This window comes from Carassius gibelio, chromosome A25 (assembly GCF_023724105.1).
Source record: "Carassius gibelio isolate Cgi1373 ecotype wild population from Czech Republic chromosome A25, carGib1.2-hapl.c, whole genome shotgun sequence".
Lineage (NCBI taxonomy): Eukaryota > Metazoa > Chordata > Actinopteri > Cypriniformes > Cyprinidae > Carassius > Carassius gibelio.
In genome coordinates, this window is record NC_068395.1 from 16,882,549 (window position 1) to 17,004,444 (window position 121,896).

The 121,896-nt window shown below is 39.2% G+C and overlaps 2 protein-coding genes across 3 annotated transcripts; both read right to left on the minus strand.

Annotated features, from left to right (window-relative positions):
• Positions 1-28,884: 28,884 nt before the first annotated feature.
• fibina (fin bud initiation factor a) lies at positions 28,885-29,961 on the minus strand. Its single transcript, XM_052544161.1, has one exon. It carries the CDS (start codon positions 29,886-29,888, stop codon positions 29,277-29,279), a length of 612 nt encoding a protein of 203 aa, XP_052400121.1. The 5' UTR covers positions 29,889-29,961; the 3' UTR covers positions 28,885-29,276.
• Positions 29,962-52,548: 22,587 nt separating this feature from the next.
• On the minus strand, positions 52,549-119,544 carry LOC127947119 (anoctamin-3-like). Of its 2 annotated transcripts, XM_052544099.1 has the most exons (27): positions 119,200-119,544; positions 106,316-106,516; positions 105,252-105,382; positions 102,438-102,593; positions 101,661-101,761; positions 101,519-101,563; positions 101,026-101,160; positions 99,378-99,484; positions 92,572-92,627; positions 92,347-92,468; positions 89,633-89,767; positions 89,354-89,450; positions 74,552-74,612; positions 67,244-67,326; positions 67,071-67,097; positions 63,825-63,965; positions 62,792-62,956; positions 61,340-61,376; positions 61,117-61,228; positions 60,832-60,889; positions 59,578-59,675; positions 57,440-57,585; positions 56,907-57,059; positions 56,404-56,551; positions 55,993-56,079; positions 55,794-55,899; positions 52,549-53,963 (listed from the first exon to the last, which is right to left on the minus strand). In XM_052544099.1, the coding sequence occupies exons 1-27, from the start codon at positions 119,294-119,296 to the stop codon at positions 53,781-53,783; spliced, it is 2,988 nt and encodes a 995-aa protein (XP_052400059.1). In that variant the 5' UTR covers positions 119,297-119,544; the 3' UTR covers positions 52,549-53,780. The 2 variants fall into 2 exon arrangements, with proteins under 2 accessions (XP_052400059.1, XP_052400060.1); XM_052544100.1 differs by lacking the exon at positions 67,071-67,097 and having other exon boundaries at positions 119,200-119,543.
• Positions 119,545-121,896: the final 2,352 nt, after the last annotated feature.

A 121,896-nucleotide genomic window follows, 5' to 3' on the forward strand; every position in this document is an offset into this window, starting at 1 on the left:
TTATTTATTTTTTCTTACATGTTGGTGTTACATCTTTAAGTTGGATGTTGGACTGAGTAAATACAGCTAGATAAAAAAAATCTTCTAAACCTACTGTATATATACTGTATATATATTTAAAAATTATAAAACATTTTTTTCAAGCCTAGATTTATTTTGAATGATTTTCAATATCATCCAGGACTTTTGAACCTTTGTATTTATTTTAATATAATAATGAAACTGTTTATTTTACTTCTAGATATAGTGAATATATTTACAGTTTTTTTCAGTCGCTAACAAGCATTTGTCCAAGCAGTTGTCACATTTTCATAACTCTAAACACAATAAGCACAGCATCGGTCTATTGTGGCCATACCATTCACACATTTCATGTCGTTTTCACACAATATGGAGTCATTGAACACATTTCCACAATGCTTACATTTTCTTAACAGACAAGCTATACCTCCCAACAAATTTATGGATCGTTTTTGTAATATTTACAAATGTTAACACACAACATATCACAATAGCAAAAACAATATTCCAAACCTTAGATACAGTATAAAAACCTCTGCTTCTGCAATGATATCAGTTCAAAAACAATATATCTTAGCTGATAATAAACAAACAAATGATTAATTGACACACAGCTGATTTATGTTGTGTAAATTGGGCCAACCACAGCTGATTCCAGTCTGGCTTAGACTCAGTGGCTGTTTTTTTCTACTACACTGACACTTATACAATAAAAGGAGGACTTTGAGGAGTGATGTTTTTGGAAACAGAAACAGAAAAAGACAAACACTGTAATGTCTGGACGAGGAAGAGTAAAAGCAAGTGGTCCAGGGAGAAGAGCAGGCCCAGTGAGAGGAGCAGGAGCAGTGAGAGATGCAGTGAGAGGAGCAGGAGCAGTGAGAGATGCAGTAAAAGGTGCAGTGAGAGGTGCAGGAGCAGTGAGAGATGCAGTGAGAGGTGCAGGAGCAGTGAGAGGAGCAGTGAGATGTGCAGGAGCAGTGAGAGGAGCAGGAGCAGTGAGAGATGCAGGAGCAGTGAGAGATGCAGTGAGAGGAGGAGGAGCAGTGAGAAATGTAGTGAGAGGAGCAGGAGCAGTGAGAGGAGCAGGAGCAGTGAGATGTGCAGGAGCAGTGAGAGGAGCAGTGAGATGTGCAGGAGCAGTGAGAGGAGCAGGAGCAGTGAGAGATGCAGTGAGAGGAGCAGGAGCAGTGAGAGGAGCAGGAGCAGTGAGAGGTGCAGGAGCAGTGAGAGGAGCAGGAGCAGTGAGAGGAGCAGGAGCAGTGAGAGATGCAGTGAGAGGAGCAGGAGCAGTGAGAGATGCAGTGAGAGGAGCAGGAGCAGTGAGAGGAGCAGTGAGAGGAGCAGGAGCAGTGAGAGATGTCGTGAAAGGAGCAGGAGCAGTGAGAGGAGCAGGAGCAGTGAGAGATGCAGTGAGAGGAGCAGGAGCAGTGAGAGATGCAGTGAGAGGTGCAGGAGCAGTGAGAGGAGCAGTGAGAGGAGCAGTGAGAGGAGCAGGAGCAGTGAGAGATTCAGTGAGAGGAGCAGGAGCAGTGAGAGGAGCAGGAGCAGTGAGAGATGCAGTGAGAGGAGCAGGAGCAGTGAGAGATGCAGTGAGAGGAGCAGTGAGAGGAGCAGGAGCAGTGAGAGATGCAGTGAGAGGAGCAGGAGCAGTGAGAGGAGCAGTGAGAGGAGCAGGAGCAGTGAGAGATGCAGTGAGAGGAGCAGTGAGAGGAGCAGGAGCAGTGAGAGATGCAGTGAGAGGAGCAGGAGCAGTGAGAGGAGCAGTGAGAGGAGCAGGAGCAGTGAGAGATGCAGTGAGAGGAGCAGTGAGAGGAGCAGGAGCAGTGAGAGGAGCAGGAGCAGTGAGAGATGCAGTGAGAGGAGCAGGGCCAAGGAGAGGGCAAGGTAGAGGTGTAAGAATGCGTGGTGGTGGACTAATGCACCAGCTAACATTTTTAAGGTTTGAGTATCTAAGTAAGCAGCCTGTCTTCCTAAGAATTTTATTCGATTACATACTTTAGAATGAACTTGAACAGTCATACTATCCCCAGTTAATTTATCATCCAAAGTACATCCTAAATATTTCACTTCTTGATTAGCAGTAATCGTCAAATCTCCAACCCTCAGTTCTAATTTGGAACATTTTCTCAATTTAGCCGCAGAACCAAATAAAATATCTTCAGTTTTGCCTAAATGTAAAATCTGTTTATTTTGGAAAAAAAAAACGAAAAAAAAAGAAGAAGAAAAAACTGTTGGATACTTCCGCAATTTCTCTACTTAATTCATTTTCTATTATTTCTTTCTTGCATCATCAGCATATAATAGAAGGTGACTAGAACAAGCCATTTTTAGATCATTTATATACATTAAAAAATTAAGGGTCCCAATACGCTGCCTTGTGGTATACCACAAGAGATGGGTAAATTATCTGAAAACACTCCGTTTAAGTCTACCATTTGACACCTATTTGAAAGATAAAAGTTAATCCATTTACATGCTTTAGAGTCAAAACCCATTGCATTTAATTTTAATAACAAAATATTATGGTCAACTGTGTCAAAGGCTTTCTGTAAATCTAGTAATACCATTCCACTTAATTTACCTTTATCCAATTCTTTTTTATGTAATCTTTCAAATACAAAATTGTTGTTTCAGTGGAGTGCGTCCTCCTAAAGCCAGACTGAAGTTCATACAAAATATTACATTTAAAAATATTTTGCAGTTAACTTCTGTTAAGTTCATCTTTATTTTAGAGTGCTTTTATAAATACTGCTAAACTGTTGCTGTCGAATGCATTAACAGTCATTAATGGTAAAATAATATATCTATTTTTTCTTTCTCAATTTTATAGAATATATATATATTATAGCAAACCATTCGTCAACAAGACACACAATTTGAGGTATCGTTCATGTCAGCATAAATGTGCAGTGCCACACACCGAATAATTTCACACATTATGACATTTTCTCCAGTGAGCAGTGCCACTCATAAGTTTGCAATTATGCATTTAACATCACATACAAAAAAAAAAAAAAAAAAAAAAAAAATTAATTATCCATAACCTGAATAATGAAGCTATAGTGGTTGTGGTTTGGAGCTGGTGTGCAGAATGGCTGAATCAGAAAGGGCCGGATGGGGAAGTCTTGTGTTTGGACTGGGGTCCCACCAGGGGAAAAGGGTCTCTGAGGTGAGGCACACAAAGGAAGAAGGGGATCATGATCAAAACTCTCTCAGTATGCCAGATTTCAGACCGCTCTCTCTTTTTCAACTCTTTAATTATATACTTCCCCACAATATTACAAATGAGATTTCTTTAAGATCTTATTTGTTTCTGAGATCTTTGCTTAAAATGAAAACCAGTAATCAGAAGAAATCTCCACAATGTCTCAAACTGTGCTCAAATTTGACCACAGTCAGCTAGATCTCAGTATTAACCAAAACACTTCTTCTCTTGTAGTTTGTATTCTGGTTCTTTATATTAAGCTGTCTGGCATTTCTCTCCAGCAGAAACTTGGGGTATATAAAACATTCAATCCCTATCAAAACACTATCAAAATTATCAGAGTAACTTAAGCACTCAGCACTAAAAACTACGTTGTTTATATGATAATGACTGATGAAGATTATGAAAGTAAAAGAAACACACTTAACAGTTTAGTTTGAAATGGCCGAAACGGTTCTGTGTTGACACAGTGTGTGTAGTAGGTGTGGGGGTGCTATGATGAACACCAGCTGCTGTTTGTTTACTGAGGGCAGATTCCAGGAAGACGCACTCACACACCGGCTTTGGGAGCTAATGATAGTTACTAAATACTAAAGCTAACCCTCACAAAAACCTGCTGACATCTTTAGATTTATAGTAGAACAAGATTTGGCTGACGTGTGAGCATTTCAAACAGTGAAAACCACATCAGTTGTATATTTTCAACGTTTCACCATTTTGAGCACATTTTTAGCCCTCACAAGTATACAGTATAGCCAAATCTATACACACAATATTAATTATTACATGCACAAAGTGAGTGAGATCGTTTAAAACAAAAGGGTGTAGCTAGAGCTCCAGAAAAATTATAAATTGTAATGTTAATTGTAAAAGTACAATTTTAAAAGTAACAACTACAAACAAAAATATAGCTGCAAGCAGCAATTACGGGCCCAAGCACTCAACCGGCAAATAGAGGAGCTATTCACATCAAATGCAAAAATGAGCAATTACAGCAATTTTAGGATGACTGTAATCAAAATGGCGAAAAAAATCATGAATACAACCTCTGGTAGCATGATTTATTGGCTTATCAAGAGTGACCAATAGGTGGCAATCAAATTGATATGGTGTGTTCTGTTTGACTGACATTGACACACACTAAGTTTGGTGTCAATATGCCAAAGCATTGCAGAGCTACAGCTACAGGTGCCATTTTAGCATCATGCCTCAAATTCGTTGCTGTAGTAAGCGAAAACGGATTTGTCTATCGACACAAAATCCATAACGTTTTATCAGCACAGTCTCTAGATTATCTCACTCTATTTTGGTGAAAATCAGATCAATGATTGATGAGGAGTTTGAAAATGTAGGTGTTCAACATAAATCAAAATGGCTGACAGGAAATCCAGCTGGCATATTTGGTATCTATGTTGTCGGCATAAACCATGGAATATTTTTCATTACAATATGAAAAATAATGCAATAAATGCAATAAAAAGTTATTAGCATTTTTATAAATGTAATTATTACTGGTTAATGAATGGTTTATTACTCTTTACCAATAGGTGGCACTGTTAACAAATTGATGAGGTATGGTCAGGGTGAAGTGACAGTGACACATACAAAGTTTGGTGCAAATATGTCAAAGCTTTGCAGATATATATCCTCAAATGCATTTTGGCACTGTGCCTAAAATTTGTAACGGTGCTGTATGAAAACGGTTATGTCAATCAACACAAAATGCTTAACTTGAAAATCGGACCAACAGTTGAGGAGGAGTTAGAAAAGGTATGATTTTAACATAAATCAAAATTTACCAAATTGATGTGGCATGGTCAGTGTTGAGGTGACAATGACACATACAAAGTCTAATGCAAATATGTCAAAGCTTTGTTGAGATACAGCCTCAAATGCATTTTGGCATCCTTCCAGCAAATTTGTTGATGTGCTAAATGAGAACCGTTTTGTATATCGACATGAACTTTTGGCCAGTGGGGTCTGAAGATGATCCGCGCCAAATTTAGTGAAAATCGGACTAACGGTCTAGAAGGAGTTAAAAAAAGTAGATTTTCAACATAAATCAAAATGGCGGACAGGAATTATGGCCAAGTTTGGCATAATGGGTATTGATGTTCTCGGAATGACAAAAAGAATATAGGGAGACCATTTTGATTTCAATAGTCTTAACTATTCAAAAGTTATTCGCATTTTTTATATATTTCATTATAACTCTTGACCACTGCCACCAAACTTTTTGAGTACCTTCAGGGCATGGAGCCGAATATTTTTGTAATTATTTTCGTAATGATACATTAATTCGTTCAAAAATACAGCATTTTAAAACATAATTCAAAATGGCCGACACCTAAAATGGCTGACACCGGAAATCTGGATATCATTCGACTCGACATGACTCGCTGAATCTAAAGAGACCAGTTGTGTGATTTTTGGCCAAACCATTCAGAAGTTATAAGCCAAAATATGCATTTATCATATCTCCTGGTGGCGCTGCGTCGAAACACTGCAGGTAGTCTCAGGTCATGGTTATTATAACACTCACCAAGTTTGGTCTCAATATGCCAAACCATTGCCGAGATATAGCCTCACATGCACTTTTGTGTGCTTTTCATCAAATTTGTTCACGTGTCATTCGAGAACGGTTGGACGAATCAATTTGAATTACATAACTTTTTGCTAGCTTTCTCTGAAGATGATCTGAGCCAATTTTCATGAAAATCAGACTAACCGTCTAGGACGAGTTTGAAAAAGTAGGTTTTTCGAAATATGTTGGGGTTAATTCGACTTGGCATGAGCCAAGGATTCAGAGGAAAAAAATATTTTAATTTTCTGGCTTACAGTTCAAAAGTTATTAGCATAAAAATATTGAAACTTTGGACAAGTGGTGGCGCTAGATAGTTGGAGTTAGAGACTTCAAATTTGATATAGTTAATGTTGGGACAGTCAGCTTTCCCGCAAGTGGTTCTATGGGCTGCCATAGACTTGCGGCGGAAGAAAAAAAATTACGCTAACGGATACAATAGGTGCCTTGCACCTTCGGTGCTTGGCCCCTAAAAAACGTTTAAGAACCAAACCATGGCTTTATGGAAAACTTGACATGAACAAACATTGAAAAAAACTTTCATGAGCTTAATAAACTTGTTGTAGGAAACAGTCAGTGTTAAACAGCAGACAAGGGAAATACTTCATGAGGGTATTTATACAAAAATAGTGAGCTCAACTAGAAACCCCTGGGCTAAATTTAAAAAGCAATTCATTGAACAAGTTGTTACAGTTTGTTGGTATTAATGTGTAAGACCCATAATGATCTACCCATGAAACCAAACTTCAGGAAGTTGCACAAAATAGATGCCATGCAACAAAGCAATAAATCTAATCTGGAGAAAAGATCTCCAAGAAAAGCAAATGACACCACCTTGCCCAAACTCCTCTCCTTGTTCATTTATTACCCCCTCTCCCCTCACACTCTTCTCCCCCAACAGGCTTCATTGAAAGTTCACTAAGAATATCTATATACAGTGCCACATAAGATGTACCTTGTGGATCTGTTGTTTTCCCCTTCATGTTTAGCATTGCTTCTCCAATGAAATTACATGGAACAATGAATTCTCTGCTTCCTGTTGGACTGCTGGCCTTACTGTAGCTGATCGTAGCTCCGTGTAGCTGTTTTTTTTTTCTCTATAATCTTTATCTTACTATCACTTTCTGTTTTTTAAAGTGATAAAATATAGCTTAATTCACACCATATTTCTGATATTACCGATCAATCTTATCAGATTTTAATCGTTCACTTTTATTTTATATCCATGAGTGCAGTACACCTGGATTGCGTTAGCACTCGTTAGCTTGTCATTAGCATTTTCATTCGAACCTATCCCTGTTTTCTTTTCTCCTCTCCTCTCTCTCGCTCTAGTTTTTTCACAAGTTCATCAAACAGACCTGACCTGTTGAAAAGAGATGGTCTTCATCCCTCCTTGGGTGGCGCCACTCTTCTTTCTAGAAATATGGCAAATAGTCTTAGTGTTTATACTTGACTTACTGGGGCCCAGGTCAGGAAGCAGACAGCTAGCTGCTTTAACACTCTTTCACCTAGATATCACACTATAGAAACTGTGTCTGTTCCCCGAACTAGAAAATACAAAAAACGTCCAAACCAAGTTAAGATTAACAATTTAATTGAGGTTCAACAAATAAAAAACGGCTGTAATACAGATAAACAAATGATAAAGCTTGGCTTATTGAATATCAGATCCCTTTCTACAAAAACACTTTTTGTAAATAATATGATCACTGATCATAATCTAGATGTGCTCTGTTAGACAGAAACCTGGCTAAAACCTGATTATTACATTATTTTAAATGAGTCCACCCCCCAGAATGCTGTTATTAACATGAGCCGCGTCTAAAGGCAAAGGGGGAGGTGTTGCTTCATTTTATAACCACGTTTTCAGGATTTCTTAGAGGGCAGGCTTCAAGAATAACCCATTTGAAGTAATGGTGCTTCATATAACATTATCCAGAGAAACAAATGTTTAATGATAAATCCCCTGTTATGTTGGTACTGGCTACTGTATACAGGCCACCAGGGCACCATATAGACTGTATTAAAGAGTTAGGTGATTTTACATCCGAGTTACTTCTGGCTGCAAGTAAAGTTTTAATAGTTGGTGATTTTAATATTCATGTTGATAATGAAAAAGATGCATTGGGATCAGCATTTAAAGACATTATGGACTCTATTGGGGGTAGACAACACATTTCATGACCTACTCATTGTCAAAATCATACTCTAGATTTAATACTGTCACATGGAATTGATGTTGATAGTGTTGAAATTATGCAGCAAGTGATGGTAACTCATCATTATTTATTTGGTGCAAATTTCATATAGCCAAAATTGTAAATTTTTGTTACAGGTATGGAAGAACCATCACAAAAGACTTATCTTCCTGATGTATCTGAATTCCTTAGCATATCCAAAACCTCAGAACAACTTGATGATGTAACAGAAACTATGGACTCTCTTTTTCTAGCATTTTAAATACAGTTGCTCCTTTATACTTAAGGAAGGTTAAGGAAACCAGTTTGACCATGGTATAATGAGCATACTCACACCCTAGAGAGAACAGCCCGAAAAATGGAGCGCAGCTGGAGTAAAACAATTCATTGTTGCTTGGCGGGAAAGTAACCTATCCTACAGAAAAGCATTAAAAACTGATAGATCCGATAACTTTTCTTCTTCTTTAGAAGAAAACAAACATAACCCCAGGTATTTATTCAATACAGTGGCTAAATTAACAAAAAAAAAGCCTCAACAAGTGTTGACATTTCCCAACATCACAACAGTAATGACTTTATGAAATACTGTACTTCTAAAATTGATACTATTGGAGATAAAATTTTAACCTTTCAGCCGTCAGCTACATTATTGCATCAGATTACAGACCCTCTGAGGAACAGTTCCACTCATTCTCTACCATTGGAGAGGAATAATTGTAAAAACTTGTTAAAAGCATCTAAACCAACAACAACCAACGACCCTATACCATCTAAGCTCCTAAAAGTGGTGCTTCCACAAGTCATAGATCCTCTACTGAATTATTAATTCCCCATTGTCATTAGGATATGTCTTGAAAACCTTCAAACTGGCTGTTATTAAGCCTCTCATAAAAAAAATAAATAAAAATAAAAAACACAACTTGAAGAACTAGTTAATTATAGACCAATCTCGAATCTCCCTTTTCTGTCCAAGATACTAGAAAAGGTGGTATCCACACAATTATACAAATAGTTACAAATGACCTGCTCTTATCAACTGATCGTGGTTCTATCTCTCTATTAGTTTTATTAGATCTTAGTGCTGCGTTTGAGACAATTGACCACAACATTCTTTTGCATAGACTTGAACACTTTGTTGGCATTAATGGAAGTGCATTAGCATGGTTTAAATCGTAGTTTTATGACAGCCATAAGTTCGTAGCAGTGAATGAAGATGTATCATATCGATCACAAGTGCAGTATGGAGTACCTCAAGGCTCAGTACTAGGGCCGGTACTCTTCAGCTTAATATGTTACCCTTGGGAGATATCATCAGGAAACATGGTGTTAGCTTTCACTGTTATGTTGATGATACTCAGCTCTATATTTCTTTGTGGCCTGGTGAAACACACCAATTTGAAAAACTAATGGAATGCATAGTCGATATAAAAAACTGGATGACGAGTAATTTCTTACTGCTAAATTCTGAAAAAAAGAGGCGTTAATTATAGGTCCTAAAACTATGCATGTAATAACCTAGAACACTGTCTAAGACTTGAGGCTGCTCTGTCAATTCTTCGTCATCAGTTAGGAACATAGGTGTGCTATTTGATCGTAATCTTTCTTAGAAAGCCACGTCTCTAGCATTTGTAAAATTGCATTTTTCCATCTCAAAAATATATCTAAATTATGGCCTATGCTCTCAATGTCAAATGCAGAAATGTTAATCCATACATTTATGACCTCAAGGTTAGATTATTGTAATGCTTTATTGGGTGGTTGTTCTGCATGCTTAGTAAACAAACTACAGCTAGTCCAAAATGCAGCAGCAAGAGTTCTTAATAGAACCAGGAAGTATGAACATATTTGCCCGGTTCTGTCAACACTGCACTGGCTCCCTGTCAAACATCATATAGATTTTAAAATATTGCTTATTACTTACAGTATAAAGTCCTGAATGGTTTAGCACCTCAATATTTGAATGAGCTCCTTTTACATTTTAATCTTCTACGTCCGCTACGTTCTCAAAACTCTAGCAATTTGATAATACCTAGAATATCAAAATCAACTGCGTGAGGCAGATCATTTTCCTATTTGGCGTCTAAACTCTGGAATAACCTACCTAACATTGTTCAGGAGGCAGACACACTCTTGCAGTTTAAATCTAGATTAAAGACCCATCTCTTTAACCTGGCTTACACATAACATACTAAAATGCTTTTAATATCCAAATCTGTTAAATAATTTTTAGGCTGCATTAATTAGGTAAACCGGAACCGGGAAACACCCAACACCCGATGTACTTGCTACATCATTAGAAGAATGGCATCTATGCTAATATTAGTCTGTTTCTCCCTTATTCTGAGGTCACCGTAGGCGCCAGATCAAGTCTGTATCCAGATCAAAGGGTCACTGCAGTCACCCGGATCCAGTACATATCCAGACCAGATGGTGGATCAGCACCTAGAAAGGACCTCTACATCCCTGAAAGACAGCGAGCGACCAGTACAACTAGAGCCCCAGATACAGATTCCCTGTAAAGACCTTGTCTCAGATGACCACCAGGACAAGACCACAAGAAACAGATCATTCTTCTGCACAATCTGACTTTGCTGCAGCCTGGTATTGATGAGCCTGGTTTCTCCCAAGGTTTTTTTCTCCATTCTGTCTACGATGGGGTTTCGGTTCCTTGCCACCGTCGCCTCTGGCTTGCTTAGTTGGGGTCATCTACAGCAATATCATTGACTTGATTGCAAATAAATGCATCGACACTATTTAAACTGAACAGAAATGACATCACTGAATTCAATGATGAACTGCCTTTAACTGTCATTTTGTCATTATTGACACACTGTTTTCCTAACGAATGATGTTCAGTTGCTTTGACGCAATGTATTTTGTTTAAAGCGCTATATAAATAAAGATGATTTGACTTGACTTGTTTGAAATACGTATGTAAAAGGTTAGATGCAAAACATTGAATTGCCATGTGGCATTGCATTATCTCTTCTGAATTGGATTCTAATTGTTTAATTTTGCACATTTTTACCTGACAAATAAAATGTTATATTTGATCTGATTTGATTTTTTTCATTAACTAGTAAATTATGTGGAGGCTGATGTTACCTCAAAAACTGATGTTACAACACTTTTGGATTCCATCGTTGGGCCAGTTAGGTGGACCTTGCATTTGTGTCATATTAATACCTTCACAGACATACCACATTTTGGCATTACTTTTTTGAACTACATGTTTTCCAACAAATAACTCAGTCTTGTGCATCTTCTTTAATCTGATCACTCATTTGTGGTCTTATGGGATAGTTGTCCACTGTTTACTCACTTCTGAATATGAGGTATTCTTCCTTATGTATTTTGGGTTTATTATCTTATTCAAGATTCACACTGCACAATTTTCAATGCCATCTGCTCTTCTCACATTGACTGTGAGTTCCATCTAGTTTCGGTTGTGTGCACACTACACAACGGATCGGTCATGTCATGTCACCTTTATTTGTATAGCACTTTATACAATACTGAATATGTCAAAGCAGCTTTAAAGTGTCAAACAGGAAAATAGTTTGTCAATAATGCATGAGAACTAAAACGAGTAATTTTTTCCAGCTAAGGTCATTTCATTGATGATTCAGTGATGTCATCATCCAGTTCAGCTCTCTTCCGATAGTGTGTGTGCAATCAGTCAAGCATCCCCAATGAAGCAAGCCAGAAGCGATGGTGGCAAGGAACCAAAGCTCCATTGGTGACAGAAATGGATAAAAACCATTGAAGAAACCAGACTCAGTCAGAGGGCCAGTTCTCCTCTGGTCAGACCAAACCAGCATGGAGCAGTGTAATTAAAGGTGCAACACAGGTTAGTCTGTGCAGAGGCGCTGTCTGGTACCCATGGTCTTGTCAAGTTGAAGATCTGTGGGATCAGGGGATCTGTCTCTGAGGTGCATCTAGTTGATATGGTCTGACATTTAGGGCTGTAGAGGTAATCTCTTCTGCTTACATGGTTGTACTTCCTGATTCTAGTAAGAACTCTAGCTGCTGAATGTTGGACCAGCTGGAGTTTGTTTATCTGTCCGCAGAGCAACCACCCAATAAATCATTAAACCATCCAGGTGTTAAACATCCAAAAAATATTATATTTTTTTTTTGTAAAATCACTGGACTATAAAAATGTTGCCACAACATTGCAAGGAGAGATCGGAGTGCTTCATCTGGAGAGTAGGAGGGGTACGATCTTGAGCAGTAACACCACCAACTCTGGCAAGTTTTACACATTTAATCTAGTAGTCATATGGCCTCTATAGACCCATATGACCCTATTACTTTTTACAACTGATGTAAGTGTTTGGATGGACTCCGAAACATCTTGTTAAGCTTTGTATAGTCCAATGATTTTAATAAAAATTTAATTTTTGGAACCACCCAATAAATCATTACAATAATCTAACATTGAGGTCATGAACACATGAATTAACGTTTCTGCATTTGTCCGTGAGAGCATAGGTAGCAATTTATATATATTTTTAAGTTGCAAAAATGTGGTTTTACAAATGCTAGAAATATGGTTTTCAAAGGAAAGATTGCTATCAAATAGCACACCTAGGTTCCTAACTGATGATGAAGAATTGACAGAGCAGCCATCAAGTCTTAGTCAAAGTCAAAGTCACCTTTATTTATATAGCGCTTTAAACAAAATACAAGCCAAAGGCGACAGCGGCAAGGAACCGAAACTCCATCGGTGACAGAATGGAGAAAAAAACCTTGGAAGAAACCAGGCTCAGTTGGGGGGCCAGTTCTCCTCTGACCAGACGAAAACAGTAGTTCAATTCCAGGCTGCAGCAAAGTCAGATTGTGCAGAAGAATCATCCGTTTCCTGTGGTCTTGTCCCGGTGGTCCTCTGAGACAAGGTCTTTACAGGGGATCTATATATGGGTCTCTAGTTGTCCTGGTCCCCGCTGTCTTTCAGGGATGTAGAGGTCCTTTCTAGGTGCTGATCCACCATCTGGTCTGGATACGTACTGGATCCGGGTGACTGCAGTGACGGACCATCTGATCTGGATACAGACTGGATCTGGTGGCTACGGTGACCTCGGAATAAGAGAGAAACAGACAAATATTTGTGTAGATGCCATTCTTCTAATGATGTAGCAAGTACATAGGGTGTTATGGGAAGTGTTTCCGGTTCCGGTTTACCTAATTAATGCAGCTTAAAAATCCTTTAACGGATTTGGATATTAAAAGCATATTAGTATGTTATGTGTATGCCAGGTTAAAGAGATGAGTCTTTAATCTAGATTTAAACTGCAAGAGTGTGTCTGCCTCCCGAACAATGTTAGGTAGGTTATTCCATAGTTTAGACGCCAAATAGGAAAAGGATCTGCCGCCCACAGTTGATTTTGATATTGTAGGTATTATCAAATTGCCTGAGTTTTGAGAACGTAGCGGACGTAGAGGAGTATAATGTAAAAGGAGCTCTTTCAAATACTGAGGTGCTAAACCATTCAGGGCTTTATAAGTGTTCGGCTCTTTAAGAATATCCCCACCGAACGGGGCGTCAGGAGAGGACACGTTGTTACAACTCGTAGTGGATTTTATTTATTCTTGGTTCATTTTTAATTACAGTTGATTAGTCCACAAATATCAGCAGCAGGTTATAAACCTGGAGAAATAGAGAGGTTATAATGTAAACAATACTGATAACCATAAAATCTAAATATAAATATAAATTACATAATATAATATATACAAATATAAATAAAATATAAATTTCAATATAGTCAGTATTTAATCTTATAAATATCATAATATACTTTGTGTAGCCATTTAGTTTAAATACTAAGCACATGCATATTAACACAGAAATGCAACAACTTCACACACACCAAATATACAATGTCAATGTTACACATTAAACCAATAGCGTTCTCAGTCTGTTGGCTCAAAGTGAAAAACAGTGAGTGTAGTTCTAAGTGGCATCGCTGAGCATAGTAATCCATTACAAAATGTAAAGTGATCAACTACATTACCCATCCAGCACCGCAAACAGGAAGTAACTCGTGTGACAGTGAAACGCTCCAATTTCAAACATTTGCCTTTTTATAGCCACGGATACTATCGAGCCGACAATATTAAATATCAGATCGCACACAAGGTTTTATCAGCGTGACCAAAGTAACAGTTATCAATCATACAAACCGCGCACATAAAACGTCAGCACAGCAGTAACGCAACAGACAACAAACTCAATGGATAAAAACAGCAGCTTACCGGTGGCGCATCTCTCCTGACCAGACAACATGCCAAAATGAATACTCGCTCCCACTTATAGCCCGCGCTCATTCATTACTGGATTTAACACACATGTTTGGGATTTGACTGGTCCATGCTTCAATCAGGTAAGTGAAACCTCCCACCTATTATCCTGCGTTACATTACGAACACCCGTGACATAGTGAACGCAATACCTCCCACTTGACCGACTGATCATGTGATTTAAGGCGGTCACAGGCAAAACATTACACCACATAATATATACATTTTTTTTTTTTTTTTTTCTTCATGAAGAATAGGACACCATTGTCATTGTTCAGACACTTCCCCTGACAGATGTGTGGTGTTCTGCCAGGTTTGGTCATATGGGGTATGTACTCTTCATTCTTCGTGAATGGTGGTGCAAGTGGTGGTGAAGGCAGCGCCTGGAGAACTGGTGGCCAAAGAGACGAGGTCTAGGAGTCACTGGTCTTCCACAGGGATGAGGACTACCAGTCTCCTCACGTCTCGCCGTAGGATGACTGACGTCAACTGCTGAGTATTCCTCTTCAGTTGCCCAACTATAAGGGAGGCAGGGGGGCCTGCACACGTCTTAACGTCTGCGTCTCTCACAAGTCCTTTCTTGTCAGGGTACACAGCCTGGATCCGTCCGAGCCGGAATTGCCCTCGCAGTGCGTTTTGATCAGCAATCCAAACAATGTCACCTATCGCTACATTTCTTTGGGTCTGGTGCCACTTTGGCCGAATGAATAAGTTAGGTCCGGCCAGTTCACTCCACTTCTTCCAGAACATATCCACACCAATCTGGATGGATCTGAAACGGCGCCAGGGATGGGTGCACAAGTCAATTCCTCCTGTATCTCCCCCTTGCCTGGTCCTCCCGAGAAGCAGAGTCTTGGGGGTCAAATACTCTATAGAGTCTTCTTGTTCTTGTGCCCTAGCGTCAATCTGCCTTTCATTTGTGAGGTTAGCTGCCTGGTAGAAGAGGGTTTGGAGCTCACCCCAGGTGAGCGAGCTTGTTGTCCCTCCGAGGCTAGTGAGAGCCCTTTTTATGAGCTTAACTGCAGCTTCCGCAGACCCGTTGCGATGAGGTGCGTCAGCCGGATGAAAGTTCCATGCCCACACTGTCCCATTCTTGGCGGCTTTGTCCTCTATGGATGCTTCCCGTAAGGTAGCTAAGTACCTATGCAAATCTTGTAGGGCAGGTTTAGCTCCAATGAAATTGGTTCCTCTATCTGACCACAATTTTCTGGGATTGCCTCTCAATGCTACAAAGCGGGAGTAAGTTTGGAGAAAGCTTTCAGATGATTGGTCGTCAACGAGGTCCACATGGACTGCCCTTGATGCCATGCAACAGAATACTATGCCCCAAACTTTTTTTCCTGTTCTTTTCTTGACAGCATCCTTGATTTCAAAGGGGCCAAAGAGGTCTAATGTGGTATACTCAAATGGGTTAGCACGCTGTGAGCGTTCTGGCGGCAGATCACTCATCATCTGCTGGCACATCTTCCCTTTCAGTTTGCGACATGTAATACAGTTGTTTGCAACTTTCTTTACTATCCTCCGACCTTGCACAATCCATGCCTTCCTCCTGGTGCGCAGAAGCGTGGCAGCAACACCTTCATGGTTCTCGTCATGAGCTTCTCTTGACAGTAGTGTTGCAAGCCATGAACGAAATGGAATTAAAAGGAACAGCTGTTCCATCTTCTTTCCAGGACTGGATTCGTCCTCCACAGAGAAGGATTCCTGTGCTCTCGTCTTTGTGGACCACCAAGCGGTTCAGTGTTGAGTCCAGGAACTGACTGCCATCTTGGGCTGCGAGGACCAGGTCTTGGAAAGCTTGCGCTCTCTCCTCAGTTGACAAGATAGAGCAGTTTGCCTCCCACTTTGATGAGTCAGGTGCCTGGCATTTTCTCAGCCAGGTTTCTGCAGCCCTTCGAGTCCAGGCTATGGAACCACACAGCTTAGACAGAGAACTGAAGCGTTGAGGTTTCACAAGGCGTACCAAACCAATCGCCCAGGGCCTTCTCTGTCTGTCTGCCACTGAGGTTGCGCCCGGGACAGCTGGTGATGTTGATCTACCGTTGACTCCATGTCTGAGGTCCGCCTTGATGTCAGGCCCGTTAAGGTCAGTTCTTTCTTTTGACTGGGCCCTGGTAATCACAGCTGAGAAGGCTTTCCGCGTAAGTTTTCCCACATCTTCAGCAGCAGAGGGTGTAATCTCACTGGCCATCTTCATAGGCCAGTCGGTCTTAGGCCATTTCAGGAACTCAGGGCCTTGCTGCCATTCTGACCCTTCATTAAGTTCCTCCGGAGTTGCACCTCTGGTAAGAATGTCAGCAATGTTTCGTCTGCCTTCAATCCACCTCCAATCTTCCACATGTCCGGCTTTCTGAATCTCACCGATTCGATTTGCGAAAAAGGTCTGGAAGCCTTAGCTGTCCTGTTGGATGGCTGCCAGGATTGTTTGGCTGTCCACAAAGTGAATCCATTGCTTAACTTTAATGTGGCAGTGCTTCTCAAAATACTTTTTTAGGCGGGTAGCGAAGACCGCGCCACAGAGTTCTGCTTTGATCACATCTCCTTTTTGGTCGAGAGGGGTGAGTTTAGCCTTGGATTCCACCAACTTCATTACAACCTTGTCTTGGTTCTCCCACCGCAGGTAGAGTACGGCTCCATAGGAGGATTCGCTTCCATCTGAGAACGTGATCCCTGTCGGTGGGCCTATGGCTCCAGGAGGCGTGAGGCTTCTCTCAAACCTTACCTGGCCAAGTCTCACAAATTCTTCAAAGAGCGTTATTGCGGCTTCTCTAAGTTTCAGTGAGAGAGGGGCATCCCATGTGTCTTTAAATAGGTTGTCCTTGCCAGCTTCCTGGAATGATTCTCGTACCAACATCACTCCCCTCTGTTTGGCTGGTGAGGCAAGACCAACCGGGTCATATAATGCGGCAATCTGGCTAAGAAGTATGCGTCGGGTAAGGGGATTTGGTGTTCCTTCCCTGACATCCTCCATGCTCAGATTAAATCCTGTCCTCATTTTCCCTCTTTTCTTAGAGAATTTGATAGAAGTTAGCAACCGGAGCTTGTCTGTCTCAGGTTCGTAACCGACCCCAAGCGCTTTGTTCTCCCCATCATGCATTTGGTTGGGCAGTACGAGGGTCGTGGGTACAGTTGTTTCAGAAGGGGCTCCACTCCTCCCACTTTGGCGTGACAGAACCCATTGTTTCAGGAAGAAGCCTCCCGCTCTCAAAATCTCCTCCACCCCTTTGGTGATCCTCTCCAGTGTCTTGAGGTCATCATGTGAGGTCAGGATGTCATCCACATAGCTGTCCTCAGTCAGAGCTCGCCGTTCTTCAATCATATCAGCAAACTGAGGAAGGTTGGCTGTCTCTTTCATTGCAACTTGGGCAATACATCCTGCTGGTTTATCGCCGATATTTACTCTGATGACTGCAAACTCCTCAATGTTGTCCTCAGGGTAGTCTCTCCAGAGAAAGCGGTGGAGGTGAACTTCATCATCTTTCAGCCACACTGAGTTATACATCTTTTTTACATCACCCAGTGCGGCATGGAGTCCACTCCTGAACCTCAGAAGGACACCTCTGATGGGATTGAGTACATCAGGACCCTTGTGAAGGAGATCATTTAGACTTATGCCTCGGAACTCTTGGCTACTATTCCACACAATTCTCACAGGGGTTGAGGAGGAGTGAGGGTTCGGTGCAACCAGATGGCTGATGTACCATTTAGGTCCTTCCCAGTTGTTAATTTCCTCCCTTGTGAGTTTTGCAGCAACCCCTCTTGAAACCATTTCATGTATTTGTTCTTTGTATGCAGCCTTCCACACAGGATCTTTCTCCAGACGTTTCTCAGTGTTTCTGAAGGTCGCCTCCACTGCCTGCCGATTGTTTGGCAGTGCTGTGAGGTCTGTCTTCCAGGGATAAGCTGCGTCCCAGTGGGGAGAGTTGCTGTGTTTGTCCGCCAGCACGTATGTTAGGCATTCTTTTATCTTTTCCAGGTCCCGCTCTTCCTTAAGGGTCATTTCTTTTCCTCCAAGGGGGCACCTACCACACTTGCAGCCACCACATTGAGGACTGCACGCAGCTCCGATGCTGTCCCACCTGAACCACTCGAAGACGTCTTTGTTGGCTGTTGCTGTGCTCCGGACAAGCGCATTTCCTTCCTCTTCCCGAGGTATGATGGTCTCTTTATACGCCATCGAGGCTGATCTCATGGTTCTCGCAAGGTGAGTCTCGGAGCAGTACACGGCCATGTCAACTGTCTCAATGAGATCGGGATGGGTTCCCCCAACGGTCTTTCCTAGGGGACCGTCCCAGAGAACGAGGTCTTCCACAATCCTGATTGGCTGGGGAACAAGACGACCTTCCCGATGACTGATAAGAAGGTCAATCTTTGTGGGACGGACCAGTTCGTCTCTGGGTACATTTGGGAAAAACTTCTGCAGTTGCTCGGCAGTGACTGATTGAGTCACTTCGGCGATGCTTTCCAGGCCATAGCAGAGAATTCTATGCTCTGCCACTTTTCCCTTGGATGTCTTCACCTTCAGCCGCAGGGAATATCTTTTGGTCAGGACAGTCTTCTTCATTCCCCCGATTCCATGGACTATAAGCCTGATGTTCTCACCGCACAGTCCAAGTTGATCGGCAGTTTCATTGGTGATATAATTGGTATCAGATGCGAGGTCGATTAGGGAGCCAATAAGGCAACCCGAGTTTGTCGTCACTTCCATCAGCATCATCACCACTGGATGTTCTTGCAGTGCATCTCCAGTCTTGGCACATACAGTTGATGATATTTTGTTTGAGAATGCATTCTTGTATTTCTCTCTTTGTTCTGGAGTAAGTTCTGCCAGAAACTCCTCTTGTTTGTTGGTTAGGCCAAGTTTCTTTCCTCCAATTTTTATGGTACTCTGCTCCTCACTGCTGTAGTCCTTCTTTGGAGTCGGTAGCTTAGGACACAGAAGGTAATTGTGGTCCGACACCCCTCCTTTCCGACAGTCTACTTTTGGGCAGAGGTATCTGGGTGTGCATCCTTTACCATCCTTGGGGTGGGGCCTCAAACACTTGGAGCACAACCCTAGCTTCTTCACATGGGCCCTTTTTCTTAAGAGATCTTGCTCCCTGAAGATCTTGCACGCAAATAGCTTGCCAGCATGGGAGTCATCTTCACAGACAGTACAGCTGGGATAGTCGTCCTTCTGACCTGCTGTGGATTTAGTAAAAGCCTTCCTCCCTCTCTTATCTGTGTAGTCTGCAGCACCCTTTTCCACAGGGCCTTTGTCCACAGGGCTTGGCTTCAACTGATCCAATTCCTCAAGAATCTCCTCTTGCCTTTTCAAGAATCCTAGGAGGCAATCAAAATGATACTTTGGAGAGAACCTGTTTGCTGGGTCAGTTTTGTGCATAATCCACTCCTTCTTGAGTGAACTGGGAAGCTTGCTTTCAAGAGATTGAGCAACAACACGGTTCTTCACGGCATCCTCTTCACCAAGAATCTGGAGGTTGTACAGTGCTCTTTCAACAGCCTGGATCAGTTCAATGGTTCTTCTTGGATTGTTTCCTTTAACAGGGGGAAGAGACTGGACTTCGCTGGTGATCATTAGGACTATTTTTGCTTTGTTCCCGTATTTGCTGTCCAGCACCCTGAACATATCGTCGGCGGATCCACAGCTAGATAGGACGAGATCCTTCTTGACCTTTTCGTGGAGACTATTTAATAAGTGGAACTTTTTTATACATTCCACACCTTGTGGGTTACCCAATTCTTGTAGGTCCTCCCACTCAGTCTTCCAGCGGTAATAGTCCCTCATGTCACCAGAGAAAGTCGGTAGCCGTGCTCTTTCAAGGCTGATTTGAGGCTTGAGATTAAAGTTTCCTTTGGTCCTTTCCGGGCTGCTCTGCTGTGAGAGGGGCCGTGTGTTCATGTTCAATGCCCCCGCATACGTTTTGGGCTTCAGCTGGCGATCGGCAGATATGTCAGGGAGAGAGATGAAAGGAGCATCTCGTATCGGATCACCAACCGCGCTGCTTTCATCTTCCAGGTTTCTTTCTCTACCCTTCACTTGGTCTGCTTCGTCCTCCTCCAGTTTGTCAGACAACGCCAGGACCCTCTTCTTTAGTGTCTTGTGGCGTGTCCTGAGATCTAATGCCCTCGAACCAGGAACCAACTCCTTCCACTCTACTAGCATTTCTCTGAGTTCAATGACCTCTCTCTCAAGACCTCTATTTCTTAGCCTACGGTCCTTGACTGACTTCCGAGGGTTAACTTCCTCTTCCTCTGCCTGAGTGATGGCCGACTCAGCTGTTTTGACCTGCTTAAAAAACACCTCCTCTGCATAGCTGGTCCAAAAGGTTTCCTGGGTGGCATTCTTTACCTCGAGGAACCTGTTCTCACACTCCGCTGTCTTTTCATCAATTTGGTTTGCAGATTCTATGACCTCCTCATCCGTTGACTCTCTCAGGGCTTCAGCATACTCATGTCCCGCATCTATGACTTTAAAAAAGTCTGTCCTGAAAATCTTCCATTCACTGAGAACTTCAGTCGGTTCCAAGAGTCCCGGTTTGGTGAGAGTATGAGCCCTTTTGGTGAATGAAGCCTGTGCTCTTGATCGCACACTTTTAATCTTTTCCAAGTCTGCCATTGTTACTCCCTTTGTGTTGACTAGAGAGACGTCAATGCCAATGAGCACACGAGCTCCTTTATCCTTGATCAACGGGCAGTTTGATTAATGATAAACTTGGGGTCAGTCAAAGAAGTGAGAGGCCAGCTGATCCTGGGTTGATTGAGCTTCCTTAATGAAGCAGTCCGTGGCTGTTTTTTGCTGCATTCAATCCAGTGCAGTGGGCCGCGGTTTATAACTGTTCGGTTCTTTAAGAATATCCCCACCGAACGGGGCGTCAGGAGAGGACACGTTGTTACAACTCGTAGTGGATTTTATTTATTCTTGGTTCATTTTTAATTACAGTTGATTAGTCCACAAATATCAGCAGCAGGTTATAAACCTGGAGAAATAGAGAGGTTATAATGTAAACAATACTGATAACCATAAAATCTAAATATAAATATAGATTACATAATATAATAATATATACAAATATAAATAAAATATAAATTTCAATATAGTCAGTATTTAATCTTATAAATATCATAATATACTTTGTGTAGCCATTTAGTTTAAATACTAAGCACATGCATATTAACACAGAAATGCAACAACTTCACACACACCAAATATACAATGTCAATGTTACACATTGAACCAATAGCGTTCTCAGTCTGTTGGCTCAAAGTGAAAAACAGCGAGTGTAGTTCTAAGTGGCATCGCTGAGCATAGTAATCCATTACAAAATGTAAAGTGATCAACTACATTACCCATCCAGCACCGCAAACAGGAAGTAACTCGTGTGACAGTGAAACGCTCCAATTTCAAACATTTGCCTTTTTATAGCCACGGATACTATCGAGCCGACAATATTAAACATCAGATCGCACACAAGGTTTTATCAGCGTGACCAAAGTAACAGTTATCAATCATACAAACCGCGCACATATAACGTCAGCACAGCAGTAACGCAACAGACAACAAACTCAATGGATAAAAACAGCAGCTTACCGGTGGCGCATCTCTCCTGACGAGACAACATGCCAAAATGAATACTCGCTCCCACTTATAGCCCGCGCTCATTCATTACTGGATTTAACACACCTGTTTGGGATTTGACTGGTCCATGCTTCAATCAGGTAAGTGAAACCTCCCACCTATTATCCTGCGTTACATTACGAACACCCGTGACATAGTGAACGCAATAATAAGTAATAAGCAATATTTTAAAATCTATACAATGTTTGATAGGGAGCCAGTGCAGCGATGACAGGACTGGGCTAATATGGTCATAATTCCTGGTTCTAGTAAGAACTCTTGCTGCTGCATTTTGGACTAGCTGTAGTTTGTTTACTAAGCGTGCAGAACAACCACCCAATAAAGCATTACAATAATCTAAACTTGAGGTCATAAATGCAAGTATTAACATTTCTGCATTTGACATTGAGAGCATAGGCTGTAATTTAGATATATTTTTGAGATGGAAAAATGCAGTTTTACAAATGCTAGAAACATGGCTTTCTAAGGAAACACTGCGATCAAATAGCACACCTAGGTTCCTAACTGATGACGAAGAATTGACAGAGCAACCATCAAGTCTTAGACAGTGTTCTAGGTTATTACAAGCAGAGTTTTTAGGTCCTATAATTAACACCTCTGTTTTTAGAATTTAGCAGTAAGAAATTACTCGTCATCCAGTTTTTTATATCGACTATGCATTCCATTCGTTTTTCAAATTGGTGTGTTTCACCGGGCCGCGAAGAAATATAGAGCTGAGTATCATCAGCATAACAGTGAAAGCTAACGCCATGTTTCCTGATGATATCTCCCAAGGGTAACATATAAAGCGTGAAGAGTAGTGGCCCTAGTACTGAGCCTTGAGGTACTCCATACTGCATTTGTGATCGATATGATACCTCTTCATTCACTGCTATGAACTGATGGTGGTCATATAAGTACGATTTAAACCATGCTAATGCACTTCCACTGATGCCAACAAAGTGTTCACGTCTATGCAAAAGAATGTTGTGGTCAATTGTGTCAAACGCAGCACTAAGATCCAATAAAACTAATAGAGAGATACACCCACGATCAGATGATAAGAGCAGATCATTTGTAACTCTAAGGAGAGCAGTCTCAGTACTATGATACGGTCTAAATCCTGACTGGAAATCCTCACATATATCATTTTTCTCTAAGAAGGAATATCATTGTGAGGATGCTACCTTTTCTAGTATCTTAGACAGTATTCTAGGTTATTACATGCTGAGGTTTTTGGCCCAATAACTAAAACCTCTTTAAAGCTGCGGTAGGGAACATTTGACGCTCTAGTGGTCAATAAACAGAACTGCTTGCGTCTTGTGGAAGAACATCGTAGCCGGAACTACTTCTCTCTGTTTATGTCTATGAAGAATCACAAAGGTACTGGGTTACTCCGCCGCGGTACCCCCGAAGCAATCTAAAACAGTCCGAATATAAACACTTATTATAAGATCTTAGTAGGATTATTATAGGATCTTAGTGCTGCGTTTGACACAATTGACCACAACATTCTTTTGCATAGACTTGAACACTTTGTTGGCATCAGTGGAAGTGCATTAGCATGGTTTAAATCGTACTTATATGACCGCCATCAGTTCGTAGCAGTGAATGAAGATGTATTATATCGATCACAAGTGCAGTATGGAGTACCTCAAGGCTCAGTACTAGGGCCGCTACTCTTCACGCTTTATATGTTACCCTTGGGAGATATCATCAGGAAACATGGTGTTAGTTTTCACTGTTATGCTGATGATACGCAGCTCTATATTTCCTCGCAGCCTGGTGAAACACACCAATTTGAAAAACTAATGGAATGCATAGTCGATATAAAAAATTGGATGACGAGTAATTTCTTACTGCTAAATTCAGAAAAAACAGAGGTGTTAATCATAGGGCCTAAAAACTCTGCTTATAATAAACTAGAACACTGTCTAAGACTTGATGGTTGCTCTGTCAATTCTTCGTCATCAGTTAGGAACCTAGGTGTGCTACTTGATTGCAATCTTTCCTTAGAAAGCCACGTTTCTAGCATTTGTAAAACTGCATTTTTCCATCTCAAAAATATATCTAAATTACGGCCTATGCTCTCAATGTCAAATGCAGAAATGTTAATCCATGCATTTATGACTTCAAGGTTAGACTATTGTAATGCTTTATTGGGTGGTTGTTCTGCACGCTTGGTAAACAAACTACAGCTAGTCCAAAATGCAGCAGCAAGAGTTCTTACTAGAACCAGGAAGTATGACCATATTAGCCCGGTCCTGTCCACACTGCACTGGCTCCCTATCAAACATCGTATAGATTTTAAAATATTGCTTATTACTTATAAAGCCCTGAATGGTTTAGCACCTCAGTATTTGAATGAGCTCCTTTTACATTATACTCCTCTACGTCCGCTACGTTCTCAAAACTCAGGCAATTTGATAATACCTAGAATATCAAAATCAACTGCGGGCGGCAGATCCTTTTCCTATTTGGCGCCTAAACTCTGGAATAACCTACCTAACATTGTTCGGGAGGCAGACACACTCTTGCAGTTTAAATCTAGATTAAAGACCCATCTCTTTAACCTGGCATACACATAACATACTAATATGCTTTTAATATCCAAATCCGTTAAAGGATTTTTAGGCTGCATTAATTAGGTAAACCGGAACCGGAAACACTTCACATAACACCGTACTTTCTACATCATTAGAAGAATGGCATCTACGCTAATATTTGTCTGTTTCTCTCTTGTTCCGAGGTCACCGTGGCCACGAGATCCAGTCTGTGTCCAGATCAGAGGGTCACTGCAGTCACCCGGATCCAGTACGTATCCAGACCAGATGGTGGATCAGCACCTAGAAAGGACCTCTACTGCCCTGAAAGACAGCGGAGACCAGGACAACTAGAGCCCCAGATACAGATCCCCTGTAAAGACCTTGTCTCAGAGGAGCACCAGGACAAGACCACAGGAAACAGATGATTCTTCTGCACAATCTGACTTTGCTGCAGCCTGGAATTGAACTACTGGTTTTCGTCTGGTCAGAGGAGAACTGACCCCCCAACTGAGCCTGGTTTCTCCCAAGGTTTTTTTCTCCATTCTGTCACCGATGGAGTTTCGGTTCCTTGCCGCTGTCGCCTCTGGCTTGCTTAGTTGGGGTCACTTCATCTACAGCGATATCATTGACTTGATTGCAAATAAAAACAGACACTATTTCAACTGAACAGAGATGACATAACTGAATTCAATGATGAACTGCCTTTAACTATCATTTTGCATTATTGAGACACTGTTTTCCAAATGAATGTTGTTCAGTGCTTTGACGCAATGTATTTTGTTTAAAGCACTATATAAATAAAGGTGATTGATTGATTGATTGATTGATAAGTGCACCCTAGTGATTCAGGAAAAGCCAAAAACACGGTTTGGAAAATGGATTCATGGTGTACTCGCTTATTATATAAATTTTTCTACATTTTGAACACAAATAAAGTTACGGACCGCAGCTCTGATTGGTTATTTTTTACCGGGAGCGATGGAGTTTCTGCAAATGGCAATAGGACCACTGGGAGGAGCCAGAGGAGCTTGATTTCTTCACAGATTATCTGTCTCATATTCTACTGTCAGGACATAATGACAGGTTTAATAAATATGTAAAAAATATTTTTTTTTTACAAAAGTTCCCTACAGCACCTTTAAGGCAGCTCTCTGTGCTCACTATACCACAGTGTCAAACTGTTTTACTTAATCTTCCTTAAGCATAAAGGAGCAATCGTACAAACTCAATTCCAAAAAAGTTGGGTCACTGTACAAATTGTGAGCAAAAAAGGAATGGAATAATTTACAAATCTCATAAACTTATATTTTATTCACAGTAGAATACAGATAACATATCAAATGTGGAAAGTGAGACATTTTTAAATGTCATGCCAAATATTGGAGAGATTGTTCCAGATTCTCTGAATCTTTGGATGATATAATGCACAGTAAATAATGATAACTTCAAACTCTTTTTTTCCTTTCTGATATTGCTAAACTATTTTTCGCCACAGCATTGAGGGAATTGGTGATCCTCTGCCCATCTTGACTTCTGAGAGACACTGCCACTCTAAGAGGCTCTTTTTATACCCAAACATGTTGCCAATTGACCTAATAAGTTACAAATTAGTCCTAAAGCTGTTCCTTACATGTACATTTAACTTTCCAGGCCTCTTATTGCTACCTGTCCCAACTTTTCTGGAATGTGTCGCTCTCATGAAACCCAAAATGACAATTAAAAATGTCTCACTTTCAACATTTAATATTTTATCTATATTCTATTGTGAATAAAATATATGTTTATGAGAGTGTAAATTATTCCATTAATTTTTAATCACAATTTGTACAGTGACCCAACTTTTTTCTAATCAGATTTGTATAAATGGTGATCCCAATGCATCTTTTTCATTATCAACATGGACCACCAATTAAGACTTTATCTGCAGTCATCACTAACTCATAGAACTAATAGAAAATCTGCAAACTCTTTATTAAAGTCTGTATGGTGCCCTGGTGGCCTGTATACAGTAGCCAGTACAAGCATCACAGGGGATTTATCATTAACACTTGTTTCTCTGGATAATGTTATATGAAGCACCATTACTTCAAATAAACACTACAAATTATACTTGAAACCAGAGTTCTGAGAAATACTGAAAATATTATTATAAATTGTTTCAACACCTCCCCCTTTACCTTATGGATGCGGCTCAAGTTTATAACATAATGTAATAATCTGTTTTTAGCCAGGTTTCTGTCAAACAGAGCACATCTTAATTATGATCAGTGATCATATCATTTACTAAACGTGCTTTTGTAGAAAGGGATCTAATATTCACTAAGCCAAGACTTATCATTTACCATATATATATATATATATATATATATATATATATATATATATATATATATATATATATATATATATATTTTAACAGTACTTAAATTGTTACCCTTAAATTGTTTTGGACTTTTTTGTATTTTCAAGTTCGGGGGTTACATATTATGTCCCTTGTTGACAGTCCAGCCCTACAGATCAACTTTTTGAGCAATGTTGCCATCAACAGACAACCAGGTGAGACACAGGGCCCACGACCAATCTAAAGTTCCCAGACAGAGAAATTTGTTGCCTATTCTCAAACAGAAAGTGCTCAAGCAACATCGCTTGGCAACATTGCCCCATGTATCATTACATGAACTGTGACATGACTGGAGACATGAGAAGTCTCAGGCTCGACCGAGACAGGAAAACCTGGGGCTGGCCAAGAGTTTGTCAGAAACTGAGGCAGCCATGACTTGATCAGTGGACCTAGAACGCTTCTGAATTTACCTATACTATATAATATATAAACAAAATCACTATAAGCAGTACATCCAAATAGGCAGTATTCCTAAAATTAGGCATAAAATATTAACACAGAAGAGGGTTGTCCTATTTATAAATGACAGGGATTAGCATGTCTACTTCATGCAATTTCGGATGCAGTTGCTACGTCTGGGAAAGGATCTATGAACAGAGACAATAGAAAAAGTTTATTTTAAGAATTTTCAATTTATAATAAAAAGTAACATTTCAAAGTAAAAGTTGATTAACATAAATGAAATCAAGAAAAGACGAACAAAACTATTTCCCAGGGAAATGATGGAATGAACCATCGTATCAAGAACAAATATATTTAACATTTTGCTTATAGCTTTTGAATATGATCATTTTGTATAATTGTAACGCACTGATCACTTCATGTGCAGAAATGTTAGCCATATTCAATCATAAAATAAATTCACATTCATCACAAAATAAAACTTTTTCTATCCCTATTTATTTTCTTACTCTAAACTTACCTCTCACACAAAACTTTCTGCATTCATTTGATTTTCAAAACACTTCATTCTTTATGATTTATAAAGCTGAGATGAGAATCTGATATCATTTTACTTTAAACCCTAAGGATCTTCACTGGAAATCTAACAAAACCAATACATCAATCAAACTCCAACTATAAGGTCATGATTAACAGATAAAGAAAGCTTCCTTTAGTACCTTACTTAAGATAAACATCAAGAAAAAAATCTAGATTTTTATTTTTTTTTGCTTTTGTTTATTCCTCTTTTTATCACAAAACCACTGAAAGTGGATCCATATGAGATGTTAATGAACAGGCTCAGATCTGGTAACACAAAACCATTAGTAAAAACATTCTTTCCTTGAGCTTTAACCTCCAGCAAGAATAAATCTCTGAATGTGAGGAAGAAAAAGAAAACAGTTCCAGTCCAGTCCACATCTATAAGTACTTCATTGTTCTGGTTAGTATTTCAAATGCAGCAACAACATTGTGCTTTTGGTACAGTATTTAGGCTTATGAAGGAGTGGTTTAGGATATGTTTTATGCTTCCAAGTAATTTTGGTCTGGGGTAATGACTGATGTTTATGGTTTAACAGTTAAAACGTTAACCTTAAAACTGTTCACCAGCAAATATTCCAGCATTCTCGTGGAGTTGGCAGTAGAAATGGTAGATTGTGTTTCTTTGTATATTGCTGCAGTGTTTGATTATTCTTCCACATGGCAGAAAGAGAAAGAGACGTTCTGTTCTAAAGGCACAGGAAATGCCAAATCTCAACCAGCTTGTTTAACCACCACCCTTCCAGCTTCCTCAAACCTCAGTCGTTCCAAAATAAATGTCAGCAACAGACAGATGAAAAAGACCAGCCTACTGAAGAATGATTACAGGAATAACAGATTTTGACATAAAAAAATATATACAAAAAAAAAAAAAAAAAATCTGTGTAGGGTTTTCAGTCTGAAAGAATACCTAAGAAGTGAAACCATTTAAAATGAAGCTTGTTTGTAGTCAGGTTAACTAAATCTTATTAAATCATATTTCTGACTTGAATAAAACGGTTCATTTAAAGGCTGCACATCATAAAGCATATTTTACGTTATCTATTTATTTATTTTACAGTAAATACAATTTAAATTTCTTTCACTGGTGGCTATAACAATTTATTTCCGCAACTAACTTACCTATGCGACCAAAAAAGACATACGCATTCTTAACATCATGTCTGTATACAGTACATGCTTAGAGACAAAAAACAAAATTATCAATAAAAAAAAATAGAAATCAATAGACTTATGAACACATAATAAAGCCTCAAAAACATGTTTAAATCTCCATATCATATAAGAGTGAAGGTACCTTCAGTACTCAAAACCACTAAAAAAGTTTCAAGCTTTGGGAAATTTTGGAGATCCAATGTTTCACACACTTCAGAATAACAACAATCCAACTCGGACTGTAGTCTGTCCAGAAGGTCTGTGACTCTAAACACTCAGGTAGTCATTTTTAAGCCGGCTTAACCTGGATCCGTGACTCCGGATGATCAGAGAGATGAGTTCATGTTTATCCTTGAGTCCAGAAGAGATGTCCAGGGTTTCCTGCAGAGTGTCCCTCACATTATACATGGGGTTGATGAAGTTACTGGTGAACTCATTCTCCTCTCTTTGCTCGGTATCCTGGTTTTGCTTGAATTTGGTCTCCAGCTCCACAAGAGATTTCTCCACGTTTGTGAAAGCCTCGTTGATCTGCACGATCTCCCTCTTCAGGTATTTCCCATAGCTGTCCTCGCCGTCCAGGTCGTAGGAGATGCTCTTCCCGAGGCTCTCCAGGACGCGCGCCGCGTCTTCTATCTGCTGCTTCATGATGATGAAATCCTCTCGTATGATCGAGTCCTGGTCTTCCTCCAGCGGACACGGCCTGCGGTCGATCCATTTAAAGAGCATCTGACATTTCTCCGGGTCTACGGTCTCCTCGTAATCACCGTCCGGGACGAAGAAGTGGTGAAAAGTCCCGTTGGACATTTCAGGGAGCAAAGGTCCATAGTAGACCGCACCGCAGAGCGGCAATAAAAACAGAGCAAGAGTGAAAGGTAACATGATAGACAGCTTCTGTCCACTTGGAAGGTCTGACTGACCTGACAGGGACGATGTCCACTTCTGGAATCCTTCCTATGAGTGTGAGCACTAGAAGAGACGCTCAGCTGTAATCTGAGTCCCACGCGCTTTCACGCGCTCAAATTACACCCACTCATGAGCACAGCCTGAAAGCGTTTTTAAACTTAGCTTTTTACATTTCTAGATATCACTTTGAAAAAACTCTGATTATATTATAAGTAATTGATTATTGATCAACAAGTATTATACTGTAATGATATGAAGCGAATACAAGTACATAAAAATAGTTTGTTTAACGAATCATCATCCTGTAAATCATATTTTTTAAAAACAATGGCATTAATAAATAGTCAGAAGGTGTTGCACTTTATTGGCACCCTAATAATATAATATAATATAATATAATATAATATAATATAATATAATATAATATAATATAATATAATATAATATAATATAATATAATATAATATAATAACAACTTCTACTTTTGTGATGGTCATCAGTGCAAATTGATTTAAATCTATTTCCCATGTTTTTAACATGATCACATCTTTCAAAAAAAAATAAAAAAAATAAATAATAATAAAAAAAAATTATCAAGGCAAACTACATATGTGAGAGTTTCAGTGATGACAAAGTAATCTTTACTAACATCACTAAAGCACGTCATCATCAGTGAGAGTAATAATGAACCACATTCTAGGTTTTGCACAAGTAAAATATAACACCTTGACAGACACAACTTCCTTTATATCCTTTATATTGATATAAATATAACATGAACAGTGTTGGGGTAAGATCCTTTTAAAAGTAATGCATTATTAAAGGTAATGCAATATTGTTTTTATGCCTAAAAATAATTGCATTACTCAGTTATGTTACTTTTCCGAGGGTTATTTTTTATTTTTTCTCTGATCTGGGATCGCCTTACTGGTTTGTTTTTAATATAAAAAAGTTATATTTTTGGGGACTATTTGGTGTTCGCCTTTCTGTTTGTGGTCACCTCTGGTATGGGAATCTTCTTCACCATCAAAGAGAGAAAGAAAGCCTCATCTAAAAAAAATCTGGTCGGGGGTCATCAGATGTCCTGGGGGCCGGTGGCCCTTTCTCTTACCGCCAGCTTCTTCTCTGCAGTCACAGTGATTGGGGGCCCATCAGATGTGTACAGATACAGGGCCTCATGTGTCATCTTTGGGGTCGCCTACACGTTTGTGGTATTTTTAACTGAGCTCTTCCTGCCAGTACCAGTACATACAATGCATGAATGTACATTTCAAATGGGCTTTTGTCATCAAAGGTTTTATACTAGTTATACTAGCTAGTTTTCACTAGTTTCACTATATTGCATACAGATTCTTTTATTAAATATTACATTTTATTATCTAAATCATCAATTTAAGATTTATATATATATATATACAGTGGACAGAAATAAAGTATTGAGGTAGGATGTTGGCCAGATGTTTCTGGGCTTTTTGGAGGTCATGACCTTTAGTAATGAATCCCATAGGCCGTGTCAGCTGTAGTTATGCAGGTTGAGGCCCTCCAGCATGATACAAACTTGTTCTGACTTGTTGTTCTCACATGATTTGGAGATGCGGTTTTGTAAGCTTGTTCGTGTTGCAGCCACTTTAATTTATATCGTTCAAATGGTGAGTAGAATTAAATGCTCCCACATTTAAAACATGTATTGTATAGTTTGTTGTTTGGTTTTTGATCAATGCTGATTGTTCTGTTTTTAACTCTTTAGATTCTGTACACTGGTGTGGTAGTTTATGCTCCTGCTTTAGCTCTCAATCAAGGTTAGTTTACATTAGTCTCACAAATTTTGGGGAAAAAATAGTAAACATTTGGACATCAATCTGAATGTGTTGTTAAAACGTTTTGAGGTGCAAAGCAGGTAATATTTCTTAAATAGACGGCCCCTTATGAAAAATAAGAGCACTTAATTGTATTGAATGTGCACTAGGGAATTTCAAACCTTAAAAGTGTATATATATATATATATATAAAAAAAAAAAAATTAAAAATTAAATAAAAGGCCACTCAAGTGTAATTAAAAAGATTATACTTACACTTACACTTAAAAAAATTCACTTTTTGAAGTAATGTCAAATGCTAAGTTTTAATTTAAGATTTAAGTACTTAAATTTTACTTAAGTTGACCAAAAGCGCTTATACGGCCTATTTCCACTGAACATAAAGTTAAACTATTATACTAAAATATTTTAATTGAATTGCATTTGACATACAATAAAATGTCCAAAAACATTACATTAAGTTCACACTTAAGTATAATCTTTTAAAGTACGTTACGTTTCCATAATAAGAACTATTTGTAAAAGAATGCTACAGTGAACTTTTTAGAGTCAGAGGCAGTGGCTCATAACCCTGTGTGCTGCCTACCTAGACATTATTTAAGTGCATCATACAGTATACTGAGATAAAGACTTTAGCTTGAAAATGATGACAAGAGGACTCACGCGTCCTACACACGTCACATAACACTTGTCATGTGAACCACACAAGAGACTAATATTCAAAAAACATGAGAGACCAATGAGTCAATGCAAATATAGACTGAAATGCCACATATTTTATGATTAGGTTACATTGATTCATGTAGAATGTTTTTAATAAAAACTGACTTGTCTCTTTTGCAATCCAACAGTTTTCACTTATGTAACTTATTTATATGTTTTGTTTGTTAAATTAGACTCTGTTGTTTCTCTATTGTTGTTGTGATTTATACAAAAGTCATATTTAAATGTAGGAGTCATTCATGCAGGACATCAGTTATATAAACAGTTTATCCCCATCAGTGACAGGATTTGATCTTTGGGGATCCATATTTACCACTGGCATTGTCTGCACTTTTTACTGCACATTGATGAGTGCTGCTGAATTCTGATGCAGGTTTCACTATAATTATGCTATTATGATTGTGATAATGTGATAAAAAATATGGTTGTGAATATTATTGTAATCAATAGTCTGATAATGGTTATGATTGGTTGTAATTATGTTTTTAGTTAGGACACTTCTATTTGATCCTTTTTTTTTAAAGAAAATAATACATTTAATCAATATTAATATATTAATCACTATTATCAATATACATAATAATATTGTAACTTTGAGATTGTCACATGACACCTAGAAGCCTAAATTCTTCTGTGTTTCATGAGAAAACACGAATGACATGAACGAACATGTGAAATTTCTGAGTTTGACTGATGAAATATTACTGTATATGCAATTCTGAGCAAAATGTTTAAAGTTTTGTGAGTGTGGCAGTCTGATGGCCTCAGTGGCTGATGATCAGACAGAAACAGGAGAAACAGTGCCAGTGTGTGTGAGTGTTTAGGGTAGGTTGAAGGCTGTGTTCTGGACAGATGACTTCCAGATGGTGCTGATGGTGGCTGGGTTTCTCACAGTGCGGATCCAGGGTGCGAGTCGAGCAGGAGGGATTGCACCAATAAGAAAACACACACACATTTTGGTTTTATTAGGTTGTTTTTTATCATAGCATGCCATTATAAGAATAATTAATGATTATATATATATAAGTACGTTTACGAAGTAAATGATCCTGAATGCAGTGTTTAATTGCAAAGATTAATTTTTTTTTATAGACTTTAGATTTAGATACAGTATATACCACTGACACTTAGGACTTGTGAGTTAACCCTTGTGCAGACAATCTGTTTACCTCATTTGGTGCTCCTGTTCAAAAATGACAAGCCTTTTAAAAACTTCTTGTAAATCATTTTGCTGTATTATCACTAAATCTCAGATAAGATCTTACATTTTTTTCAGTCAACTTGTTTTCATTTTGCAAAGGTTTTGTTTTTATTTTTTAGAAGTGATTGATCGTATGCCTCATTGATCTGAGCTCATGCACCTCAGTTTTTGAGTGACTGATAATTCTGGCAGTGTTCACTGAAGTGACCAGATCAATGAGTCCTATAACCAGTCAGTTCCAAAAAGAAAACTGAAAACATGTTGACAAAAATATTTAATCCAAAACTTGGTAGTAATAGCCTAATCAGAAACTTGTAAGGTTTTTTTTTTTTTTTTTTTTTTTTTTTGTAGGCCAATCATTTTTGACTGGGAAGACCATGAGTATAACAACATTAGGGAGGGGAGAACACATGTTTAGTTATTATACCCTGAGCCAAGTCACAGTCAAAGTAAAAGCCAATAACATTTAACTACAATTTTTGGGGAAATAATGTCTGGAACACAACATTAACATTCAATAGACAGTCATTATTTACATTATTCATTTCTTGATTTCAAAGAAATTTCCATGATGGCTAGTAAGTGAATAATGACAGAATTTTCATTTTTAAAATCTTTAATTTATTTAATAATAAAAAATTTTACTTAGTTTGACCATGTTTTTTTTTTTTTCATGTATTTTTAAGCTGAGCAATACTGATCTATAAAAGGAGACGTCATGTTCTGCTTCTCTTTTCCAGCACAGTAGCTGCCAGCATTAGTGTTTTGGCCACGGTGATGTATGAAGACTTTGTGAGAAAGTGTTTTAGAGATCTGTCCAACCAAGCAGCCAACTGGATCAGCAAAGCACTGTGTAAATATATCCAATGTGCTCAAACCTTTTCAGGACATTAAAAGAGATACAGTCATCATCAGAATATTAATTCAGATTTAATGACTGAAAGAGATTTGTCTTGACCGATCAGTACATTACATTATGAGTCACAGCAAGATGTCTGATCCTTTATATGGGCAAAAATTTAAGCGCAACAGATCATTGGGTTTCCAGATTGTCAGCAGGAAGGGTCTGACACTTTTAACTGCCAGAAGTAAGTCAAACAAAACATGAAGCGAACCAAAGCAAAACTCAAGCAGCTCAGCCTTTATGTGAGCAAAGCTGTGTAAACTTAATCCAGAAATTGTTGAATATAAACACTTTGACAGGCGAAGAATGATAGATTGATCAGCAAAGAGATACAGGAATGACCATTGTGTGTAATGCTATTGTAAACTCCTGTTTACTCTGAATACTGAAGCCTGATTTGTTCACGTTCATGCTGCTGCATAGGCAAATCCCTATAAGACAGCGCTGCATGCCATTTCATCAGAATCTTTCGGCTGACAACGACAGTCTTTGACTCACGTGCAGCTTTATAGCATGCCAGTCTATGCAACACTTGTTCATGTTATCTCAGGGAACGTCTCCGTTCCCTCCTTCAGGGAACGAGGGTTAAATATGTTGTGGAGTAAAGGCGTTGCACAATGTATTTTTTATATATATGCATGATCACGTTTAATTGCTGTGTTTTTCTTTGGAGTGAATTGTTTTTCTTTCGTGTGGATTTGCTGTGTTTGTATTTGGAAAACAGTTCCCTATAGCCACACCTCTATTCCTGATAGATTAATGAACTAATAAGTGATGGATACTGGGCGGAGCGGGTGATTTGTTCCCTTATAAAAAGACGTAACAGTGACTGACGGGTGGTGGCAGCATCGTGTATTCGTAACTGAAGTCAACACAGTGAGTGAGAAATCACGTTGTGCCTGCATCAGAGCGTGAGCGTGAGCGTGAGCGTGAGCGTGAGCGTTTGTGTTTCACTCATGTTGAGACGGCCTATGGCTATGAGAGACTGCAACGCACGGTAGACGAGTGACCACAACGTTGACGATTCACGGAGCACTGTTGGAGTAGCAGCGTGTGAGACGGGCTGAGGGCCGGCTGCGAGGGATTACCGGGAGTGTTGGGAGACGATAAGAAAACGACATGGTTCTTCTGCCGTGAACACATTGGACTGGATAGCAGGGTTGCTGTCCAGTCATGCAGTGAGTACGCTCTGACTTCTACCTTGCGGTGCGCCTATCCAATTTAATTTATTGCCTCATAACGGACGAAAACCATCCTGTTGTGTATAATTGTACCTGAGTGACGTCTTGAATCGGCCGATATTGTTAAGGAAGTTTTAGTTGTATTTAATACGTTTTTTTAAACTGTTGATGTGAATTGGACATTGTATGCTGGCAGTTTTTTCCTCTTGTCTCCCAGCATCGGGCTGATACTGATCTCTATGTGTGACTGAGTGTTAACGGACAGCTGCTGTAATACTGAGGTCTAGTAGAGACTGAGTTAAACCCTGCCCTCGAGCTGAAGATCTGGACTTTGGACTTGCTTGTTGTTTGATAAATTGGATGTTTTTCTTGCAACTAATTTTATTGTAATAAATTGTTCTACTGTGCATTTCTGGGTGTTGGTTTCCACTGTTCCCTCCTCCGATAAAGAACCTGTGTTTTAATATTGGGTTCCTGGGGTCTCAGTTTCGACTCTAGGTGGCGTAGTCGGCTACAAAAGTTAAATGTTAGACACATTCGGCCGCTGACAAATACATAACCAAGACGTTCCCTGAGATAACATGAAAAAGTGTTGCATAGACTGGCATGCTATAAAGCAGCAAAGTCAGATTGTGCAGAAGAATAATCATGTCATTACGGCAAGGTTTAGGTGCCTGAGATTGAGGAGGGGCCTGGGATCACCATCTTTCTTGAACGAGGAAGTAGCAGCTATAAAAGCCTGGCTCACTATTGGCTGGTGGAACCTATACAGTGCCTTTGGCAAGCAGACCCTCCCTTCAGACTGAGCAACATGTCCATCATTGTCTTGGAGTTTGGATCACATCTTAGAAGAAGGAAGGTCTGCAAGTGAATCAAGAGTGAGTAACTTCATTGTATTGTTTGCAGGACCTGACTTGACATGCCTGGTATGGCTTCCCAAGCTTGACCTCTGCAGCGAAGGGCCTGACACTTGTGCTGCAGAGAAAAGGTAAATTACAGTACCATGTCCACTATAACAGCAATGGATTTTGTGGGTGCTAGCACATATAATGTGTTGATGCTCCAACACCAGATCTGGACAGGGGTTGGGAGGCATATATAAGCTTTCTTAGAATGAGGTCTTGTGCAGCAGGACACAACCTTCTTCTCTTTACACTTTATGCATCAAGGGTGCTTCAAGTCAAGTCTGCTTTACTGTCAATTCTTCCACATGTACAGTACTTGCATACAGGGAATTGAAATTGCATACTCTCAGACCCTTGGTGCATACAGATAACACTAACAGTAGAACATTAAATACAGATTAAAAAAAAAAGTACAACTATACAAATATACATATAGGTCATGTAAAAAAGAAAGATAAGTAAAGCAGCACAAGGCACATGGCATATAGAGTGCAAACCAGTGAGGTAAACATTGCAGATTATTGTAGTACAAAATAGCTTATTTAGTCTGGTGTTAATGCTGAATGAGGTAGTTAAGTCACTTTTATTTTTATAGCGCTTTAAACTAAAAAGATTGTTTCAAAGCAACTGAACAACATTAATTAGGAAAACAGTGTGTCAATAATGCAAAAGGACAGTTAAAGGCAGTTCATCATTGAATTCAGTGATGTCATCATCTCTGTTCAGTTTAAATAGTGTCTGTGCAATCATTTGCACTCAAGTCAACGATATTGCTGTAAATTAAGAGTCCCCAACTAAGCAAGCCAGAGGCGACGACAGCAAGAAACCAAAACTCCATCGATGAGTGAATAGAGAAAAACCCATGGGAGAAACCAGGCTCAGTTGGGGGGCCAGTTCTCCTCTGACCAGACGAAACCAGTAGTTCAGTTCCAGACTGCAGCAAAGTCAGATTGTGCAGAAGAATCATCTGTTTCCTGTGGTCTTGTCCTGGTGGTCCTCTGAGACAAGGTCTTTATAGGGGATCTGTATCTGGGGCTCTAGTTGCCCTGGTCTCCGCTGTCTTTCAGGGATGTAGAGGTCCTTTCTGGGTGCTGATCCACCATCTGGTCTGGATACGAACTGGATGATGTAGCAAATAGATTGGGTGTTATGGGTTTACCGGTTTACCTAATTAATGCAGCATAAAAATCCTTTGAATTTGGATATTATAAGCATATTAGTGCGTTATGTGTAAACCAGGTTAAAGAGATGGGTCTTTAATCTAGATTTAAACTGCAAGAGTGTGTCTGCCTCCTGAACAATGTTAGGTAGGTTATTCCAGAGTTTACGCGCCAAATAGGAAAAGGATCTGCCGCCCGCAGTTGATTTTGATATTCTTTCTTTGAGTTTTGAGAACGCAGCGGACATGGAGGAATATAATGTAACGAATATAATATAATGTAAGAGCTCATTCAAATACAGAGGTGCTAAACCATTCAGGGCTTTATAAGTAATAAGCAATATCTTTATAATGTGTGATAGGGAGGCAGTGCAGTGTTGACAGGACTGGGCTAATATGGTCTTACTTCCTGGTTCTGGTAAGAACTCTATCTGCTGCATGTTGGACTAGCTGGAGTTTGTTTCTTCAACTCCGAATAGCATGCAAAATGTTCCTGTTTCATTTGCAAAGCCTTCCTTATATGGTATCAGCCCATATATGGGTTCATTTGAAAGCTTAGAGTGTTTTCTTTACAAAGAATATCATTTATTGGGGTTTTATGATACATAAAGTAGTCAAATTAGGCTAAGAAATATATCCCCCCCACACACACATGCATTTTGCTAGTTTGCAGTTTGACTTATGCTCTTTCAAAGACTGTTCAGAAAACACCTACAAAAAAAGCACATTGTATTGAGATGGTTCATCATATGTGAAACAACCTAAATAATACTATTTGTCACAAACAGCAGCTTTTTATGTAACTTCTGAGTGTTTTCTGTAAAATAATATACATATATTACATGCAAAGGGGAAACATGCATATAAAGGAACACTTCATATTTATGAATGCGGAAATTGTATACAAAAATTGTATTATAGTTGGAATGGAATAACTTTTGCATAGATTAGGATATAAAGAAATGTCCTTTTTCCTCTATTAGCTGACATGTGCTGGAAACACATAAAATAGCCATTCAAAATAGCCAAATAGCCATAAAATAGCCTTCATTGCCTGAGCTATACTATTTCAAACTTCAGTTTATACAAATAAAATCAAAAAGCGCCTTGTTTTTTCCCCCTACTTATTATAACACAGACAGCATATATTGTAATTTTTATCAATTTCAACAGTGTCTTATCTAATTCCAGGGTTTCCTTTAAAATGATACCAAACTTTGTGTGTTTATACTACTGCATAAGGAAAGGGAAGCGTTCTAAATTAGGTAGGAAAATGGAAAAACGGAAATCCCCAAAATAGCATTTGAACTTAAGTTAAGCGTGTAGAACAACCAACCAATAAAGCATTACAATAATCTGACTTTGAGGTCATAAACGCATGGATTAACAATTCTGCATTTGACATTGAGAGCATAGGTCATAATTAAGATATATTTTTGAGATGGAAAAATGCAGTTTTACAAATGATATGAATGCAGCTTTCTAAGGAAAGATTGCTATCAAATAGCACACCTAGGTTCCTAACTGATGATGAAGAATTGACAGAGCAGCCATCAAGTCTTAGACAGTGGTCTCAAGTCCCATGGAGGGGATAGGTGAGTGTAGCAGGTGTTCCAGATGATTCTTGAAACAGATGATTCTTCTGCACAATCTGACTTTGCTGCAGCCTGGAATTGAACTGCTGGTTTCGTCTGGTCAGAGGAGAACTGGCCCCCAACTGAGCCTGGTTTCTCCCAAGGTTTTTTCTCCATTCTGTCACCGATGGAGTTTTGGTTCCTTGCCGCTGTCGCCTGTGGCTTGCTTAGTTGGGGTCACTTCATCTACAGCGATATCATTGACTTGATTGCAAATAAATGCACAGACACTATTTAACTGAACAGAGATGACATCACTGAATTCAATGATTAACTACCTTTAACTATCATTTTGCATTATTGACACTGTTTTCCTAATGAATGTTGTTCAGTTGTTTGACGCAATGTATTTAGTTTAAAGCGCTATATAAATAAAGGTGACTTGACTTGACTTGCTCATTTCCCAATCACTCCACCAGCCTCGCTCCGTTCCCACGGCTCTTGGCCCCATCCCACTCATTACACAGAGTTTTTAGGTACTATAATTAACACCTCTGTTTTTTTTCAGAATTTAGCCATAAGAAATTACCCGTCATCCAGTTTTTATATTGACTATTTATTGTGTTAGTATTTCAAACTGGTACAGTATGTTTTCTTCGGGCCACAAAGAAAATAGAGCTGAGTATCATCAGAATAACATTGAAAGCTAACACCGTTCTTCCTGATGATATCTCCCAAGGGTAACATGTAAAGTGTGAAGAGTAAAAGCCCTAGTACTGAGCCTTGAGGTACTCCATACTGCACTTGTGATTGATATGAAAGCTCTTCATTCACTACTATAAATTGATGGTGGTCATATAAGTAAGATTTAAACCATGCTAATGCACTTCCATTAATGCCAACAGAGTGTTCTAGTCTATGCAAAAAAAAAAAGAAAGAAAAGAAAAAAGAAAAGGAGAGTCGTGGCCTAGTGGTTAGAGAGTTTGACTCTTAACCCTAGGGTTGTGGGTTTCGAATCTCAGGCCGGCAACCAAGACTAAGATCCAATTGCACAGAGAGTTACAACCACGATCAGATGCAAAGAGCAGGTCATTTGTAACTAAGGAGAGCAGTCTCAGTACTATGATACTGTCTAGGTCCTTACTGGAAATCCACACTGATACCATTTTTCTCTAAGAGGGAATATAATTGTGAGGATACTAGCTTTTGTAGTATCTTGGACAGAAAAGAAAAGAGAGATTCGAGGTCTGTCTATAATTAATTAGCTCTTTGATTTCAAGTTGTGTTTTTTTTTTTTTGATGAGAGGCTTAATGACAGCCAATTTGAAGGTTTTCGGGACATATCCTAATGAGTCGAACTGTTCTGTCTGATGTGATACTGTAGCTGACAGCTACACGGTTACAATTTTATCTCTAGTAGTATCGATTTTAGAAGTAAAGTAGTTCATAAAGTCATTACTATTGTGATCTTGGGAAATGTTAACACATGTTGATGCTTTATTTTTCGTTAATTTAGCCACTGTATTGAATAAATACCTCGGGTTAGTTTTCTTCTAAAAGAGATGAAAAGTAATCAGATTTAGCAGTTTTTAATGCTTTTCTGTAGGATAGGTTACTTTGCCGCCAAGTACCAAATAGTTTTGTTTTCCTCCAGCTGCAATCCATTTTCCAGGCTGCTCTCTTAAGGGTGCGAGTGTAATCATTATACCTGTCAGAGAAACACACGGATTCAATTTGCAGGTACGAAAAGTCAGGACGGACGAAGGCCAAGGCAGACGGGACCGCAGCTTCGGGCTCCTGAGCAGGGAAGAGAGGTGGTTGATAACCCATGGAACATTGAAAGGGAGACATACCTGTGGACGCTACAAGAAGGGAATTGTGGGAATATTCGACTCACGTTAGCTGCTGACTCCAGGTGCTCGGACTATGTGATGCCAGACAGCAGAGAGCTCTCTCGAGATCCTGGTTGGCTCGCTCGGACTGGCCATTGGTCTGAGGGTGAAAACCTGAGGACAGACTCGTTGAGGCCCCGATCTGTCTACAGAACTCTTTCCAAAATGGGGAGACAAATTGTGGTCCTCTGTCAGAGACCACATCCACCGGAAGACCATGAATCTGGAAGACATGGTCCACCACCACTTGAGCTGTCTCCTTGGTGGAGGCGAGTTTGGGCAATGGAATGAAGTGGGCCGCCTTGGAAAAGCGATCCACCACTGTCAGAATCATGGTGTTGTCTCCTGATGGGGGAAGGCCAGAAACAAAATCAAGGGCCAAGTGTGACCAAGGACGAGAGGGAATGGGCAAGGGCTGTAACAGACCAACAGGAGACTGGTTAGAGGTCTTCTTCTGAGCACACACTGAGCAAGCCAACACAAACTGCCTGACATCATGGACCATGGATGGCCACCAGAATCGCTGACGGATGGCGGCCAGCGATCTCCGATCCCCTGGATAACAGGCTACTCTGGACTCTTGACCCCACCGGAGAACCTTTAGGACACAGCACAGCAGGCTCAAACAACTGACCCGATGGGCACCTCCTCGGGACCTCCCCCTCCCGCACGGCCCTCCCCACCCACTGCTCGATATCCCAACAGAGGGCTCCCACCACCACCCCCTTGGAGAGAATGGTGTCAGGAGCCACATTCCTCCCAGGACTCTCGAACAGACAAGAAAGGGCATCAGGCTTGGTGTTCTTGGAACCTGGCCAATAAGAGAGGAAGAAGTTAAACCACCCCAAAGAAGAGTGCCCAGCGAGCCTGGCCAGCATTCAACCTCCTGGCCGAATGGATATATTCCGGGTTCTTATGATCCGTCCAAACCAGGAAGGGCTGCGCTGCTCTCTCCAACCAATGGCGCCACTCCCCCAGAGCCAGCCTGACTGCCAGGGACCTCTAACCAGGATAACTGGAGCACCTGGGGAGTCGAGGAGATACAGCTCAATTACCTCACGGTGATTGCCAGAGACCACCAGACTTACTGAAGGAGTGGAGTGGGTGATGGAGGAGAGGAGAAGGCCATTGAGGGACCGGACAGAGATGGGAGAAGGGAGAGGAAGGTCAGGGATACCCCACTGTGCTGCAACAGACACATCCAAGAAATTTCCCTTGGATCCTGCTTATCCTTGATTGTGAGATGGAGGCGTCCCACCTGCATGGGCTCCGGGTCGGCTACAGGAGGTAAGGCAGTGAGGGCAGAATTGGCTCCCTCGCCTGACGTCCAGGGGGATTGTGCCATCCACCGCTGATGACGACGCTGAAGACGCCCTTCTACTCGCAGTGCCAGTTCCACTAGAGAGTCAAAATCACGAGGCAACTCATGAATGATAATCTCATCTTGAATCTCATCATCCAGCCCTTCCCGAAACCTGGCGCGCAAGGCAGCTTCATTCCAGTCGCAGGTGGCAGCCAGTGTTCTAAACTGGATGGAGTAGTCTGTGACGGAGTGCCCGTCCTGATTCAATCGTGCCAATTGGGAGGCTGCCTCATCACCCTGAGCAGATCGATCAAATAACTTAATAATCTCAGCTCGGAAATCCTGAAATGTGGCGCAGAATGGGGCACGAGCATCCCACACCACAGTTGCCCACTCACGTGCCCTCCCTTTCAGCAGGGTGATCACAAATGCCACCTGAGACTCCTCCGTGACATAACGTCAGGGCTGGAGTGCGAAGACCAAGAAGCACTGGGACAGGAAGGCTTGGCACGAATTAGGATCTCCATCATAGGGAGGAGGATTGTTAGCATGAGGTTCTGGCTCAGCCCAAGGTGGAGAACAGATAACCGGGGAAGCAGATCGGTTGGCCAGGGCCTCCTGCTGGAGTTCCTGCACCCGGACATTGAGTTCGACTACCTGGGCTGTCAGTAGGTCAAGCTGCCTGGAGGTGGCGCTCAATTGGAAGGAATGCTGGCCAAGGAGAATGCCCTGTTGAGTCACTGCGGCCCTGACTTGGTCTGCTCCTGCTGAATCCATCCTTGGTCCGAGTGTTCTGTCAGGGAAACACACAGATTCAATTTGCAGGTACAACTCAAATTTATTTAAAGTCTCAAGCACCCCACAGCTGAGGCTGAGATTAGGGGAAGGATATGGGGTACATTCACATGAGCTTCCAGCCCCTCCACCAGGCAAGGTAACTGAGGACCAGGGCACACTGTCCCAGCGTCAGAGCCGACGCAACGTCAGACGGAGTACAGCACAGAGGGGACAAGTGTCGGTACTGACACAACGTCGGAGCTGAGAGTCTCTTGTAGGGTCAACGGGCACATGGTGAACTGTCAAACACAACAAAAACCTGCTGATCAGACCAAAGTCATGACAATACCATGGTCTCAGTCGCACGTCCTGATTTTGCTGAGTTAGATGTGTTCCTAGGTCATCACATTTTTTTGACCTTGGAACAACATTTTACTCCAAAAATATATTCTTGAACATAACCTAACCTTAACCACGAGTAATCCCTAAAATCAGAGGAAATTATAGATGAATGACACTGATGTACAAGCACCAAACAGTGATTTTAAGCGTAAACTTCACAAAATCTATAAACTGGTTCTTCAAATCTGATTGGTTAATCACAATGTTGTTCCAGGGACAACAAAGATGTTGTCCCGGGAACATGTCTCACTTGGTAGAATCAGGTTCTAAGTGTCAGACTGTTTTCCTTAACCTTCCTTAAGTGTAAAGGAGCAACTGTATTTAAAATGCTAGAAAAGAGAGAGTCCATAGTTTCTGTTACATAATTTGTTGTTCTGAGGTTTTGAGTAGGTCCTGAGACATGTTGTCTAACCCCAATAAAGTTCAGAATGTCAATAAAATGCTGATTCCAATGCATCTTTTTCATTATCAACATGGATATTAAAATCATCAACAATTAAAACTTTATCTGCAGCCAGCACTAACTCGGATGTAAAATCAGCAAACTATTTAATAAAGTCTGTATGGTGCCCTGGTGGCCTGTATACAGTAGCCAGTACAACAGTACAAACATCATAGGGGATTTATAATTAACAATTCTTTTTCTGGAAAATATTATATGAAGCACCTTCACTTGAAGCCTATCCTCTCAGAAATCCTGAAAACATTGTTATAAATTGAAACAACACCTCACACTTTACCTTTTGGGTGCGGCTCATGCTTATGACAGTAATCTTGGGGGGTAGACTCACATAAAATAATGTAATCATCAGGTTTCAGCCAGGTTTCTGTCAAACAGAGCACATCTAGATTTTGATCAGTGATCATATTATTTACAAAGACTGCTTTCGTAGAAAGGGACCTGATATTCAATAAGCCAAGCTTTATCATTTGGTAGTGAGCAGACCAATAGTGTACAAAGTGCTGTACAAAGTGTCTGGGACATGCCCCAGAGTGTTTGTGGTAGCAGAACAACCTTTTTACCCACATATGTAAGACTCAAGTAGGCAATTTCATAATTCTAAAATGATTCAAATGTACTACTGAATGCAGAGACTGTAAGATATAAAGTATACTACAAGTACACATCCAGTACTATTAAATTAGGTTATATTAACAAAGTTCGGGAGGAGCACGTTCAGATAATTAACACAGGTGGAGAGCACTCAGATAATTATCACAGGTGGAGAGCACTCAGCAATCAATGGTAAGAGGTATATATACACAGTCTCACCTCAATTAATTGACAGTTTTGCAGCAGTTTAGTAGCTTCTCAGTTTTTAACTCTGCTACCATGTCTCAACGACCAAGCTCTTCCTCTGATGAGGAAGTAATCATCACCAGGGATTCTCCTTTGCATTCCGCTGGTCCCACGACCATTCCCCCTACACCAGATGTCGCACCTGAGCCCCAGGCTTCTTCACACGGCCGCACACCGGCCTGAACATCCCAAAGCTCACCATGACGCCGAGGCCAGTCTTCGCCTCCTCCCTTTGCCAACATTTGCAGCCCCGGATTATACCCTTCCCAACTCTCTCATACAAACTAAATCATCATATTCTCTCTTCACAGCAACTCCGATGGCCGTTCCATCCAACGCAGTCGCCACGGAACCACCACCAGTTTCCCAAAGTATCCGCGCACAGATCCTCTCAGAAATTCAGGACGCTGGCTCCAGAGGTGGCTCAATTCCTAACTCCAGTACCTCGCTATTCAGAACTAATATTTCCATAACCTACCCTTTAAAACCCCTGCTTGATGCATCGCTCGAAACTATCCTCCAAGCAGTTTCTCCCAGGACCCTCCAATCCTACCTGACTGCTTGGAGATGTTTTAAAACATTCCATGTCTCTTATAACATGCCTTTCCCTGATTTTTCTCTTCTTTCAGTCACCTCTTTTATTTCCTACCTTAATAGCGTTAAGGGCCTTCATGTCGGGTCCATCAAAGGTTACTTGAGCGACATCCAGTTTTTCCATAAATTAATGTACGGCGCTCCTTCTCCTGAGATAAACAATTCACAAACCTCCCTGCTGATCAAAGGGATTCAAAGATCCCAGCCCACCCAACGCTAGACAACCCATAATGCTAGACATTCTCACCAAATGTATTCACGCCCTCCGAACAGGCTACCAACCCATCAGTACCATTCGCACACTCTACGCTATGATTATCTTAGCCCTTTTTGGTTTTCTAAGATGCTTGGAACTCGCCATAACTTCCAAATTCGACCTAAAAACCCACCCCACCACCTCAGACTCATCAGTACCATATGGTGAAACAATTTCATATTTGATTAAACAAAGTAAGACCGACCAAACCAAAAAAGGTTATTTCATCTACATTTTTAACCTCTCCAATCCAACCATACCAGTCAATTCTGACATATTTGCAATGGAGAAGCTCTCAGGCTAAATCTCCTCTGGAACCTCTATTCATAGATGAATCCAAAAAACCTGTGACACAGTTTTGGTTCCAGAAACACCTCAAATCTGTTCATACCAGTAAAGAATTTTCACTAATAGTCACTAATTTTATATCAGGGCAGCAACTTCAGCAGCCCAAAAAGGCCTCTCCCAACAGCAGATCCAAGCCCTTGAGAGATTGTCCTCAGGTGCTTTCCATAGCTATATCAGGACCAACTGATTCCACAATATTAAAGCTCACCAAACCCTTATTGAGAAAAAATCAAAAACAAACACAGAGCATTTGGTCTTGCAGCGAGAACTCTCCCGGTAGAGCGTTTACGTTTTCTCTTTCGTCCAGCGAACATTTGGTCTCACAGACACAGTGTGAGAAAATCTCCCAGTCAAGCTCTCATTTTCCTCTTTCCTGTTTTCTCTTTCTGTCCAGAGAGCATTGGACTCACAGTGGAGAAAGGTGCAAACTCGCCTGATCCAAATTACAACTGCTCCCCATAGCAAGCCAGCAGGGCCCATCATTCCAGGCACAGTGATCCGCCATCATGGGCCCCCCTGGCCAAACATCCAGACCCTTTCTCGAGTTGCCAGCCTGCCAAAATGTACTTCTTAATAAGAGGAGGTTGATTAACCATATGACTCCACATTAATACCTAACAGAATTAAAACACAATAGATATTAGAAATAACTTGATGTAATGTTCCATTGCTTACTAGCAAAACCCGCCACAATTATGTCCCATAAACTGGTCTTCTCCATTGCACAAATGGTGTGTTATGTGCCTAATTTGCATACTTTGGGTTACAGGTTTGTACAAAAACTTTAACCCTAATGAATAAAGAATAGCAACAGTGATGCTTTTGAGAATGATTAAATATTACTTCTACTGTACTACTGACTGTGTGCTGAAGTTTAGGTGTGGTGTTCAGTGTGGCCTGCACTACTTTGGCCGTGGCTGCATCATATATGGGAGGAACTGTGCAGGTATGTGGCTCATATGATTTTAATATGGGCCAAGATGATCTGTTCCTGCTTAATTTCCTGTCATTGAGTGTCTTTCTCCTCTTGTGCCTCAGGCGGCCCTTTGTATCCACGGCATGTGTGGAGGCCCAATGCTGGGCCTGTTTTCTCTGGGAATCCTGTTTCCTGTCACGACATGTCACTGTCATCTAAACTTTCACACCAGAGTTGTCATGAATAAGGCATGAATATAGAATTGTTGGACTGAACAATGTTGACAAATTTGAAGAACCATAAATTATCCAAAATAACTGCAAACTAAATTTTAAAATGTTATTTTTATGAAATTAGCACTGGTTGTGATCTGTTTAAATGCAATTTCTTTTAAGTGCCTTTTTGCTCATATATCAAATGCAATATTTAATATTTAAAAGTAAATACCACATTTACATTTATTGATTGATTCCCTATTGGTAATCCCATATGTGTATTCTTCCACAGTAAGGTTTCCCTCTCTGTAAACCCATGTCTTCCCATGACGGAAAACGCTCTGTCAGTGTCTTCTGCCAGTTGTTTCATCCCTACTCTAAGGTTGGACCTGCCTAACGGTAGCTAACGTTACCGTTAAAAGTTAATGAGTCCATGCCAATGTACAAACCTTTATTGCGAATTGTTCTGATGTTGTATACCATGCAGTAAAAAATCCAAAACGAAACGAAGGTCAATATGAGAGAGCCTCTCCATAGTAATCTGGTTAAATGTAAATTAATTTAATCTTACTCTGCAATATATGAATGATGTTGATCCGAGATGTTGTCATTGGGATCGTGATGAACGTAATGTAATCCTCCCATTTTCATTGTGATCTGTATTTTTACATATTTATTTTAATGTATTTTACATATCACTCTATGGCTTTATTTACGTCCCATTTGAAGGTCCCATGTGTCCCAAGTGTACCAGAAACAACTCAGAAGAACATTTTCACTGACAGCTGTCATTTTAAGACAGTGAGCAACTCCTTTTGTCCGTCCAAGTGAGCAATGGGCTTATCGATTAGGTCAATTAGGTTTGGAGCTAAACTCTGCAGAACACTGGCCCTCCAGGAGCAGGACTTTACACACCTGATCTATATGTTAGATGGGAATGATATTCCAGGACTATCTGGGACATTGGATCCAGGTACAGTATGCCCTATTTATCAAAATCATGGCAAGCATAGCACATATTGAGCCACATTCATGAAACTTTTGGGAGAAATAAAAAGTTTATTAGTAAATTCTTAGTAATTTGCATGCAAAAAGGGGCCTTCCTGAAAAATCTGCTCTACTGCAGATTGACAAATGCTCTGCAAACCTCAATTTTAAATAGACAACGCATAAAGGCTCATTCAAAACTGAAAAGATCCTAAGCCATGAATTATGCATACTGGACTGCTGTGGGATCTTCCGGACTCCATTCTCAGGTTTGGCTTCAGTGTATTACTAAATGGCCAGTGTATTTTCAATGGCCATGTGCTGAATACATTTTGTTTGTAGCAGTTAACATTTTGAAAATAGGAATACTTTCATGAATCTGAACAGACTGAAGACTAATGATTGATGTTGTATGAATTCATTCATTATTCGAATCTAATGTGGTGAATCTGTAGGAGATTAGTTAAGCATTGACTATAATGGTATAATACATGCTGTTGCACATTACTTCTAAACATCTTTATTGTTGCATGTGCTTTTGACAAGCATTTTCAATGAAGACATTTTATATACAAACAAGTGTATTTTATGAAACCTGAATAACATTTGTTGTCCAATAGCCTGTAAATTAATGTTAATTAGATCACCACAAGGCCATTAACAACTGATCAGTCAAGATGACAAACCACTACAACATGTAATGATCTCAGGTCAGTCTTCTCCGGTTCAAGCGGATATAGGCCATGCACACTTCACAGTAAAAAGTGCACAGATACACAATGCTTTGTCAAGAGCCCTAGATCGTCTGGGCTCATCAGTGAGTTCATGCATAGATTACATTACACCAAGAGAATGGTGTCTTAGTAAAGACTATTACCTTTCAGATCAGCCTAACATTTCCATTGACGAACCTCCGGTCCTGCTTGGCCTCCATAACATACAAATTATCAAAGCAAACTTTAGTTTCGAATACAGTGGTTCTCAACTGAATTTTATTCAGGACACAAATGGCAACCCAGCATAGTAACAAGTGTTGCAACTTATTATTTGTGTTTAGCATGTTCTTATTTTCCTGCTGTTAATGACATTTCCAGAAAAGTCACATAAAAAAAATGTCTGTGATCTTTCAGGCTGTTTAATCCCACTCACCTGATGTTGCAGTGCTTCCTTCCAAAAGAGTGCCCATCCATTAAAAAAAGTGTCTAACATGGCACCGGGGGATGAACAAAGGCCTCTGATGAGCGAATCAATGCGTTTATGAAAGAAAAATATCCATATTCAAAACCTAATAATCACTTTAATGTAGGTTGAGGGCTGATGTTCCGGGCTGATGTTGTATAAGTTGCGCATGTGTTGGTGAGTATCATGAAAACCAACATGTGTTAACAGGAGAAAAGGAAGCAAAATTACCTTACTTTAGCAAAGAAAAACCATTGTAGTGACCACTGTAGTGACCGTAGTTTTGTTTTGATCTCACCCCTGTGCTTCTGCGTTCATCACTTCTGAGCTGCGCATGCGCAAAGCCGACCTCCATACGCCATCCACCCGGAACTGCTTCCTATTTCACTTCTTTTGGACTGATGCACTGCAGCACCCGCAGAGTGCCATTGAACAGCTTGAAAGATCTAATAATATTAATATAAATCTGACTGGATTGGTCTGAAAGAAGAAAGTCATATACACCTAGGATGACTTGAGGGTGAGTAATTTATGGCCTAATTTTTATTTTTGGGTAAACTAACCCTTTAATTCAACAGTAAATTAGTGTAGTATCTATGAAGTGAGAACACAATCTAAGCTTCTTTTCTGATCATTTAATTTTTTATTTTTTTTATGTCTATCTACACCCATATGGGGTCTGTACCCAGACAAACGGAAAGTGCAAAAATATATACTTAAAAAAGCAAAACTTGATTCAAACTAAGAAAATGATATAAATATCTGACCTGCAAACACTCAAAGTGGGACAGATGTAGTAACTGTGTTCGAAATAGAATACTAGTGTACTTCTGTAATGGAGCTGTGTTGTAGTGCTTGATAGTATTTTGGGTGCTGTCATCATATTGCTACACCATACAATTTGCAAAAACAGAAAGCTGAAAAGGTTTTGAGGTTAATGTGTTAAAAATAGAGCAACCATAAAGCTTGAGATATTATTTTAAACTGATGAAATGTAAATGACACAGTGCAAGAAACTATATTACTTAATTTATTTTTTAAAAATCCATCTGGACCATAGAACGGAACTCTCAAAGCCTTGACATTTGGGTATTCGGGAGATAAGTCAGAAAATGCACCACACGAAATTCAGATGTGGGTTGGGGGGGAGGGTTTGGTGGGGGGCGAGGTAATTTCTAAATCACACAAGGTCCCTAGATACTAATCCTGTGCGAATAGGGTTTAGGTCAAGAAAATCACAGTTGATATTCCTTTCAGTGCATTTGTCACACAGAAATGAAAGGTCAGGTTGAACACATTGAATTATGGGACATGGTATCTATAGAGCACTCTATAATGAACATTATAGACCACCCATTAAGTCTTAATATTCCAAGCACACACAAAATTCATGTACTTTGCACAGTATATAGTATATACTGAAAAAAAAAATAGTATGAGTAGTAAGGTAGTATGCTACATCGAACATAGTTATTGCGTTTTGAAAAAAAAATTGCCTTTTGAAACAATTCATCAACTTTACAAATTTCTCTCCCTCACATGCACACTCACTCACACACACACACACACACACATTTTGTTTTTGTGTAAAGTGTCTTCATCCCATAGGCGTAATGGTTTTTATTCTGTACAAACTGTATATTCTATGGCCCTACACCAACCCTACCCCTAACCCTAACCCTCACAGGAAACTTTGTGCATTTTTACTTTCTCAAAAAAAAAATAATTCTGTATGATTTATAAGCGTTTTGAAAAATTGGGACATGGGTTACGTCCTCATAAGTCACCCTCTTCTTGTAATACCTGTGTCATACCCATTAATTATACAGAGTTGTGTCCTGAATGTCGCAAAAACAAGCCCACACACACATACATGCATAAACGCACAACTAAAAAACACATATTTAAGCATGCACACATACACGCCCCAAAGAAAATGAAATATACAGAAAATACAGCGTTTTACATATTAAAAAAAGAAATAAAACCAAAAAGCTGAATGTAAAAATCTGAGAATTTGTCTCCCATGTCCATTGTCCAAATGTTTATTGTATCATCACATCTGTTTAAGCTCTAGCTGTATGTATAATGGATATATCAATGGGCAGTGCTGTTTAAATATTTTACACTAGTTGACTATGTTTTGAGTGGAAAACTAACTGCACAGTTTATGCATATTGCATACTATACTGCAAAACAGCATCCATTATGCAACAATAAATGCTTCCAACAGTAGAATGCTACATTGTTGCTACTGTACATTCAGTGACTGGCATCGAAAAATATCTTAATAAAATAATTTTAAAAAGGTAAATCCACATTGTTAAGAAATTTTTGTATTCCAAACAAATAATGAATCAAGAAGGACAGTAGTTCCTTTGCAGACAATGTTTAGATTTGCACTGTGACTGTATTTAAGCTTCAAAATTCATGAAAGTTGTGTTCATTTGTGAAAACTTATCATGATGAAGAAAACCTTTTGTAGGTCACAGAATAAGACACACCTCTTATTCTCTTTGATAATCTTAAATCCAATGGAAAAAATCCAATTTGATTTTTGTCGAGGGAACCAGGGTAATGCTAACTTCCAGTTTGACCTACAAAAAACATGTCACCCCTTCGGCACTATATGGTACTGTAGGTAAATTCCAAAGCATTGCATTGTGGGATACTGCATTCCACACAGCTCACTCTGGTTGTATGTTGAACATTTCTGTAAATGTAGTAGGCCATCCTGGTATTCTATTCATACAGAAAATTCACAGCATACATACTTTGTACTGAAGAGATGCTAAAATTTTGTTGCAAAGATAGCCAGCATCTTGCGTATGGAATGATGGGACCATAAGCACATAAAATACATGAGCGACACTCACACATCAATTATGTTCACACACTCTAAAAAAAACAGGCATGTGGACAATTTATAAAATAAAGAAAAACAAAGAAACAACATGCAATCAAAGAATACCATGCATGTCATTTATATCACCATTTTGACAATTTGGGCTAGTTGTTTTATTTATTTTGTCTTGACAAAATGAGTTATTGTACTGAAAGACAGATCTGCATATCTTTTCAAGGCAATGCAGTACATAAAAACTGTTCAGTTGCATAAACAAACTGATTTTTATTTGGTAACCTTTACCAGAAACCACTTTTGTAACAAGAACCACAATGTGAGATGCTGGCAAGCAAAGAGAGAGGGCGTATCGTTAAATATGTTCGTACGTAAACGTCATCACATTGCCTGGTCACCAGGTAGAGAACTGCTTCACAGCGGGATGATAGCTGCCACGCACAGAGATGCAGACAAGTAGGCAAGCAGAAAACAGGAACTCCAAAAGCCCTTCGTCTGCATAGTAAAAAATCCAACCGCAAAAGTGCTCCATTCAGAACTGCGACAGAACACAGGTGAAAGTGCAGTGCCACTGCTGGCCATGCTGGGAAGGATTCGTGCTCAACGAATGTTGTGAATGATAATTCCCACCCACACACTGGAGTTTACTGTGTGTTAGAAAACACTGTAATCCATTGATCTCAATGTTGATGATGCTTCACATGAACAAAGTAATGGTTTGCAAAAGTGAATATCCTTCTTGCGCTACAATGTACGTTTGTTGACTATTGAGAAGGCAGGTGGGTCCAGTTGCGCTTTTGGAAATCCTGTTTCAGTTGCACTTGATTTCAAACTAATCCCAATCATCCCATATGCTCAAGACACATTTATATAGACAAAATGTCCCATCAGAGCTTTCTGTATTGCAGTGGTTCTCAAAATTTGCCAGACTGCTGTCATAGATACTTTTAGCTAATGGAGCTAAATTAACCAACAGTTTAAGTAGCCAATCACTACAGTTTGAGAACTACTGCTCAAGTGTGTAAATGCACTCAGCAGGATGAAAGTATAGGATAATCAGAGGTCTCAGGTAGGGACTGAGAATATCCTCTTTGGTGCAGAGTACAGCTGCCAACTCCTGGCTCTAAAGGCCCAACGTTTGATCAGGTTGTCACAGCAATGAAAAGTGGGCAGCCCATGGATGCATGGAGTCAAAGCTAGCCATCCAAGGTAGCAGAACGGTTTTACATGAATGTCTGTGTTCACATGTGTGCTGCAGTTGTGCATGTTGCAAAGACGCTTGTTTGGCATTCTCAAGTCTTTATGTGCTTTTGTGGGTGGTTCGTGCAGTTCTCCAGTGGGCATTACTGATGTGTGTAATTACGGACAAGCATGGCTAAGGCCACTCATGGTGATAACGTTTGCCGTTCTTTTTCCGCTCTTTCTGCAAGTGCTCCAGTTCTGCCTCATACATCATCTCCTGCATCAGGTATTTCTCCCTGCGCATGCGATCACACAGGTCTTTGGGCATGTCTGGAATCATGTGGGCTATGAAGGTCTTAATACCAAACACCAGGTGCTATGGAGAACATAACAGACAATCAAACGATGGGAAAATCATAAACATTAAATAATCTTAGATTGAATTGCAGTATTGAAAAGTAGCTAAATTAGCCTTGTGTGAAGGAAGACCAGTGCCATCATGGTGCCATGACAATGAGCACTTCAGGAATCTCAGTAGTCCTACATACTAGGAGATGTAGATGTAGGAGGTAATTTGGGTATTTTTTGCATACTGTTTTAAGAATACTACCTATTTGGACATACTAATATTTTAACTATTTTTCCAACTTGAACATATTCTGGTGGTTCTTGGCCAGAATAAGTCTTTTTGCCAATAGTCAAAAGTCTGGCTCCTGTTATTCGGCCCAGTGCAAGCAGGGCTTGTATAGATGATAGCTGGCAGGCGTGTGAACAATTAGGCTAAACGTCTCTTGTATCAGTGGCTAATGCACTTCTTGAGGCCAGGACAGTTAAGTTCATTACCTACACAATGATCATATAACAGCTGGCCTCCGTTACACTCACCCCACTTAATCTCACTCCCATCCGGGTCATGGCACCACTGTAATCTGCTCTTTCCAGGTTGCTCCATGCATGGTTTGAAGCAGTGATGGAAGCCAGGCACATTAACAGGACTCTAATACCGTGTCTACACCGGATGTGACAGCTGTCGTGTTGTGCCGCACAGCACCACAACAGCTAAAGGATGTCTACACTGTAAGCAGCAATGGGACTTTTTACTGTCTGGGACCTTGGACGCACTGCACCGTGCTGCATACACTTTATCTAGCAGTCATATCCCCCTGCAGGCCAAGACTGGTTGCCCACTGAAGCTAAGCAGGGTTGAGCCTGGTCAGTACCTGGATTGGAGATCTCCTGAGAAAACTAGGTTTCTGCTGGAAGAGGTTTAATGAGACCAGCAGGGGGTGCTCACCCTGTGGCCTGTGTGGGTCCTTAAGGCCCCAGTGTAGTGATGAGGACACTATAATCACAAAAAGCAACCCATCTTTCAGATAAGATGTTAAACCGAGGTCTTGACTCTCTGTTGTGATTAAAATGTATGTCCTTTCGAAAAAGAGTAGGGGTGTATTCCCGGCATCCTGGCCAAATTTGCCCATTGGCCTCTGACCATGATGGCCTCCTAACCATCCCACTACACTGATTGTCTTCATCACTTTGTCTCCTCTCCACCAATAAGCAGTTGTATGGTGGCAATATGGCTGCCATCGCATCATCCAGGTGGATGCTGCACAGTGGTGGTGGTTGAGGAGATTACCCCCTTCTATGTAAAGTGCTTTGCCCAGAAAAACGCTATGTAAATGTAAGGAATTATTATTAGTAGTAGACAGCATGACTGATTATAATTGGCTCCATTGACTTTTGTCACATTATGTTTTCCCACTTGCAACAGGTTTAAAGACTGAAGCCTCTAATGTCAGCACTAGTGCACCTCCTGAGGGTTTATCTGCATTGCCATCTTGTACAAGCTGGCCTCCATTACACTTTTTACAGGGGTGTCTAAACTCTGCCCTAAAGGTTTGGTGTCCTGCATAGTTTAGCTCCAACTTGCCTCAACACACCTGCCTTGAGGTTTCTAACATGACTAGTTAAATCTTGATTAGACTGTTTAGGAGTGTTTAATTAGGGTTGGAGCTAAACTATGGGGGTAAATCAGTAGCTAAACTCGAGAGGTTGAAAATCTGAATGTGATAACTTGTCATATTAATATTCGTATTTGTAAGTTGAAATTTACACTCACAGCTCTGACATTGGGTCCCATGAATTGTAGGCTGAGATTGTTAACAGTTTTTACTCAAATAAGTTTACAAAAATGTGAAGCACTGACCTCAAAGACTATGATAAATGCTAATCTGGCAGCCAAAACATGCCAGAACTGCAGGGTGAACTCATAGGGTTCGGGACTCCATGGAGGCGCTCTGTAATCCCGATATCTGTAGAGGGACAGAAGACAAATTTTACTCAAATATTTACATAGAGAGAAAAAATAACCTTAATGGCATTAAACAATATGAATGTTGCAGTACCTGCAGTATCGAGTATGATAACTCCCATTTTTTAATTCGCCCATATCAAAAACAGACAAGCTGTTGTTCAAGTATCCTCTTAGACATCTGTGTAAAGACACATAAAACGCAAATACACAGAATTAGTAAAACTGAATTTGGGATTTTGAATGCAACCAATTATCTTTTTTAGTCAAGTTACATTAATTTTGATGTCTAAATACACTAAGTACAATTTGTTCAAATTGATTAACTGAATTTATGATTTTCAAAATAATTTCACAGAAATGCCCTGACATGGATGATGGTGAAGCTGAATCTTGGCAACCACCCATCACCACCAGAGCAGCTAACCAAATAAATCTTTTACAATGCACACACCACTAGTGTGTTTGACTTAGTAACTGCTGTTTGTAATTGCTGCTTTCTTACTTCTCGTGCCGGTAACCCTTGTCCACACAGGGCCCATATTTAAAAGCATAGACAAAGCGAGGGATGTAATCTGAAGTGATGGCAATGACAAAGGCATTTGTTATGACAGCCACAACTCCAATGCCCTCCAGGATACCATGCCAGATTCCTAATGATAAAAAAAAAAAAAAAGAAATCTATCAAACCAAAATATACTGACATTTACCTGGACAGGTTATGCATAAATCTATAAAATAATCTGCTACATTAAAGAACATTAAGCATTTAAATATTCTGTATATTCATGCTAACATTCTATATTTACAACAAGCTAAATGTAATTATAACAAATGACTGTTGTTTCTTGTGTTTAGATAGGAATAAATGAACACCAGGCTAATTCCTAGACAGGAATTAGCCTAGACATTCAGTTTCGGCCCAGATCTGGCCCACATTTGGGCTGGTTCTGGGCCGGTTCTGGGCCAAAACTGCTTGCTGTTTGGTTTGAGGGGAAAAAGACCAACCAATGTCAGTGGCTCGGGCAGGCATCGGTCTCCTCCACTGCGTGACAAACTTGTAGGCGTCTAATCGGATCTCAATGATGTTGTTGAGCAGAGCAAGAAGAGGAGCCAGAGGAAACGCCGCCACAAAGATTGTAGTGAAACCAAACTGCAGAACTGTACAGAAAGCATATGAAATTTGCAGGCCATCTACATTACAAGCAAGTTATGATACAAACTTGAATATTTTCTGTATAATCGTGTCATCTTGGGGGGGGGGGGGGGGCAGTCTAACAATTGCTTATTCACGGCAGAAGCTTGTCCAATGGATTGCAAACATGCTGCCTTAGTTAAACATACTTACTGTTACATGTTTTTGTGTTATTGTGGTGTTAACAGAGCAGTTATCAGCAACCTCCAGTTACATTAAATCAGATGTTTTATTTCTAAGATAGCGGTTGTCTAAGTTAAACGATGTAATTTGCTGCTTCTTCACCATGACAGAAAATGACACACTTCACCAGATCTCACAATAAGTGTTATCGAGCAGAACTCACCCATCTCCAGATACTCGTCCACCAGGCCGTGTGCGTTCATGGGCTGCAGGTTCCAGTCTCTATCCCACTGCGGCAGCTGTTCTTTACTCTTATTCTGCTCTCCTGCTCGTTTCATCTTACGCCGGGACCACCAGTTCTGCAGCAGCCTGGAAAAGAAAAAAAAAACAAATTTAAATTTGATATGTTATACAGATTGATGGTTCTGTCTGTATTGAAATAATCAAGCAACAGAGCAGTACATGTGGTTTAATATGTTAGTCAACACTATTATTTTAAAGCACAACAAAAGATTATTAAAAAAAGAAATGATTTAACACTTTTGGACCCACTTTATATTAAGTGTCTTTAACTGCTGCTGCTATGTACTTACATTTGAAAGAATAAGTTGATACAATGCACTTATTGTGTACATACATGCTTTTACATTGTAATCATATTTGAAAATACGATCCTGTAATTACAACTGTAATTAATTTCTGTAGTTACATGTTGACTCTACTACTTAAACCTAACCATGGCACCAAACCTGCCCCTAACCTTACCTGTATCCCACCTCAATAAACAGCAACAAATGTTTTGCATATATATATATATATATATATATATATATATATATATATATATATATATATATATATATATATATATATATATATATATATATATATATACACATACATTTTACTTTTTACAAGTCTTCTGTGTTCCATGAAAAAGACTGGTGAAATAAGTGTAAGTTCATAATAAGTTATTATTTTTTTCTGTGTTTTTCTATGAACGTTGGAAGAGAGAACAGTAATGATAAATTAAACTAATGTCCCTCATCATGTTTCCTGACTGTCTGTTAAGTTCACTCTGTTGTCGAGGATCTTTCTGATGAGGCATACATTTCTCTCTGCACTGCAGTGTTGGCAAAATCAGCCAGACGTGAACGCAGTGGACAGGAACTGAGGACAAACTCTCTCTTTGTGTGTCCAGGGCAGCAAACATATCAAATGGCTAATAATTGAGTGACACAGACCTCTGTGTTCATACACTCAATAACAACATCTGATGGAATAATGTATATATATATAAAACAACATTAACATGTACTACAAAGAAAGATAAAGGATTGACAAAGAGACATGAAAAAATCTGTATGACTGCAGTTTAAGCTCAGGTGTTAAGAAAGAACCAATACAATCAATCAAAATGCAATTTACCCCATCCTGGAGGAAAAAGAGTGTATCAAGACTTGATTGGCCAATTACGAGCAGTTTGACACAATACGTATCTTCCCAAATCTATGTGAAATATGCCAGCTGTATTGTGTATATACACAATATACGATACTTTGTTTTATAGCCTCAGCCTCCAACAGACCGTTCATGAATTATGTAATGCATACTGCACACCAGATTCCAATTTGCAGTTGTGATTTGTTTTAATTTGCTGGTGTCTATTTAATTTGTGGGAGAGAACAGTCATTATTGCGGACATTATACCAGTTCCAGTTTTTTTGAAAGGCTCTTAAAATGAATTATTTTCTCATTGTATGCTTGTCATCTTTGACATCTCAGGATAGCTTGAAAGTCTTGGTTAGCAGCTGAGAATGCCCAGTTATTTTTCACATTAACACTGTTGTAGTTCAGAGATGTCATGTGATACAGTCATGGATACTCGGAGTCCAGCAGTATTTATTTTTTCTCTGTTGTTGTAAGTGGAATGTGATGGTTGGTGATATTTGTCCCGCCCCTCCTCCACTGTGATTGGACGATGGGGTTAACAGTGACACTGATGAGTTCTGTGTTTTACCCAAAGTTGAACATTTTAATTAGCATCTATTAATGAAATAGATGCTCACCACTTTGTCACGCTGCTGCCGTTTTTGCATTAGAAACAGTAGTGTGGCTAAAGAGCTTACACATACTGGCGAATTAACCATTACAGAAACATAAAAACATATTTTGGTAATCACCAACTGTTTTTAGAATCTACAGAATAAGCCACTGTGGATGAGATGTTAGAGAGCTTCAAACTAATGACCCAAAAACAGTGAAAAGATTTTCCCAGTTATGGCAATCATTTAAAGATACTGCAGGAGGGCCAGTCGTCGTGTTTCATGGCCTCCCCAGGTCTGCCTCTCTGATACTCACGGGTAGCCCAGCTCCATGAAGTTATTCCAGATCTGTTTCAACACCATAATCACTCCCATCTGTAGGCACAAGTCGATCAGACAACCACTGGGATGACACTAAGAGAGAGAGAGAGAGAAAAGCATACAAATTTGGTTGCCCTTGTGAAATAGAAGTACACTTTGAAAATGTACAAGATGAACTTACATAAGAGCAAAATTAATATTATATTTTTATTACACCGCGTGTTACTTGCAATTAAATTAAAATGTAGTATGTGGTTTTATATAGTCTAAATGTATGTCAATGCATTTTGTATAATTTTAGTGGGGCTTTTTTATGACACTCTCAAATAAGACTTAAATGCACCTCTATATAATGGTGAAGTTGCAATTTAGTACACATACTAAATACAGGCCCCATCATACAGTCAATGCAATGCAAGCGTTTTTTGTTAGTTTCAGCACGACACAGCTATCATTGTCACATCCTGCATTACATTGTTTAAATAGCAAATGCATTTGTGCCCATTTGTGCGCCCATGGGCGTGCTGCTCTGAAAACGAGGTGTGTTCAGGCTCATTGACACGTTGCTATTTTGAGGCAACTGAAATAGACCGTGCCTTTGACCACCTGAAACCTGGCACGAGCGCAACTGGTCTTTAAAGGGAATGGGAGATTAGACTCTGATTGGTTATGCCCAAAACATACCCATGACTCATTTAAATAATAGGTACATCTACATCCCTTTCCTGTCATTAAACTAGCAAAAGTGGATTCAGACATGCCCTAAGTGCACTTGCGTCATGCACTTTTGACCAAAATATGGGCCATTAACTTTTAAATGTAATATTGAATACTCAGATAAATTTGAAATGAAATGCTTATTTTAAACTGTATTTTTAAGTAAAACTTTTTATTTGAAAGTTGGACTTTTTAAAACTGTTAACTGAAGTCATGAAAGTGTCCTCTCTCTGTAAGTGCAATTAAAATGAAACTGTCTGCAAGTTAAGATTTCCAAGTTTTATAATTCAATACAATTTACCACACTTCTTTTTTCACAAGGGTGGCTTTTTATTACATTACATGATCTAAAACAGTACACTAATGTTATGAGCAACCGCAGTTGCAATGATGAGGCAATTATGTCTGCACAGAATAATGACCATTTTTATTGAAATCTCAAGGCAGTTGCGTAACTGAGGCGGATATTTGATCGTGCCGAAGGGCAATAATAAAAGTGTGAGAGGACTCATTACGGCCTCATATCACCCACCTCCTCCATCCTCCACCGGTTGAACAGCTTATTATAGTCACCCGGCCTGCCAGCAAACCTGCAGAACACACACAACCACAACACACACACACACACACACACACATTAAATTAGCTTTGAAATTCAATTAGCCAGGCTATTCTGGAGAGGCATTTGTGTTAGCGCCGTATATTTCCTGTATGAGTTGATGGCAAACAGATCTTAAGTGGTATAATCTGGGAAATGAAAGAAGCAACAGCAAACCAAGCACTGAATAATTCATCAAGTAGGTCAAAAGTGGCTTACCTTCCTAAGAAGAAAGCTATGTAGAAGGTCGAGCTGTTGAGATTGACGAACTGGAAGAGGAACATCTTGAGGGCAAAGCTGTTTTCCCATTCTGACTCTGTCCGTGGGTGCTCTAGATCACGAGGGAACGTGTTCAAATCATTAGGGAGCAAAGCACTGCATGGTACAGGCGTGAGGAAAGTTGCACTCAATCAATAGTAGACATGACTGAATCAATACTTACCCAGGTTTGTAAGAAGATAGGCCACTTTCTCATAGACCTGATGGGTAAAAGGAAATTGATTCAGAGCTATTTTTTAGACTAGGCTGAAAATATGAAATTAAGAACATTTTTCAAGAGATTTACATCTTATGCCATTCATAATTATTTTAATACATGGTTTATACTAATCAACAGGATGTTAACATATTGGTTATAACACAAAAATTTGGGATCAGTACATTTATTTATTTATTAAGAAATTAATAGCTTTATTCAATAAGTATGCATAATGTAAATGTATAGTGTATAATTTATAATGTGTAATGTAAATAAATGTACAGTGTTATAAATAATTTATATTTTAAAACAAGCTGCGGTTTGGAACTTTGAACTTTTATCAAAGCATCCTAAAAAAGGTATCACAGGTTACATAGAAATATTGATCGGCACAACTGTTTTCAACATTGATAATAATCAGAAATGTTTCTTGGGCAGTAAATCATCATAGTAGAATCATTTCTGAAGACTGGAGTAATGATGCTGAAAATACAGCTGAACATCACAGAAATAATAATTTATTACAATAGAAAACTGTTCAATTGTAATCACATTTTTGAGCAGACTTGGTAAGCATCTTCTTTAAAGAGTAAAAACCCCAAACTTTTGAAAGTTAATTTAACTTACTATATTTCCAATTAAGTTGCAATGTTATTAGAGAAAATAGCATTTAAAATAAAATTGTTACACTGGTGCCACAAAGAAATGCAAATTAAGTAACTTCTAAGAAAGTCACTCTTTTATTGAGTTGAATAAATGACTTGCTGTTTTTAGGATGCAAACAAAACAGTGTAATAAAATATATATTTGCCAGCAACCACCTTACATTTTATGCCTGGGAGCGTCAGTATGCAATAGTATCCAATCATTTTGATGATTTCCTTTTGATGCTCTGGCATTTCAGAATAACATCTGAGATGCTATGAAATAAGAAAAAGGTCAAAATAATAAAATAATAAATAAATAAATGCAAATGTCACTGACTCTTTTTTGCATAGCCATGGATTAACAGCATATAACTATGCTGAAATTTTTTTTTTTATTATTATTACTGACAGTATCATCAAATATTACTAATTGAACCATACCAAGAGAGAGAGAAAATACACACACATATATATATATATATATATATATATATATATATATATATATATATATATATATATATATATATATTATAAAAACATTTTATTAATGACTTTATTTTGCATTAAACTATTTATTTTTTATTGCTTCAAAGTGCATTATGCTTTCATTTAAATTCTTGTGGCAAAGCCCTCCAAAAACGTATTTCTCTTTTTGTGTGAAACCTCAGTGTAAAAAAGTTTCGTGTATCTTTTTGAAAAGTTTGTTTCTTTATTGTGTCTCTCTCTGGTGTGAAGAGGCCTTCGGGACTAGAGGAAAGACACTAACCACATTCAGAGACATGATGATCATGAAGTTGATGCAGACTCCAGTGCCTGAGGTGGCGAACTGCCAGTTCTTCTTCACAAACTCCCACTGAAAGGAAGCGAACTTCTCCATAGCAATGAGCCGGAACACCACCACAGCAAACACGGCTGTCAGGACCAGAGAGATCTGAAGAAAAAGATGACGAGCGATGAAATGGGTGGATTATTTGAGATGGATGGATATATAGTGGAATCTTGCAGAAGTTTCCCTTTACAAACTTAGATATAGTTTTGATACGCTTTGACTTTTAATTCAGGGCCACCAGAGGGAGACAGCTATTTATGGTAGTGCGGCTGTGTGAGCTCATTTTAATCAACAAGAAGTCTAATAAAAATAATAATAATAATAATTTTAATTTAAAAGATTTCGGGCTACAAATAGGGTTCCGAGTTGAAAATAATGGAATACTGGAACTGATGGATGATTTTCATTCAGACGCTTGCATAAAATATGAATCATACCATGTACAAATGCATCTTACAAGCGCCGTTCTGTCAGCTGTGAACAAAAAACTACAATCCTACCTTTCATGGTATGTACACAGATGTGGTGTGCATGATTTGGCTTTTGTGTAATTACAGTATTGTAATGAGTATTGAGTGATATTCGTTATTTCATAACACATTACATTACATATACATTCATATACATATTCTCCATTCCTTCATTTGCAAAATTATTAAAATAATTCGGTAATTCTTAGTTTTGCAGTACCCTTGTTACACGTTACATGCATTAACTAAAGAAATAACAGGCAATAACAAGCAACTAAACAAAAACTAAGCATTACTCTAACATTAATGTTAATTAGTTATTTCTACAATGACTTGTTGAAATAAACCAGTGTTTGTGAAAATGTCAAGAAACAAAAAATACATCTAATTGGAAATGAAACCGGGATTAATTTCCATACAATTCCTGTCCCAGTTTTCATGACGGGGTGGTGATAATTCTGATCTGCTTGTTGTAGCTTCAGGGATTAATTGAATCTTACCATGAAAAAGATTCCCGAAACAGACACCATGAGTCGGCTGAGTTTGTCTGTGAAGGGCTGGAAGGGCTCGGGTTTCCCTGAGATGGGGTTTACTCTCTCCTTCCGGGAGTATTTGGCTTCGAACTGGGGCCGTAGTTCCTCCTTTTAAAAAAATAAAAGCAGCAACATCAAGTTACTCATGAAACAAGTGGTTGAAGATCTTTTTACAGATCTCCTGAATGATTCTCATCACACACAGATGTTCAACATCATCATCATCTGTTTGGGCTGGACATGATGATGTCAATCCAGAGGCTGTTCACATATGCTGAATGAGTTCACATAAGAAACTTCAGTGCCTCAGCATGAGATATATTTATTAATACATTCCACAATATGACGGTTAAATATAGAAGAGATTGTATACAGCAGCAGTTCTCAAACGTTTCAGGCCATTTATTAATTCTGATCAAGTCACACCATCCAAGTATCCCCTAATCACCACCGTACTGTCCCGCACTGTCAAGGTAAGAATGTAGGCTACAAGATAGAAACACAAAAATATAATAGGACTAGTTCACTTAAAAATGTTAATTATGTCATTATTTACTCTGCCTATTGTCTTTCCAAACCCACATATCATCCTTTCTTTCTCAGAGCACAAGAGAAGATATTTTCAAGACTGTTCATGCTCTGCTTTTCCATACAATGATAGCATATAGTGATCTGGCTCTGCTAAGCTCTAAAATAGAAAAAAAGCACAAGAAATGTCACATAAATATAGTTAATGTAAGTAGTGTGCTACAATCCAAGCCTTATGAGAATAATTTGATAGGTTTATGTAAGTAACAGACCAAAAAAGAAAAAAAAAAAAAAGAAAAGAAGAAGCCTTTTACTTGTTCGTTCTTGTAGCTTAATTTACCCATCAAGTAGTTAACCACGATAAGTAGTTAAATAAAGACTGAACTTTCATTTTTGGGTGACTTGATTAGAAATTAGAAATAAAATATTTGGGGGAAGAAATAAAAAATCTATTTAAACAAATTTGTGTGTCATAAATACGTTGTCCCTTATTCAGCAGCAGTTGTTCTGATGCTAGTTTCCATTCCATTTCTACCACAGAATATATATATATATTATATACAGTGGGGATCGAAAGTTTGGGCACCCCTTGCAGAATCTGTGAAAATGTGAGTAATTTTCAAAAAATAAGAGAGATCATACTAAATGCATGTTATATTTTATTTAGTACTGTCCTGAGTAAGATATTGTACATAAAAGATATTAACATTTAGTCCACAAGACAAAATAAATGCTGAAATTATTAAAATAACCCCACTCAAAAGTTTGGGAACCCTTGGTTCTTAATACTGTGTTCTGTTACCTGATGATCCTCGACTGTCTTTCTGTTTTGTGATGGTTGTGCATGAGTCCCTTGTTTGTTCTGAACAGTTAAACTGAGCAGCGTTCTTCAGAAACATCTTTAAGGTCCTGCAGATTCTTCAGTTTTCCAGCATCTTTGCATATTTGAACCCTTTCCAGCAGTGACTGTATGATTTTGAGATACATCTTTTCACACTGAGGACATTTGAGGGACTCAAACACAACTATTAATAAAGATTCAAACATTCACTGATGCTCCAGAAGGAAACAAGATGCATTAAGAGCTGGGGGGTGAAAACTTTTGAACACGATGAAGATGGCCAAATTTGTCTTATTTTGTTGAAATATATATTTTTTCCATTTAGTTCTGCCCTTCCTAAGCAACAGAAGATACTTGTATGTTTCCCGGTACACAAATTAAGTACAATGTACCTTGATCTTCAAATTCCAAAAGTTTTCACCCCCCAGCTCTTAATGCATCTTGTTTCCTTCTGGAGCATCAGTGAATGTTTGAATCTTTTTAAATAGTTGTGTTTGAGTCCCTCAAATGTCCTCACATTTTCACAAAACAGAAAGACAGTCGAGGATCATCAGGTAACAGAACACAGTACTAAGAATCAAGGGTTCCCAAACTTTTGAGTGGGGTTATTTGAATAATTTCAGCATTTATTTTGTCTTGTGGACTAAATGTTAATATCTTTTATGTACAATATCCTACTCAGGACAGTATTAAATAAAATATAACATGCATTTAGTATGATCTCTCTTATTTTTTGAAAATGACTCATATTTTCACAGATTCTGCAAGGGGTGCCCAAACTTTCAATCCCCACTGTATATAAATATATGCAACCAGGAACAAATGACCAATTAAAACTTTAGATACATTTTTTCTAACAACAAATGTTTAGCTGTACTGTGTTAAGGTGTACACTAAGCACTTATAATGATGATGTATTTTTGTAGGGGAACCTGTAAGTTAGCATCACCCTGGTTCCCAACAAAAAACACAAACCTTATTCCAGGCATTAACCAAAATCCAATTCAGTAAAACCACTGACTTCAAGCACAATGGAACTGGTAGTGTTTAAATCCTAACTTGTTTACAGGTTTTGTTCCACAAAAATACACCATGCCTGCATCACTTTGTGTAGCACTTTGTGTGTTTGTGTAGCACTGTTAGGTCATGAACAACAGTTTGAGAACCACTGTTATACAGCAGAAATCTACAGGGCAACGAATGCAAACTCCAGACATACAGCAAGTATGAGCCACATCGGATCGCTTTGATCTCTGGGTTATTTTGAGGTGTTCCCTCAAACGCATTTCACACAAAATATGCACAGAACATTAATTCACCATCACTCTGTACATGCTGATGTTATGCGGTTCACAAGAGCTGTTCACACTGAGATTTCATCACGGGAAGTTGTCAAGTGAATGTGAATGAGTGTACTTTACTACAACTGGATGTCTATAACCAAAATGTTATCGATGTGCTGTGCAACTGGCCTTAGCTAGAAAATATGCTTATAAATGAGATTATGTTTTGACAACAAATAATACAACATATGAATAAAATTAACGATTATTAAATCAACGCACTTATTAGGCTGATTCACCACATGTAGGCATAGAACAATTATTTTTGCTCACAGAAAAAACATTGGCTCATTGGAAATACATGCCTATACCTAGAATTTTTGCAAAACAGCAAAAATGGACAATTACATAGAATTCACAGCAGTTTTCAGCTGAAACGAACACTAGTGGCAGTAAAACACCAACAGCTTTTACCCGGTCAGTGTGAACACACTTGAGTCATATTCACATTAGGAGCAAGACATGCACAATACAACATGATACGGTAGGAGGCACACTCACAGAACACACCATGACACAGGGTTTACACTAAAGGAAATACAACAGACAGCACATAGATTGGCCACACACCAGTTACAGTTGTTCATGAAGTTAATGGTCATTTTAACAGGTTTCAAAAAATGTATGATATTTTTTAATGGAACATAAAGCAACAAACAGGAAGGCAGGCTCACCTCCTCTTCCTCCCAGTCAATCAAATCCCAGTCGTAGGTTAGCTCCGCCCTTCTCCTCTTCCAGAACTCAAGGAATACCGTGGCTGTGACGGCGCAGGAGGAAGTGGTAAGATGTGAACACAATGTGAGCAAGAGCTTTCAGAGACAGTATGGTTCTATTTAAAGTTAGAAGGCTTATTTAAGTAAGGTGAGTAAGGAAGGTCATCTTAGGCTCAAACATACATATGTACAGTACATACAGGAAAACAAGTCCTTCAACTATGCAAACTCAATTTCAGGCATCGTTAAGAATGCAAATGTGTTTATGGGCATTTGCATAATCCTCCTCCTACAGTTTATATATATATATATATATATATATATATATATATATATATATATATATATATATATATATATATATATATATATATATATATATATATATTGTATTTGCCTCTCTGAAAGATGATGTTTGTGCCAAGTTAAATAAATCAATATGAAAAACCTGTTATAATGTAGCTACAACTCTCACATTTGGTTCTTATGAGATTTAAAGCAAGAAAACAGGCCTGGGCCCACTACGTGACTGTGGCAAACTTAAAGGGTGACATAAGTACTAAAATCATTAAAATGATTTAAATTTAGTTACATTAACAAATCTTAATTAAAATGCATAAAATTAAAAGTACATTTCAGCTTAGATACAAAGGCTTTTAAATGTCATATTGGAAATGTGAAGCAAAAAAAATCAAAGCATAAGTAAATATTATACAAGCTGCTTTTGGTCTTATTTTTGCAATGTTGAGAGGAAACCAAAGTCATTTAAAAATAATTAAATTATATTTTTCATCTGGATCAAATATGACCTGAATAGAATACAAGGATTGTAACTCTTGATTGCAAGTTTGAATCTTGTCTATATTCGTTTTCTCCATTTGCAATAGTTTAGCGCTGATGAAAGCATGTGTCGAAAAATGCTGTAAATATAAAGCTTTATCATTTGATTATTTCATTTCTCCATTCCACAAGTGTTGCTTTTTTGCTGTTTATCAAAATACTTTTGTCTTTTCCACACACATTGCTGGTTTCGTTGCACCTAAAGAACACCACAAGACTGGTTCTACAATAATAACAATAATATAGAACACATGATCACATATATGTATTTATCATATTACACCAGCTTTGAATTCGCAACCAAACAGGGTATTGGATTAGAACTATTTCATCTCACTGGTAGATATTCAGATTCAATCTAGCTTGCAGATTGTAATCAGCTATATTATTCAGAAGCATGAATTTTTTTACAGTATCAAAGTAACTGATTTAGGCACTAAAAAAGAATACTAAATAAACTGATTTAGGCACTAAGAATGAATACTAAATAAATTAAAGTAAAAATAAGATAAGTTCTGTTAGGTTTTCATGTTAAATGTAACTATTAAAACAAACAACAACTACAAAAACATCTGGGCTCTCTGAGTTCTCATGTCCCTTGTATCTACCAGAGGACTGTATGACCCACTTTTGTTGAAAGCAAAACAGTTGGAATGGAAGAAACTGATTGAGAGACCAAGAAGAGAGACAATGTTTAATTTTTAAAGCCCAGTCTTCTTGCTGAAAGCTGTCTTCACATTTGAGCTTAGACTTGATTTAGACTTGCAGATCCACCTGGGTCTCTCAGTCAGGAACAATACGGCCCCCATCACAGTGTTCTAATAATACACTATTATGACTTTTGTCAACCCCCCTCCAAAGTAGTGGACTCTTAAAAGGAAAGCACTAAATTCGGCTTTTCATTTGCTCCCCATCTCTCAAAATCACACAATTATCCTGTATTTACAGAGTTACTGAGGTGTCCTGTATTTTCCATGTAACCCATCCAAACTGAATAATTTTTTTTGTAGCTCATTTACAAACATTCAAGAACTTCTACAAACATTCAAGGGCTCCTACACCAGTTAAATATCACCTGATTATTAATCACCGGACACTTGCATCCTCTTACCACACCATTCAAAAACACACTCAGATGTATCTTGCATGCATCATATAGACCCACTTCTAATGTATCCAATCCTTTCCAATCAAAATCCTCATGGACTCAGGAGCATCAGAAAATTACATGTCCTCCCACAACCTTGCTGGATTCAAAATTCCCCGCTGCAAAAATGACACCACCGACCAGATCACCACTTTCCAAGGAAAACCACTGGGCAACGGCCTGCTGCGGCACTGCACACCAGAGGTCGTTCTACATATTGGGTGCTTCCACACCGAATAGATCTCGCTACTGCTGCTAGAGGAGGCTGTCATGGACATCATCCTATTCAGTCCTTTTCCTCCTGATATTCCCAACATATTTCTGATATTATTGATCAATCTTATCAGATTAATTTTGATCGTTCACTTTTATTTTAAATCAGTGAATGCAATTCACCTGCATTGCATTAGCACTTGTTAGCCTGTTATTAGCATTTTCATTCGTACCTATCGCTGTTTTCTTTTCTCCTTATATCTCTCGCTCCAGTCTTTCACAAGTTCATCAAACAACTGTGGTAAGAATATTTCATCAAGCACGGTGAGTAATGGCTTCTCCTGCTATTGTTATTTGCACCTATTGCCACATGTACAGTTTATCTATCTCTGTCGCTGATGAGGGATTCACATGTGATAAATCCAGGGAAATAGTTAGGCTGACAGAGAAGATTTCAGAATTAGAGACACGCATCCAAACTTTAACTGAGGACAGTAAGAAAGTTAGGACTCTAGATATGGCTTTGGATGCGTCTAGCTCAGGGATTTCTGTACTAACTGGGGCCCAGGTCAGGAAGCAGACAGACTGGCTAAACCGACCGTCTGCTAGCTGCCTCACGTCACAGAGGTCAGTTAATTCTCAGCATATAGAGACTCTTTCACCTAGATATCACACTATAGAGACTGTGTCTATTCCCCAAACTAGAAAATGCAAAAAACATCCACACCGATCTAAGATTAACAATTTATTTGTGGTTCAAAAAACAAACAAAAAAACTGATGCAATACGGATAAACAAATGATAAATCTTTGCCTATTGAAAAACAGATCCCTTTCTACGAAAACACTTTTTGTAAATAATATGATCAGTGATCATAATCTAGATGTGCTCTGTTTGACAGAAACCTGGCTAAAACCTGATGATTACATTATTTTAAATGAGTCCACCCCCTAAGATTACGGTTATAAACAAGAGCCGCGTCCAAAAGTCAAGTCAAGTCAAGTCAGGTCACCTTTATTTATATAGCGCTTTAAACAAAATACATTGCGTCAAAGCAACTGAACAACATTCATTAGGAAAACAGTGTGTCAATAATGCAAAATGACAGTTAAAGGCAGTTCATCATTGAATTCAGTGATGTTAAAGCGCTACATAAATAAAGGTGACTTAACTTGTCTGAGTATCAGGTATTCCAAGACATGTTCAGCAGGGTCACAGCCACTCACTTTGCACCTCACCAGCCATGGGACTGTGCCATTGACCTGCTGCCTGGGGCCAAATTACCCGAAGGACAGGTCTACCCATTGTCGATCCCGGAAAGAGCCGCCATGGAGGAGTACATTCAAGAAGCATTACAACAGGGGTTCATCCGTCCGTCCACCTCACCCGCAGCATTGAGCTTCTTCGTGGCCAAGAAAGATGGGGTTCTGAGGCCCTTCATAAATTGCCTGCACTCAATGACCAGATGGTAAAATTCACCTATCCCCTTCCTCTGTTTCTGGCCGCCTTGGAGGAGCTACGTGGTGCCCGCATCTTCAGCAAGCTTGACTTAAGGAGCACCAATAACCTCATCCACAGGCGTGACAAAGGAAGACCGCTTTCGTGATGCCCACCGGGCACTATGAGTACCGTGTGATGCCCTATGGGCTCTCCAACTCACCTTCCATCTTCCAAAACTTTATGCATGAGATCTTCAGAGACATGCTCAACCGGTTCTTCCTCATCTACATAGATGATGTACTCATACTCACCTAATCTAGAAGAACACCATGGCCATGTCACCCGTGTACTCCAACGCCTCCGCCAACACCACCTGCATTTAAAAGCTAAGAAATGTGAATTCCACAAATCCACCATCCACTTCCTGGGCTACATCGTCAACCTTGCAGGAATACAAATGGACCAGAGGAAGGTGGATGCGGTTCAGAACTGGCCACAATCCTCTATGGTCAAAGAGATGCAGATGTTCCTGGGGTTCACAAATTATATTGTTGCCAGAAGGGGGCACCACTCACTTCTCTCCTCCAACGGAAGGCCAAAACCTTCACCTGGACCCCAGATGCACCGGGCATTCCTCCAGCTCAAATCTGCATTCTGCATTCTGTACAGCCCTGCCTCTTTTACACCCAGACCCCAATCTCCGTTTCATGGTGGAGGTGGCTGCAGCGACCCTAGGAGTTGATACACCTGCCTGACCATTACCATATCTTAGACACCTTCCATGCCTTAATGCTAAAACTATTCACTAATCTTTTATCCTTCTCTCCACAGAACATGAGGTCTTTCTTTCCCGGCTATCTTTGTTTCCAGGTGGAATGTTGAAGAACGCAACACATGTCCATGTCCGAGGCTGAGACTATGGAATCACCTGCCTCACCATTCAAACCAGCCTTCTACACCTATTCACAATCACATGATTATCATGGAAACCTGCATCCACTTACCAGATCATTCAAAAACACTCACCAAAGTCACTCTGCTATCCATTGAAGGACTAGAAGTTTCAACCCAGATAAAACCATTTACTATACTTACGTTGATCACCTGAGTTTTGATTCTTGTATGTTGTAAACTTCTTCTCAGTTGCCTTAATAAACGTACCAGCTTGTTTGAATCAGTCTGTTTTCCTCCTTGACCAGCTGTGACACTGGGAAAGGTGGAAGGTTTCAGAAACTCTGAAAAGAATTCTACAGGAATCTATAGTGAATGCTAACCAGCCATCTAATCTCTTCCAGAGAAATATATACGTTGCCTTTCGATTGGAACTCACTGTATCAGTGTTTTGAAGGCCACAGCAAAGGTGTCCAATATTGCTCCTGGAGGGCCAATGTCCAGCAAATTTTAACTCCAACCCCAAATTAAACACCTGAACCAGCTAATTAAGGTCTTATCAGCCATACAAGAAACTTCCAGGCAAGTTTGTTGAGGCATGCTGGATCCAAAATCTGCAGGACACTGACCCTCCAGGAACGAGTTGCCTTCCGTCCACCTCAGTTAAACAACAAATTAACAACAGTAGTACATCAAGAATCAGAAAATATATTTTTCAACCAGGAACTGCAGGGTCTCCTTGCAAAAGGAGCCATAGAGCATGTACCTCTCCCAAAGAAAGATTCAGGGTTGTACAATCTGTACTTTATTTTACCCCAAAAGAATAGATTGTTGTGTCCAGTTTTAGATCTGAGGGGCCTGAACCGTATTCTTTGAACCGACATACTGTACAGGTTCAAGATGCAGACCCTCCAGCTTAGATCTTCTGTCTCAAGCACAGGAGATGATCTAATACCCAAGCTGAAGATTTGGAAACCTCTGGCATCTGAGGGGTACCAGCTCTTAGATTCTGGTCTTCCAAACAAGAATGTTTAGACCCTTACAAGAAGTTCTGCTCAACAACTTTATGTATTATTCACTTCTTGTGGAGCAGGCACTACTCTGTTATGTGGTGCCGTTGCCATTGAAGTTCCCATAACATCAAAACAATGACATGGCATCAAGTTCAACTCGAAAGGGAACGTTTAATGTTATGTATGTATCACAGTTCCCTGAAAGGGCAAAGAGACAGTACATCTTGCAGCCAAACTCCGACCATGCCTTTGAGTCTTGTCAGACAATTAGAGTCTGATGATATGTTAGCTTGGCATCTATTTATTGTTTCGGTGATGTACTAAGCCATGTTGCTACGTCATCACACTCAACTAGTCAGTAATGGGCAGGTGCAGACTTGTGCTTAAGGCACTGGCTTGAGTGAAGCATTCCCATAGCATTAAAACAAAGATGAAAAGAAAGACTGTTGAGTGATACAAGAAAAAGTAAAATAAATGTTTTGTTGCCACAGACAATTAAAAATATAAAGCTTCAACTTCAGAATGTAAAATAGGCATCATAGTGAGAGACCAATTAGAATCAATAATTACAAAGAGCTTCTACAGATCAAGAAGTTTGACACTCCCAATAGTCTGCAGTAAGGACATATATTTAATTGGTATTTGTAACGTTAGCTTATATTTGTACACATTTTGTTCCATTATAAGCTTAAAGCTGTTGGTAGATTTCCAATGTGTTAATGGCCGGTCATCATTGTAAAGCTTTTGATTTTGCCTGAACTATAATTTGTTTCTGAGATGCCTGAGGGAGACCAGACATTTATTCTGGTTTCTCTTGACAACAGAAGTTAATCCTAACTAAAGCCATCCTTTTGAACAGTTCATGATTTTCATGAATAAACTTTAAAAGCAATTTAACAATTTCTGTATTGCTTTTGTTCATTATTTACAATAAAATGTAATCAGTTAAAGGGGTTTAATTAGTAGCTTACAATTTCATGTTATACACAGTTTATTCTGGTGACCATAACTGATGTATGCTGTCAATTTGTCCAGCAGTTAAAAATTTGGCTGACTAATATGTTGCTTTGTTTAGATCCCATCCATCACCTAGAGATCTGCACCTGAATGTATCAAACAGCACAATAATAAGCATGGCCACAAAGATTAAAACTTTACTTGTTATGGTGGAGCTACATTGTTGAACATTGTTTTTAACATCTACACCCCTGTAAATCCCTCAGAGAACTCATCTACCAGCCCGTAGAACGTCCTACTCACATTACTTTCCTTTAAATTCACTCCTGGGAAGTGTTTCTTTGGCTTCAGCCAGTCAATCACACTTTATAATGTGCCCACAATTATCAGGCATTAACTCACCTTTGATCGCTGCTAGCCATCCTTCAACACTTATCTGTGTATCCCTCCTCATGTTCAAAGGAATACACTGAAGTTCAAGCACTTAGTATTTACATGTTTAGACTGTAAGCGAGGTCTACTGTGACCTGATTGGATCTTCGTTGTAATGTAGGACAAAGCAGTGATTGATTACAGCTACTTCTCTTGGGCTTTTGAGTGGATCCTTTTATAGCAGCCCACAGACTGCTATAGATTCTTATTCTGTCCTCATTTGCTGAAGGAAGCCTCTTTTATAATTACTTAATTTGTACTTTAAACCAAATGCTGATCTGCCTGTATTTCTGCTGGTGAAAGACCACTGATTAAATTGAAAAGATTCAAACTCACCCCATATTGCCATGAAGATGGCAAAGAAGACTGTTCCTCCATTGTCAAAAAGATGGGTCACCTGGTGGACAAAAAAGGGGTAATATATTTAAGAATGTATAATTAGGAAATTAGTAAAATCTGATTATGATCAGTCTTATGATAATTCCTAACTATTTTACACGTTTAAAATGTTTCCCATTCACACAAATTCATCTGGGCCCGGTTCCCCAAAACGTTCTTATCGATAAGTAGTTCTTAACCTATTCCTTAACCTCTCTCTTAACCTTATGGCACGATTCCCGACATGTTCGTACGCTAAGTCTTCTGGAAGTCATACTTTCGTAAGGTTGGTCTGGACCATTCGTAAGCTCTCTCTTAGCGTTATTTGAGCTCAAGACGCTACTGTACAGCAGTCTTTAGAAATCAGCGCAGCGCAATACAAGTCAAACTATGGTATGACAACAATGATTTTATGTTATGGACATTTTAAGACTAATAATAAAAAAATTTTTTTTTTTTTTTTGCTTCATCGAGGTCGTGGGAGAGGGCTACGGCCTAATCAAGACCTCGATGTGGAGGTGCGTCCACACTGTCACCAACGCCCTTCTGTGCCATGCAGGGGATTACATCCTGGTGGATGGCACACTCATCCCTATCACCAATCCATCAGTGATTGGTCAGGCGTACATATCGCGAAAGGGAGACGTGGCCATAAACGTGCAGGATATAGCGGACCATAGGGATGTGATCTCTGACCCGGTGGCAAGGTCCAGAAAAACTTCAACATGAAGTGATAAAAATGTATACACTGAATGCAGGGTAATTTTTTTTTTTTTTTTTTATAAAAGCATATGCCAACTATGAAAATGTAATGTATGTGTTAGGTGCAGGTTCATGCTTTTTTATTACAAAGTTGCAATTTCTTACAATTTTGTATGCTGTTATTTGTTGGAAAACATGTTAATGTAATAAAAAACATATATATATATATATATATATAAATTTATATTTAAAACATAAATATTTATTTTTTCTCCTGAGGTTGAGTTGAACACAGGTTGTGGCTGCAATAGATGCACTTGTGTAATTGGTTCTGCTCTGACTATTCAGGAAATAGCCGGCACAGGAGTTTGTTCAAGTTACAAAGACACTGAAGATGACAGTCTATGGCCCATTTCACAAAGGAGGTTAAGTGAAAACTCTGAGTTAACCCTGAAATGAGGGAAACTCTAGGTTTTCTGTTTCAGAATGGAAGGCAAACACGAGAAAGCAGGGTAAGTCAAGCCCGTTTCTGAAAGAGAGGTAACTTATACTCAGAATCAGTTACCGTAGTAACTTATTAACCTAGCCTGGTGAGGAACAGGTTTTTTTTCGATAAACCCAGAGTTTATTTCGGTCTCCTCCCCCTTTTTAAACACTTCATTGATGCACGCTGGAAAAATACTCTTCTTTCTAATTGTTTTATATATATATATATATATATATATATATATATATATATATATATATATATATATATATATATATATATATAATAAAATAAAGATTGATTTTCTATATAAGATACTTAGGGCCCTATTTTAACGATCTGAAACGCAAGTGTCGTAGCACGAAGCGCATGTAAATTTGTGGGCGGGTCTCGGCGCTGTTGCTATTTTCCCGGCGGGATAAATGGCTCTTGCGCCCGGCGCAAATCTAAACTGGGTTGGTCTGAAGTAGCTTCATTATTCATAGGTGTGGTTTGGGCGTAACGTGAAATAAACCAATCAGAGCGTCATCCAATATTCCCTTTAAAAGCAGGTGCGCAAGTTCCATTATGGATTGCTATTATTATGGCGTATTTACCAGGCGCACGCCAGGAGCGGTTCACAGCCGAGGAGACTGATGTTCTTGTAAGAGCAGTGAAAGACAGAGAAGTTGTGTTGTATGGGGATGGGAGAAACCCACCCAAAATAGCGTCGGTTAAACAGGCGTGGGAGGAAATAGCCACAATTGTTTCATCAGCTGGCATCCCCAGGACGTCGTACCAGTGCCGCAAGCGCTACAATAACGTCAGAAGATGGGGAAAGTCCAAGCTTGCCAGCATCAATCGGGCACGCCGTGTAACGGGAGGTGGATCTGCCTCTACTCAGGACCTGACACCAGAAGAGGACATCGCTGCATCCACCCTCACCGCTGAAAGCGTTGAAGGATTTGGGGGTTTTGAACTCGGCACCCAATCAGAAACGCAAGCAGTCCAACCCCAAGGTACACAAATTCACATACAAGGTTTCTTATGAAAATATTTTAATCGTTATTTACATGAAAAACATTTATGCAGCCACACAATAAAGAAAAACAATGTAACAGCTTCGCAGGAAGACCCTGGCCTCGCGAGCCGTGCGCACGGGCCATCTGGGGAGGGAACAGCGCAACCATCAAGGTCCAGACCCACTATACGCAGTGGCAGCATTGCTAGACCGGAGGACCACCCCTTCCTGCAGCTCCAGCAAACCGGATTTGAAATGCTGGAGCGGGAGCTGTCTGGGATGCGGCAAAGTGTGAATGGCCGTCTTGACCGGATGACGATGTTGCTGCGGCCTCTCGGGCGCATCTCCTCAAGCCTGGAAAGGATTGCTGCAGCCATGGAGCGCGGCCATTCAAGCGCACCACCACCTCCTGTTGTGCCTCTTCCTCCTTCCCCCACTCCATCTCCATCCACCCATTCCACCAGGCGCACATCGCGCAATGCCATTCCCGGACCCTCAGGTGTCCAATCCCGCTGTGGCGCGCATCGCAAAACTACCAGAGGGGGGAAAAAGAAATAACTTTTTCTGTTTAAATATTTTTAACCTCATTTTCCATTTGTATTTTTTTTTTATCAATTACTGTTTGCTATTGATTTTTCTTTTTGACAAAATACAAAGAAATTTCACAAATAAATAATTTTGAATGTTTTGGACTCGTTCTCTCTGAATCACGAGTACGGTTATATTTTTGCAATGTAGTATAACATTAGACCGAGATAAATTTGCTCACGCATGCGCCCTTAAAATGCATAATGAATAACGCGCAACGCGCCACTGACTTTAGACTAGGTTTTTTTCTGGTCAGTGGCGCAATTGTTTAATGGAACAGCAAAATAGCACCAGGGATTGTTTGCGCCGGAACACGCCTCCTTTTTTGCGCTGAACCACCCAGTTCATTCACTAGTTTAGCGACGTGCTTCTGTGGAGGGAAAAGTGCGCTTTGCGCGGGTGCAAAATAGGAATGACACATGCGTTGGTGTACAAAGTCAATTGCGCTGGGTGCAAGATAGGGCCCTTAGTCTTGTTTCCTGGGGGGATCTAAATTAAGTGCATTTTACTTAAGTAAAATTATATGCTAGTGTGGTAATTAAAATAATCTTAATGCAAATGGAAAACAAGATTATTCTGAGTGTCCATTACTAAGTGCAAATCTACCGTAGCTCCGGCCTTTTTCTGTAAATAGCATCTAGAGCTACTTGCACTTAGCCTACTGTAAATAGGATCTATCTCTAATTAAGTATGTTAATTCCACTTAGTGTAAATAGCCACTGCACTTAAAATATTTTTATTAATATTGTCATTTTATATAAATTTTTGCCCATGAGATACCATAAAATGATTAGCTATTAGTTCATTAATCTAACGTTCTGCCAGTTCTCAACTGTTATATTGTAACACTGATAAGAATTACATTTGTATCGAGTCTGAAGTATGCAGACGTCTTTTTGGCTGGAGCTGTTGCCATGGTGAATCGTAATATCAGGGCTCCATTGATAATGGCTTTTTATAGTTGTGGTGCACATGCTTAACTCAGAGTCAGTCAATTTAGAGTTGATTAAACTAACTCATTTCAGCTGTTCTGTAACCTAAAACTCAGAGTTTCCCATCTCAGGGTAAGTGACCTCAGAGTTCTCAACTCAAAGTTGGTTGAACCTCCTTAGTGAAACAGGCCCCTGGTCTATAGCATCAGTCACTAGTACACCATTCGAGGCCAGAGGAGTGAGGTTTATCTATACAGCTATCCCATACCAGCTAGCCTCCTCTTATTGGGTCATGGCACCACTGTAACCAGTTCCTCTTGACCCTTAGAGTGGGATCAAATGTACCATTGGTTCTGAGACTACATTTCCCATGACACCCCACATCAGGTACTGATTACATGCACAGCTGTTTCAAATTTGAAGGACTATTTAAGTTGCAAACTATTGCCCCGTCCAAATACCCACACATGCAGTCTTTACACTTGACTACTTGAATAATGTATTTCCGGTATTTGGTCCAAGTGAGCATGAAGACCACAAGTATGTGTGTAGAACTTTTAATTACCTGATGGGACACACTGATAGTGTTGTAAAAATGCAAGTGTTTGCAGAGTTTTATTTTTATTTTAAATACTTAGCATTTTAAAATTAACATCTAAATGTCTGTTAATTTCTGGTGCTTCTAATTAACTGCTAAAAAACATTCAAAATGTTGTACAAAATAGATATACTTATCTTTGCAGCAATAAAACATGTAGCACTTTGTTTTACTACCAAATTATATGTAATATATTATTAATAATAATATTTAACTTACATTGCAAAGGTTTCTGTGAACCCTTGCACGATCTTGGCAAAAAGAATCACAATTTATTTCCAGAACATGATGAATGATGAGATACACTAAGCCTTAAATACCACTCTGAAAGTGAAACTGTATTCAAGAATTTATTGTGTGTTAAGAGCACTGCGCTTTGGCATTTTTAAGATCTGGAAAGTCTTGCACACTTACTTCCTGTCACATGCACGTGCTGTCAAGTGGCCAAGACCGCAAGTGTGGGTATTTGGACAAGGCATATCTCACTCACATGATGAATTAATGTTTAGCTATTGCGGACTCTACCAAGTGTTTTCATTAAAAGATGGCCTTCCACTCGTGTGTTTCTGGATGTGGTAGCTTCCTGGCTTCATCTGATGGTCACACGATGGGACCCCCATAGATGCCCAATCGCAATCGTGCTGTCCTTTCTGCAAGAAGGATGCAGTAGATGGCAAGTCCATTGGGACGCATGACTTGATCATCAGGTTCATTGGGGTGCAAGAAGGCTGAATCCTCCACGCCCTTACCTGGTACCCTCTTGGGATCTCCACCCATTCCTGATGGCCTTAAAGCAGGAGCCTTTCGTGCCTCTGCAGTCAGTAGAACTTAAGTTCCTGTCGCTAGTCAGTGCTCATCACTGCATTGGCTTCGGTCAAGAGGGTGGCAGACCTGCAGGCATTTTTGTTTGATGATACATTTTTGAATTCGGGCCATCCAACTCTCTCTGAATATGTGCCCAAAGTTCCCACCATGCCTTTTAGGGATTAGGTGTTGAACTTGCAAGCGCTGTCCAGGGAGAAGGCAGACCCAGCCATTGCTCTGCTCTGTTCCGTCCTTGCTTTATACATTTACGTAGACTGCGTTTTCCTGGGCGTTTGCACGGGGCACCCCGATAGCAGGTATTTGTACTTCCTGCACCCTCAGCAGTCAGGTGTGGCAGAGCGCCAGAAGCCAAGTCCAGCACTTGTGTGTATACCCAAGGTCAGCCCTTGTGCTGGGCTAGGTGCCCGTGTTTAGTGATTACCCCTTTGGGTGATCTCACATTAGTGTTCTTCCACGGTATGGCTTCCCTCATGGTAAGCCTTTGTCTTTTCCTGGCAAAGTCCTTCTGCTGTCTCTGCTGTGCATTGATCTCACCCCAGGTTGGCTGAGTCTGCCGCAGGGACTTCCATATGTAGTACTGCCCTTTACTGCCAAAGTCAAAGTCACCTTTATTTATATAGCGCTTTAAACAAAATACATTGCGTCAAAGCAACTGAAAAACATTCATTAGGAAAACAGTGTGTCAATAATGCAAAATGATAGTTAAAGGCAGTTCATCATTGAATTCAGTGATGTCATCTCTGTTCAGTTAAATAGTGTCTGTGCATTCATTTGCAATCAAGTCAACGATATCGCTGTAGATGAAGTGACCCCAACTAAGCAAGCCAGAGGCGACAGCGGCAAGAAACCTAAACTCCATCGGTGACAGAATGGAGAAAAAAACCTTGGGAGTAGCCAGGCTCAGTTGGGGGGCCAGTTCTCCTTTGACCAGATGAAACCAGTAGTTCAATTCCAGGCTGCAGCAAAGTCAGAATTGTGCAGAAGAATCATCTGTTTCCTGTAGTCTTGTCCCGGTGGTCCTCTGAGACAAGGCCTTTACAGGGGATCTGTATCTGGGGCTTTAGTTGTCCTGGTCTCCGCTGTCTTTCAGGGCAGTAGAGGTCATTTCTAGGTGCTGATCCACAATCTGGTCTGGATATGACCTGCCCTGGCCACTTTATATGTGTAATTTGCACATGTTACCTCCTATATGCAGGATGTGGCTTCCGTAGCGTTCCACTACTTGGGTACGATTTCCCAGTATTATGTTTGTACGGAACAGCAGTGAGGGACTCCTCCGCCTAAGCCCTGTCCTATTTTCTGCCCCAACTGGTGTGGGAGGACTTGCTGGCCTACACATGGCACAGGAGGGGGTCAGCAATAGTGCCGTTTTCCACAAGGATCCCAATTCGTCAGTGTGACCAACTGAAAGGGAACACCTTGGTAATGTATGTAACCCTCGTTACCTGAAGGAGTAACCACAATTGCTGTTCCACTGCACATGCTCTGCCTATATACCCGCACTGTTGGGCAGGGTGCGTGATGGTGATCCGTCTCTCTAGCTAGATCCCAATTCATCAGTCACTGATATAACATCTAGGTTCCCTCATTCAGGAAACTTATAGGTTACGTACGTAGCCCTCATTCCCTGATGGAAGGAACAGAGACATTATGCCGAATGACATATGGGGTCTCACTTGGGAGGCCGATCAGCTCTGAGTTTAAGAGAAAACGCCAATGAAAATTGGCTAGTGGATTTTGCATGCTGAGCCACTCCTCTTGCTTAAGTGTATATAAGGCAACAGCGTGCATCCACTCATTCAGGTTTTACCTAGAGGAGCCAAGGACATGTCCTGGCAACAGCGAATAGTTCAAGGCTGTGGCATGGGGACATAACATCTCTGTTCCCTCCATCAGGGAATGAGGGTTATGTATGTAACTGAGATCTGTCGGTCACTACGAGTTATGTCAGCACATAGAGACTCTTTCACCTAGATATCACACTATAGAGACTGTGTCTGTTCCACGAACTAGAAAATACAAAAAACGTCCAAACCAAGTTAAGGTTAACAATTTAATTGAGGTTCAACAAATAAAAAACAAATGCAATATGGATAAACAAATGATAAAGATTGGCTTATTGAATATCAGATCCATTTCTACGAAAACACTTTTTGTAAATAATATGATAACTGATCATAATATAGATGTGCTCTGCTTGACAGAAACCTGGCTAAAACCTGATGATTACATTATTTTAAATGAGTCCACCCCCCAAGATTATTGTTATGAACACGAGCCGCGTCTAAAAGGCAAAGGGGGAGGAGTTGCTTCAATTTATAACAACGTTTTCAGGATTTCTCAGAGGGCAGGCTTCAAGTATAACTTGTTTGAAGTAATGGTGCTTCATATAACATTATCCAGAGAAACCAATGTTAATGATAAATCCCCTGTTATGTTTGTACTGGCTACTGTATACAGGCCACCAGGGCACCATACATACTTTATTAAAGAGTTTGGTGATTTTACATCCGAGTTAGTTCTGGCTGCAGATAAAGTCTTAATAGTTGGTGATTTTAATATCCATGTCGATAATGAAAAAGATGTATTGGGATCAGCATTTATAGACATTCTGAACTCTATTGGTGTTAGACAACACGTTTCAGGACCTACTCTAGATTTATCGAAATCATACTCTAGATTTAATACTGTCACATGGAATTGATGTTGATAGTGTTGAAATTATTCAGCCAAGTGATGATATCTCAGATCATTATTTAGTTCTGTGTAAACTTCATATAGCCAAAATTGTAAATTCTACTTCTTGTTACAAGTATCGAAGAACCATCACTTCTACCACAAAAGACTGCTTTTTAAGTTATCTTCCTGATGTATCCGAATTTCTTAGCATATCCAAAACCTCAGAACAACTTGATGTAACAGAAACTATGGACTCTCTCTTTTCTAGCACTTTAAATACAGTTGCTCCTTTACGCTTAAGAAAGGTTAAGGAAAACAGTTTGACACCATGGTATAATGAGCATACTCGCACCCTAAAGAGAGCAGCCCGAAAAATGGAGCGCAGCTGGAGGAAAACAAAACTAGAGGTATTTCGTATTGCTTGGCGGGAAAGTAGCATATCCTACAGAAAAGCATTAAAAACTGCTAGATCTGATTACTTTTCTTTTTCTTTTAGAAGAAAACAAACATAACCCCAGGTATTTATTCAATACAGTGGCTAAATTAACGAAAAATAAAGCCTCAACAAGTGTTGACATTTCCCAACACCACAGCAGTAATGACTTTATGAACTACTTTACTTCTAAAATCGATACTATTAGAGATAAAATTGCAACCATTCAGCCGTCAGCTACAGTTTCGCATCAGACAGTGCACTATAGACCCCCTGAGGAACAGTTCCACTCATTCTCTACTATAGGAGAGGAAGAATTGTATAAACTTGTTAAATCATCTAAACTTACAACATGTATGTTAGACCCTATACCATCTAAGCTCTTAAAAGAGGTGCTTCCAGAAGTCATAGGTCCTCTTCTGACTATTATTAATTCCTCATTGTCATTAGGATATGTCCCCAAAACCTTCAAACTGGCTGTTATTAAGCCTCTCATAAAAAAGCCACAACTTGACCCCAGAGAACTAGTTAATTATAGACCAATCTCGAATCTCCCTTTTCTGTCCAAGATACTAGAAAAGGTGGTATCCTCACAATTATATTCCTTCTTAGAGAAAAATGGTATATGTGAGGATTTCCAGTCAGGATTTAGACCGTATCATAGTACTGAAACTGCTCTCCTTAGAGTTACAAATGATCTGCTCTTATCATCTGATCGTGGGTGTATCTCTCTATTAGTTTTATTGGATCTTAGTGCTGCGTTTGACACAATTGACCACAACATTATTTTGCATAGACTTGAACACTTTGTTGGCATCAGTGGAAGTGCATTAGCATGGTTTAAATCGTACTTATATGACCGCCATCAGTTTGTAGCAGTGAATGAAGATGTATCATATCGATCACAAGTGCAGTATGGAGTACCTCAAGGCTCAGTTCTAGGGCCGCTACTCTTCACGCTTTATATGTTACCCTTGGGAGATATCATCAGGAAACATGGTGTTAGCTTTCACTGTTATCCTGATGATACGCAGCTCTATATTTCCTCGCAGCCCGGTGAAACACACCAATTTGAAAAACTAATGGAATGCATAGTCGATATAAAAAATTGGATGACGAGTAATTTCTTACTGCTAAATTCAGAAAAAACAGAGGTGTTGATCATAGGGCCTAAAAACTCTACTTGTAATAACCTAGAACACTGTCTAAGACTTGATGGTTGCTCCGTCAATTCTTCGTCATCAGTTAGGAACCTAGGTGTGCTACTTGATCGCAATCTTTCCTTAGAAAGCCACGTTTCTAGCATTTGTAAAACTGCATTTTTCCATCTCAAAAATATATCTAAATTACGGCCTATGCTCTCAATGTCAAATGCAGAAATATTAATCCATGCATTTATGACTTCAAGGTTAGACTATTGTAATGCTTTATTGGGTGGTTGTTCTGCACGCTTGGTAAACAAACTACAGCTAGTCCAAAATGCAGCAGCAAGAGTTCTTACTAGAACCAGGAAGTATGACCATATTAGCCCGGTCCTGTCCACACTGCACTGGCTCCCTATCAAACATCGTATAGATTTTAAAATATTGCTTATTACTTATAAAGCCCTGAATGGTTTAGCACCTCAGTATCTGAATGAGCTCCTTTTACATTATACTCCTCTACGTCCGCTACGTTCTCAAAACTCAGGCAATTTGATAATACCTAGAATATCAAAATCAACTGCGGGCGGCAGATCCTTTTCCTATTTGGCGCCTAAACTCTGGAATAACCTACCTAACATTGTTCGGGAGGCAGACACACTCTTGCAGTTTAAATCTAGATTAAAGACCCATCTCTTTAACCTGGCATACACATAACATACTAATATGCTTTTAATATCCAAATCCGTTAAAGGATTTTTAGGCTGCATTAATTAGGTAAACTGGAACCGGAACACTTCACATAACACCGTACTTGCTACATCATTAGAAGAATGGCATCTACGCTAATATTTGTCTGTTTCTCTCTTGTTCCGAGGTCACCGTGGCCACCAGATCCAGTCTGTGTCCAGATCAGAGGGTCACTGCAGTCACCCGGATCCAGTACGTATCCAGACCAGATGGTGGATCAGCACCTAGAAAGGACCTCTACTGCCCTGAAAGACAGCGGAGACCAGGACAACTAGAGCCCCAGATACAGATCCCCTGTAAAGACCTTGTCTCAGAGGAGCACCAGGACAAGACCACAGGAAACAGATGATTCTTCTGCACAATCTGACTTTGCTGCAGCCTGGAATTGAACTACTGGTTTCGTCTGGTCAGAGGAGAACTGGCCCCCCAACTGAGCCTGGTTTCTCCCAAGGTTTTTTTTCTCCATTCTGTCACCGATGGAGTTTCGGTTCCTTGCCGCTGTCGCCTCTGGCTTGCTTAGTTGGGGTCACTTCATCTACAGCGATATCATTGACTTGATTGCAAATTAAAACAGACACTATTTCAACTGAACAGAGATGACATAACTGAATTCAATGATGAACTGCCTTTAACTATCATTTTGCATTATTGAGACACTGTTTTCCAAATGAATGTTGTTCAGTGCTTTGGCGCAATGTATTTTGTTTAAAGCACTATATAAATAAAGGTGATTGATTGATGTCAAACGACATACCTGGTCAATGGAAAACGCCACAACCCGAACACAATTGTCAACAAGCCGCAGAGTGTCACAAAAGCTACGCTTACCAAAGCCCCACCACCAACTAACACCAGTACTGGGCCTGGCAACAGACTGCTCTGCCAAGTCTGACCGCCGAGGGTGCTGAAGGTTGCTCAACCAGGATACGCCAAACGGGGAACTCTACTGGGAAAAAAGGGACTCGCATTCCTGTGTGAGGGGGAATGGCACAGAAAGCCTGACACCTAGCCAATTCTTCCTGCCAATTACCTGTTACCCATCACATGGGAAGAAACCGGCTCTACATGAAGGTTGTGAAAACTTTGAAGGTGTTATGTGTCGCACAGATCAACAGATGTCTGGGGGCACGGCTCACCTTGGGAATGGTATGCTAAGGCAATGGCATCCACTATCCAGAGGGCCAACCTCTGCTTGGAGACTGCCTTCCCTTTCTACTGACTCCTAAAGCAGACCAGGATCTGCTCAGAACTTCTGAAGCTCTGGGTGTGGTCCACGTATATGCGAAGCGCTCTTACGGGACACAGCAATGACAAGGCTGAATCTGCCTCCGCCTGGGGCAGTGCTTGCAGGTTAATTCATTACATTTATATAGTACTTTTTTACATAGTCAGGGGGTATCTCCTCATCCACCACCAGTGTGAAGCATCCACTTGGATGATGTGACGGCAGCCATATTGCGCCAGAAGGCCCACCACACAACAGCTTACTGGTGGAGAGGAGACAGAGTGATGAAGCCTATCAACAGATATGGGAATTGTTAGGAGGCCATGATGGTCAGAGGCCAGTGGGCAAATTTAGCCAGGATGCGGAGGTCACACCTCTACTCTTTTCGAAAGACATCCTGGGATTTTTAATGACCATAGAGAGTCAGGACCTCCGTTTAACATCTCATCCGAAGGACAGACCACCACCTGGTCCCGTAAGGGAGTGTTGGGAACCCTGGGCATGTATCCAGGCCGGGGTCTTAGGACAATGTGAGAGTAGGCCAGCCCGAACACAAGGCACCCTTCACTTACTGAAAATGCTTGGATGTCCCCGACCCTCTTGATGGAAATGAGCACAATCAGGAGTGCTGTCTTGAGAGACAGGAACTTCAGCTCGACTGAATCAAGCGGCTCAAAGGGACCCCTCTGAAGTCCAGCCAGGACAATAGACTCTGACCGAGCATCTCTGGGAGTCTTCTCGGTGAGAAAAACACCAATTCGTGAACAGATTCCACTTCAAAGCATAGGCCTGCCTTGTAGAGGAAGCTCTAGCCTGCAGTTTATATGGAGTTTGTTTCACATGTTCAAAACAGCTTACCAAAGCGAATCCAACTGAAAATGTTCAAACTGCCATTGGTCCATGGCAAATATATGATTGGAAGGTGTGTTATGCATCTCTGCCTTCTTTGACATGAATCTCTTTTCCATTTTCTTTTTTCTTTTCAGTCAGTTAATTTTATAAATTTCTATATAAATAAATGTAATGTGAATTTTTGTTGTGTGCTTATTTTGTCATTGAGAGGGAAGCAAGGAGCACATATTTACATATTCACCTAAATGTGCTCCCAGCATAATGTTCTCTTATAGTATAGACTGGTTTCTACCCCTAAACTTAATTTTTAAGTGAAGGATGAACAATATGTTTTTTGTGAGTATATCCTTAAGGGGTTTTCATTCTGATATCAATTTGCAGCTATTTAAGCGGCCAATATATGCAATTTAATGAGAATTGCCATTTTGTGGTAACAAGAGCAACAGAAAGCACTGGCACTGAAAGATCTCCTTCTCACATAGTCTTTAAACCAAAAAAACACACTTTGCCAGCTTAATCATTTGGAAAAGCCCAACTAGATGCACTCACAAGACATAATATATGGTATGCCTGACAACAACATGCATTTATACAAGTTACATATTACTTGAAGTGATGTTGGTAGGTACAAATTCAGAGACCCCCGGAGGAGATCCACAAGGTTCGGTGCTAGGAGTTTGCAATGGAGTTTCACAAGTTCTCTTGATTAAATTATTTGGTGAAAAAAGGTAATAGATAGTGTGCTTTCCATGACTGGATGCTCGGTCCTGAACTGAGATTAAGCTTTATAAGGAATACATCGAAGTACAGGGTTAAACATGTGGGCCTAAAGGTGAAGATGGTGAGGAGGTGGGATACTGAAGAAATGTCATAGGAGATAAGTAAACTAAACTGCTGCTTATATACCCTTGAAACATGACTGACATATTATAATAATATTATATATATTGTTATAATAAGCTCCTTCCGAACTTGCATTCCGAACTTCCTTAAGAAGCAGGAAGAGAGACAGAAGATTGTTGGTAGTTGGTGGTTACCAAAACTCCAGAAGTAGGACGCAGAGAAAGTGATTGGTGTGTGTCAAATGACTCTCCATTATGATATACATTTAGAGTAGAAAAGCAAGAAGGATCTGTTGTTTTGACATCCCACTTTTTTTTCTTGAGGAGCATCTGAGGGCTTGGCAGGATCATTTTCTATTTTTCTTCCTTTTTTTTGTAAAGATCATATAATTGTTTATTTAACCTGCATGAAAAGAGTATATTGACATTTAATCCTTTTTGATAAGGGAGGAATGACAGGTCTTTTCTTTTTCTTTTTTTCAGCAAAACTCCTAGTATTGAGTGAATTTTGAAGCGAGTTTGAAGAACCGTAGCCGATGTTTTTGAAAGCAGAGGAGTAGCAGTCAGATATTAAATCCCTTCTAAGCAGAGGAATCAACGGTGGGTTGTAAAAGTAATCCTCAGAGGTGACAAATTTGCAACCATGTAACAAAATTGTGTCCCTGGTGTGGCTGGGACCAGTGGGAAAGAATTGCTGAAAGGTGTAAGGACAGTAGCTGATAACATTTCCATTTTTACCGCTGGCCCGTGTCCAGGCTCAAGACAATAGTGGGTAACTGTGACTACATTGTCTTCTGAGCTATGACAGAGCAATCTTCAAGCAATAAAGCTCTTCTGGGCAGGAACCAATTATTATGTGTATTTGATTTAAATAATAGCCTCTCTCAGGCACATCACTGCCATGTTCCCACGACACAAAAACCCTCTTTTAGTCCTCAGTATTGGCTACACAGCTTGGGGAATCTGTGTTTGATTTGCAAGTTGAAAATCCAGGACCAAACTCTAATTTAAAACATGTGAATATCTTTGACTTCATGCTTTCCTAATGAGTCTACAATAATAAGAAAAGACATTTTGAAAAAACAAAGCTATTCTATAAACCATGTCTTTCACCAAAACAAATTGTATTTGCCTTAAAATGTCTACAGGAATAGAATCTTTATTTATCGTCACAACCAACCCACTAAACACTGGACAACGGATAGACATGCAGATCATGTCTATATTAGGCCTGTCAGTCCATGACCATTTCTGAACATCTATTTGACGTCCAAACTAGGTCCACTATTTGGAAGTCCACCCATGACCCAACTTGGACATCATCTTGATGTTAAACATTTGACCTTTGAACAGGATAATTTTTTGGGACGTCATTTGGACTGAATTTGGACGTCCAAAAATTACATGAAAAAGACGTCACTCCGACGGCACATTGCGCAGTGGGAAGATGTGTTGTTTTCTTGACTTTCATGTTGTTTGTCTTGGTTTTCTTGTGTTTCCATGTTCCCACAGAACAGCATCATGAACTAATTACAAGGAAAGATGCCTAGATGCAAACTGAAGACACTATCGGGAACATTACATCACATCAAAAGGGCCATTTAAGTAACTGAAACTTTATCAAATTTGTCAGTTTCACTGATCTTCTAAAATTTTCTAAGGGGTTTTATGTGGTTTATGTCAGTATTGGGTGGATGTACGCTACCTTTGCATAGACACAACTGTCACTCAGCGTCCAAGAGCTGCAGTTGCCTTCACACATGGGGCACATGATGGTGGTGTTGGCCTCACAGATCTCTTTACTGTAACACAACAATCGTGAATTAGTGCTTTATTTTAAATAAACTGTAGGGGGGCAATGGATACTAGTGAATGAAAATGGCATAAAGTTTATAGAAATTCTCTTTTTTATGACTTATGGACTACTGGGACCTGGACCCTGGGGGTTATTCTGAAATAACTGAGCATACCTGCTGGGACTGACCTTACTTGGCTGGAGTCCATGGTGAAAAGCCCATAGAGGAAGACAAAGAGGCCGACTAGCGCAGCAGGGATCAGCATACCTGTATACCAGCCCAACCAGGCAAAATAGAGTCCAATCTTCTCCCCAAAGTACCGCCTAAGAAACATCAGTAAGAAACAACATTCATTAGGACTCTTTTTACAGTATTTATCAAAGCTGATCAATTTTGATTTGTATATAACAATACTACTGTTCATTGTTACTTCATAAGTTCAAGATTCTTATTCGTCACATACACAATTATATATAGAGCATATATAACCAGCAGTTAAATGTGAGATTTATGTTATTTATGTTAGTTTATGTTAACATATACAGTTTATGTTACATTACAGTTTTGCCATACATGTTTATGATTATATATGATTCTAAAAGTGTCCAGATTATTTAGTAAGTTAGTAGAAACCAGCATGTTTTTGTTTAGATACAAAATTTAATTAATTGGTTTTTCTTTGTAAGAAATACATATCTAAGAGTGTCCAGATTATTTGATTTATTTACTTACTATTTATTTACTGCATGTTTTTAACCACAAAAAATAAATAAATTAAAAAAAAATGTAAGTGGTTTTCAGTTATACAATTGACAGTATATGGACAGTAACATAAAAATCCAATTTACATTTACAGTATTTCATTAAAAATGGACTGTAGTCTTTACTGTAAATATAAGACCAATAAGTAAAACTCAAAACATTGCTACAGTGTTGTTTTTTTTAAAGTTCTAACAACTACAGCTGTTATATATATATATATATATATATATATATATATATATATATATATATATATATATATATATATATATATATATATATATATATATACATCTGATCTTATAATGAATGCTTAATTAAATACATGTTATTCCAGAGAGAGAGAGAGATAGAGAGAAAAAGTTGTCTCTTTAATCAAAATATAAAAACTTTATTTTTCTCTGAAACAAATTTCTTTTCTGCTGATATCAACTTATCCATATGGGCTTAATAGATAGTCTTAGCCCAGTCTAAGCAAACATTATTTAAATCGTTGCATTGTAAAAGTGTTTTTAATAAATTATTAGATCAGGACACACATGCCATGAACGTATATGTCCCAGATACCAAGTTAGACAAATATTGTAGAGTAACAGGAGGAAAGACTCAAGGTGACTAAAAACAGGGCCATTCATTCACCTGAAACATACCAGGTCAGGATGGTTATATAATTCTGAAAATAGAGGGTGACCTCACTCTCAAACCGATGAGCTGCTCCAGCAGAGAGAGGCTGTGTCTGCAGATCACCATCACAATTATTTTTCAATCTACACTTTAAAAGCGGAGTGATCTTATTCGGCTTCAATATTTGTTTGTTATGAGCCTGAGACTTCATTTTTGCTCTTTTTGACTACAGCAGATATTTACACTGGAAAGCTGCGTTCTCCCACACCGATACAGTCACGAGTGCACGAGTTAATGACATTAAAACTGTTCTCACACTGCAAATATTTCCTTTTGTGATTTTACTGTCATTCCTACTGTAGTCGCCAAGAGCTTTTCAGAAAGACTTTTGAGAAAGCCCCAAACAAACAGACTGGGAATTGTTAGGCTTTATTCACAATGCACTTAATTTATATTTGTTTTTGAAATCAATAAAAATCCGATCCATTTGTTTAGACAGCATCATAGCAAATATCTGGATCATCTACATTAATGCTTTATATTGGTGCTCTATATGTACCCTGTATACTGTAGATAGCCTGTTGAGTTAACACATTTATTCTGTAACATTAATTGTGGAAAGAAATAATGTGAACATGAACATTATGCAGGATGGTGACTGACTGCATCATTAGAATGCAGTTATTTGGAAAAAAAGAGAAAAAAAAGACCCTGCATGGATTATTGTCTTATATTTATATCATATGATATAGTTTAGTAATATCATGTGAGAAAGAATGGTGTTTTCCCCCAAATATGATTGCAAATGTGAAAACGATTATTTCTTTATTTTTGCAATACAAAAAAAAAAAAAAAAAAAAAAAAAACTTTAGACACAATATTGTCAGTACTGTCTATTTTGCTCAGTTTCACAAACAAAAATATTTCCAAACAAAGCCACAGCAGTATGAGCCTTTCAGATCAACACAGCTGTGTTTTGTTACTTGCAGTTTTTTGTTAAATAAAAAACTGAAGGACTCGCTCATTAAAACAGTGGCTTGCCACCATCTGTTGGTGGTTTTAGAATAACATTTATCTTGTATACCTTTTTTTATATTTCAATAGTCTTTAAAAAAAGAATACCAATTTATTACAAATATTTATGCAATATTGAATCTAAATATTTCTTTTTAAATCAACTTTATTGTAATGTCTACTCAATGCTTTTCTCATGTCACACAATAATGATTTTAAATAATCTTTTTAGGGCTAATTTCTCAGCCAAAAAATTTAGATTAATTAATTCGTTTAAAGATAGATCATATATATATATATATATATATATATATATATATATATATATATATATATATATATACTCTCACACACAAATGTACATTATGTATTAGACAGCATGGTAAAAACTCATACATTGCTATATATAACATATACAGTATAGATAGATGTGTCCAGATTTTTTTTACACTGCTGTGTGTGTGTGTGTGTGTGTGTGTGTGTGTGTGTGTGTGTTTCTTACCGTATAAGGTCTAGGGGCTGGTATTTGTACCAGATCCCCCAGCGCGCCCATCTCTCGTACAGAAGGTGTCTGTGGTTTTGAGCTCCATGAGTTTTAATCGGATGTCTGCTTTTATAACTTCCCTAGAAATACAATAGCAACGTTTTCCATGCATCTTAGAGCACTTCAGCAGTAACCAAATAGAGGTTAAAAAAAAAAAAAAACTATACATTTGACTTATTTTACCTCATGTGGAGGAAACGCTGCTTCATATGTGCTGTTGCCAAGTAACCGATTAATACCTACAAAATAGATGGAAACAGAAGAAAAAACATGCATGAATGTAATATTTTTTTCCAATCTTTTTATTATTGTTGTTATTTGTTTGTTTGTTTTTTTTGTTTTTGTTTTTTATATTAGTTCCTCTTTGGCATCTTTTGTGCCCAGACAGTTCTAATGTCTGACTGTCTGATGATTCTACACACACACACACACACACACACACACACACACACACACACACACACACACACACTAAATCTAGAAACCTTTATAACCACAACATATAATTTCACATAGACCACTGACTAACATCACAGTCACTACAAACGTGAGGGAATAACAGACGATAGCAAGAAAAAAACAAACAAACAATCAAAACAAAATCAATAAAGTATGGTGGCAGAGAGAGCTCACCGCGCAAAAAAAAAAAAAAAAAAAAAAAGACTTCATCAATTCATTATTTGGTTGTGTTGTGAGCATTTGCAGCGCGTGTGTTCTCAAACTGATGATGATGTTTTCTTGATTGCTGGTGTTTTTTCTATTTACATGTGTTTTCTAAAGTTGCAGTGCGTTGAGCTCCCTCGGCCACCAACATGAGATTTTTCTTCTTTTAAAATTGTACACAACACTTTCAGAAACAGATGGGTAAGTAAGGGTGAGGTTGGGAAATTAACTTTTTGCCCACCAACCTAATGAATTACCGAATGCCTAATCTTACTAGTCTTTTATATTTATATATTGGAGATCCTCGTGAACTTTTGCTGCTGAAAGCATACTCTCCACTAGATCTCGCTCTTCTCTCTACTAGTTCAGTATAAAAAAATATATACTAAATTTACACAGTTGATATACTGTGATAAATGTATGTACTATTGTAAATGCAGCATAATTAAATTATAAAATAAATAAACATATATATATACATATATGTTTCGCAATGTTATGACACAATTCCTGTTGTGGTACAGTTAAATATATGTTAAAACTGTTTTTCAGTCAATTATGTAGTGGGGTGCATCTGACTGCATTTATTTAGTGATTTTACTGCTTGTGGCTAACATACTGTAACATCCCCTGTATGTTTGGCTTCTAGCAGGAGATGAACAAACAGATAACAGCAGACGTACAGCAGAGACAAAAGTACAGCAACAAGAATACAAATCATTTTCAATATGGAATCGTGCGCAGGCAGAATCCCCTAAATAGTACAGTTTTATCAGCTGTTTGGACTCTCGTTCTGACGGCACCCATTCACTGCAGAGCATCCATTGCTGAGCAAGTGATGCAATGCTAAATTTTTATAAGGACAAGTACTAAGCAAAATCAAGCACCACTGAAAATTTAAACAAACAGCCAATCAGAAATGTAAGATATAATCAAAAAACAATTATTGCAAGTAGGTGCTAAGGTACTAAGGCCTAGGCTCTAATGGCTGGCATATACAGAATAATAACCTCTTTGGCAGGTTGCAGGTACAGTATTAATTTCCCACCTTAGTTAAAGTGCAAAAATAAATAAATAAATACATAAACACATAAACACGCACACCTACACACATACAATCAGAAGAAAAGGAAATCTTCCTGAAATATAAATGTAATATTGAGCATTTGTCTCATTATTATAAATATAATTTCTGTTTTTATACTATTCTAAAACACTTAAACACACTACATTAATGAATCTCACAAATCAGTCCAGAGAATTTCTTGGTCATACTCAGAAATTCAGAAAAGAAAAGAAAAGAAAATATATATATATATTTTTTTACATCTAAACATAAACATCTAAATGTATTTTGATATTATGAAGTATCAGTTTTCACAAAAATAATAAGCAGCACCACTGTAAATGAAGTTTGCCATTACATCAATTACATTTTAAATTATATTACAATTAAATTATATTGATTAGACAGAAAACAGTTATTATATTTCAAAGTATTATTGTTATTTATTTATTTTTGTCTTCTTTTGATGGGGGTGCAAAATAAATCTGGTCTGGACATTTCACATTTGTGAGATTCAACCCAAATCACTGTTAAAAAAGCACACTCTGTTTTGCTGATGCTAGAGGTGTGATGATATTTGGGCACCCCTGTGTGCCCGCACAACAGAGACTGTACAGCACTGTACGCACCTTCCCACGAACTCCCTGACTGGCCCATGAGGAGCCGATCGTGATGCCCATAATAATTAAGCAGATACAGACAACACAACGGAGGAGCTGCAGAGAGACGAAGACTGTGTGACCAGCAGAGACATGCACATATACGCTCACACATGAGGGACACAGATGGATGGGGCCCATTTCGGTTCCGTGATGTCTATATGTTGATTAGTGCTGGTCCTAATGATGGAGTTTGAAGGCGTAATGAGTATGTAGTGAAGAAAGACACTATTTTTACAAATATATGGAGGAACAAATGTCCATTTACAAATGACAAAATGGTACTGAACCTGAGCTGGCTCAGGAGCCAAGTTGACAAACTCTCTCTCAGAAGCCTCAGTTGTCATCTTACAAGTTTTGATTAAGAAATAGTTAGTTAGTTAGCTAGTTTATTTGTTTTATTTTTCTGACCAGGAATAAATAGGAATAGTTCATCCAAAAATGAAAATTATATTCTATCATTTACTCATACATGTTTTTCCAAATCGGTATTTCACGCATCTAATGGAAACAGGCAGGTAATGTTGGTAGTTATATTTATGCCAGCTGTGTGAAAATGTGTATTTGTCTCTTTTGTGTGAATTTGTGCAAAGGACAATTGTTCTGGATTCAACCATTTTGAAATTTAAAAAAAATATTGTTCTCTCTAGAGTGGACTATTGTAATGCTCTCTTAGCAGGCCTTCGAGGATGTACTATCAAGCCTCTGCAACTGATCCAGAATGCTGTGGCAAGAGTGGTCTTCAATGAGCCAAAGAGAGCGCACGTCACACATCTCTTCATCATTTTGGATTGGCTGCCGATAGCTGCTCGCATCAAATTCAAGGCATTGATGTTTGCCTATGAGACAACCACTGGCTCTGCACCAAAGAGCCTGAACTAGATAGCTCCAACTTATGCGGCCTCCAGAAGCTTGCGTTCTGCAAGTGAAAGACGCCTCGTGGTACCATGCCAAAAAGACACAAAATCACTCCCACAGAACTTTACCTGGACTGTTCCAATCTGGATGAATGACCTCAAATCGAGTCTTTGAAAAATATATTTTTAGTTAGTTAAGGTTTAGTTATTTGCTAACTGTTCTTTGTATGTGCTGTAAAAGACCAACCTCATTTGAAAAGACATGTGAGTGAGAAAAGGATGACAGACTGTTCATCTTTGGTTGAAATATTGATAAGATTTTGAAATAATTGGTGTTGCTTGGTTTAAAGGGATTGTTAACCCAAAAATTAAAATCTGACCACACATTCTCACTGTAAACTAACTATTCACAATGAATTTTGCCTTAATAAACTAGTGAGCATAGTGAGTGACCTGGCATGTGACGTCAGACAAATTACAAAGGGACGCTGGTACACAATAGAGGTAGCTTTTTATTGGTCAAAGCAAGTTCCTCTCAAGCATACCGTGGTGTGGCGAAGAGAAGCAGCGTCTCGTTCCCTTCGCAGGGAACAGGGGTTACAGTCGGAACCCGAGATATTCCCCTTTGAGGGAACTCGAGCTGTGTCGTATGATGATACTTTGTGGAATGAGATACCTTCTGCACCACACCGAATAATGTCTGTCCTAGTGTGAACTGTCCAGGCACAACTTAGGATGAGAGCACCTGAAGGAAGATGCAGACTGTAAAAGGAGACCCTTGCAAGGAAACCCCTGAAAGAAGGGCTTTAGAAGATGCCATACTTCTAGTGGAATATGCCCTAATGGCCAGATGTCAAGGCATACCACAAACCTAGTAAGCCAAGGAAATTGCCAATATTACTAATCATTTGATTAGTGGTTGTGGATCCCTTCCTGGGTGACCCAAAACACATCAATAACTGGTCTGACCTCCTCCATTGAGAGCACCTCCGAACATACAGCTCCAAAGCCCTTACAGTTCAAAGCAAACAAAGCCTCTCTTGGTCTGCTGACACATGCAGTGGAGGACGGAAGGCCTGTAAAAGTATTGACTGGGCAACACTTGAAAGTCTCCAACTCGCTTGAAGGATGCAATAGACAACAAGAAAGTCATCTTTGAGTTGTTTCTTTATAGCTAACCCATACAATGAACTGTATTTTTGGCTATTGCTAAAAATATACCCCAGTGACTGAAGACTGGTTTTGTGGTCCAGCTTCACATATTGTCAGATCGAATCAGGACATGGTGGCCCTCGAGGCCTGGGAGAAAGCTCCTCAGAGCTCTGTACACTGGAAACATCTCCAGGAAATTTATGTGTCACTAAAAATTATGAAGCAGCCTTCCATGACTGTGCCTGAAATCGGTTATTTTTAGTGTCGATAAGATGCCCCCAAAACTTGGTCCTGGACAGAAACCAAGTCATACATAGATGCCTTCATGCTCCGGTCATATAGAAGAACCAGCACGAAAGAACCAAGACTAGAGCACGTAGGCATCTACGTGTGCCTTTAATCATGTGGAATGGAAAACCCCTTGGTTTTCAACCACCACCACAGTGGTCACATGTACAGAAGGCCAAAAGATATCATGTTGGACACAATTGCCATGAGACCCAGCACCCTCTGAAAACGATTCATTTGGCCTAGCTTTATCCTAGATACTGTAGCCAGGATGGTCTCGATACGTGCAGGAGACAACCTTGCCCGAATCCCATACCCCACCCCAGGAACATAGTACACTGGGAAGGTATCAAAACACTCTTTTTTTGTGTTGTGTCTCAACCTCAGATATTTTATATGGTCAAGGAGAACATCTTGATGCTAAACTGCTATATCATAAGAGTGGGCCAATATGAGCCAGTCATCGATGTAAATCAATACACGGATGCCCTGCAGTCTTAGCGGAGCCAGAGCTGCATCCATGCTTTTGGTGAATTTGGAAGAAATCGAAGAACCTGATGTTGGAAAGCCTCACCCCCAATGCTGATCCTCAGGAACTTCCTGTGAGCAGGAAGGATGGAAATTTGAAAGTATGCATTCTTTAGGTTTATCATGATAAACCAGTCCATGGACCAGATTTATATCATGATAAAAGGAATCATTTCATCTTGAAACTGAATCTCCCAGAGAATGGTTCAGATTCCCAGATCATTGATGGGACGCAGCCCATAATCCTTCTTTGGAACCATGAAATACTGGCTGTATAACCCGGAATCCCACTTGGGAGGAGAGGGACTGCACTTCCTGGTCCAGCACCCGATCCTGCTCTAGGTCTATGGTAGTCCAGACCACCCCATTGAAATTCAGTGGGTGAGACCCGAACTGAAGTCTGTAACCTTATTCTAGATGCGCAGGACCCACTGAGACGTATTCAGAAGCTCTTTCCATGCTTCTAAGTGATCTACAAAGGGAATTAACCAGACAGACTGTTTACTCTGCATCCGTTGATCACCTCAGTTTTGATTCTCCTAGGCTGGAAGCTTAAGGAGTTTTTACTTAAAAACACACTGAGGGACAGGTGGAAGTTATTTTCTTTGAGGTTATACCACAAAAGCTGTAAACAGACCTTAGCTAAAAACCAACAAAAAAACAAACAAGACCTGAGTGCCTCATGTCAACTACCAAAGATTCATTGTTGACCATTACCAAAGAGCTGGTTGGCTATTGCCGTACTTCATTTGATTAAATCTCTCAGTTTAAAATTCAGATTTGTTAACCTACGGCTCATTTGCTGCAGATGTTTTGAGTTCACTAGTAGGACATTGAGCTGAGCTGCAGTGGCATGATTGAGTGCTGGGATTTGTGGGGGATTTAGAGCTCTTCTCCCAATCTGATCTGGTCTCAGCGGGTGGGCGGTCACTGGTATTAATTTATTAACATGAATATCCCAATTGCAAGACCAGCTTTAATCAGCAGAAAACCACAACAGCAGGCAGACAAGAATAAGAAGGGCACAAGTGTGACATTAAAATAAGAGAGATTAGCAAAAAGGGCGGCATTCAATTAAAAAGGTCAGAGGCACTGTAGGTCACTTCAGATTAAAGATGTCACATCTCTTCAAATATTTACTGACAGAAATGTATTGACAATAGGTGAACTTCATGAAAACATACTTGTGTTGTATAATTTTAAATTAGATTTTTCATTTTTCTTTTCAATTTTAGTTTGATTAATTGATTTGATTAAGGGTTTTTAAAAAAATGTATAACTTCATTATTTTTTTTTCTGTTTTATTTTCTGTAATTTGTGTGCTTCATCTAATTTATTAAATTTAGGAGCCAAGGCAACATTTCTTTTTTCTTTTTTTACGTTTAAATCTTTTGTTTTATCCAGCTTTTTTATAGTTTGAATTTTAGTTGAATTTTAGGACTTATTTCTTTTATTATTTTATTTGATATTATTCTTATTCTTGTTATTTGATTTGGGGGTGATGGGTGACCTGCATATGTTTTTATTATTATTATTATTATTATTATTATTATTATTATTATTTGTTTGTTTTAGATTCAACCAATTTCATTTACTATTACTGAAGAAAGAAAAAAAAGATAATATAAGACAGAATGGTATATCAATAATGAGCAAGAGAAATGGCATATCATTGTGTATATTCTACAGACAAGATTGTAGTGTCTGGTGAGTGAGAAAGGAGTGCATGTGACATGTTTGATGAAGATGTTTGAGGAGATTTAGCTGTCATCTTACCCATCTTAGACTTCCCGTCTTCATATTTCGTACGCTGTAGTACATGATGTACTATTCTGCTTCTGGTTGAGTTTGAGAAAAACGTCTCTCTGTTGTTGATGGTAAAACTACAAGAAAACAAAGTACATGGTTTTAAGACACAAAGTTGCTGTAAGTTGCATGCATTAATCTACTAAACTGAATACAGTCAATATTAATATACCAACAGCAGCATAGAGATCAGTACTCAAAGCTTTAGTATGTCAGTGTAAATAATAAATTGGAGAGGACCACAGCTGACCCAACACATAAAGCTCAGAGCAGATTATATGTCTTACTACACCCACCTAATTAATATATTTACTATAAGATAGGCTTCCTTCTTGAATGAAATTAATGTTATTAACAACTAAGCAAGCCAAAAGGCAAATATTGCATTCTTGATAGCTTTTACTTTCCCTAGAGACAGTATGAGACCTTTAGGTGCTGTCAGTTGCATTTTCCTGCCTTTAAATTTGTTTTTGCAGGCTTTTCATCCCCCTCCCTTTGCTTCACTCTTGAGATGCTTCACTTTCACTTCGACACTTAGGTTAGAAGAACATCCCACTGGTGAAAAACTGACCAGCTATTGGGAATGTCTCGTTTCATGACTTTTGAGTTTTAAAATTCCCTGAGAAGGTAACAAAAAGCAGTGTGTCCTCTGCCCATACCTACTGCATGCCTAAGAGTTATTTTCTTCAGCCTATCAGAATCTAGGCAGTGAGGGGGACATTTTTCAGACAGTCACGCAAAGGCATGTTTTCATCATTTGGACAGTGCTTTGTTTCCTTCTCAGGGAATTTTAAAACTTGAACGTAAAGCTTTAGCACAAATTAGATAAAAGAAATAAAAAATTAGTAAATGTGCTCTAAATACACATTTAACATTGCACAATTTGAAGTTCTAAAATTACAGGGGCGGGGTGTAATAGGACATTTTTGACAGGATTCTGCTACTGTGGAAAAAAATACAAAACCATCATCTGTATCACGGGTTTAGATTTTTTTAATTTTACTTTATATTTTTGACACTGCAGGGCATTAGAAATATATCTGCAGAGTGTTTCCAAGTTGTTTTTCAGGTTAAACCCTACTTGCCCTCTGTGTTTACAAAACCTCTGGCCGGCCTCAAATAAACCCTTCCTAACAGCCCCTACTGAACAAAAACTAACTCACTAGCTCTACTGTCCCAGGACACCGTTCTTCATGAGGTCATGCATTTACACTGATCTCTGTTCTGTGAAGTAAACATCAGAAACCAATGAGTCACGCATTCACAAACAGTCATCAGGTTCAAGTACTGTACATCAAGTACATGGTCTGAAAGTGCCTCCATCATAAAACCTGCTCTCAAAGGGTCAGCTGAGGCTAAAATCTCTGATCTGTGGTGGATTCAATAAGTCCCTCGAGCTCATTGGTGAATGAAGGTTGCAAGATTGTGTTTCCAGCCTCAGTTAGCAAACCATGGCTGAAATGTATATGAGGCCATGGCTATTTAATTGCAGTATCATATTCCCAGAAAACAAAAAGTGCCGTGCGATCACATTTTTGTTCTGTATACGTAAAATATATGATATTATCTGAGAAGACGTGAAATTTATTTAAAACAAGGTCATGGAAGAGGGACATACTGGTGCATTCTGGCCCTGCTGAAGGGGGCGGTGTAGCAGTCGGTTTCCTCCAGGTCTGGCAGCGCCTCTTTATCCAGTTTCATGGGGTTTCTGGGCAGCCAGCTCTTCATCTGACGATACCTCAACTGAAATTGACTGTACACATAACGTTTGCATTGGCATTTGTCAAAAATAAGGCCCAACAAGAAGAAAAAACAACTCCAACGAGCAGAGATATTATTTTCTTCATTTCACTCACAGTCACTTCTAGAATTAAATTATTTTCTGATGCAAATTACATCAAGCCTGATTAAATCTCTGAGATGCACAACAAATATTGGGCTAATTAACTATATACATTTTTTACGCCCCACAGTCTGACTCGGATTAAATTTCAAGAAAATTATCAAAATTGAGATACAGTACTTGAGAGGCTTTTGACTTTAATGCAAATAAAATGAAATCATTAACTATCAGCCAAACATGTGGAAACCCAGAACAGTAACAGTCCTACCTGCCCATAGTTTTTTTCTTCCAGTCTGTGAAGTAACACTTTTTCCTATAAAATATATATATACTGTATATCACATGGTCACAATGCATCCATATACAGTACAGTATGAAGTATAATAGAGAATGGTGACAGTAATTTCTACCTGAAGGGCATTCTGATGTTCATCTGCTCAGCATATTTACACAGCGTGTCCCACGGTGCATGAATCTTCACAAACATGATATCACTGTTGGTTAATGAGGGCTGTCAAAGTGAAAAACAAATCATTATCGGCATATACATTCAATTAATATGACATGTCTTCCATTTATAATATTGGAACTGAGGTTTATGAGCAGAAACGACACATAACTGAAATATTGCGCACAATTCTTATTACGTTTTTGACTCTTGACTTGATTAGTTTTGTTCTCAAACTTATCGGCTTAAGTCGTGATATATCAAATACTGTATACTACATTATAATCGGTTATGGTAAATATACGACATTTCTTTAAATATTTTATTTTATACATTTAATTTCATTGCAAATAAAATTTCCATAGCTTATTTGTCCAAACAATGTTTATCAGAATATTAAGTAGTAGGCGTGAAAGCATGCTAACATCAGACTCTATGAGAATCAATCAGGAGTCAAGTCTCCTGTCTTTCCATCACATTAAAAGTGCTATTTGTGGGCTGTGCAGTTGTCTATGAAGAGTTGTACTTCTAAGGTTTTCAGACAGAATGCATTAGAAGGCAGCGGCCCAGACAGCAAGCCATCTCACTTTGGAACAGAGCTAGTGTCTATTTTCTGCTGCCATTCAAAATAACCCTGATTGTTCTATTCTGTGATCTTTCCTTGAGGGCAAAAATAATCAATCCCAACAAATGACCTTTAAAATACCACTGTAATCCAGAGAAAGACCTTGTTCTGTACCTCCTTCTCCAGCATTAGCCCTTCCGCCCGCAGGTTCCTCTCAAATGTGGCCCTCTTCTCCACCTGAGGGCTGGATTTCTTATAGACTAATATATAGTCAATGCGCTTCTTCCCATCTCTAAACATCAATCCTGAGGGCTTTTCTAAATTGTTCCCCTGAAAAAAGAATCAGATTTTTTTGTTGTTATTACTATTTCATTACATTTTATTAGATAAATATATATATATAAATAAAAAATAGTTCTGTTCAGTTTTAGTCCTAAAACATTCAAGGCATGGGTTTCCTAAGGGATTTCAGAATTATCTTTTGAAATATGAGTGTCATTTATGTCCAACCAAATTGGGAAATACACTTCAAATAACATTTTACCAAGGACCTTTTTGTATTTATAAATCAAAAACTACTTTTCTAAAAACTCATTAGAATTTCCAGAGAGGATTTTTCAGTGTTGGCTTACAAATTAACATTATTGAATATCATCTTGATATTCTGCTGAATCAACATTTCATTGTGAGAAAGAATGAACATGTTAATGTGATAAGCCTTTTTAATGGATGCTACTCAAAGTAAAAAGTTAGTGTTGCTGTGTCACAGAGGTAGATCATTGTGTTAGCAGTGCAAAAGGTTGTGGGTTCATTTCCCAGGGACCACTGTCACGGTGTCTCTTTGTGTTTCCCTGGGTGTCCACTAGTGGTCTCACTTCCCCATAGGCACCTCACCGCAGGCACTACAATTCCCACAAAGCCTTGTCCCTTCATCACAGTAATTGCACTGCTCTTAATTGCACTCAGGTGTCTTCACTTCATAGTCATTACCCTGCCTACATTAACCGGTTTGTTTTCATGGAGTCCTTACTTTCCGTCACCCAGTTTCCTAGCATTCCAAGTTTCTAGTTTCTAGTTCCTGTTCTTGTTTGTCAGCACCACAGCACAAGGTGGTCGCCAGCCCAGCACCACAGGGCAAGATGGCCGTCAGCCCAGCGCCACTGCACAAGATGGCCGCCGGTCCAGAGTCATGGCATAAGATGACCACCTGTCCAGCGCCTCTGCACAAGATGACAGCCACAGTTGACCCTCCAGAGTCGAGTCAGGTTCCCGTTGACCTTCCAGAGTCAAGTCAGGTTCCCGTTGACCTTTCAGAGTCGAGTCAGGTTCCCGTTGACCCTCCAGAATCAAGTCAGGTTCCCGTTGACCCTCCAGAGTCGGGTCAGGACACCGTTTACACTTCAGAGTTGGGTCAGGTCACCGTTGGCGCTCCAGAGTGAGGTCAGGTCACCGTTGACACTCCAGAGTCAGTTCAAGTCACCTTGACGCTCCAGAGTCAGGTCAGGTCACCGTTGACGCTCCAGAGTCAGGTCAGTTCACCGTCGACGCTCCAGAGTCAGGTCAGGTCACCGTTGGCGCTCCAGAGTGAGGTCAGTTCACCGTTGACGCTCCAGAGTCAGGTCAGGTCACCGTTGGCGCTCCAGAGTGAGGTCAGTTCACCGTTGACGCTCCAGAGTCAGGTCAGGTCACCGTTGGCGCTCCAGAGTGAGGTCAGTTCACCGTTGACGCTCCAGAGTCAGGTCAGGTCACCGTTGACGCTCCAGAGTGAGGTCAGGTCACCGTTGACTCTCCAGAGTCAGGTCAGGTCACCGTTGAAGCTCCAGAGTCAGGGCAAGTCACCGTTGACGCTCCAGAGTCAGGTCAGGTCACCGTTGAAGCTCCTGAGTCAGGTCAAGTCACCGGTGATCTTCAAGGGCAAAGTCAAGTTACCAGTGTTCTTCATGGGCAAAGTCAAGTCACCGACTATCTTCATGAGCAAAGGCAAGTCAACATTGATTTTCATGGGCAAAGTCAAGTCACCAGTGTTCTTCATGGGCAAAGACATGTCACCATTGATCTTCATGAGCAAATGCTAGTCACCATTGATCTTCATGAGCAGAGTCAGGTCACCAATGATCTTCATGAGCAGAGTCAAGTCACCAATGATCTTCCTGAATCCAGTCTAAACACCACGGAACTACCAGAGTCTCTCCACATCTCTGCTGAACTACCAGAGTCTCTCAAGGTCTCTGCTGAACTACCAGAGCCTCTCCACGTCTCTGCTGAACTACCAGAGCCTCACCACGTCTCTGCTGAACTACCAGAGCCTCACCACGTCTCTGCTGAACTACCAGAGCCTCTCCACGTCTCTGCTGAACTACCAGAGCCTCACCACGTCTCTGCTGAACTACCAGAGCCTCTCCACGTCTCTGCTGAACTACCAGAGCCTCTCCACGTCTCTGCTGAACTACCAGAGTCTCTCCAGGTCTCTGCTGAACTACCAGAGCCTCACCACGTCTCTGCTGAACTACCAGAGCCTCTCCACGTCTCTGCTGAACTACCAGAGCCTCACCACGTCTCTGCTGAACTACCAGAGCCTCTCCACATCTCTGCTGAACTGATAGTCATTACCCTGCCTATATTAACCGGTCTGTTTCTGTTTGTTTTCATGGAGTCCTTACTTTCCGTCACCCAGTTTCCACGCGTTCCTAGTGTCTAGTTCCTGTTCCTGTTCCAGTTCCTGTTTGTTTGTTTTGGATTGATTTTTGGTTTTGACACCCTGCTTGTTGGATTCTGATTTTGGATTACCCATTAAAACCCACACTGCTTTTGGATCTCTCGTCTCCTGTGTTTCTGTGTTCCCGATTGTAACAAACACACATACTGATAACAAGTTATATCCTGAATGCACTGTAAGTCGCTTTGGATAAAAGCGTCTGATAACTCAAGATCTGATTTAGTTCATCATCAAACACATATCTTCAGCAGGTAAGAGGACAGATGTTGTACCTGTGTGGAGTCTGTGCGGGCCTCTAGCTTTGCTCTGGACGCTGGCTTCTGCTGGACGAGTAACGTTTCGCCTGTTTTAGGCTCTAACTCCGCCACCTCCCTCTCTTCCACATAGACATCCTGACTAGTGTCTGTCCAAGAGAGAAACATTGAGTTTTATGAGTTTAACTTATAACTTATTTAACTTATGAGTTTAACTTATATATAACAATAAAATTGTAATAAATATGCATGGGCAAATTGGCTCATAAAAGTTAGCCATTATTAATCGCAATGCCATTCATAACCCAGGTTATTGGCTGAGAAACAAACAAACAAACAAAATCTTTACCCATGAGTTAAAATGGCATCATGAGGGTCACACAGTTCTAGAGGATTGCCATTGGGAATAGCTTTCTTGGGGTATTACAGACCTAACTGGATTTGACAGGCTAGGTTTCGCTTGACAATGGGCTTTGAATTTGAATATGAAGCAACGAGCCATTAAATTTCTGCTAACACAAAGTTAGTGCTTTCGTCTCCAACATTTGCCTAATTTATCTTCTCAGTTCTGATCGCTGCTGACCGCAGCAGCCAGTAACCCTCATTAGCTCTACAGGTGTTTAGACAAGGCAGCTTGTTCCAAGTGCTGCTCTAAGGTTCCCAGTGAATCATTTCCAAGTGCTGACATTGCCGGACTCCTCTAAGAACAGCATTACATTTTCCCTTGAGTTTAGTACCACTAATGGTCATCATTTTGATACAACACTCTTGCCAGGAGATCTTTTAGCAAAAGCACCTGACCTGATGAGGTCAACACAAAAGCAGAATGAATAACGGATAATGAGATGGTCCTTTCTAAGCCAGATGATTTTCATAGTTATTTTGTGCCTTTAGTCCACAAGCATGCAGAGAAATTTAAACTCTGTCTTTTGTTGGGACAATAAGTGGTGGTTTGGATCTGATTCATTTCACTGGCCATGATAAAAGCATCTGCCAAATACTACATGTAAATGTAAATGATATTACCATATTCAACCACATGATAACTGAAATACAAAGAAAGAAGTTTGCCTAATGCGTACCTATGGGAGGAGGTGTGATGTGTGTGCAGGAGGCACTGACGTTGTGAGTGTATGTTTTGGGTTCAGGACTGAGAGGCACAGACAGGAAGTGATTGAGGTTCTGAGGATGCGTCTGACTCTGAGCCAGACACGGCAGACTGCGGCGAGACGACTTTAGCGTTTTCTCCTTCAAAATCTCACTGATACTGGTGTGCATACCTGCTGAGAGAGAAACACAGAAATACATAAACAAGACTTTGGATTAAAAATACCAACATTTCAACTTTGAATATCAAAATAGATTCTCTTCAAAAAGGCATTTTTCATTCTGTTGCACATATCTCAAGAGTCAGTGTCATCGGTATTTGATCCAAATTCTCTGTAATGCAATATAGTACCAGTAAAAATCACTTACCAAATATCAAATACAAAGGTACAGTGATCACATCAATGATAACCAGTGTATTACATTTACTTAATTAAATAACTCCTGGAAGCACAGTCAGTCTTTATTGACTCACACGGTCAGCTAAGGATAAAGGATTTACTAACTGCATTTCAGAACCACGTGGGCCTAATGCTGTTCGATGGTTTGCAATAGTCAGATGAAACAGCAGATGTTTTGGTAGACATACTAATTTCCATTAAAGGGGCCATAGACAAGCTGACATGACGTGGGACCCCATGCGAATGCGTGGTGCATAAACACCCCACTGTTAACTGTTAATCAACAAAGTTAGCCTTATTTTAAAATGTTCCAGAAAATACGTATTTTAATAATATTTAAACTCAAAAGATTTCATTTTTAAAAGCATATCAACATCACTGGCCAGAAACATACAACATCATTTTAAAATCGAGATCTCATTTTAATATAATATTACAGTGAATGTATTCTGAATGTGCATTCTGTAGCTGCATTTTATCAGCTAATATGCATGAAATGAATGATAATGTGGCATAGCAGAGTGAAATTAATCCTGCTTGCAAAAGAAAGAAAGAGAGAGAGAGAGACAATACACAGATAAACAATACACAATACAACAGAAAAGCAATATACACTGTATTTTTTAGTATATGTTAGATATATTGAAATTATTGATGTTGTGACATTGTGCTTGTTCAGTTGTTGACATTTCGAACGTAAAAACTAACCTAACTCTGTCAACATATTGAATCTCTATTCATTACTCAATTGTGCAATAATTCAAGTCACATAAACTGAACATTTAAAAAGCAAATGCTTTCCCATACTACTTTGCTTTACTTTAAAAGGTGTTTACCTTAAAATGAATGTTTCATCAGAGAAGTAATGTCAAAGCATGAACGTCTGATTCACACACATCCAGTGAAAAGCTCATTTGTAAGCCAGTGCTGGGAAAAGGCCTGGTCTATGGAAGCATATGGGTATAACAATATTCAATTTGGGATGTAATATGCAAAATGACAATGCAATGTGTAAAATGTCAATGCATTTCTGTATTTACATTTACATTTTCCAATACATTTGTGCAACGTTTGGTACATGGACAAGACAAGACAGACACAAATGTATTGGAAAATGTAAATGTAAATACAGAAATGCATTGACATTTTACACATTGCATTGTCATTTTGCATATTACATCCCAAATTGGATATTGCTACTCATATGCTTCGATACTGGTCTTCCTCACATGACCGCACAAAGATAGAGCTGATGAGGAATTCCTCTCGTCCCTGACGGCTTCAGCAATCGAACCCACTCATAACCCACGGCTGGCCTTTTAAATAGAGCTAACATGAAACAAGAAGCAAACCCAAAGTGCACACAAAGTTCAAACACATGCAGGACTGAATTAATCTAGATTTTCACACATTTTGGATGCGAGAGAGAATTCAGTACAAGACTCTTGAATCTCAGATGCTCAGCTCTAAAATATCTTCTTCCTGTAGCATCTTGGGATGAAGACTTGAGAGAGAAATACTTTGGGGTATTTCTATATTAACTTATTTTCCCTTTAATTTGAAGTTTGATTTGAGTGGTGCTTTCATGTGAACAATGCACCACCAAGATTGCGTGTTATCTGTGGTCGTTTCAAATGACTAAAGCATTCTGTTTGTTCCTCTCTGCTTAACCACCATTATATGATGCTTTATTAGAGATATCAGCTAACTAGTCATGGCTGTTTCCCAAACCTGTAACATGATTGCACTGCCATTGTTTCAACCACATTGATGCAGAACTGGCATTAATGACGTCATGCACAGGTGGTGCAGTAATAATGAGGTTTAAAGTTCATTTTTTAATCACTTTAACATATACTGTAGAAGGTAATTCCCGTACACATTTGGTAATTCAGTCAGCAGCTCTCTCTGATATGTTTATAACTCTGAAACGCTGCTATAACAACATTGGCACCCGAGGACTGCTTCACTGTTTTTGATCCCTGTGGTTTTGTTGGACAACCATAGGTCCCTTCTCTTTCTTCTTTTACTGTCCATAAATCCTGAGATTAGAAATGCAAATGCACACCGCTTGATTTGAGGCATCATTCATGTTTCGCATTGCAAATGGTGCAGGAAAAGTTACACGCATGTATATCAAGATGTAATTCATCCTGGTTTGCCAGATGATGAGATTTCCCACTGAACATATACTGAACACAGCATGAAAGTTTCTGAGATTGTGCAGAACACATGAATATTTAATGAGGTAAGCACTGAGGCAGTTTATGATTGGTTGTCTGCTACAAAACAACTCAACATAACATTCAAACACAGCATTGCTTCCCACTGCATTTCTTTTGCACAGCAGTATGTTAAGCCTGCTCTCTACCACGGTTTCATAACCGGGTTAAAACAGTGCTAAGCCCCTTTTAAAATTAGTCTACGGTGTAAACTTTCGATTTCTTGTTTACACACATATTCTGCTGAAATGTGTGTCTCTCTCATCAAAATGTGTGTAATATCTCCATATTGCCTGTAGAGATGCATCACCATTGCCCAGATTCATTATACTCCACAATAACCACAGCCCCCCACAGGCAGAGAAAATAAGACATCCAATCAACTGAATGCAGACTAATTATCTCCTCTGCTTTATCTGGGTTTGGAGACTTCTGTGCAAGAGACGAGCAGATGGTGCTATGGGCAGCACGTGCCAGAATGATGATATCGCATAAAAACACATAAAAACACTCATTAAACATTAGTATTCTTTGCATGATGCTGTAATTCTGAGTTTATATAATAATATTGAAGTTGTGAGAATAAAGTTGCATAAAAAATCTTTGAATATTTTAAAGTCAGCATTAAAAAGCGCCTAATAATAAATGCTGTTGTGGGAGCAAGTGGTTCTCATTAACACATTGTATAGGTTTATATAAAAATATACAAGTATATAAAAGCCTGTTGGGTCCAGATTTAAATCTGGCTCTGAGCTCATACTGGTCTGAAACATAATAAAGAGAGTGCAGCATTACAATTTCAATGTGCAACACTACACAGAACAGCAGTGCTCTGAACCTCTCTTCCTCCTTTCCTCTGCATTACTGCCTTCCTGTAATATTTTTCTATATAATCTCATCAAGCACATCTCCACTACTGATTGAAAACGTGAGACATAGAAGTGACATAATAAATGTTCCCAAAGACAACAAACACTGCTGTTCGTGCAGAACCACGCTTGCTGTGTCAGGGGTGAAAACAATCTGCAATCCTGGATTTATCCACAGAAGCAAAGCTCAATAGGACCTTGTGATTGAGTGAGATTATCGTTGTGTGTGTGTGTGTGTGTGTGTTCCAGCTGCACGCTCACACACGTGTCCCACCTGGACAGTTGATTCTTGACTTAAAACCTGCCTTTCACATCAATAATAAAAATAAAGAGTTACTCTAAACCGATCTAGAGTCTCGTTGCGTGTAATCCATGTACAGCTGTGTGTTGTTCACGTATCGTTCCAGCGTTCAGTTTCCATTTTTATACAACACACTGGGAAATGCTACATAGTGTATTCCTGCAGCAATAATAATGATAATAACTTAATTACGTGATCCTGGCTTACTTACTTTTCACAAACTAATATACATTTCAATAAAGCTTCTACTCAGGCAAGTTATGACCCTAGATAATAATACTGTATATGATTATCTCGAGATGACTCACAGTTGAACGTTTAGGTGTTTTGTATTTGCTGCATTTTAAACAGATCCACTGACTGCTGCACCATTGCATTTTATAAGAAACGACTGGAAGAAGACAGACTCTGTTTGCTAATATGAGTCGTATACCTCAGAGAATACTGCTTGAATACTGTCACATAATGCAAATGATATATCCCACAATGCAATGTGCTTGCACTTCGAATTGTGACAAATAAAATGGAACTAATATCAATCTTGACTGACATCAGCATCTCCATCATGTGTGATCTGTAATAGTGTACAGAGCAGTGTTCACTGAGCAACACACTAGTGTTATATTCTGATTATGTAAACTGCATTTGTTTACACACAATCTCAGAACAAAAGGCACAAAAGCAGTCACTGTGGCGGTTCCTTTTTAAATGGTACACCTATGTATTTACAGGGTCCATATTGGTACCTTAAATGTACATGTTAATACCCAAAAGGTACAAAATTGTACCGTAGAATACATATATGTGTAGTATATGGTGTACTGCCTTTAATATATGATGATTTAAATATATAAACTTACGAATGGGTTCAAATGCTATTAAGAAAATTTATAAAAATAAGAATAAACACACACGATTTAATGTCTCTCTCTCTCTCTCTCTCTCTCTCTCTATATATATATATATATATACATGCACATATATCACACGATCTTTGACACAATCTGTATTGTATAAAGCACCATATAAATAAAGATGACTGGATATATAACACAGATATCATTTCAGCCCATTCAGTGCATGTTATTGACAGGCTTCATGAAATTCAGCCAAATGTCATGTGAGGACAGCTGGTGAGTAAATTCAACCAATGTAGCTGGATTAGTGTTTATATAATGCACGTAGAGCCGGGTTAAGACCTAGAATAAGGAAAGTCCACGAATGAAGGTATTATTTTTATTCTACTGTAACCAAAAAAGGACCAAGAGAGATGCACTGCTATCTGAAAAGTAGCTGATATCTACAGAACAAAAGAAGTTTAAAAAAAAAAGCAAGTTGAAGTAAAGATCTTTCCTTGCTTGAGGAAATGAGAGAGTGAACGGAGTGAAGGAAATGAGGTCAGTGGGTTTGCCCGTCTTCCATTTCTGAAAACCGTGCATAATTTATCTCTGGTTCCCCACCGCTCTCGACACACAGGAGTTTTACATCGCCCTGCCCCACTAACAGATGCTTTTTATAGATCGGAGGCAGAGTGGGCTGGGTAACTCTACACCCCTCTCAGAGCCAGTCTTTACGGGACGTTTAGGGGCCGCCGGCTGACCATCAGATGAGGCAGGACTTACAGGAGCTCGACTGAGGCTTTTTCAAAATCAAGTGATTTACAGCAGCTACACTGACTCTGTGATACTGTTAGCAGAGTGCAATGCAGCCTAAATTAATTATTTGTGAGTTTGATGAATTCAATCTCCATCAGTCCGGAGTGTAAATTTGGTCTCGGCACTTTGTGATGGAATAAAATGAATTATAACGGAATAGTTCATCTAAAAAGGAACATTTGTTGAGAATTTACTCAGCCCCAGGTCAAACAAGATGTAGATGAGTTTGTGTCTTCATCAGATTTGGAGAAATGTAGCATTGCATCACCTGCTCAACAGTGGATGCTCTGCAGTGAATGGGTGCCATCAGAATGAGAGTCCAAACAGATGATAAAAACATCACAATAATCCACAAGCAATCAACACCACTCCAGACCATCAACTGCTTTCTCCAGTGAAAAAGTAATCGCATCTGAATCAGGAGAGAAATATGCATAAATCAAGCAGCATTTATACGCAGGAAACAGATTATGATGATTGTAGATTATGATGTGAGCGGACAACAGGGGATGGGATTCACTGGAGGAAGTGTTCTTATGGAATATGGACTCGCATTATAGCCGAAAGCAACGGATTGAAGTCAAAAACATTTTAACAATAGATTTGTTTGATCTATTTTTAGTTTCTATCAAGCAACAAGCTTTTCACTTCATAGGATGTTGGTGTTGATGTTTTTATAAGCTATTTGGACTCTACCTCTACATCTTGAATGGCCTGAGGGAGAGTACATTTTCAACTATTTTTAATTTCTTGGTCAACTATTCCTTTAAAAAAGTGTTTTTTTAGGTATTGTTTTTCATGTGACTGTTGTTTTTTATGATCTTCAGAACTGAAATCCCTCTATTTCAATCACACTGGGCCTTAGGTTAGTAGCAGATGGCACTTTTGCAGAGCTTAACCGTGTTCAGCACAGAATTACACACGAGCCAGTCAGCGCCGCACTGAAACATACAGACGGGAGATTACAGTATCCATCACTCTGTCCTCTTCTAATGTCAAACAATGTCATAGTGTGCCCTGTACATAAACATATACAAGCTGAATATCTACTCCTGTGTATTCCCTTGCCATCAAATGGAAATTCTTGCTAAATAGAAATAGTTCATTATTAAACTACGAATAATAAACTACATACAGTAGAAAATGATAGCACTTAAAACAATTTCAAACTTATAAGTAACATTATTTGATTACAAATGCTGTCAAAAGTGGGTGGCAATTTGTTGGTTAATATAAGTGTTACCATTTTTAGGTTAATTTTATTTTATTTAACATTGGAAACACTGAATGGGGAGAGCTACTTTAATACATGGGTGATAAAGTTAATTATTATAGCACCTTCATATAAAAAGCTCTTCAAGATTTTTTTGCAGAGAAAATGCATTAAAAAGGTCACCTAAAAATATGATTCAGTATTATAGTCAAAGGCGAACAAGTTAACATATAAAAAAGTTCAGAAAGGCTGAAACTATACTCTTAAATTCCCTGGATACAAATATTTATTATTTATTGTTTTGTTTTTGTTTTTTGTTTTCTTGCAGAAACAATTTACACTTGAAACCTATTAACAAGGTCTGATAACCAATGTCTTTATTAATCTTGACATTCCCATAATTTTTGAGCAAGTAATTCCCATTACTTTAATTGTGGTTTGACTTCACAAAGTACGGTATAGGAATTTTCCATACATTTTTCACAATTAAAGTAATTCTTTCAGCCATGAAAACAAATTGTGGCATTGATTCATTCCCTCATTTATTAAAAGCCAACACATTACTGATAATCACAGGTTGTTGTTTTCAATAATACCTCTATTGGTCTGTCTGGGGGTCCGTGATCTGCAGCGATACTCTTCCCCATCTGTGTGTTATGTAACATGACAGGTGGCAGGTCTGTGGCTCGTGGGATGTTGTGCAACACACACACACACACACTCTCTTTGACACAGAAAAAGATGAATTCACAGCTCCCCCGTGGAGAAAGCCACGTCTCCCTGAAAGTGGGCCCTCTCTTTTTAGCAACCTATATCCAGTTTAACAACTCACCTGTCCTGTCTATTACATCAAACATACAGCTTGAGCTTATATACACTCATGAGAGCCAGGAATGCGGTGCCAATCCCAGACACGCTGATATCGTCAGCCTCCTCCGAACTTGAGTTACTGGAGAGTCGCCCATGTCGCAGGAAGTCCTCGCGTCTGGCCAATCTGTTTGTGACGCCGATGGATCACTGCCACACAGCCAGAATCCCATGTTAACAAACTGCTTGCTTTTCAATTACTAATTTCTGGAGAGAAATCATCTAGCAGTTTGTTTATCCACATGCCATGCTTTCTTTAACAGTGAAGTCTTTATTATGGCTTCCGGTGTTTGTTCTGAAGCCATAAGGATTCGGATGCTTGTTGTGTGATTCTGGAGTGAGGCATATACAGTAAATTATCACCGCCGCGGAGGCATACATCAGTTTATTGCTTTAGGTTATTGTCCTGGTTGGAATTGATTTTGGTGCTCCACTGAGTCTTCAATGGTTTGAAGATGTCAGTACAGGAGCTAATAAATCTCTTATGGCAGCAGTAGATCTAATTTCTTCTTCTTATCACATTGCTCATGTCTCTGCTACATGTGGCTTCTCTTGAATGAAAGTGTGTTGGTCTCTAGTTCTGGCTGTTGGTCGGTTTCATCTGTCCAGCTTTCATCAGAATGTGCTTAATGTAACCCAGAAATGGCACATTTACATTGTGATGTACTGTCGGATATACATATATATATATATAGCTTTTGTATCAGACCACTGGAAAACTAAGGCCATTCCTACCAGTAGATTGTTCACTTTGTTCCAAAACAGGGAACTGAAATGTTACAATCCGTGTACAATCGCACAAGTAATGCAAGTAATGTAATCAGATTACTTTTTTCAAGTAACTAGTAAAGTAGTCCATTACTTTTTAATTGACAAGTACATTTCCGAGTTACTCCAGTTACTTTCTATTCCCATTTATTGCCTGGCAGCTCATCTGTCCTCATGTTGAGAGAAATCAGGAGTGAGTTTAGAGATGTGTGTGTGTGTTTGTACAGTATGAGGGTCACCGAGGAGGAACTAGACTCTGAATTCGGCAAAGTTTGCAAGTCAGGAGCTGTTATCACACATCTATTGTATAAGGCTGGATGACATCTGTCTCTGTCTGTCTGACTCTTATTTTAATGTCGTATTGTCACTGGTGATGTATTGTTAAAATTGTGCTAGAAGTGTTGATTCAGTGCTGTTGGATTCTGATTGAGAAGCAGGAATGTAATTAAAATTGCATGAAACTTCATAAAAGCTCAAATATTTCGCTGGCACAATTGCATTATTAAAAAGATCCCATTACTCACTGATTTGTCCAGGTTGCACACAAAATAGCCATTCCATGTATGATTTACCACACTACTGATCTCAAGTTTTGCCACAGGAACTGTGAAAACATTTTCTGTCAGAATGTAATATTATGAAGATTGTATAATGTAACATCTGAAACAGGCACAACATTGGCACACCATCTTGACTGAATGGATGACATGACTAAACATGCATCAGCATTTCCAAAAAGCTCGATTTTCGCTCAGCAAAAATGCCCCAAAACAGAGCTAAAAAGATGTGTTTTTAAATGTGTCCAGATTGAAGTGGATTTAGCTGTAGTCCAGTTTGGCCCTGCTCCTAAAATGAATTTGAGGGCATATTTTCAAGTCCACTTCAGTTTTATGTGGTAAATAATAAACCCCATCCTCAGCCGTCTGTCACACTTCCTACAATTATCATTAGCCGAGAATTCATCTCATGCTTTCAAGATTAGCCGAAATGCTAATCTTCATTATTTATGGTATTGCTAGTGTAATATCAATTATCAACACACAAACAGTACAATTTGCAAAGAACATAATGCTCACAATGTATTACCCTGGCACTGCATATCTCTGTGCTAATGTGATAAGATGCACTGTATGCCAGGGAAGGAGTCTGCGACCACACAAGCTTTGATGTGGACATAACTGAATATAAAACCCAGTCTTCTGCAGAGGCCTAAACATCAAAGAGTCTCTTTCTCTCTATTCCCATCACATCTCACCTTCCCTGACTGACATGTTTCTTCCTCTGCAGTCTCCATACTTCACTCTCACTGTATATCAAGGGCATGCACTGTTTGGCCAAAATCCTGTTTTGCTGTAAAATGCTGTAGTTGTTTTGTCATTAAGCACTTGAGACAGGCGAGGTTCTGGAGTCGGTGGATATTTGGGTTTTGGTCAGGCATCTGAGGAAGCTTCAGGGCCATTCTTTGAAGCAGAATTTGACAGCAAAAACAGCTGAACAGTTTAAATGAGCCAACACTAGTTCGCTGGGATCCCAGGTTCGGTCTGTTGGCAGTTTTCTGAGCCAGCCTGAGAACAGGTAAAGACTAAAGTTGTGTTGTTTTTACCAACATCTGGAATTCTTTTGAATGCAATTTCACCAATCAGACTTTTTACACATACCACTGTACTCTGTATGTGAAAGGGGTATGAATCCAGTTTAGTCCTTACCAGCTAATAAACATACGCCGAAAAAACAAATTGGTCAAGAAAATATTTTTACTCTTAGTAAATTTTACAAAAGTACAAAGAAAGTGCAAGCACGGAATTAAGCATTAATAGTTGATAATCAAACAATAACTACCACAAAACTGAAATTTCTGTAACATTTTAAAGGTGCCCTTGTTACACGTTACATGTACTTACTATTACAATTAATTATGCATAATTGCATGCAAGTAACCCTAAACCAAACCCTAATCCTAACCCTACCGTATAGTAAGAACATTTAATTAATTAATATCATTCAGTACTTAAATGTTTAAGTACACCGTAACAAGGACACCTTAAAATAAAGTGTAAATGACATTTCTAAATTTGTTACGATACCTTGAAGAATATGAATATTTTAGGAATATTTGCTACCACCATGGGGGAAAACATTAAGGGCATACTGAAAAACACTGGAGAAAACTTGTGGATTTGCATACTTTTACTTCAAATTTCATTAGAAAGAAGTATGACGTTATGATGAAATGTGTATAGATCAATTATGTAATGGTAAATCTGAATGCCGAATTTGTTCTTAAGTCACACGGTGCATTTTATGTAGTTTTAAGTTATTGGGAACCCAAACCGAAAACCACAGTTCCAGCGAACACTTGCAAACAGTCTCACAAACTCTTGTGCTTGGAACTACAGCTCTCGACCTAGTTTCTTGTTAGTATAACATGTGGACTTTAATAGATCATGCTCCCGAGTGCACATGTTTGTGTGTGCTCTAAAATCTGACTTAAGTATGACTTAAGAGGGAAACTGCGACTGAATTATAACAAAAGAGAACAAACTAGTCGAGTAGTCCTCAGATGCCATGTTCATTATCTGCAGCAATAATCTAATGTTTATTCGACCTTAAACTAGTTAATTCGCTGGAATTATTATTCAACCGTGCATGACGATATCAATGACGACTACGATTTCATATTATTGAACACAGTCTTCAGACATATGTGATAAGTGTACCAGAGTGACTTTTGGATAAAAGCATCGGCTTACTGTAATAAACAGAAATTGCACTAGTGAACTAGTCTCCCGTGAAACCCTGAAGAAGCAGCATTTAGTGGCTTTAGCTTTGTCCTGGCATGCTGCACAAGTCCTAAATAATTAACCGGGAGTCATTAAAGAGCCTCTAATGGTTGCAATAATCTGCATATCCGCTCTTAGATCGATAGCTGATGACCGTGACTCTAGGTAGTGCAGAGTGCCACTATAAATACATGCTTAAAGGGGAAATGTCTAATTTACTGTGGCACAAGAAATGGCATCACACTGGAGCCATTCAGTCCAATCACGTAACATCCAGAGATACAACGAGGAAGAGCTTGATAATAAAGTGTGTCCTCACAGGTGTGGAACAGACTCTCTTTTAGCTTCTAATCCCTCTTAGCTACTATTACTGTCCTCCTAAATCTTTCAGCACTTTTCTGCTATCAGCAACCCTGCGGAGAAGTAATCAGGTTGAGTGAATTTCCTCAGGAACTACTGTATAATATCTGGATTATCCGTGCTTTTATGTGTTATTATATATTACATTTATTTAAGCATAAGATAGCATACAATAAAATCCAGAACATTCTTATTATTTATTTTTGTTTTGTTTTGTTTTGTTTTTCTAAAAATAATTCAAATGTGTTAATAGGGCCACAGTTACAGTATGTGTTGTTAAAACAACACGATCATCTTGTTCTTTATTTATTACTTTTTATTTAAGTTATTTTAACTTGTATAATTGGTATTAGTTTTTAGTATTATATGTTGACTCTGTGGTGAAGTGTAGTACTAATGAGATTTTATAGAGCTGTTTCCTCAAGTGCTTTTCTTTACATTGACCACGTCCTGAGAAGTGTAATTATATCTGTTTGTGTTACTGAATCTAATATCTTCAACATAAGGAACAAAGCACTTTATCAAAACAAAGTGTTACATACAGTACGCCTCTAGTTTCACAATAGTGCATGGAAGCTGTTGTCCTTTTCTTCCCATGGCGAGCTACTAAAACCTGTAAAACCGTCTCTTTCTTTTCCATTTCACTGTAATCAAATCATCAATTGAGTCAGAATCACCCTGAGAGCAGCGATTTTCAGCACAGTGTGATTTCATAGGCAGACGACCACTCAGTGTGTGTGCGACCCCATTAAACCAGATGAAGGAAGATCAATGGAAAGTGTTTTCCCATAACCCTGAGTCAAGATCTACCAGTAACTGCCTTCTTTTTTTTATTCTATGGTTCATGTTACTAATCACCAAAACTACTGCTATGAGAACAACAAGAGCGAAACATCCAGTGCAATTAATGGATCTGTATAACTCCCTAAGTTACATCAGAGATGCACATCACAGATAAGTAGTTTTAATATAAAAAATAGACAAATATACGAGAGAGAAATCATTGATTAAAAAAATTATAATAAAAAGAAAAAAACATTCCATCCTTTCAGAATATGGGATCAAACAAAGGCAATAAATACTAAAATAATATAACCACATATTAAGCAGCATTTTAAACACGCTCACAATAAAATTAATATTTTAATATTTAAATGTGTATAAGCTTTGAAAACTCATCTCTGATCTACGCGAATGAGCTCAACTGTTGTTTCTCTCGTGATCTGTTCACGAGAACGATACTGTAGTCTCGTGGCATCTGTAGCACTCGAATATGCGACAAACACTTCATCACGAAGTTGAGCATATCATGAAAGCATCTCTAAACCGTACACTGGGGTAGCCTACAGCTGCCCAGAGCCGCACTTTCCCCCGAAACACGTTATCACACACAAACCCCCGCAGAAACAGCGCTCGCACTGACCCTTCTGCTGCTTGAAGGACTGTATGGATCCAGAGTGATGCACCATGGTGGCTCCCGACTCAGATCCTCGCGTGCACAAGATGAAGGCAGGATACATGGGAGAGTCTGGAGCGATCGCGTAGGTGTCTCTCCTCTGCGCAACCCGACACCTGGCTACCCTCGAGCTCCACCATCCGGGGATGTTGTCATGGTTTCGCACTGTAGGAGGATGGACGGACACCCGTCAGTGGCTCGATGTTTTGGGGGACGTTCACACAGGACGTGCTCTCGCGTGCCGTCTGCGCTATTTTGAACTGTTGGACACATTTAATTGTAGGCTGCGTCTGTGACTGTTACGTCGCGTCCTGCTCTTTATTCATAACGCTTTGCGACATAGCGTTGCGATCTACGACGCGCTGTCAAGTTAAACACAGTAACTTTTTGAAAAACACATCTCCGACGCTTTCTGTTCCATTCCGTTCTGTTGTTGAACACGAGATAAGGAGATGATGAAACGAGTCAATGCCATTATCCCCAGCAAATAATACACCAGCTATAGTCATAATCTCCAGTTATTTGCTCCATTTTGTCAGAGAATTTAGTCATGAGGCAGAAAACATGTTCTGTATACTGTAAAAAGCATGTGGTAAAAAGGCAATGTCGATTAGCAATGGATTATAAATATATACCAACTACAAAAAAAAAAAAAACTAAAAAAAAAAAAAAAACTCTTACCTCTGTGCTTGCCAACAAGGGTTTCTGCAGTGAGTACTAAGTCATGTTTTACCAGGGATCGAATACTTATTTCACTCACACTGGAATGCAAATCAATTTCTTACCTTCATATAAGGATTTATTTATTTATTTATGGATTTTTTTGGTTGGTATTCTGTCTCTATATATTAAAATAAACCTACCATAAAACCATTTATACTATTTATACAATTTCTTTGTAGATGGACAGACTTACAAAATCAGCAGGGGATCATATAAATTTAAGGTACAAATATGGACTCTTTAGGTACAAAGGTTTGCCTTTTGAACCACCCCAGTGACAGCTTTTTTACTTTTTCTAAAAGTGTACAAGAAATGTACCCCAGACTTTCAATGTATCAGTTTAAACACAGTCCAATCAATGTAAATATATACAGGCCAAAAATCATCATGTCAAAAGTTTAAATGCAGCTTACTAGTCTTCCGACTTCCATATTGTCACTACTCTTTTAAAATCTTCTCATAGTTTTTGAAGAGTGCTTGAATGCGCTGGACTGGAGTGAAAATATTCTTTGATAATTTAAAAGTTCTTTGCTCTCATTTTGTACAATGAAAGAGTTACAGGCTAATTAGTAACTTACAATGTTTTTTGTTAGTTTTTTTTTTTAATTTATGTTAAATACTAAGAAGACCTTGAAAGATATATATTACCAAAGTTAATGTTCCTAAGTGTGTTCCCCGAAGTGTCCCTTAGGAAGCTTCTTAGCACGCTGACTCTTACGTCTGACGTAACAAGAGCGCTGTCCAAAGTCAGGGTGCTGAATTAGTTGGCATCGATTGCTCATGAATCGATTTTCCACTTCACGCGATGGTGCAATACAGCGTTAAGAAAGACAACACGTTCTATGCAAATGAAACATTCCTCAAATTATTACAGTAACATTTATTTTAACATAGTTTAAGTTATCAGTAAAATATAGACTATAAATTAAATTATCAAATGGTCAGTAGTATGTTCACACGATATGTTGTGACGATATGTTGTGCCACTCGTGCCGCTTCTTGACATGGGTTTAACAATTAAAAATTATGTAATACACTTTTATATTAATGGTAAGGTACTTTACCATCAGAATTGATTGGCAATCAATCAATCAATCAATCACCTTTATTTATATAGTGCTTTAAACAAAATACATTGCGTCAAAGCACTGAACAACATTCATTAGGAAAACAGTGTCTCAATAATGCAAAATGATAGTTAAAGGCAGTTCATCATTGAATTCAGTGATGTCATCTCTGTTCAGTTTAAATAGTGTCTGTTTTTATTTGCAATCAAGTCGGTGATATCGCTGTAGATGAAGTGACCCCAACTAAGCAATCCAGAGACGACAGCGGCAAGAAACCGAAACTCCATCGGTGACAGAATGGAGAAAAAAACCTTGGGAGAAACCAGGCTCAGTTGGGGGGCCAGTTCTCCTCTGACCAGACGAAACCAGCAGTTCAATTCCAGGCTGCAGCAAAGTCAGATTGTGCAGAAGAATCATCTGTTCCTGTGGTCTTGTCCTGGTGGTCGTCTGAGACAAGGTCTTTACAGGGGATCTGTATCTGGGGCTCTAGTTGTCCTGGTCTCCGCTGTCTTTCAGGGCAGTAGAGGTCCTTTCTAGGTGCTGATCCACCATCTGATCTGGATACGTACTGGATCCGGGTGACTGCAGTGACCCTCTGATCTGGACACAGACTGGATCTGGTGGCTACGGTGACCTCGGAACAAGAGAGAAACAGACAAATATTAGCGTAGATGCCATTCTTCTAATGATGTAGAAAGTACGGTGTTATGTGAAGTGTTTCCGGTTCCGGTTTACCTAATTAATGCAGCCTAAAAATCCTTTAACGGATTTGGATATTAAAAGCATATTAGTATGTTATGTGTATGCCAGGTTAAAGAGATGGGTCTTTAATCTAGATTTAAACTGCAAGAGTGTGTCTGCCTCCCGAACAATG

Excerpts from the sequence above, each read along its gene's own strand:
- LOC127947119 (XM_052544099.1), bottom strand. The coding sequence starts at position 119,296 with ATGTATCCTGCCTTCATCTTGTGCACGCGAGGATCTGAGTCGGGAGCC. Across the intron at positions 106,517-119,199 it reads GTCCTTCAAGCAGCAGAAGG|CAGGTATGCACACCAGTATC; the intron begins GTCAGTGCGAGC and ends TTTCTCTCTCAG. Across the intron at positions 53,964-55,793 it reads CATTTATCATAGTCTTTGAG|CACCTGGTGTTTGGTATTAA; the intron begins GTCAGTGCTTCA and ends TGTTCTCCATAG.
- fibina (XM_052544161.1), bottom strand. The coding sequence starts at position 29,888 with ATGTTACCTTTCACTCTTGCTCTGTTTTTATTGCCGCTCTGCGGTGCG.